Consider the following 144,179-nt stretch of genomic DNA (forward strand, 5'->3'; position numbering starts at 1 on the left):
ACCTAGAACTATATGCTCATGTTTGCAGAGTGAATGGGATGCAGTTCTAAATCACATAAATGATGCTCATTAAGTTATAATAGACAAAGATGATGGGTGGGTTGGGGTAGGTAGGTGTGGTATACCAACAATACGCATTTTGTAAGAAGCTGACTTTCATTGTGCTCGTCTGAAGCTTAAATGAGTAGCCAAAGCAACAGTAAGATAACATAAAATCAAATTAGGTTAAATTAAAAACATTTAACTGCAGAGTTAAGTTCCTTGAAACCTAGGAAGGTGTGTTTCATCCTTAAAATCAAATCGTATGAGACCTCTATATGGATATTACATGCTAACAAGTATACCATATGAGCTGTAATGAGGACCTCATATGTCTGACATGTGGATGTAAATATTTTAGTGTCACCTCCAGTCAGCAAGAAAAGGATAGATAATATATAACAACTGTAAGGATTAGTACCCCATGAACCATATCCCAATGTGTACAAACCTACCAAGATATATAATATATAGAAAGAGATAAGTAGTGATAATAGGGTTAAATTTGCTTAATTCTTAGTTAGAGAGGGAGTATCTTAACAGGAAGGATAATATAATATATACGGTACAGACATAGTATGGTGTATCACCAATTAAAGAATATCAGCTCATGCATCCTAAAAGACAGTTTAGGATGTTATATGAATCTTTAAGCAGTATAGTATTATACATTCAGTCCAATATTCAGAGGTAAATATCATACAGAAACATCTATCAACTCTGTGATACTAGCTAGAATCAACTAATAAACATTATTAAATCAAGCGTGTAATAGTCAGGTGCAGCTTTGCAGTAAGGTTTACAAAGTCTCCATCAACTGCACATCCAATTGTAAACTTACATCCTGTCTTAGAACCAAATAAAGTCCCATTCGCCTAAAATGTGAGCAGACAGAAAGTTTCTCTAGTTTCCCGTTATGTACAGCATACAGTAGACAGTTCTTATATATATAATATGGGAAGAGAAAAACAGCATGGGGATACACAGCTTCTGCTAATCTAAACCAGACATATCTTCCTGCATTCAGCGATACTAAACTAAGCCCCTCCGGAGAGCATAACAGTGAGCCAGAGATATGGGACATTTAATCCCCCTTGAATACAGCAAAATGACCTAATATATGAGAAGCAGGTATTAGGAGTGGCCAGAACAGTTCATAACTTAACATACGGCTTGTGGGTGGTCAAACGATCATCTATCTGAGCCCTTAAATCAGTCCTGCAGCTAGAGATGTCTCAGCCGATGCCTTCTCTCATGCAGAAACTGTTGAAAGCAGGGCAGCCAGGCGAATCTAGATCCCTTCGTAGATAGGGACAATGGCTGTGGAGAGTCGGATAGATCAGGCCCTCTCTGTGAAAAGCTAATTTCCCTTTAGTGAACCCCCGCGCTGGGACTTTTGCTGGGCCATATTCCTGCTTGTGTAAAGAGCGCCCTTCTTGCTGCTGATTAGGTAAGGTTGGAGGATAGCTGGTATCTAACAGTCTGGGGGGCGAGAAACCTGAGGCAGCTCCGGAGTTCATGTGTGATGGTGCTCTCATAGAATCCATCAGGTAGGTGCGCAGCTCCACAATTTTGACTGAGCTAGTGATCAGGACAGTTGATCCGGGGACTGCTGTTCTCAGTCTGTTTGTCGGGTTCTCGCTGCCTTGGTGGCAGCGCTGCCTGGGGCCTCCAGTTGAAACAGGGGCTGCTTTCTGGGGCACAGAGAGTTCGGTAGCGTATAAGGCTTGCACGCTAACAGAGCTCGAGGTTCCTGGGTTGTCTCCGCCATCTTGCGTGTCATGTGGCGCAGGGAACTGCTCGCTAAGCTTTAGAAATAAAAAGCTCATCTCTGTAAAGTGAGCATCCAATGCACCGCCAAAACGATCCTCAAATTTGTGCAAGGCGACCTCCAGGTCCATTCTGGTGGGATCAAGGAAGGGACTCCTCAGAAGTGTTAGCCAGAGTTATACCCGGACTGCTCCGTCAAATCCAGTAGTCTCTAAATAGTATCGCTGTTAGGGTAGGCTTTTACCCCGCAAAATGACCAATATTATTTGATCTACTCTCCAGAGTGTAAATAAGAAGAAATGCTTAAGTTTAGGATTCCCTAATTAGCTTAAAATACTGATTTATTTGTTCATATGGCAGGAGCTCTAAAGAGATACGTCCTGCTGCTTAGATTGCTAGCTCCGCCCCAGAATGTTTAGGTTTTAATAATATTATGAGTTGATGGCACCCTGAGTCGCTGATAATCAGTGGATTTATCTGCTTATCCTTGCAGCCTCATAGTAAAGCAGCCATCTTGGCTGAAGCGTCCCCTCATATGCTTTTAAGAGAATGTTTGTCTTGCAGCAAAAGCATAATGAGTCTTGTATTCACTATATTGTTTGTTTTTGTGGAGGATTGACAGAGCAGTTCCCTGCTTCTGTTTTACTTGTACAAATACTTGGTGAGCCTTAAAGGGACAGTCAAGTCCAAAAAAAAAACCTTTCATGATTTAAATAGGAAATGTAATTTTAAACAACTTTCCAATTTACCTTTAATCACCAATTTTGCTTTGTTCTCTTGGTATTCTTACAGTCGTATGCAAAAGTTTAGGCACCCCTGACAATTTCCATGATTTTCATTTATAAATAATTAGGTGTTTGGATCAGCAATTTCATTTTGATCTATCAAATAACTGAAGGACACAGTAATATTTCAGTAGTGAAATTAGGTTTATTAGATTAACAGAAAATGTGCAATATGCATCAAAACAAAATTAGAGAAGTGCATAAATTTGGGCACCCTTGTCATTTTGTTGATTTAAATACCTGTAACTACCTAGCACTGATTAATTGGAACACACAATTGGTTTGGTGAGCCCTTTAAGCCTTGAACTTCATAGACCGGTGCATCCAATCATGAAAAGAGGTATTTAAGGTGGCCAATTGCAAGTTGTTGCTCTCTTTGACTCTCCTCTGAAGAGTGGCAACATGGGGGCCTCAAAACAACACTCAAATTACCTAAAATCAAAAATTGTTCATCATTATAGTTTAGGGGAAGGCTACAAAAAGCTATCGTAGAAATTTAAGAGGTCAGTGTCCACTGTGAGGAACATAGTGAGGAAATGGAAGACCACAGGCAAAGTTCTTGTTAAGGCCAGAAGTGACAGGCCAAGTAAAATATCGGAGAGACAAAGGATGGTGAAAACTGTCAAAAACAGCCCACAGACCACCTCCAAAGACCTACAACATCATCTTGCTGCAGATGGTGTCACTGTGCATTGTTCAACAATTCAGCGCACTTTGCACAAGGAGAAGCTGTATGGGAGAGTGATGCGGAAGAAGCCTTTTCTGCACACACGCCACAAACAGAGTTGCTTGAGGTATGCAAACATTTTGGAAGAAGGTGCTGTGGACTGATGAAACAAAGATTGAGTTATTTGGTCATACCAAGGGGCTTTAAGCATGGCGGCAACAAAACACAGCGTTCCAAGACCAACACTTGCTACCCACAGTAAAATTTGGTAGATGTTCCATCATGCTGTGGGGCTGTGTGGCCAGTGCCAGTACTGGGAATCTTGTTAAAGTTGAGGGTTGCATGGATTCCACGCAATATCAGCAGATACTTGAGAATAATGTTGAGGAATCAGTCACAAAGTTGAAGTTACGCCGGGGCTGGATATTTCAACAAGACAACGACCCAAAACACTGCTAAAAAGTTACTCTGGCATTTATGCAGAGGAACAAGTACAATGTTCTGGAATGGCCATCCCAGTCCCCAGACCTGAATATCATTGAAAATCTGTGGGGTGATTTGAAGCGGGCTGTCCATGCTCGGCAACCATCAAACCTAACTGAACTGGAGAGGTTTTGCAAGGAGGAATGGTCCAAAATACCTTTATCCAGAATCCAGACACTCATTACAGGCTATAGGGAGTGTCTAGAGGCTGTTATTTCTGCTAAAGGAGGCTCTACTATTGATGCAATATTTCTATTGGGGTGCCCAAATTTATGCACCTGTCTAATTTCGTTTTGATGCATATTGCACATTTTCTGTTAATCCAATAAACCTCATTTCACTACTAAAATATTACTGTGTCCTTCAGTTATTTGATAGATCAAAATGAAATTGCTGATCCAAAACACCCAATTATTTATAAATTAAAATCATGGAAATTGTCAGGGGTGCCTAAACTTTTGCATACGACTGTAGTTGAAAGCTAAAATTAGGAGGTTCATATGCTAATTTCTTAGACCTTGAAGACTGCCTCTAAACTGAATGCATTAGTTCATGTGTTTCATATAGATAACATTGAGCTCATGCACGTGAAGTTACCCTAGAGTGAGCACTGATTGGCTAAAATGCAAGTCTGTCAAAAGAGCTGAAATAAGGGCAGTTTGCAGAGGCTTAGATACAAGGTAATCACAGAGGTAAAAAAGTGTATTTCTATAACAGTGTTGGTTATGCAAAACTGGGGAATGGGTAATAAATGCACTCTTTCTTTTTAAACAACAAAAATTCTGGTGTGGACTGTCCCATTAAAGATTTCCCTTTTTGGTTTAAAGATGAGGAGGCTTCTGGGACAACTGCCTTAACTCTCATGTTAGGATTGTGCATCATATAATCACTGTCAAACTATGACCTATTCAGCTAACTAGTCAGAAAACAACAGTTTGCTTACATGAGTCTTTATTAGGTAAAGAACATTTTGTGCATTAATCAAAAACTATAGTTTACACTGGCAAGAAGTATTTGCTGCAGAATTAAAGTATCAGGTTATAATCACACGTATAAGCTTGCTACATCAAAAGACCATAAAACACTTAATATATATATCTTATGTACAAGTAACCACTATTTTAAGCATTTCAAAAATATTTTTTGCATAAACAACATTCACAGATTGTGAAGTTAACAGGAAGTGTATATCTGTGTACAACTGGGTATCACATGCAACATGAAATCCAAATTTGTCACGTTTACGCTAGAGCAGGCAATTTTAAACAACTTTTTTCTATTAAATTATCTTTGCACTCTATGTATCCTTTGTTGAAAAGCAGAGATGTCTGCAGCAGTTTTGCAAAAGCACTAGATGGCAGCACATTTTCCTGCCATGTAGTGGTCTAGACATGTGCATGCTAACTACCTAGGTATCTCTTTAACAAACAATACCATGAGAAAAAAAAGAAAATTTGGAAGGAAGTTGTGGGGATTCATGTCCTTTGAAAAGCAAGAATGTAAGTTTAGATGCCGGCCAATTTTTGGTTAACAACCTAGGTTGTTCTTGCTGAATGATGGATAAATTCACCCACCAATAAACAAGTGCTGTCCACGGTCTGAACCAAAAATTGTCTGGCTCCTTAGCTTAGATGCCTTCTTTTGCAAATAAAGATAGCAAGATCAAAAATTGATAATAGGAGTAAATTATAAAGTTGCTTAAAATTACATGCTCTATCTGAATCACGAAAAAAAAATTGGCTTCAGTGTCCTTTTAAGGTTTGTACGTTAATTGAGAAGTAGAACTCCAATTGCTTCACTGATGAATAGTACACATTTCAAACACAAAAACACTTTTTCCCCATACAGAGACATATTTTAACAAAAAGAGGAGACAAAGTGATTGCTGCTTGGAATCCAATTAAAATAAGCTCTTTCTCAGACTCATTTGTGTTGGGCCCCAAGCAGAACATGCTGTGATCTGAGATGTCATCGCAGAAAATGCATCATGTCCGCAGTAAGAACGGGACATGCAGGAACTCTTAGCACTTTCACTTTGCAGCACTGTTCCACATCCGGCTGTTCAAACAGTGTTGTGCTCTGGCTGCACTGTGCAAGTTTTCCTCAACACAGTGCAGTCAGAGAGAAGCACTGTTTGCAGAGAACAGTCAAATATGGAGCAGCACTATAAAGTAGCAGTGCATTGATTGATTGATGACTGGCTCTCAGGGATTCTATAGTCTTTCTTGGTCTGTAAAAGCTGTGACTCCTGAATGCAAGACATTCTTGTAAGCAATTTTTACTACAGAAAATCCTTCAATAAAATAAAAATATTGCAGAAAGTGAAGAAAAGTTCTGCCTCTGGCCTACTGGGGTAATGGGTAGTTCGACCTATAAAGGCCAGTATTCATGCCCCGGGTTTCCCCCCATTTTAACAGAGCATTTTCTAGAGAATGTTTTACTAGATCTACTAGTTGCAAAAGAGGATTGCTAAAGGACATTTTAGGTAACATAAAAACATATCACAAATGAAAGCAATGCTGAACACAAAACACTGTTAAAATGCGTTTTCCTTTAAGTGCCTGTTCAAAAGATCGCTGGTGGAAGCCCACTACCAAAAAGTAATCTCCAGGAACTTGGCACCTTCCATTTCTTAGAATTTTCATCCTGTGAAGCAATTGAAATAACATTAACTGGATGTTCAATATCAACTGTATATTTAAAAAGGTGTGTAATAATTCACTCACTGATTCATTAAAATCAATCATACAAATGCAGAATAGGTTTGCATTTAATGGTCAGATATAATTCATTATAAATACAGAAGCTTTAGCTACCTATAAGGTTGTGTGTGTCTTATTTAAGCTAATGTATGGATGGCAATTGTGCTGACATAACCAGACTATTTGCCAGTCAAAAATTAAAACAGGTAAGCGATATGGATAATTGTCATACACTAATCATCCAGTAGACTTAGAACAAATTGCACCAGACTGACTCATGCACACCACAGTGAGTAAACAATATTTGTTAACCACCACCCCCAACTGCAGAGCCTCATTATAGGCATTAGGACGCTGCATTTCTCTGATAAATGCTACAAGCATGAAACTAGCATACAACGGTACATAATACACAAAGTGTACACGATTATGTATAAAATGTACGTTTCCAGTCATCCTATAAAAGGCCAAGTGTGTTGGTCAGAAGCTGTAATGTGCAGTAGAGACTGCGCGAGGACAAACACACCTGGCCTTCAACAGACTAACCTCCTGGCATCTGGGGCCGACCGGGCGTGACGTGGGCGGGGCCGTGAAAAAGGGCTCAAAAGAGATGGAGGAGTAAAAGAGGGGGGTTAGAGACAGCAAAAGAGAGGGAGGAATAGAGAGCAAAAGAGAGGGGAGCGAGAGCAGAATAGGAGGGGGGATAGAGAGAGCAGGGGTGGAACCGCTGTACTGCAAAAAATGGCCCGTGTACACGGACTTTAGGACTAGTCATCAATAAATCAGTAGGTGCTGTCAGTAATGTGCTTGCTGGGAGCCAAAGTGAGCGACGGTGAACCAGGGTTATAGCAAAATCTGTGATAACTTAATGTAAACATTTTTGCAAACCCACATACACTTGAAATGTGCAGTTACATGTCTATTTTAAATAGATTTTTAAAAGCCAATTAAATACATATATTTATTTACATTTGAAATATTCTGGTCTTCCTTTCAACATAAGACATTTGTAGAGCTTTGTTTGCCAGGGACGTTAGGCAAGTGTTGTACAAAAAGTAACAACAATTATTCAGGTTCCTGCACATTTCATATCCTTTATTTACCTCCTTTCCTTAAAGTCAGAGCTCCACCTTTTTTACTTGTAAAATTTGCATTGTTTGCAGCCTAGAGACATAGCCCTTTGCTGTGGCTGATTAGGAACAGATAAATGAGCTACTATATTGATCAAATCATCAACAGGTAGCAGGTCAAGCTTGTAAAATCTAGAGTCACAATTTTTAAGTTAAATTAAGTGAGAAAAGGGGCTGCAAAATAAAGTATAATGCAACACTTTTTGCTACATGGAACAACAAAAAAAAACAAAAACAAATTTATACTTACCTGATAAATTTATTTATTGACACAGTGAGTCCACGGATCATCAATTACTGTTGTCCAGCAGGAGGAGACAAAGAGCACCACAGCGAAGCTGTTAAGTATCACTTCCCTTCCCACATCCCCCAGTAATTCGACCGAAGGAAAAAGGAGAGAAAGGAAGCAACACAAGGTGCAGAGGTGATTGAGGTTTATACGACAAAAACCTGTCTGAAAAATACAGGACGGGCCGTGGACTCATCGTGTCAATAAGTAAATTTATCAGGTATGTATAAATTTAGTTTTCTTTCTAATGACACGGTGAGTCCACGGATCATCATCAATTACTATTGGGAATCAATACCCAAGCTAGAGGACACAGATGATAAGGGAGGGACAAGACAGGGAACCTAAACAGAAGGCACCACCGCTTGAAGAACCTTTCTCCCAAAAGAGACCTCAGCCCCGAGGCAAAAGTATAAAATTTATAAAATTTTGAAAAAGTATGTAGAGAGGACCAAGTTGCAGCCTTGCAAAACTGTTCCACAGAAGCTTCATTTTTGAAGGCCCAGGAAGAAGAAACAACCCTCCTGGAATGAGCCGTGATTCTTTCAGGAAGCTGCTGTCCAGAAGTTTCATAGGCTAAGTGAATTCTACTCTTCAGCCAGAAGAAAGAAGTAGCCATAGCTTTCTGACCCTTGCGTTTCCCCAGAGAAAACGACAAAGCAGAAGACTGTCGAAAATCCTTAGTCGCCTGCAAATAGAATTTCAACGTATGCACCACATCTAGGTTGTGCAGCAAACGCTCCTTATGAGAAGAAGGGTTAGGACACAAAGAAGGAATAACGATTTCCTGATTAATATTCCTATCCAAAAACACTTTAGGAAGGAAAACTAACTCAGTACATAGAACCACCTTATCAGGAAGAAGGATAAGGTAACTACTGCTCCACCCAGTATGCTGGTATCCATGGTCACATTCACCCAGGTAATTCTGCAGAAGCAGGTTCCCTGGAATAAGTGTTCCTGAGACAACCACCACGGAAGAGATTCTCTTGTCGCCTAATCAAGATATATTCGTGGAGACAGATCCACATAGACCCCGTTCCATTACCTGAGCATGCATAACTGCAGAGGTCTGAGATGGAACTGAGCAAATGGAATGATGTCCATGACAGCTACCATCAGACCAAATACCTCCATACATTAAACCACTGACGGCGGAGGAGAGGACTGAAGAGCAAGGCAAGAGTCTAAGATCCTTGTTTTTCTGACCTCTGTCAGAAACATCTTCACTAAAGGACCAGTCAACACAGTAGATTTGCATAATCAACAAATGCAAGATAACGAGACAATGCAATAGCACTTAGTCTGAATTTTAAATGAGTAGTAGATTTTGTTTCTGACAATTTTAAAAGTTGTCTTTTTGCACTCCCCCTGTACCTTGTGACAGCCATCAGCCAATAACAAATGCATACACGTACCATGTGACAGCCATCAGCCATTCACAAATGCATACACACTTATTCTTGCACATGCTCAGTAGGAGCTGGTGACTCAAAAAGTTTAAATATAAAAAGACTGTGCACATTTAGTTAATGGAAGTAAATTGAAAAGTTGTTTAAAATGGCATGCTCTATCTGAATAATGAAAGTTTAATTTTGATTGAGTGTCCCTTTAATACGGAATCTAATATGATCCCTAAGAACACTACTCTTGTAGCTGGAACCAAGGAACTTTTCCCCAGATTCACCTTCCATCCGTGGGTCTGAAGGAAAGACCACAAGATCTCTGTATGAGAGTTTGCTTGGTGAAAAGACTGCGACTGAACTAGAATGTCGTCCAGATTTGGAGCCACTGCAATGCCCCGAGACCGGATTACCGCCACCAGAGCCCTCAGGACCTTTGAGAAAATTCTGGGAGCTGTGACAAGGCTGAATGGAAGAGCCACAAACTGAAAGTGCTTGTCTAGAAAAGAGATTCTCAGAAACTTGTGATGATCCCTGTGGATGGGAACATGAAGGTACGCATCCTTTAGGTCTATGGTTGACATGAACTGACACTCTTGAACTAAGGGAAGAATGGAACGTACAGTTTCCATCTTGAGAAACTTGTTTAGACATCTTAGGTCTAAAATTGGTCTGAAAGTTCCCTCTTTCTTGGGAACCACGAACATATTGGAGTAGAATCCCAGAACCTGTTCCAATATGGGAACTGGAACAATCACTCCCAGGGCGGAAAAATCCCAGACACAGTGGAAGAATGCCTCTCTATTTATCTGGTCTACAGATAATCTTGAGAGGAGGAACCTGTCCCTGGGAGGAAAAGTCATGAACTCTAGTTTGTACCCCTGGGATACAATGTACACCACCCAGGGATCCGGAACATCCCAAACCCAGGCCTGAGCAAATAAAGATAGTCTGCCCCCTACTGGATCCACTCCCAGATCGGGGGCAGGCCCTTCAAGCTGACTTTGAATCATTTGCGGGCTTCTTAGATTGCTTCCCCTTGTTCAAAGACTGATTGGACTTCCAGGAAGGCTTGGTTCCTGCTTGGAAGAGGGGAAGGCTTACCTTTAAAGTTACGAAAAGAACGAAAATTACTTTGACGTCCTGTCTATTCCTCTTATCCTGAGAGAGGAAATTACCTTTTCCTCCTGAAATATCGGAAATAAGTTCGGCCAAGTCTGGCCCAAACAAGGTCTTACCCTTGTAGGGAATCGCCAAAAGTTTGGACTTAGATGAAACATCTGCAGACCAGGATTTCACCATAAGGCTCTGTGAGCCAGTACAGCAAAGCCAGAAATCTTTGCTCCCACCTTAATGGACTAGTAAGGAAGCATCCATGATAAAGGAATTGGCCAATTTAAGAGCCTTAATTATATCCTGGATTTCCTCAAAAGGAGTATCTGTCTGAATAGAATTAGGCAAAGAACCAAACCAGTAAGCTGCCGTGCTGTTGACAGTAACAATACACACAGCAGACTGCCATTGCAGATCCTGGTGAATTGGGGGGGGGGGGGGTGGAGAAAAATGAATACCAGGTCTCTCCCACTCCTGTGCAATAATCTCTGTAGCACGGTCTGGTACAGGGAATACCTCCACAGCGGAGGGAACATCAAAGTTCTTGTTCAGTCTACTAGACTTCTTAGGATTGACTACAACAGTCGTAGCGGAGTCATCCAATGTAGCCAAAACCTCCTTAAGTAACAGACGGAGGTGCTCCAGCTAAAAACTGAAGGGTAGAACTTCAGCATCAGAAGAAGGAATTACACTGTCTGAATCTGAGATTTTACCCTCAGGCTACCGAAGTGTCTTCCACCCCAGACTTCTGAGAGGAAGCACCTTGAGTAGCAACAATAGGATCAGAAACCTTGCTCACTGAATCCATAAATTTCCTCTTGCGCTTTCCCTGCAGCATGGGAAAAACCAACAGCGCCTCAGATACCGCAGAGGATACCTGGACAGCAATGTCTTGCAAGGTAACTCCAGACGGAGCATGAGAGGAAACGCAGGGCACTGCATGTGTGGATGAAAAAGGTTGGGACGCTAGAGGAGAAGCTGCTGCATATCTGGTACAGGAGACCCATGAACAGCATCAGCCTTAGATAATGATGGCTCAGGCTCAAAAAGCTTATCCCTATAACACAATGATCTTTCAATACATGAAGAACAAAAATGGATTGGTGGTTCCACCTGGGAGTCGAAACACAAGCTACATGTAAATATTGTAAGGCATCTTGATCTTTGACCAAAAAGGAAGGGAAAAAGAGAAAACACAAATAAATAAAAATAAAACTGCTTATATTTCCCCTGGAAATTAACACTGCACAAAAACGATACTGTCAATTTAAATTTTTATATTTGTGAAAAAAAAATTAATTATGGATAAACCCCCAGACAGTCTCTACACCTCAGCTATTATGCTGAGGTATAGGAAAAAGAGAAGATACAGGCACTACTGTGGATAGCTTAAAAACAATGAGTCTTTATTTGAAAAGCCATTAAAAAATTAAACAGCTACAACCGCTGTAAAGACATGAGTAAAGGTACAAAAATCGACAGAGGCAAGGCAGGGTAGGAAAATAGACATAGAAAATTGTCTGACTAGTTTCGAGTACGGACTGTACTCTTATTCATAGACATGCAGAGAGGAGGCTAGACTCGCCTTTTAAAGGGAAAACTAGTGTCTGAAAATTCAGCTGATGTCCATTACTATTGATTGGGACATAAACTACAGTTAACCCCTCAAAGACAAGTCACGCCTAGTCTCTGTTGGAAAGGTTAAAAACAAAGAACGAAATTCTCAGATTATTGTTGTTATTTTAAACAGTGTTACACTCAATATCAGTTAGTGTTTTAATGGGTGAGACATGAAACAGAGACAGTTGGCGATCTATGTACAATGTCATAAGTGGCATTAGAAAATTATTGTTCTATTCATGTGTAATACAAAGTTTATAGGAGCTGAACCATAATTACATATGCCTTGTATCCTTATCTGTTACAATTAGGCAAAATTACTGTTATACAAGATAGAGAACAGTATTAAGTAATTGTCCTATTATAGTTTTTCAAATTATCTCTGCATGTCTATGAATAAGAGTACAGTCCGTACTCGAAACTAGTCAGACAATTTTCTATGTCTATTTTCCTACCCTGCCTTGCCTCTGTCGATTTTTGTACCTTTACTCATGTCTTTACAGCGGTTGTAGCTGTTCAATTTTTTAATGGCTTTTCAAATAAAGACTCATTGTTTTTAAGCTATCCACAGTAGTGCCTGCATCTTCTCTTTTTCCTATACCTAAATAGTGGCTGGGTTTCGCCACTGCTACGGCACTCCGTTGGCTCTCTATGGAAGGACTACACTGAAACCGGCGTCACTTCCGGTTGTCTCGCTGAGCCCGCAGACGCTGCCAGGAACGCCGCACCTAAGTGTCTCTCATCTCATAGCATATTATGCTGAGGTGCCTACCTTTCCTGCTGGACGCCGTCAAACTGTAATATAAACGATCCGGTTCTCAATCCGGAACTGCCCAACAAACGGTTGTGCGATCGTAGATAACTTGCGCTTTCCCTTAGCAGAGCCACAACTAACAAGTGACTCTATTCCGGGAACTCACAGGAAGTAAGTCCGGAAGGCGCGCCAAACCAGCCTTGCCGCCTCTAAAGGAACACGCCCCTTAGTCATTGGCATTCCCGGCGGCCATTAAATTCATAGAAGTGCTGAAACAGTGGGGAGAAAAACTACGTGTGCAACAAAAGTAACACAGCACTAACATACCCAGTCCTTGTCCGTGTGTTAACCGGATAAAAGGACAACTGCTGAGCCCACCAAAAAATAAATAATAAGAGCTCCTCACGTCCCCAGTGCCTGCATAATCTGCCCTTATTTTTTAAAATTAACCCTAATAGGATTAACTGATAAAAATAACAACCCCTGCAGATTTAACTGCTGAAGTGTCATATTTTCCCTGTAAAAAGAAAAATAGACTTACCTGAATATGCCTCTGTCCGGCAGAAGGACAGCTCACCTGGTTTGAAAGGGGACCCTCCCTCACATGGACCTGTGAAAAAGGGAAAGACTGAATAAGCTTACTCAGGCATTCAAGATAGGGCAGCAAAAACTGTTTGAGAGACGCAGTGGGGATTGACCCCACAAGTTCCCAACTGCTTAAAAGCCACCACTGCTCTACTGAAGAGAATGACGTGGGCTACGGCAAGACCCCAGGAAACCTACTCTACTTCAAAATAATAAAATCTTGATTGAAGAAAAATTCTTATCAGACACCTAAACTTTACCACCTCCTTGCAACGCAGGCAAAGAAAATGACTGGGGGTTGTGGGAAGGGAAGTGATACTTAACAGCTTTGCTGTGGTGCTCTTTGCCTCCTCCTGCTGGCCCAACAGGAGTGATATTCCCAACAGTAATTGACGATGATCCGTGGACTCACCATGTCATTAGAAAGAAATGAGTTATTTAAAAAAAAAAAAAAAAAAAAAAAAAAAAAAGAACATAATTACAACTAAAATGGATTAAAAACCCATCATTTATGTGCTGTACTCAAAGTAATATTGTGAATTATAATTTTTTAAAGCTACTTCATTATGACTTGCAGGAAGCCAAATGTTGAAAATAAACTAGACCATGTAAATTACTGCTAATTCCCTGGCTATCAAACATATAGCTGCTTGGACATAGTGCCTACCTGCTGCTCACTAACACAGGTCTACCATTCATCAGGTTAGTCAGAAAAACACAGACCTCTAACAGACCACAGTTATAGGATGGAAATAAACATAATTATTTTCTAATCTCATAATTAAAGATAAACCTAAAATTAAAGTTGACACTATATTAATACATTTTAAGTGGTTTCTTTAAAAAATCACCATCCTTCTACGCAAGGTAACTATTTCATTATTAAGATGCTTTATAATGTTATGGTCCACATCCTTCAAAATCATTTAGTTTCACAACAACAATGTGAGTTTCCCAAACAGAGGAGAAATCTATTGAATTATACAAAGGGCATCTAGCACATCTACAGGGAAACATTTCTGGAGTACTATACTTACAGCTTGCTATAATATTTTATGTAAAATTCATTTCTTTTTTTAAAATTTCTAAAGTGATAATCAAGGTTGAAATTACTTACAGATGGTACCACTAGCTGAAGCCATTGATTGAGGTGGTTGAGAAGGGCAAATGCATCAGGAATGTTATCACCTTCTGAGCAGAACTTTAGCACAACAGCCATCTGTATTTCTTCTGAACAGCTGTGCCGAAAGATAAATATTGTATCAACAGCTTACTGATGCACCATGTGTTGGTGACTTAATATATTGTGCTAACTGCAGATTGGCTCAACTAAACTTTTTGAGTCACAAGATCATTTGATTCCACGTGTGTCAATGGTTCTTTGCAGTTTCATTATATTTTATATAGTTTGGCTACCACTAAACAATCATTCTATTCAAAAGTGCAGTTGTTTCTCACATTCTTCAGTATAAGACACCTTTTAATTAAAAAATGACAATTTAAGCAGCAAACCACTGTGCCTTTAATCATGTTGCTGTCAGTCCAGGATTTCTGTCTTGAATATGTCACTGGTTTCTACATGCCCAGACCTAAATATGATAATCTATAAAATCCTATTGTGTATGCAATCTAGTTTATAGTCTGAGATATTCCAATGCTTAAAGTGTTTTTTCTTAAATATTCATCCTTAGATTTAACAACATTTAAAATAAAAAAAAGCTCACCTACCACTCACTGTACAGCTGCTTAGTAAAACCACCGCCAGGAATGGAAATCTTTTGCTCTTCACTGTTTACTCCAGGGTAAGAAGACACTTTCTCCAATTCCTTCCACTCTAATTCTTTCAACACAATGTCCACATATTTCTGAAGTGCTGGTGTGACCAAGTGGCGCAATGGAGTTCTTTAGCAAATAGATTAGAATTTAATAAAAATTAAAATGTCCCAGTCAGCTTCACAAAGAGTTACAGGATTCAATATTCAGCTTTTACGGGTATAAAAATTTATGAGAGCACTTACAGGACTTAAAAGCCATTTCTTTATTTAACATCCATTAACCCCTTAATGACAGCAACGTACCCACATGTCGCTGGTTGTTAAGGGATTGTCTGGGTATAAAAGTGCAGGTCTTGCCTGTCCTGTGAGTGCCCTTATAATTTTTTAGATAATTTATATATAAAATCACTTATTTTATGATGGTGAGAGTCCACAAGCAATCACATGTGGGATTAAATACTAGGCTGCTTCCTAGTGGACTAATCCCATGCGATTTATGAAAGAAAATGTTTATGGGCAGAGAACAAAGTAACTTTACGTTAATTGCAATGGTTATTTTCAAAATCAAATAATGACAGCCATCTGTTTTATCTGTATGGCATACAAGTTAACTTTTTTTAAAGCATTTAATAAAATGTAAAAAATGAATAAATAAAGAACAGAGGAATTTTTTTTGAAGAATTACATGCTATAATATAAAAGGCCAAGTGTGTTTGTCCGAAGCAGTCATGCGCAGTAGAGACAGCGCGAGGACAAACACACCTGGCCTTAGAGTCTACCTGATCTGCTGTCTGCGGCATGACAACGGTGGGCAGGAGTGGTCGCGCGTGCGAGAGACAGATCAAAAGAGAGAGGGGGGGGGGGGGGGGGGGAAAGAGAGCAAGGGGTGGGACCGCTGTACTACAAAAAATGGCCCGTGTGAACCGGCTTTAGGACTAGTAAAGTTTATATTTCAGTGTTCATAAATAAAGTTCTATCAGAATACAGCCATTGTAGTTTATGTATTGTCTATGGCTGCTTTCATGCGATTATTCCAGAGTTGAGTAGTTGTAACAATATTCAGTGCTCTCCCCAAGGCCTATTTAGTAGGTGCACCACTCGGCCAAAATTGGCAAATATTAATAGGAAAGTCGAAATTAAAATCTTGCAAGATTCCGATAAAGCATGCAATTTTAAAGACACTTTTAAATCCACTTCTATTTTCAAATGTGCTTCGTTCTCTTGGTATCCCATTTTGAAAAAGAATACGCACATATCCTACACTAGTGGGAGCTAGTTGCTGCCTGCATACATTTGTCTCGTGTGATTGGATAACTAGATGTGTTCAGCTGGCTGCCAGTAGTGCAATATCAAGAGAATTAACTCAATTTGTTAATAGAAGTAAATTGGAAAGTTGTTTAAAAATGAATGTGCTATCCAATTCATGAAAGATAATGTTGGGTTTTCTGTCCGTTTAAATTTTTTAATGTTTGTTGCACAAATTATCATTAAACCAATCTATGTTAAATTATGCAATAATTTGTGATTTAAATAGCATAAGTAACATTTATAAACAGAAAATGTTTTTGGAAAACTTTTCTGTGGAGAACACTGATATTCCAAACTCAAAAGGAAAATAATGGTAAAAAAAAAAATAGAAAATGTAAAACGGAATCTCACCACAGCAAAATTTCTTCAATAAAATAAATAATTAAAATGAGGCTGCAATCAAATAACTTTTCTGAGTGGCACTTTTGGGAAATAAGAACCTGGCCACCAGTAGGAGGCAAAGACTTAAATACTCCTCCCACTGCCCTCATCCCCCAGTCATTCTTTGCCTTTCGTCCCAGGAGGTTGGCAGAGAAGTGTCAGAAGTTTTTGTCTCTTATAGAAGGTAGTACTCTTCGACATGGGATGGGATTTTTAAGTAGTCCTGTCAGTCTCTCAGTGAAGGCTTGGAAGAAAGTTAGAGTCCGGAGATGCAGGAAGAGTCTTTCTGCGAAACCATCCCAACTCATTAACAGCTCCACAAGCAATCAGCATTGTCGAACTTCGTTTCGCTGCCTGCTTTCTTCTCTCAAATACATGGCGGAGGCGAGGCTACTACCCGTCACACTTGAAGGGCCGTGTTCCTGTTCCACGGCGTAGATTCCGGTAAGATAGTTTCATTTTACTTCTTCATGAATGTAATGTAACTCATTTGTTCCTGCGAACTCACATGAAAAATACAGGGTCTCAGTGGGACTCCTTTAGTATCTTGGAATCAAGGGTTAATATCTCCTGAGGGGGATTATTGAACAGGGTTTTTTTTAATCATGTTTGTTATGTGATTCAATCTGCTTATGTGTAGTGTTATCTGGGCTCGTGGCTTTTGGAACATAACGGCCTTTGGCAGTGACGCAACCTTACAGTCGGGCGCGCATTTTTTGGACTGTAAGGTTCATCTTGTGACCAGACGTGTTTACGTTTTGGTCTCCCATTTCTGCATTCTTGACTGTGTGGCGACGGAGAATTCTAGTCCGCTGGTGTTTGGTTCATAGGATGTGGTGAGTGCCTCAGCCATTGTGGGTGTCAGGTGCCGTTTGAATTGTTTTATATTTAGTCCATTTTTTGGTATCCTTTATCCAGTTATGGAGGATGCTGATGTTGAGATTGTTCAACTTTCTGATTCAGATTCTTTGTCCTGTGACGAATGCGAATTGGCCCCATTGACTCAGGTCAGTCAGTTATGTTCTTTAGGCCGTTCTAGAGCACCTTGTTCCTCGAGCTCTGGGATTCAAGGGACTGCTGAGCCATCCACCTTGGGCTCCCAGAGGCGAGTTCCCTACTACTACTACTACTACTACTACTACTACACATGCGGGTAACCCAGGTTATGTTTTTTCCTCCTCGGAGGGTGGATTGTTCCCCCCCAGAGGTTGTGGCACATTTTCGCTTTTACATGCTTTTGGTGATTGCGCGTCTACAGATGTTTATTTGCGATTGTGTTCGTGCCCGATTGCCCCAGGTCTCTCGGCCACAGGAGGGTATGTGCAGTTCCCTGCGGGTGTAACTGTTTCCCAGTGTTGTGCCTTTCGTTACAGACTGGCTTGCCTTCGTGTTCTACTCAGACACGTTTTTGAGCTGTTTGGGGACCCTATCCTTCTCGGTTATCGGACTCAGTCTCCTCCTTCGAATGGCTCGCCTCGACATGGGGGGAAGAAGTAATCTCCTTTAAGTCTTGTTATCGAGATCCTTCCCAGTTTTGTTGGAAAAACAGGATTTACGTTAGGCTGGTCCTGCGGATCTTTCTGTTCTTCTTGGGTGTTAACCCTCGGGTTGCCTGTCATTTTATTTTTCATACTAGGTTTCCTGCGGGAACTTTCTCTAGGATCGATACTCGATGTTTGCTTCTACGGAAGTTGTTCAGGACACGTTAGTCCCATGTTTGTCTATTTTTTCTTCCTCCCTCTCTGAGGGCGGATTTAGCCAGCTTGACAGTTATGACCATGGTTGCAGGCTGGTCCTGCTTGGGTTCAGATCTTCTGTCTCGCGGCTTATTCAGACATGTGGCACCTATTATACCTTTCTGGTCAGGTTGGGGTGCCGAGTGCTCTTAACATTAAACATTGTTTCTTGTTTTACAAGTTTCAGCTAAGCATTCTCAAGAGGACTTGCGGGTCCGTGCGGCTCTCAAGATTGTTTCAGTCCTAAATAGTCGTCTCTCTGGTGACTGGGTCAGTGAATTTTGCTGTGTCACTCTCTGTTGCTTCAATACCCTCGCAACCTAGAGTATTCCAATTAGAGGGTTTAGCGCCTCTTTTCGGCCGGTCGGGGCGGTGTTGCTTTAGGAAATTGTCCTTTTTGGACTTGTTCCTTTAGTGGTTCTTCTTCATTGACACCTCTTGGATTTTGTCCGTTTCTCCTTGTGGATAAGTCTCCTTCGGGGGACTTGGATTCTCTTCGGGAATTGGTTTTTCCTTTTTCGGGACATTAGACAGTGAGGTCTTTTTGTGCTCTGGTTAGGGGTCCTTTCCCCAGTGTTCGGAATGCTCTGCATCTCCTTCTTGGGATAGAAGAGGTCCTAGTGGTTTTCCATTCATATGGTTCAGGTATTGCCATCCAGGTGGCATCCAAACCCATGTTTTACTGTCCTCTGACTTCGAATCTGAGGTGATGTGGAGGCTTGATGTTGCTCTGTTCAGGTGACTTGTCCTCACTGTTCCCCTTGTGTCTGGAGCTTGTGGCTAGCTGGAAAGCTAGCTCAGCATACTAATGCTCTGTGGCTACTCTGTACTGTTGCAAACCGAGGGTTGCTAGTTCGAACCGAGGTCTACTCAGCCTTTCTGCCTTCCGAGGTTGATAAAATAAGCAGTGCCTTGTGTCCCTTAAAGGGGATTATCCCCACTTTTAAAGCACAATCATGTTAATGTTGCTTGGACACCCGTTAGCTCTAGTATCCTTTTATGGCCCTGGCTCTTTGGAGTGTTGGCCCTGGCTCTTTGGAGGGTTGGGTTCCTGCAACGGGTGGTCTCTTCCCTTTGGGTCGGGACTTGCAAGGGTTATTCTGGATTTTTCCCTGGGAGGTCTGTTTTTTTTTTTATATCAGACGAGGGATTTATGTTCCTAGAAGATTATTTAATCTAAACCTTTGTGGGGCCCGGGCTTCTTGTCCTGATCTTCCGGTGGTCGAGGGTTTTACTCAGCGTTTTCTCTTTGTGGATCCCGCTGTTGGATGTTACCGGATGTTATGATCCTAGGACTGGCCTGGGGGTTCCAGTTTCTGGGGTACTTGGGCTTAGCCCTTGTTCTGGCTGTTCTGTTTTACAACTTGGCCAGATTTACTGAGAGCTGGGGCTCGTCTTGTGCCGGACGATATGGTTCCCTTGGGAGAGCCAACTAACGTGACCCGATGGTGGGCTTTCCTGCCTAGCAAACAGAAGGTTTGCGGTTGCTCAGCTGTCACTTTTGCGCCTGGTATGTATGCTAGCACAATAGTGTTTTAAGGGGTTCTTCCGTGTTCGTCAGTGACGTGGCCTTGTGTCCTCTCTGTTCTTCCTATGACTTCCTGTCTTATGGGCAGGTGTTTATCAATGCTTTACTCTTCAGGGGGCTCAGTGTCCTCCTTACGGAGGTGTGGTTCCTTTTTAGGGGCCTCTCCTGTGTTCTGGAGGTTGGAGCAGATGTTTTATCTGGTTTGGGGATTGGTCTGCTCATTGAGTTGTTCCTTTCCATCTAGGGAGCTGCTGGCTCCGCATTGAGACTTAGTCGGGTGGCTTTGCTAGATCCCTTGGGTCTATCGCCTGCTCGATTGTCTTTAGATTGAAGTGTCTGTGTCCATTCTTCCGCCCTTTAGGGGGCCGGTCTTAGGGTTCCTTTCGGTTCCCTTGCTTTCAGATCTGCCGCTGCTTGGGCTGGTCCGGCTAGGTGTAGGATCTGAGATCTGTTGTTCATCCTCAGGTCTTGGGGGTGACTGTGGACCTTTTTTAGAGGTTCTGTGCCCCTCCCCCTCAGATGTTTATTCTGAGTTTGCTACTTGTAATTTTCTGTTTGCTCAGTTTCTTAGTTCTGACGTTTTGAGGGCTTTGTCTTCAGCTGTCTTTTTCGGTGCTGTTGCATGATGTTTGGGATATGTTTCTTCTCCTTGATGATGCCCTCTTGCTCCTTGTGGGTTGGGCGTCGTCTCCCCTTGTTCTCGGGATCCATTCGGGTCTCTGTGGACTTGGTCTTTATTTGAAGGGGGTTTTTCCTTTATGGATTTTGCTGTACCTTTGGGTATCCCTTTGGCTTACCCTTGTCCTCTCCCTTTTGGGTATTTTGGTACTGTACTAGGAAGGGTTGTGAGGGGACCGACTGCTGGGCGAGGGTTCTCCTGAGTGTTGGCTCAGTGAGTCTGCTAGCAGTCTCTAGTTAGGCTTTCGGACTATCTGCGGGTCCTTCAAGTTTTTTTTAGGTTTTTTTGCTCGGCTCCGACAAAGCGGGGTTTGGTTGGGTTGTGTTTTTTTCAGGCCTGGTGCCCTCAGAATGGGCTGCCTACTGTACCTTCCCGTTTTTGCATTCTGTGTCCTCTATAGCTTGGGTATTGTTTTCCCAAAAGTAATGAATGCAGCTGTGGACTCTTTCCATTTATGAAGAAAAAATTAAATTATGCTTACCTGATAATTTTTAGTCCACAGCTCCCCACCCGTATTTTTTCTGGGGGCGTCTCTTAGTTTTTATTCTTCTGGCACCTTTTCACCCTGATATTTCTTCTACTGTTCCTTGTTCCTCAGCAGAATGACTGGGAGATGAGGGAAGTGGAGGAGGTATTTTAAGCCTTTGGCAGGGTGTCTTTGCCTCCTCCTGGTGGCCAGGTTCTTATTTCCTAAAAGTAATGAATGCAGCTGTGGACTCTTTCCATCTGAAGAAAAGAAAATTATCAGGTAAGCATAATTTAAGTTTTTGCCTCTTGGCCCGCAAGTCCAAAACATTTATTACATTGTCCCTTTACAGAAACAGTTTGCTGACCCCTAATCTAAATTCAAGCAACAAAGGGTATTCCAGCCTCCAAGATTTAAAAAGAACCTTTATTTTCATACATGGGGTCCTCAGAAATAGAAATACGTTTCAAGCCTGCTATAGGCTCTTAATCATGTACCTTTAGCAGCCTATAGCAGGCTTGAAACGTATTTCTATTTCTGAGGACCACATGTAAGAAAAAAAAGGTTCTTTTTAAATCTTGGAGGCTAGAATACCCTTTCTTGCTTGAATTGTATCTTTGGACGTGGCAGGTCCTTTATTCTGTGCCCCACAATCCTAAGAATAAGTGTGCTTTTTTCCAAACCTCTTGAGTGATCCCTAATCTAAATGATCAGTTGTATGGAAAGGTTTGGGCACCCCCTGACCAAATAACATATATTGTTGATTTTCTAAATGAACAAATTTAAACTCAACATGTTTCTGCAAATTATAACAATTTATTTGCTAAATTTAACAATTAAAAAAGGTACATGAAACCCAATTTTTTTCTTTCATGATTCAGAATTTTTTTTTTTTTTTAGTTTACAATTTACATCTATTATCAAATTTGCTTTGTTCTCTTGTTAGTCTTTATTGAAGAGATATCTAGATAGGTAGCGTGCACATATCTGGAGTACTACATGACAGGAAATATCACTGCCATCAAGTGCTCTTGCTAACGAATATCATTGTTGCAAAACTGCTGCCTTATAGTATTGCAGACACGTGCACATTCCTAAACTTAACTTCCTGCTTTCCAACAAAAGGATAACAAGAAAACAAAGAAAATTTGACAATAGAAGGAAATTGGAAAGATGTTTAATAAAATTGCATGCTCTGTCTGAATCATGAAAGAGTGTCCCTGTAACCACCAATTAGCAAGCGCTACCCAGGGTGCTGAACAAAAAAATGGGCCAGCTCCTTAGATTAGATTGCTGCTTTTTCAAATAAATATTTCAAGAGAACGAAGAAAAATTGATAATAGGAGTAAATCAGAAAGTTACTTAATATTACATCCTCTATCTGAATCATGAAAGAAAAAAAAATTAGGTTTAGTATCCCTTTAAGTTCATCTACAACTTATGCTATAGAACTTGACAAAGCCAAATAAATGATTTGGTTATGAAGACTGCAATTAGAAAAAGAGCAGTGAACTTGCCCAAAAAGCTGCTGGTCATCTCGATAGTACGCATGGCAGCTTGAGAGTAGAATCACTCTGGCAAAGGCAAATTGTTTAATCCAGGAAATCAGCTGTTGACAAAAGGTTCTGGATTTTTTCTTTAAACAAAAACAAACAATGAAACAGTATTTTCAGACTTTGGGTGGACTTTGCAGATGGCTGTGTTTTTACTTCGGACTATAGAACATGTATGATTAGTGTGCACTTTTACTATTTACCCAGGCTCTTGAGTAGAAATGTATTTCATGATAAAAATAAAAAGCGACTACCAAGAAAGCACTGTAGTTAAACCAAAATTAAACTATCATACGTCTCTGATGACTTGACATGATTTAATATAACTAGTTTATTTGTGAACTTACATCTGTATTAAAACATAAACACGTGTATTGCAGAGTTAAAAATATTTAGCTATCACTTGTTTCAAGAAATAGTTCCAATGTGTTACTTACAATGTTATTTATTTACAGGAGATTTCTAAACAATATATTTACCCTAATGATAGGTGACCTGATCTGGAGAACTGCAAGCTTTCTTGAGGGTAATGCATACACTAGGACAGAAATACATTTTAATTATTTCCTATGAAAGACAAAAAATAATACAAAATTATCTGTTTTCTTTAAAATGTGTCATATTAAATTGTTATGTTAATAAAAAAATATTAACAAGTACAATATGGGCTAAGACAGAATTGTTTTAAACTACATGTTACAACTCAGAACTATAGCTCTCTGCTCTGACAAGATTATATAAAAACGCCTTGTCAATACTGTGAGGTCCCTCAAAGAATTTTAACCCCTTAATGGCAGTCTTTCTATGGGGGTGCTATTTTCAATAGCTCATCGCACCACTGCAAGCCTTCAGGAGGGAGGGTCTAATAGCACAGTTTTGCAGCTCGTTATATTATAGCTATTATAGCGACGTACAGGGTACATTGCGGTCGTTAAATCAACTTTTAGCTTTATAGAGCTTTTTATATTGCTATTCAGTGTTTTGTATGTGAAGGCGAGATACCAACATAACAGTATAAGGTCTACTCTAAACCAATGTGTCTCAACCGTGATCCTTAAATACACCCAGCAGGCCAAATTTTCATTATAGCGGAACGAGTGCACAGGTGAAATAATTAGCTAATGGGTGAGAGCAGGTTATTAACCGTGATGTAACTGATCAGCTAATTACTTCACCTGTGCACTTGTTCAGCTATAATAAAAAGCTGGCCAGTTGGGGGTACTCGAGGACCCCGGTTGAGAAACAGTGGTCTAAACCCCCCTCCCTCCACAAGACAATGGCACAATTTATCTCCTTGCTAGTGATAATCAGACCCTAGGGTCAGCGTTTTCCACTTCAACCCTTTAAAGCACACCAACAGACCAGATTTTCATGCTATCTGAACTAAAGCACAGGTGGAATAATCAATTAGTAACCATGGTTATTAACCTGCTCTCACCCATCATCTGATTATTTCACCTGTTCTAGTTCAGATATAATGCAAATCTGGCCTGTTGGTGTTCCCTGAGTTAAAAAACCCTGCCCTAGCTCATGATAGCAATTACTTGGCATGTGCATTAATACTTATTTGTCACTTGTCTGACAAATAACAGCTGAATATGACGTCAGCAGGCAGCGGCAGTGCCGGATTTATTAATTTAAAAATACAACACAAATATCTGGATTTGCACAGATTTGTGTGTTACACTAATAAATCGAAGCATCTGAATGCACATGACTAACAATTCTCTGTATCTTAACTTTGTTCTAGTAACGGAAAAAAGAATCAATTATACTTTCCGAAATATTCTAAATAATTTTATGTTAAAATCAAGAAGTTATATACTTTTCTGTAAATTATTTATTGCTTAAACACATTTCATTTTATGAAAAATATACACTCATAATATATTAAAATAACAGCAATATTATAAATATACAACTATTCAATACAATTATAAAAATACAAAATTGCATGCTCTATCTGAATCAATTTTGACTTGACTTGCTGTCTCTTTCCTGGAAAATGCTTTTAGATTTGAGTTCTGGTGTTAAGGTATTTAGTGCATTATAAGTCTTGTTGGGGTTATTCCTCTGGTGTGAGGCCTTATGTTTTAAGGATTTATCTTTTTAAATGGGTTGCACGGAAAATGCTTTTAATCAGATGACTTGTGTTTTGGGTATATGTCATGTATTATTTGTTGGCAAGACATGGTTCTGATCTGAAGTATACAGCTTCTTAAAGAGTACAAGCGGCAGGTTTCAGATTTGATGTCTCATATTGTGGGATGGCAACTGAAACATGCATCTAATGTTCTAGATATTAAAAAAGATGCATCAGCCTTTTTTAAGATTACATTATAGCAGCTGCTGGCTGGTAGTATGCAGAGGCCTCATCATCCTATTGTTATTTTATGACCATTTAAACTGGCTTTATATAAAAAAAAATTCAGGACCTCTACTTTGAGATCCAGGCTAGTGTATAACAAAGATAATAGCCATGTGCAACTTGCTCTTGGAAATTCCATTTCTTCTGGTATGACATACTTCACAGCCTAAGCATAGTAATGCGGCTAGTTTATTTATTTGATAAAACACAAATCCGAAGTAGCCATTTTAAAGAGACATAAAACACAAAAATGTTGTTTCATGTGGTCAGTCTACTGGACTTAACTGATCTATTAGCCAATCTCTAAAAAGGATATATAGATATATATATATATATATATACTGTAAATTATGTAACAAAAGATTCCAAACAGAATGTAAATCTTAGTAGAAGTAAAATGACATTCTTTAAAAGTAGGCATAAAACATATTCAATTGAAGAAATAACTCCACAGATTATGAGATACCGCTTCCCTCCCTGCAGTGGAATCTGCCAGTCTGTATTTTGACCATTACAATTACCTAAATATACAGTTTAAAGTATATTTTCTTTCAGTACTCACCTTCAGCATTTGTACTAAGTTCTTTTCCATTTTCTTTGTTAGTAGCATAAGGATTATTTCCCACCATGGGCACAAGACAGTCTGTGTAAAAGTACCCAATTTTTGGCATGTCCAATGTGGAAACAATCAAATCGATTGCTAGCTGGCCAACATTTCCGACAGATATGGCTGGCTAAAAAATAAATAATTAGAAAATGTGTACAACATCAAGGTTACATGTATTTTAAAAAGTGAAGAGATGTATTAGGAGGGCGCTAGGCAAAGCTTAAGACACTGGAATACAGAATATTCTGTATCCCAGTGTCTTAAGCTTTGCCTAGCACCCTCCTAATACATCTCTTCACTTTTTAGCCATACATTTTTTTTAACACAGCATAGAGGAAGCTGTGTTTATTAGGAGTGGCTTGATACTAATAAAGCCCAGCGCAATTATTAACATATTTGTTTATTTACATGTATTTTAGCTGCGCTTTTTGTTTATTTTGTGGATACATTTTAAAAATGTATTTTTCTCAACCAACTTTACATTTCTCTTACATTTTAAATATAAATGTCTATCACAAACCCACACTGCCACAGGAAGCTTAGCTTACAAATATCACACGTGTCACATCTCAACCTAAAGATTACACAGACCCCCACCCCATTATCACAAAGAGTGAACCACTTACACATCTGCAGGAGGATCAGCCTGAAGATCTCACACAAACCCCTGCACTGCGTCCAGTAAGCTCAGTATATCATTTTCATTTTGCATCACCCGGTAATTTCAGTATACCATTATCAGGATACATCCCCCAGTAATTTCAGTATACCATTATTGGGGTACATTCCCCCATAAGTGCAGTATTCCATTATTGGGGTACATTTATACCATTATCAGGGTGCATTCCCCCGGTAAGTTCAGTATACCTTTAACAGAATACATTTCAGGTGTAAGCTCAGTATAACAGTAGCAGGTACAGACTGAATATCTCACACAAACCACTGCACTGCACCCCACGTACATTCAGTATATCATTAACAAGGTGCATTCCCCTGGTAAGCTCAGTACACCATTATCAGAGTACATTTCTGCTTTGAGCTCAGTATACCATCAACAGGGTGCATTTCCCCCATACGTTCGGTATACCGTCATCAGGGTACATTCCCCCATAAGTTCAGTATACTATTATCAGGGTGCATTCCACCATAAGTTCAGTATACTATTATCAGGGTGCATTCCCCCATAAGTTCAGTATACTATTATCGGGTACATTCCTCCATAAGTTCAGTATACTATTATCGGGTACATTCCTCCATAAGTTCAGTATACTATTATCGGGTACATTCCCCCATAAGTTCAGTATACTATTATCGGGTACATTCCCCCATAAGTTCAGTATACTATTATCGGGTACATTCCCCCATAAGTTCAGTATACTATTATCAGGGTGCATTCCTCCATAAGTTCAGTATACTATTATCAGGGTGCATTCCCCCATAAGTTCAGTATACTATTATCAGGGTGCATTCCACCATAAGTTCAGTATACTATTATCAGGGTGCATTCCCCCATAAGTTTAGTATACTATTATCAGGGTGCATTTCCCCCATAAGTTCAGTATACTATTATCAGGGTGCATTCCCCCATAAGTTCAGTATACTATTATCAGGGTGCATTCCCCCATGAGTTCAGTATACTATTATCAGGGTGCATTCCCCTATACATTAAATATACTATTATCAAGGTGCATTCCCCTATACATTAAATATACTATTATCAGGGTGCATTCCCCTATACATTAAATATACTATTATCAGGGTGCATTCCCCTATACATGAAATATACTATTATCAGGGTTCATTCCCCTATACATTAAATATACTATTATCAGGGTGCATTATCTCAGTAAACTCAGTATACCATCAATGTGCATCTCAAGGTAATTTCAGCATACCATTATCAGGCTCCATTCCCCTGTATGCTCAGTTTAACAAACAGTTACATTCCCATGCTAAACTCAATTTACCATTATCAGGATACATTTCCCAGCATGTTCAGTATACCATTATCAAGGTACATTCCCCCGGTAAGCTAAATATACCATTATCAACGTGCATTCCCCTGGGAAATCTCCCTCAAGACCTGCCGGTACAAACATGACTGGTTACTTCAAATGCAACACTACACAATCGCGCACACAAAATACGTCACGATAAGGGCTTTACGGGTTTTACTTTAGTTGCCTCTGTACGTGCCTGAAAATAATCCGGTCAGGCGGTGACAGGGGCATCTTCCCGCTGGACATCCCGCCTCTCTGCTGGTTTAGTGGGGTGTGAGGGAGAATAGGTGAGCGAGGCTAGCGAGCGGTTCGGTATCTAGGCTGGTATGTGCGGCACTACAACCAACAGGTACGTGCAGGAGGCATTTACTTATGTATATCAATTCTTATGCACTTTTTAACTTACGAGGACAAACATAAATACAAATATTAAAATGGTATTTTGTGTTTTGAGCGGACTGCTACTCACTAGGAACTGAAATGGAAAGTAAATTAAGTGTTTGTCTATTTCCTGCTGGGGACCAGCAGCTCTTTGTGGCTCCTGAGCAGGACTTTACCTGTGTGTATAACTCCTTTGTGAGGATAAAATACAGAGTTCAATTGTGAGTAATGCAAAAATCAGATGATATCATTTTTCCACTACAATGTTCTTTTAAACATCCATTTATTTAATGTTTGGTCTCCTGTGAGATGGACACAAACTTTTTTGGCATACCAATTACTTTTAGAAAATAAGTTTAATTTCCAGAAATACACAAATGTGAGAATAAACCCCACCATTTTAAATGAAAATTACATTTTTATGTAATTTTCTGTTGCGTTCATTGTTGACAACAACTTGGCAGTCATTATTTACTTAGAGCTAGATTACAGGTGTAGCGCTAATTTATTGTGCACCTGCAATTGCTAGTGCACAATAAATAACCAGCCATTACAAGTGGCTGGTTATTGCTACTACAAGCTTGCGGTATCAATTAGCGCTCGGAAAAATTACTAGAAATTAGATCTCTGGTTAATTTTCTAAAAGTGCCCCAAATGCCCCCAAAATAGAGGGCATTATAGTTTATTTAAAAAAAAGTGGCTTTTTTTTAATTAAAAAACAACGGCACTAAGCAGCTTTGAGAATTTAAAGGGACAGTCTACACCAGAATTGTTATTGTTTTAAAAGATAGATAATCCCTTTTTTACCCATTCCCTAGTTTTGCATAACCAACGCAGTTATATAAATACACTTTTTACCTCTGTGATTACCTTGTATCTAAGCCTCTGCAAACTGCCCCCTTATTTCAGTTCTTTTGACAGAAATGCATTTTAGCCAATCAGTGCTGGCTCATAGGAACTCCACGTGCGTGAGCACAGTGTTATCTATATGACACACATGAACTAACACCCTCTGGTGGGGAAAAACTGTCAAAATGCTCTGAGAGAAGAGGCAGCCTTCAAGGGCTTAGAAATTAGCATATGAGCTTCCTAGGTTTAGCTTTCAACTAAGAATACCAAGAGAACAAAGCAAAATTGGTGATAAAAGTAAATTGGGAAATTGTTTAAAATTACATGCCCTATCTGACTCATGAAAATTTATTTTGGACTAGACTGTCCCTTTTAAAGTTGGTGGGTGTGGGGTGTTAGAAAAAAAAAATGGCACTGAAAAGTGCCTTTACATTGCAGTCTATGGGAACTGTGTGTTCCCAGTAAATATATATGTATTATATATGTATACGTATATAAGCATATACATATTTATTTAAATATGCTGCAATCGCTGTGCTAATTACCCCCTTCGCTGTGCTTAGGTATTACTCTGTGGGCTTGGTTAGGAATCTGAAAATCGGAGAGGTCACGTCCAATGGGCGGAGCTGAGCAGCACACGAGTTTTCGGCGTGTTTTGCGGGGACAGCTCGATAGCATTCTCGCCCAGGTATACTGTCTGTTATTGGCATAGGTAAGCCCTTTCTGTGCCCTAGGGCAGCGGTCTTAAGACCGACCAAGAAGCCACCTCAGGCCGTAAGGCCAGCACGCCAAGGCCGCGAACAAAGGCAAGGCATCACAGAGGCTGAAGCACAGCTGATTCCGGAGGAGATACAGACGTTGATTTCTATAAAGAGTAAGCAGGAAGAAAAAGCCGATCATTGATCCTGGTGCGGAGCTTTAACCGGAGAGAGATCCCTTGTTGGGCTTCTGGCAGCAGGAGACTAAATCGGCAACTGTTGTAAACGGACCTCGATGCCGACACAGTATCGGAGAGGAATCCCCTGTCGTGTTACCCACTAGGAGGGACGTTTTAAAAAGGCTTTCTCAGACAAACTCAGTACCTCCAGTAACTGCAAGTAGTGCTCGATAATATCAAGTGGGGTATTTTATTAAGGCTATTTTTCTGGCCATTGTTTGAATAACTTTTACTAAAAAACATATGGACTAGGACTTGGGGACTTATAAGAAGGTTCCTTTTTCTTTCCAGTTCTAGCATAATATATTGACACTTCTTATAAATATCAAGACTGATAAAGGCTGTTAAACCAAATGTAAAAGAAGGGATATTTTTTTTTTTTTCTTCATCACTCTGAAAGACTGTACTTTAAGTTATGGAGCTGTTTTCAAATGTAGTCTAATAATGTGGAGTTCCTCAGGCGCCTAACTGAAAGGCAGAGGGGAATAAAATAGGATGATCTAGCCCACGGAGAAAATGCAACGATAAGCAATAATAACGATATGCAATAATAAAATAAGCAATGGATAATCAAATTGGAATATTAAATTCGGGATATAAAAAATAGTTACAATTTATTATAAACAATCTATCTGCACATATTAAATTCATGGATCCATGATACAAAATACACAATAGCATAAAACAATAGAAAATTAAAACAATGTATAAAATCAATGGGCTATCAAATTACAATAATATCTTGCATAAAAATAAATAAAAACCAAATACAAATATCTGAAATCGTGTAGTAGTGTGAGTGACGACTTGTGATAAAATATCTGTCAAATTCTTTTGATAAATAATTCCTCTAGTTGTGAATAAGCTTCAAAAATAAGTGTCAAAATAAAGTCCCCAAAATTTAGTCCAAAAGTTAAGGTTGAAGATAAAAAGTGGGGTAGTTTTGAAAAACAATAGAAAATGCGATATTGCACAAAAATGGCAGTGAAAAAATAATGGGAGTGTAAAAAATCAAAAATGTGTCCAATCAAAAAATGTATCAAAATATATCCAACACTTTAAAAGAGTCAAACCAAAAGATGAAAAAAGTGTATCCAACCAAAACAGTGTGTTTCAAATATATCCAGCAGTCAAATGTGTGGTTTGAGGAGTGTGTCCTGCGGTGTAAAACAATGAGACCGCAATAACAGTGAATGTATATAACTGAAAGTGCTGTCACAATTCCTCTAGTAGTTTAAAATGTCCCAAAAGTGATAAAAACGTCCAAAAACGATACCTATAAAAAGACAAATAAAGAAAACATAGCGCAATAGGTCTTAACAATGATAGTAATGTTGAAATATAGCCAATTTACCAATCAGCCAACGCGTTTCGGCCCGTAGTAGGCCTTTATCAAGACTGATTTCTAATATAGATTGGTAGCTTTATATAGTCTGAGGACCGGAAGTGTTACATCAATCCACTTCCGGTTTTCGTAAGGTAAAATTTCTCTTTATAACCCATATAATTAGATGTATGTTTCTATACAAATGGTGTACATTCATATCGCAAGTGGAATAATAATAAAAAAGGGGGATAAGTGCCTTTAGATCATCCTAATGTTATTTCTCCGTGTACCAATGACGTCACTTCCGGTTGGGTTTCTCGGATTTTCAACCCTTTTTTTTTTTAAAGAATTTACTTTTTTAATTAGACAATCCTAATTGTCATGATGTTTGGTTAATTTGACTGTTTTGAATTAGTTCAGCGTTGTTAAACCTGTAAAACACTCGGGTAACGTTATGTCCGTAATCCGGACCACCCGATTGGTCATGACGTCAGTGGGGGCGTCTGAGGGGGGCATGGTGTTTGTTCGTAATCTTTCTATATAGAGGAGCCCGGTTGTTTGTAATAAAAGTTGATCTTATATTGTAATAGTTTAGGTAATTTCAGTCCCTTATTATATGATACAGATAATTTATCAGAACGCTTGAAATTGTGAAATCTTCGTATATTTCTTTGTATGTAAAACTTAACCTCAAAACAAACTTTTTAGATTTGAGGGTTGTTCTTATGGCAATCAATATATAGGAAAACACCTATGTTATCTTCATTATGTAACTGGAGTGGATAGGAGGCTGATTTCTATGTATTATAAAATTTAGTGTGGAGGAGAGATTTTTTGAATTATATGAGAAACTAAATATATCCTCCACACTAAATGTTATAACACATAGAAATCAGCCTCCTATCCACTCCAGTTACATAATGAAGATAACATAGGTGTTTTCATATATATTGATTGCCATAAGAACAACCCTCAAATCTAAAAAGTTTGTTTTGAGGTTAAGTTTAACCAGATGGCTTACATACAAAGAAATATACGAAGATTTCACAATTTCAAGCATTCTGATAAATTATCTGTATCATATAATAAGGGACTGAAATTACCTAAACTATTACAATATAAGATCAACTTTTATTACAAACAACCGGGCTCCTCTATATAGAAAGATTACGAACAAACACCACGCCCCCCTCAGACGCCCCCACTGACGTCATGACCAATCGGGTGGTCCGGATTACGGACATAACGTTACCCGAGTGTTTTACAGGTTTAACAACGCTGAACTAATTCAAAACAGTCAAATTAACCAAACATCATGACAATTAGGATTGTCTAATTAAAAAAAAGGGTTGAAAATCCGAGAAACCCAACCGGAAGTGACGTCATTGGTACACGGAGAAATAACATTAGGATGATCTAAAGGCACTTATCCCCCTTTTTTATTATTATTCCACTTGCGATATGAATGTACACCATTTGTATAGAAACATACATCTAATTATATGGGTTATAAAGAGAAATTTTACCTTACGAAAACCGGAAGTGGATTGATGTAACACTTCCGGTCCTCAGGCTATATAAAGCTACCAATCTATATTAGAAATCAGTCTTGATAAAGGCCTACTACGGGCCGAAACGCGTTGGCTTATTGGTAAGCTATATTTCAACATTACTATCATTGTTAAGACGTATTGTGCTATGTTTTCTTTATTTGTCTTTTTATAGGTATCGTTTTTGGACGTTTTTATCACTTTTGGGACATTTTAAACTACTAGAGGAATTGTGACAGCACTTTCAGTTATATACATTCACTGTTATTGCGGTCTCATTGTTTTACACCGCAGGACACACTCCTCAAACCACACATTTGACTGCTGGATATATTTGAAACACACTGTTTTGGTTGGATACACTTTTTTTTCATCTTTTGGTTTGACTCTTTTAAAGTGTTGGATATATTTTGATACATTTTTTGATTGGACACATTTTTGATTTTTTACACTCCCATTATTTTTTCACTGCCATTTTTGTGCAATATCGCATTTTCTATTGTTTTTCAACACTACCCCACTTTTTATCTTCAACCTTAACTTTTGGACTAAATTTTGGGGACTTTATTTTGACACTTATTTTTGAAGCTTATTCACAACTAGAGGAATTATTTATCAAAAGAATTTGACCGATATTTTATCACAAGTCGTCACTCACACTACTACACGATTTCAGATATTTGTATTTGGTTTTTATTTTTATACAATATATTATTGTAATTTGATAGCCCATTGATTTTATACATTGTTTTAATTTTCTATTGTTTTATGCTATTGTGTATTTTGTATCATGGATCCATGAATTTAATATGTGCAGATAGATTGTTTATAATAAATTGTAACTATTTTTTATATCCCAAATTTAATATTCCAATTTGATTATCCATTGCTTATTTTATTATTGCATATCGTTATTATTGCTTATCGTTGCATTTTCTCCGTGGGCTAGATCATCCTATTTTATTCCCCTCTGCCTTTCAGTTAGGCGCCTGAGGGACTCCACATTATTAGATTACACTAACCCGGTGGTAACTAGGTACCACCACCCTCAGGCCAGTAGGGGCTTGGTTGGCGCAGGGCCAGTACTCTCTCCTTCTGTTTTCAAATGTAGCCCTCGCTGTGATAGCAGACTAGTCTTCTTATATATTAAGCTCTGCTTTTCAATGGAGTTAATCACGGGTTAAACAAATGATTTCTGTCGTACATTAGTTAAACTACTGGTTATCGGAAAGATTAGACTGGGAAAAATTATAAGAGGTCACTCTTTGTTGTTTTTCTGTTCTTATAAACCCATTTTGTTTTCTCTCTGTCCCCCGTATAACCCTCACGCAATTATGAGGACTAAATTAATTGCATATAAAGACAATGTTGTTGTACTAATTATTTCAAGATTATAGGTGGCTGTAAATCTTTTAGATTCTCTCTACTAAATTTGTTTTGATAAATGTCTCTGAATTAGCAGCTAAGATAAAAGGGTGATTAAGAATATTTCACTTTAATACAACAACAACAAAAAAAATCACTAAGAGTTCACTAAAGACGTGATTAAGAGATATAAGAGATAAGCTTTTGTATTCACTCTAATTATAGAAGTATATTTTTCACTTTTTGTTATTCTGGGTGTGTCCCAATACACTATACCCCCCTAAAAGGGGAAAGTAGCATTTTTTCACAGATTCTGCACATGGAAAAATTTGTTACATACACTAAACCACAATCACCCACCATGCCCCTTAAATCCAGAGACAAAATGAACCGCCCCTCTGATACAGGGATGGAGATCGTTACCGAAACTGTACTTACAAAAAAAGATTTATAACCATTAATCACACAGCTCTCCGATCTATTCTTACCTCAATTTGATTTGGTAAAGACACAAATTGCTACGCTATCCTCAGAAATCAGACAATTTGCAATTAGACTTAATGAAGTAAAGGACAGAGTTTCAGAGACTGAAGAGCTTGCAAGGGAAAGACATCCAAATACTTCAAAATAGAATAGACGATTTAGAAAATCGCTCCAAGCTTAATAATTTAAAGATCATAGGCCTTCCAGAGAAAACAGAATTCTCAGACTCATTATACTTTGCTTCTACAGTTCTACCACAATCGCTAGGGATACAACAACATAATTTACCCTTGGCAATAGAAAGGGCACACAGATTAGGTACATTTAAAAGTACAAACTATAAAACAGGCAGACCTATTATGATCCGATTTTTAAATTACCAGGATAAAATAAACTTACTGAGAGCCTATAGAAAACATTCGAATTTCATGATAGGGGAACATAAGATATCGCTCTTTCTGGATTTTTCTGCAGAAATCACTGCAAAAAGAAAAATAATGGTGCCATTTTGTACAAAGTTGAAAAACCTAGGACTTAAAGCCAGACTGAATTACCCAGCAAAGATTATAATTGAAGGTGGTGACACTACCATATTAACTAAAATGGAGGAGGCCAAAGATTACTTCAAACAGAAAAATATTTCACTTGCATAAACATAAAAAAATATTAAGTATTGTAACCCCCACTATAGACTTAGATACAAGATGTTTTGGTTATATCAGATAGAGTGCCTGCTGTTCGCAAGGTTTTTAGATAAGTATGTATGGTTTTTTTGTTTGTTTTCCCCCCCCCCCTCCATTTCTGCGTGGCTATTCCCCGGTACGAGCTGGCCCATGGCTGCTTGGTTATTAAAGGTTATAAGGGATATTATATATTGGTATTATTTTAAATGAAGAATTTTACTGAATATCTTTCTTGGAACGTGGGTGAAATCACCTCGCCTAATTAAAAGAAAGTTTATTTTAAAACAATTGGGTAAGCTTAATCCGGATATTGCATTTATCCAAGAAACACATCTTAAAGTTGAGGAAGTAACCAAATTGAAATCCAAATATGGGTTGGCAAGGTGTTTGCTTCCACATGTTCACATAGAAAAAGAGGTGTAGCAATATTATTGAATAAGAATTTAACATATAAGGTTATAAAGTCTGAAATAGATCCAGAGGACAGGTGGATAATACTGGAGATAGTATTACAAGGTATAAAATTTATACTCTGTAATTGGTATGGACCTAATAAAATTGAGCCAGTTTTCTGAAATAAACTAACTGTACGACTCTCTAAATATATCGGACAAAATATAATAATGGCAAGAGATTTTAACTTGATCCCTACTCCGACCATAGATAGAGTGGGTCTAAAAACTGTAAAATATCCAGCACAAAAATCTAAGATTCATAAACAATTTATTAAGGACATAAAAGTACATGATATTTTGATAATCCAACATCCCGATAGTAAAATATATACATGTGAGTCCTAAATCATTTAGATCTCTATCTAGGATTGACTAATTTCTAGTTTCAGATGCTATATTACCATTTGAAATAAGATCAGAAATTAATGACATTATTATTTCTGGCCATGCCATTATTGCTATGGAAATACAAAATATATAATTTGATCCAGAACAATCATCTAATTTCTTCTTCCCAATTCTTAATTAACACACAATTTCAAAATTGGATAGTCCATAAGTGGAGAGAGTATAAAAATTATAACCAGGCATATTTAGAAAAAATAGAAATATATTCTGGGAAACGGGTAAAGCATATCTCAGAGGAGAAATTAAAGCATATTTGATAAAACAAAAGAAGAAAGCTAGAGCTCGGGAACTTCAATTGGCGAACCAGGTTAGAAATGCATATATAACCTTACCAAATAGAACAAACTGGGATAATTGTGTAGCAACAAGACAAGAAAGATCTTTTTTTTGGTACAAAAAAATAATATGGAAGAGCTTAAAATAAGTATAAAGTACAAAGGACAGGTGGGCAAATCTGCTAAATATCTGTCTAACTTAGAGAAAACTAGAAAAAAATCTAATACCATTGAGAAGATTATAGAAGGAAACAACAACTATACAGACCTCACTACTATTAAGAAAGCTTTTCTTGAGTATTTTAAGAAAATATACACACCAAAAAAAATAGATAACATAGCTAAAATACAATTCTGGAATAAAATAAAGATACCAAAAGTTTCGACAGACCTTCTAGAAGAGCTAAATAAGCCCATATCCATAAAAGAAATGGATGAATCTATTGACGGAGCTAAACTTAAAGTGCCGGGCCCGGATCAAATGCCTTCGGAGTTCTTTAAATTGCTAAAACCAGAAATACTAGATATCTTAAATTTATTATACAATAATTATTTCTTAGAAGATTATATGATCTCAAAGATATTTACCGCATCACAGATTACACTAATACTAAAAAAGGATAAAGATCCAACAGATATGGCCTCATATAGACCTGCCTCGCTACTAAATGCAGACTACAAGATACTCTATTGTGGCGAATAGACTCAAAAAAATGTCTCAGCGAGGTTATACAAGAAGATCAAACTGGGTTTATGCTAGGTAGATCACCCACTAAAAATACTAGAAAAGTAGCTCTGCTCTTAGATTATTTTTGGAATGACTTTCATAAAAAAAAAAAAAAAAAAAGATAACGACAGATTTTGTAACTGTAGATGCAGAAAAGGCATTTGACTTGGTAACGTGGGATCATTTATAGTCTTCACTTTATAACTGGTTTTGCAGGTCATTTCTTCTCTTTTGTTAAAGCAATCTATAATCACCCGGTCTCATCCATTATAGTAAACGGCAGCCGGACCACTAACATAATTTTATCTACGAGACAAGGGTGTCCCCTCTCTCTCCTCTTCTTTTTAATGTCGCATTAGAACCTCTGGCAATTTGGTTTAGACAAGAATTAAGGGGAATTAAATTGGGTAGCAAAGAATTAATACTTTCTCTGTATGCAGATGACCTCTTGCTATTTCTCAAAAACACTAGAAGTAATATTCCTCTATGTTTACAATTATTAGATTTATTTGGAGCAATCTCTGGTTTAGGGCTACAACTAACGATTATTTTCATAATCGATTAATCGGCCGATTATTTTTTCGATTAATCGACTAATCGGATAAAAAGAGAATCAATAATAGTTTTCTACGTTTTAAATAAAATCCACATACTGAGTGTTACAAATATAAACTTCAGACTAAAACTTTACATTAACACAACTGTTTCTTCAATTTTTAAGCAGCAGAGCACAGTTTTATAATTAAACAAAACAAAACCACAAACTGTTTGAAAAGAGGTAGAACTAGAAAGAGTTAGACTATCACTGTTAATAACATTCTGTTATTCACTCTTTCAGAAACTTTGCATTGAAATGCAAACATCTCAACATGTCCACATGCTTCTGGCTAAGGCTGGTTCTCTGTTTGCAGCAATATGTCCTGCAGCAGAGAAAAGGCTGTTGAGGTGTATAAGTAGGGTTTTGCCAATTTCACCAAAGTGGGATATTTATCTTTGTTAGCTCTTCACCAATGCTAAGTGTTTTCTACCTTGGCAAGGGGCCTGCCTCTCAATAAAGTAACCCTTGACTTCATTCTAACATAAAAATATCTTGAATATCTATATGCAGTGGTAAATAACCAGCTATAAGGTTAGGGGAAATATCTAGTCCGCTCTAAAAATAACGAATATATACTTATAAAGGATGAATCTGGTACATATTATCACAATTTATTAAAAATATAAAAAAACAAAATCAAAAGCGCTAAGGACTGTATATCAATAACAGGACAAAGCCTTACACATTTATTTATACAGTACATATAATCAGCAATAGCAAGCAATACGCTAAAAATTGTGCAAACAGATAATAGTGCACATCAATTTAAATAACTCCCATCAATCTAGGGGCAAGGTGTAAATAACAAGCTTGGCACTATATCATGAAAAGCATAGTTCCAAATCACCAGATTAAATATAAACAATCCAAATGACTCCTATTATATCTGGGTTGCACATAAGCCAGGGGTAGTTGTAAACTTATACTGTCCTGAAAAAGTGAAAAGTAGACGTCTGTAGACGTCCTTTAGGCTAAGGACATAACCATAAAACACAATACCATATGCAGGAGTTCATTGGAGTGAAGCAGCTGGTGTTGTGCACAGACCAACTAATTGCAAACCAACTAATTGATTATGAGATTCGTTGACAACTATTTTCATAATCGATTATGACGATTAGTTGTTGCAGCTCTACTCTGGTTATAGAACTCATTTTTCGAAAACAGAGATCCTATGGGTACACAGACAGAAAGATAGCTATTATGATTGCCCTTTTAAAGAAGTAGAAGCAATAAGATATCTTGGTATAATATTTCATTAAAACCCGAATAACTGGTATAGGCTTAATTTTACAAACTTTTTTTTTTCCCAGAAGCTATAATTAAATTAGAGGTGGCAGGCTTTTCCCATATCTTTCTCATCAAAGATCATGCTTATTAAAATAATATTGTTACCTCCATTATTACATAAAATACAAACCCTGCCACTCTTTATTCATAAGGATATTAAAATGTTTTATAAAGCATGCAATACTTTTTATATGGAGTGGGAAAAGGCATCTTCTATCTATCTTTAAGTTATCGCAACTTACGGTATTTGGTGGATTTGCTTTTCCTGATATCAAGTGTTACAATACCATTACACTGGCACCACACGCAATTAATGGGTGTACTAAAGAATTTTTTTTAACATTTAGCGAACTTGAAGAAGCTTTAATTTCACCTTTTTCATTGAGTGCAGTATTGCATTGCCCGAGTAAACAATTACCAACAAATGTTCAGAATAGGATTACTATACGGAATACGGTTAAGTGCATGGCAATCTCTGTGTAAAATATTAGATTTAAACTTTCAAATAACGTCCTTTCTTACAATCAATGGTAACCCAAAATTTCTCCCAGGGGTATCCTCACAGGCTTTCAGAACCTGGGCACAGAATGGCCTGATTTTTGTAACACAATTATTAGATAGTAATAAACAAATTAAATCTTTTGAGGCTCTATCTTGAGAATATAAGATTCCGAACAGCTCCTTTTTTGCATATTTGCAGCTTAGGCATTTCTTACACGATAATGAAGAAGCTATTCAAAGTCGAACTGGGAAATTATATCAAAATATATCAACAGGGTAAGCATGCCTCATCTCCCTTATATAAAATATGCTTAAACAAACAGGGCAAAGAGTCTCTAGGGACAATTCTTCTTAAATGGATAAAAGTTTACCCAAACTAAAAACATCAGAAATAAAGCATAGTATTAGGTGGACAAAAGAAGCGTTTATTTCCAATAGCTGAAAGGAATCACATATTAAGCTACTGAATGATACCTATACTACACCTGAAAAAATATCCAGATGAAAACAAAATGATAGTAGATGCAACACAGAAAGCAGATACTATGCATTGTATGTGGCATTGTCCAAAGATTAACCAATTCTGTACAAGATTTTTTATGGCTGAATAAAAAACTGGAAGTAAGATTTACAATCCATTCACAAGACATATTTTTTTCTATATATGTCTTCCAAAAGACAAGAAACTAACCTAATTAATACTAATATTGTGATAGGACGTATCTTAATCCTAAAGAATTGGAAGATTAGAAAAGCGCCTACTTTCACTATGTTTATACATTTATTACATACACAGATTATATTAGAACAATTCAGCCTTACAACACTTAAAGACATACAGATTGCAGATTTCTTTTCAAAATGGCTTAAAGTTATCCTTACATTCTCATTAACAACCCAACATATGCTTACACTCCAACTACATAATTCGGATCATTTCCAATACCTATCCGTTAGAGAAGTCTTTCCAACAACCTGGGCTTTTGGTTAACTCCCATAACTTTAGAGAAATAGAGTGGTGGCAGCCTCGCCGGAAGAAGGGGGGAAATAGATTAAAATATAATTTTTTTCTCCTTCCTTCCTTCCATTTTTTTGTTTGTTTTTTCCTCTTTCTCTGTTTGTGGTTTTGTTTAGTGTGTGTTGATGTGATTGTTTTTTGTTTCCTTTTATATAGGTTAAAACTTAAATCCTTAACCGTTCATAATTTGTTTGGTATTTATAGTAGATTTAGAAAGAAATAATGTTAATATAATCAGGGGGAAAAAGATCAATAAAAAGTTGTGCTCTCACTTAAAGAGTTATAAGTATGTGTAGTCGCTATAAATCATTGGCTTGATACTTTCAGTAGATTTAGAAAGAGATTACGTGAGAATAATTGTGTGAAAATAAATTGATAAATGCCGTACCTACATTATAGGAGGCATAACTATCTGTAATTATTGTAAATTATTTTTTTCTGTTTTAAAACGCACTCTGCCGATCCACATTTAGCATCGATACACCTTCCCAAAGCACCAGAAAAGAAGATTATAAACCAATGTTATTCAATAAAACTCAGTCATTGAAAATTATAGTCACATGTTAGATCTCCACTAGGGATGAAAGAATGAGGTAGGGCCATTCATCCATATAAAAGGGACAGTCAACACCAGCATTTTTGTTGTTTAAAAAGGTAGCTAATCCCTTTTATTAACCATTCCCCAGTTTTGCATAACCAGCACAGTTATAATAATACACGTTTTACCTCTGTAATTACCTTGTATCTAAGCCTCTGCAAACTGCCCCCTTATTTCAGTTCTTTTGACAAACTTGCATTTTAGTCAATCAGTGCTGACTCCTAGGAGCTTCACATGCATAAGCTCAATGTTATCTATATGAAACACATGAACTAACACCCGCTAGTAGTGAAAACTGTCAAAATGCTTTCAGATTAGAGGCGGCCTTCAAGGTCTAAGAAATTAGCATATAAACTCCTAGGTTTAGCTTTCAACTAAGAATTCCAAGAGAACAAAGCAAAATTGGTGATAAAAGAAAAATTGGAAAGTTGTTTAAAATTACATGCCCTATTTTAAATCATGAAAGTTTTTTTTTTTTTTTTGACTGTCCCTTTAACAAGGATTTTTTTTTGGGAGGTGATATCATGGATGGCACATTGTCCTGTGCACTACAACATGACATCCTTAGTAGTGAAGGTTATTCACATTTTTTGGACTAAATTCCTATGATAGTAGCATATTTAAATATAACTGTGTGGCAGATTCTAATACCGAAAGGGGAAGTTTGTAATGAAGGGTGATTGAACAATAATACAAACACATTGTATTTACAAATGTGGCATTATGTGTGCACTGAGAAATGTATGTAATTATGATATATTCATAGGAATTTATCTTTAAAAAGATAACTGTCTAACATTGTGTCCTTTTCTTTATTTCTGTCCTCATCAGCCAGGATGTCTTTGCCTCCAGGAAAAGCCACTGAACTGAGACAAATCATCCATGATCAGTTGAATAGAGTGAGTTTATAACTCTGGGTCCTTTAAGGGACATTTAGACTACTGGGTACAATTATAGTTGTATGGCTACAATTCACCATACTATTGTTTGTCTCCCTGTGCCTGCAGATCTCTTCATAGCTATTCTCTTATTTTAACCCTTCACAAGTGCTGTTTAGTGAGGTTCTGCATCTTCACACTGGGCGCTGCCTTCTTTGAATTTAAGTGTTCTTGCACATAGTGACAGAAGAGGAGCACATTCACAAATCGGTTATATTGTTGTCTTCTTCGCAAGCCGTAGGCACTTCACTTTAGTGTCCACAATAAAAAGCAGATGTGCATTTATGCAGAGGCTGCATTGTCTATATTCATTTTTATATTTAAGACATGTAACCTTTAATCTTGTGTTTATAAAAAAAAAAAAAAAACCTACATAAATGTAACTCTTTGGCTTTCTATTGTGCAGCTAATACAGTGCAAGATACAGCTGTCAAAAAAGTGGTAACATTACTGATCTGTGAAAGTGCACTGCTTCTGTCACAGAATTCAAAAACCTGTGCATACCAAGATGGTGCTGAGTTTACAGGTGCGGCGCTTTAACAACTTCTGGGATAAAATAACAAAATGGCTTTAAAGAGAGCTGCAGGTACAGAAGTAAAACAGTAGCACGGTGAGTAGTACTGAGCTGTTTAATATCCCTTTTAAAGTTTTTTTGTGTGTTATCTATTAACATTATAATTAATGTATACATTCCATTTGCTAAAGTTGTTAGTTGTAATAGGTGCAACTAAAGGTTGCTGGACATGTTTTGAGATAAATACATTTAATTTTTCTTGTAGATGGATGTGCATGGGAAAATCCGTGAGGTTTTGGCTGAATCATTACAGGAGGAATTCAGAGCAGAACGGGAACACATTTCTGAAGCTGATCTAATGAAAGCCTTAAGACGGAGGGGAATAATTGATGATGTCATGAAAGAACTCCATTTGATGGAGGTACATGAGCAAAATGCTTATCATTTTGAGGGGAAGGGGGGCAATACTTACAACTCCTAGGATTATTTTTTTTCCCCTAAAACAATATGACCTTCCAAGTTTGTATTTTATTAGTGCTGTACACTTACATGTTTTGTCATATCTGTATATATTAATTTTCCTTTCTAGGACAAGTATCCGAGAGAATTCACCTCAACCCCAAAACCTTCAACACATTTTGTTGATAAAGAATTACGGACAATGAAAAAAAGTGAGTTAAACATATCCATAACAGTTAGTAGTTGTGCAATATTACCACATAATGGATCAGTGATATTCTTTTAATCTTGTGGACCATTTGTTTTTATGATTCAGTTTATGTGCACAAAAGGTAGTCCTAATACAGATAAGGATCCTTTTGTCACCACCCAAATGTTCCCTGGCTCATATAATGTTTCTAGATATTGCATGGCAGGAGTGGAGTGACCAGTTATTTTTACTTTATTGCTGCCTAATGTCTGCCTTGTATTTTCATAAGACATATATTTGTAAAATGTGCAATATATATACTTAATGTAACTTTCAAAGTTTCCTATTTAGACAATAAAATATATTTGGATGTACTGGACTTAGCATGATGTAAACCAGTCATGCTTAGCAGTGATTGGCTGTGTGAGTCATAAGTTTGGTAGTGTTGCACCAGGGAGAGCATCAAATATACCTATTAGCACTAAAAAAAAAGGGAGTAGACTGAATTTCTGTTAAATATTACTTTTTATTTTAAACTTATACTAAAGCAAAGCAATGATTATACTTTCGGCAATAGTTGGCTTCAAATAGACTAAAAGCATACACTGGTAGTCAGGTATGTCACAGAAAATATGGCAATTACACACTGAAGGAACTTCATCATCAGGTGGCATACACTCAGTAGAAAATGTCTCAGCTAACCTAGAATTTGACAGTAGATAAGAACCAAAAAGACCCATCAAGTCTACCCATGTTACTACTTTCTTAGGATAGCCTTATGCGTGTCCCAGGCATTTTTTAAATTCTTTTACAGTCTTCGTATTTACCACCTCTATTTATTCTTGAACACCACCCTTTGTGTAAAAAGCTGCTTCCTCACATTTGTCCTATGCTGCACGTTTTGTGACGCCTTGTTTTGGTATTGCTTTTTTTGTTTGTTTTTTATGAAAATGCTTTCATCTCTTCTCATTGGCTTACTGATGTGTTCAGCTAGCTCTCAGTAGTGCATTACTCCTCCTTCAGCAAAGGATATGAAGCAAATTTGATAATACAGGTACAAATCCACAAATCTGCCTGTATCTGTGGTTTGATTTTTGTGTCTAAAATGCAAATAGTCTATATTTATTTGAACAAATTATCTCTCTAAGCTGTCCCATTTTGCAGTATCATCAGTTCTCTTTCGAACACATTGTTTTCTTTTTTTCTTATAGTTATTAAAGTTAGATCAATTTGAATGCAGACTTTTTACTCATGTTTATTTGTACAATACTTTAATATCACATTTGTACTGGCATTGTTATATATGGTAAATAAAAAAATCTTAATTATGTAAATACCTTCTCAAATCTTAATAAAGTCAGAACCTCCATGAAAAATATTTTTCCTCCTCCAAATCATTTCTCTTGTTAGGTGTATCCAGTCCACGGATCATCCATTACTTGTGGGATATTCTCCTTCCCAACAGGAAGTTGCAAGAGGATCACCCACAGCAGAGCTGCTATATAGCTCCTCCCCTAACTGCCATATCCAGTCATTCTCTTGCAAGCTCTCAACATAGCTGGAGGTAGTAAGAGGAAAGTGGTAAAATATAGTTAGTTTTTTCTTCAATCAAAAGTTTGTTTTTAAATGGTACCGGAGTGTACTATTTTTATCTCAGGCAGCATTTAGAAGAAGAATCTGCCTGCGTTTTTCTATGATCTTAGCAGAAGTAACTAAGATCCACTGCTATTCTCACATATGTCTGAGGAGTGAGATAACTTCAGAGGGAGAATGGCGTGCAGGGTATCCTGCAATAAGGTATGTGCAGTTTAAGTTTTTCTAGGGATGGAATTTGCTAGAAAATGCTGCTGATACTGGATTAATGTAAGTTAAAGCCTAAATACAGTGATTTAATAGCGACTAGTATCAGGCTTGCTATCAGAGGTATATACTCTGATTAATGTGCAATATAAAACGTTTGCTGGCATGTTTAATCGTTTTTATATATGCTTTGGTGATAAAACTTATTGGGGCCTAGTTTTTTCCACATGGCTGGCTTTATTTTTGCCTAGAAACAATTTCCTGAGGCTTTCCACTGTTATAGTATAAAAGTTACAGTTGGTGCAGTTAAAATTACAAACTGTGACATTCAGCTTCCCTCAGCAGTCCCCTGCATGCTATAGGACATCTCTGAAGGGCTCAAAAGGCTTCAAAAGTAGGAGCTCAGTTGTTATGACTGTTTAAAAAACATATTTTTCGTTTTGTTAATCTGTTTTTTGTATTAAAGGGTTAATCATCCATTTGCAAGTGGGTGCAATGCTCTGCTAACTTGTTACATACACTGTAAAAATTTCGTTAGTTTAACTGCCTTTTTTCACTGTTATTTCAAATTTTGGCAAAATTTGTTTCTCTTAAAGGCACAGTAACGTTTTTTTATATTGCTTGTTAACTTGATTTAAAGTGTTTTCCAAGCTTGCTAGTCTCATTGCTAGTCTGTATAAACATGTCTGACATAGAGGAAACTCCTTGTTCATTATGTTTAACCCTTTCGTGACAGGGTTAAAGTGTCTACATCGGAACACCTGTTCCGATGTAGACAAATTGAAACTACGCGATCGTGCATACGATCGCGAGATTTCAATTATTGGATCGCATCTGGGGGGCGTCCCTACAACCCTAGGAACGCCCTCCAGACCGCGATCAAGTCCTTGAAGCGCAGAAGGCTTCAGGACAGCCGTTTGATATGACGTTCTATTCCGTCATAACGGCTTTAAAGCCCAGTGTAAATATGACGGAATAGAACGGCATAACGGCGTTAAAAGGTTAAAAGCCATGGTGGAACCCCATAGGAGAATGTGTACTAAATGTATTGATTTCACTTTAAACAATAAAGATCAGCTGTTATCTTTAAAAGAATTATCACCAGAGGATTCTGATGAGGGGGAAGTTATGCCGACTAACTCTCCCCAGGTGTCGGACCCTTTGACTCCCGCTCAAGGGACTCACACTTAAATGGCGCCAAGTACATCAAAGACGCCCATAGCGATTACTTTGCAGGACATGGCGGCAATCATGGATAATACCATGTCAGCGGTATTAGCCAGACTGCCTGAATTCAGAGGAAAGCACGATAGCTCTGGGGTTAGACGTAATACAGAGCGTGCAGATGTTTTAAGGCCCATGTCTGATACTGCGTCACAATATGCAGAAGCTGAGGAAGAGCTTCAGTCTGTGGGTGACGTCTCTGACTCTGGGAAACCTGATTCAGATATGTCTACTTTTAAATTTAAGCTTGAGAACCTCCGGGTGTTGCTTGGAGAGGTTTTAGCTGCTCTGAATGACTGTGACACAATTGCAGTGCCAGAGAAATTGTGTAGATTGGATAAATACTACGCGGTGCCGGTGTGTACTGACGTTTTTCCAATACCTAAAAGGTTTACAGAAATTATTACTAAGGAGTGGGACAGACCCGGTGTGCCGTTTTTCCCTCCCTCCTATTTTTAGAATTGTTTTTCCAATAGACGCCACCACACGGGACTTATGGCAGACGGTCCCTAAGGTGGAGGGAGCAGTTTCTACTTTAGCAAAGCGTACCACTATCCCTGTCGAGGACAGTTGTGCTTTTTCAGATCCAATGGATAAAAAATTAGAAGGTTACCTTAAGAAAATGTTTATTCAACAAGGTTTTATCCTGCAGCCCCTTGCATGCATTGCTCCTGTCACTGCTGCTGCGGCGTTCTGGTTTGAGTCTCTGGAAGAGGCCTTTCAGACAGCTACTCCATTGACTGAAATACTTGACAAGCTTAGAACACTTAAGCTAGCTAATTCTTTTGTTTCTGATGCCATTGTTCATTTGACTAAACTAACGGCTAAGAATTCTGGATTCGCCATCCAGGCGCATAGGGCGCTATGGCTTAAATCTTGGTCAGCTGACGTGACTTCAAAGTCTAAATTACTTAACATTCCCTTCAAGGGGCAGACCCTATTCGGGCCTGGTTTGAAGGAAATTATTGCTGACATTACTGGAGGTAAGGGTCATACCCTTCCTCAGGACAGGGCCAAATCAAGGGCCAAACAGTCTAATTTTCGTGCCTTTCGAAACTTCAAGGCAGGTGCAGCATCAACTTCCTCTGCTACAAAACAAGAGGGAACTTTTGCGCAATCCAAGCCTGCCTGGAAATCTAACCAGGCCTGGAGCAAAGGCAAGCAGGCCAGAAAGCCTGCTGCTGCCTCTAAGACAGCATGAAGGAACGGCCCCCTATCCGGCAACGGATCTAGTAGGGGGCAGACTTTCTCTCTTCGCCCAGCCGTGGGCAAGAGATGTTCAGGATCCCTGGGCGTTGGAGATCATATCTCAGGGATATCTTCCCCCCCACAAGGGAGATTTCACCTTTCGAGATTATCTGTAAACCAGATAAAGAAAGAGGCATTCTTACGCTGTGTGCAAGACCTCCTAATAATGGGAGTGATCCATCCAGTTCCACAGATGGAACAAGGACAGGGATTTTATTCAAATCTGTTTGTGGTTCCCAAAAAAGAGGGAACCTTCAGACCAATTTTGGATCTAAAGATCTTAAACAAATTCCTCAGAGTTCCATCGTTCAAAATGGAAACTATTCGGACAATCCTACCTATGATCCAGGAGGGTCAGTACATGACCACAGTGGATTTGAAGGATGCTTACCTTCACATACCGATTCACAAAGATCATCATCGGTTCCTAAGGTTTGCCTTTCTAGACAGGCATTACCAGTTTGTGGCTCTTCCCTTCGGGTTAGCTACAGCCCCAAGAATTTTTACAAAGGTTCTGGGGTCTCTTCTGGCGGTCCTAAGACCACGGGGCATAGCAGTGGCCCCTTATCTAGACGACATCCTGATACAGGCGTCAAACTTCCAAATTGCCAAATCTCATACGGACATAGTGTTGGCATTTCTGAGGTCGCATGGGTGGAAAGTGAACGAGGGTAAGAGTTTTCTATCACCCCTCACAAGGGTTTCCTTCCTAGGAACTCTGATAGATTCTGTAGAAATGAAAATTTACCTGACGGAGTCCAGGTTATCAAAGCTTCTAAATTCCTGCCGTGTTCTTCACTACATTCCGCGCCCTTCGGTGGCTCAGTGCATGGAAGTAATCGGCTTAATGGTAGCGGCGATGGACATAGTGCCATTTGCGCGCCTACATCTCAGACCGCTGCAATTATGCATGCTCAGTCAGTGGAATGGGGATTACACAGATTTGTCCCCTTTGCTAAATCTGGATCAAGAGACCAGAGATTCTCTTCTCTGGTGGCTATCTCGGGTCCATCTGTCCAAAGGTATGACCTTTCGCAGGCCAGATTGGACAATTGTAACAACAGATGCCAGCCTTCTAGGTTGGGGTGCAGTCTGGAATTCCCTGAAGGCTCAGGGATCGTGGACTCAGGAGGAGAAACTCCTCCCAATAAATATTCTGGAGTTAAGAGCAATTTTCAATGCTCTTCTAGCTTGGCCTCAGTTAGCAACCCTGAGGTTCATCAGATTTCAGTCGGACAACATCACGACTGTGGCTTACATCAACCATCAAGGGGGGACCAGGAGCTCCCTAGCGATGTTAGAAGTCTCCAAGATAATTCGCTGGGCAGAGACTCTCTCTTGCCATCTATCGGCGATCCATATCCCAGGTATAGAGAACTGGGAGGCGGATTTTCTAAGTCGTCAGACTTTTCATCCGGGGGAGTGGGAACTCCATCCGGAGGTGTTTGCTCAATTGGTTCATCGTTGGGGCACACCAGAATTGGATCTCATGGCGTCTCGCCAGAACGCCAAGCTTCCTTGTTACGGATCCAGGTCCAGGGACCCAGAAGCGACGCTGATAGATGCTCTAGCAGCACCGTGGTTCTTCAACCTGGCTTATGTGTTTCCACCGTTTCCTCTGCTCCCTCGACTGATTGCCAAAATCAAACAGGAGAGAGCATCTGTGATCTTGATCGCGCCTGCGTGGCCACGCAGGACCTGGTATGCAGACCTGGTGGACATGTCATCCTTTCCACCTTGGCCTCTGCCTCTGAGACAAGACCTTCTACTACAAGGTCCTTTCAATCATCCAAATCTAATTTCTCTGAGACTGACTGCCTGGAGATTGAACGCTTGATTTTATCAAGGCGTGGCTTCTTCGAGTCAGTCATTGATACCTTAATACAGGCACGAAAGCCTGTAACCAGGAAAATCTACCATAAGATATGGCGCAAATATCTTCATTGGTGTGAATCCAAGAATTACTCATGGAGTAAGGTTAGGATTCCTAGGATATTGTCCTTTCTCCAAGAGGGTTTGGATAAAGGATTATCAGCTAGTTCTTTAAAGGGACAGATTTCTGCTCTGTCTATCCTTTTGCACAAGCGTCTGGCAGAGGTTCCAGACGTCCAGGCATTTTGTCAGGCTTTGGTTAGAATTAAGCCTGTGTTTAAACCTGTTGCTCCTCCATGGAGCTTAAACTTGGTTCTTAAGGTTCTTCAAGGAGTTCCGTTTGAACCCCTTCATTCCATTGATATCAAACTTTTATCTTGGAAAGTTCTGTTTTTGATGGCTATTTCCTCAGCTCGTAGAGTTTCTGAGTTATCAGCTTTACAATGTGATTCTCCTTATCTGATTTTCCATACAGATAAAGTAGTTCTGCGTACAAAACCTGGGTTTTTACCTAAGGTAGTTTCCAACAAGAATATCAATCAAGAGATTGTTGTTCCATCATTGTGTCCTAATCCTTCTTCAAAGAAGGAACGTCTTTTACATAATTTGGACGTAGTCCGTGCTTTAAAGTTTTACTTACAAGCGACTAAAGATTTTCGTCAAACATCTTCCCTGTTTGTTGTTTACTCTGGACAGAGGATAGGTCAAAAGGCTTCTGCAACCTCTTTCTTTTTGGCTTCGGAGCGTAATACGCTTAGCCTATGAGACTGCTGGGCAGCAGCCCCCTGAAAGGATTACAGCTCATTCTACTAGAGCTGTGGCTTCCACCTGGGCCTTTAAAAATGAGGCTTCTGTTGAACAGATTTGCAAAGCGGCGACTTGGTCTTCGCTTCATACCTTTTCAAAATTTTACAAATTTGATACTTTTGCTTCTTCGGAGGCTATTTTTGGGAGAAAGGTTTTGCAAGCCGTGGTGCCTTCCGTTTAGGTAACCTGATTTGCTCCCTCCCTTCATCCGTGTCCTAAAGCTTTGGTATTGGTTCCCACAAGTAAGGATGACGCCGTGGACCGGACACACCAATGTTGGAGAAAACAGAATTTATGCTTACCTGATAAATTACTTTCTCCAACGGTGTGTCCGGTCCACGGCCCGCCCTGGTTTTTTAATCGGGTCTGATGAATTATTTTCTCTAACTACAGTCACCACGGTACCATATGGTTTCTCCTATATATTTTCCTCCTGTCCGTCGGTCGAATGACTGGGGTGGGCGGAGCCTAAGAGGGACTATATGGCCAGCTTTGCTGGGACTCTTTGCCATTTCCTGTTGGGGAAGAGATATTCCCACAAGTAAGGATGACGCCGTGGACCGGACACACCATTGGAGAAAGTAATTTATCAGGTAAGCATAAATTCTGTTTTTCTTTAAACAGGCCGGGAAAGGAAGACGCAGCTTTTCCGGCTGTGACTCTTATTCTATCAATTTGAAAATCAATCAATCAATATATCTATCATTTTATACAACACCAGAGACAGTTCCAAGATCCTCCTTCCTCCAATTTTTTTTTCTTACCGAGGTAGACCCTGGAATCCAAGAACTTCAAGACAAAGATCTTGTCCTCCAGTAGTTACCTTCCAATAATCATGATCTCCAGAAAGTGGCTTCCTGCCATCTCAGGCAAGTCACTGTATTCCGCTACAATCGAAAATTTCAAGCTTGTCCCGTCTCTTCAAATGGTTTCATCAAGGAAGTTCCTGGCATTCCAAATTCAACAGACTTTTGGTTGTCTTCATTTGGATTCTGTTTTCCTGTTTTTGTTTTGCAAATAGTTTTGTTTCACTAGTTTATTTTTTGATGAACTGTATCTCCTTTAACATCAAGCAAGAAATAGGAAGTTGGGTGCTCATTGGTCAGTTTATGGACTTAATAATTAAGCTGATTGGTCAGTTTTTGCTGTCTTAACCAGAGTAGCCCTTTCATTGGCTTCTGGTTTTTACTCTTGTATCTCCTGTTTTTTTTAATGTGACTGTTATTCATGAAAAAACTGCATATAATAGTAAAAGAAAGATAATGCAAACCAAAAAAAGGTGTCCATACCTGTATAAGTAAGTTTGAAAGTTGTTTAAAATGGTATGCTCTATCTGAATCATGAAAGAAAGAAGAAGAAAACTGAATTTCATGACCATTTAAAGTCCTTTAACTTCATTGTATCTAAAAGAGGCATTTTAGATTTATTTTTCATGTTTTTATAAACATGCATTTCATGTTTGTTTTAAACTAAAAGCTTGAACTTACCCTTTTTGTTTAATCTTTTCTATATTTAGATATATCAAGGGTGTACATAATATCAAAGAAACAAATACAAAGGTCTTTCCACAGAAAAAGAGAAAAAAAGAGAAAGGAATACATTCCTGTTCAAGTCCATCAGAGTTATTGCTTCGGATTTCAGTCTTTCTCGTAGTTCCCTATAACATTTGAAAACTGTATCAAAGAACCGTGTTTAAAACAGTTAGGGGGTATTATACCTAGATTTTCAAGACGGCGAGTTGCTTTCAAAGCTAGTCATCTATGAGGTTAACAACTTAACAACAATTTAACATGCAAACAATTATTCCTGAAACATTAGTTTTGAATTGCAACGATATGAGTTTGAGCTTTTCTCACTTCGGAAAGGTAGATAAAGGGAAATACTATCTCCGCTCATGTGGGTCTCTATCTCTGCTGTGCTCTAGGATGCTAATGATTCCCAAAAAAACATCATTTCTGCTAAATAGTCTAGTCTTCCCACTGTGTAATAATAAAACCTCTCTAGTGCTAAATTAATTTCCATCTGTGCCAGCCACATCGATAACATTGGTTCGGATTCTGATTTCCAAAGTCTAGGGATAACTTGTTTTGCTCTGCATATAGCTAATTGGAAAAGTGATGTGTGTTGTTTGAAGGGGAATTTAGGGATAATATGAAATAAATACACCATAGGGTCTAGTGTAATATCAAAATTTAGTAACTTACATAACTCGTCATTGATACTCCTCCAGAAGTTTTCTATTTTAGGGCATTCCCACCATATATGGAAGGGAGTCCCCTTCCCTGTACATTTTCTCCAGCATCTGTCAGATGCCTCAGGAAAGATAAATTTTAACCTATGTGGAGTAAGATACCAGCGGAGTAAAAATTTATAGTTTGTTTCCAATAAGGTTGCTGAGTGTGCAGATCTAGCTGTATTCTGGAATATCAGCCATTCATGTTCTGTGAGAGTGTATGGAAGTTCTTTGTGCCAAGAGCTAATTGTTGGTGTTTGTAAAGTCTCTAGAGGTGTGAGTAAAAGTTGGTATAAGGAGGAAATCATATGTGCCTGTGGAAAGTCTTGAGTGCAAAATTTCTCCAGTGGGGTACGGTCTCTTATGATCAAGTGCTTGTGAGAATCAATGAAGTGCTTAAGCTGTAGGTGTCCCAACCAGTGTGTAAAATGTGTGGCAGTCAGTTCTTCTAGGTGTTGCTTTGAGACGAGCTTTCCCTCTTCAATCAGAGTGTATAATGGAAGTAGACAGTCTAAACCACTCGGCACCTTTGGCGTTAAGGGTATCCCTATTGGGAAGTCGGCATTGGACAATGCAGTTGTCAAGGGAGAGAGGATCGTAGATATGTGTTTATGCCTGTGGAGCACATTTAACCATACATCGAATGTTTGTTTTTATTATTGGGTAATCTTTGGTTAGTAATGGTTGGTTTCCCTTAGGTTGCCAACAGTGCGACCCTAGTTGTGTGGACTTAGTGAGATCATGTTCCAGTGTCACCCAGAGTCTATTATGATTTAAGGGGAGTGTGCACCAATCTACTATTCTTCTCTTGAACTTACCCTTTTTAATGCAAAACAGAGTTAACATTTTTAAATAGCTCTCTCTTATATGCAAAAGTGGATAATTTAACTTGTATGTATGTTTAAAGTATTTGAATCTGTATATATACAGAGTCCTAACTTAATTTCATATAAAAAATACTATCTCTGTAAAATGTGCATGAATTAGTTTCTTATAAGCCTAAAATTCCTAACCATGTTTTTTTTTTGTTTTTTCCCCCCCCAGCAAATATTGACCCCACAAGGAGATATCTCCATCTGCAAGTATTGGGCGGTAAAGCTTTTTTAGAACATTTACAAGAACCAGAGCCTCTGCCAGGCCAGGTCTGCTCTACTTTTATCCTCAGTTTACATTTCCGAAACCAACGTTTTCGCTCCAAACCAATACCATGTGCATGTGAGCCAGACTTTCAGGATGGATTCTTGCTGGAAGTGCATAAAGATAGCTTGGGTAAGACTCATTTTCAGATATATCTGTTGTTAGGCCCACTGTGCTAATCTTTTCCTCAGAGTTTCCACATTGATCACAATAAAGTTCAAAATCCTTATTGTACAAAGCTCTTACTAACACAGGTATCCTCATATCTTTCTCTTAGTACTAAATATTTCATCATCACTTAACTTGCTCTTTTCTTTTACCACATTTGGCTCCTCACACCAGCTTATAATCCTTCTTTTTTTTTGTTTGTTAAGGAGATGGAAGCAGAATGGCTGACCCAACTACTATGTTATCAATTTGTGATCCTGTGCACTTAGTGTTAATCAAAACAGACCCATCAGGTGAAACCACCTTAGTCGCATCTCACTTTCTGGAGTGGCGCTATGTTCTTGCCACAGAGAGAGGTGTGATGAGCACGGCTGTAGAACTCTATGGAGTAGGTAAGACTACCCAAGGTAACCTATGCAATGCTGCTTTTGTTTTAGGATGATGCAAATTATATCTGAACTTGCCTTTTTTGAGACAAGAAATATTAAGCTCTTGTGGATGGATCCGGGGCACCATAGATTTATATGGACAGTATATACCGATTTTCATATAACAGCATGTAATAGACACTACTATAAAGAAAAATATGCACAGATACTGATATAAAAATCCAGTATAAAACATTTTTAAAAATGTACTTAGAAGCTCCTTATTTAGCACTGTTGATGAGGTTAGGCTGGGACACCCACTGAAATTGACTGAGAAAGCAGGAAAAGCAGACACTCCTCCCCTGCATATAAAAAGACCCAAACACAAGCAGGTGTCTGTAAACATCAGTATACATCGAAAACTTTGGGGCTTGTATTACTTAAAAATAAGCAAAACTATACATTGTTACCAAAACAATGTCCCTTTAAATACATCTTTCTCATTGCCTTTGTGACTCCAATATTTTCTGTTTTAGAAAAATTAAAACAATAATAGTTAAGATATATGGACACAAAGACAATATTGGTATATGAAACAGAGTGATCAGGAAAACACACAAATGCTGCATTTTAGCAAAATAATTGTTTGTTTGATTCTAAAATATAATTTTGAAATGCATATTTTTAAATCAGCCAGTACTTTTGTTAAAAATTAAACACTTTGACCGTAATTTCATTTTAAAATCACTACTGTATCCTTTCAGTTGCTTTATTAGACTCATTGCTTTGCTTTATAAAATCTAACTTAACATTAAAGGGACAGTATACACTCATTTTCATATAACTGCATGTAATAGACACTACTATAAAGAATATGATGCACAGATACTGATATAAAAATCCAGTATAAAATGGTTTAAAAACGTACTTAGAAGCTTTCAGTTTAGCTCTGTTGAAAAGGCAGTTGGAAAGCCCACTGCAAGTGGGAAATAAGACACTCCCCCCTCCATTCTTTTGCATATGAAAAGACCCTTTACACAAACGGGAGCAAGCAGGAGAAGGTAGCTGACGGTATTCAAATAAAACTATGGGGCTTGGTTAGGAGTCTGAAAATCAGAGCAATGTTATTTAAAAATAAGCAAAATTATACATTTTTTAAAAAAAACTAACTTTATGGGCTTTATTAATAGATCATCTACAAAACATTTATGCAAAGAAAAAATGAGTGTATAATGGCCCTTTAATATCTGTACCTTTTTTTTTTTTGTTTTAAGGATCTGAATGCAAAGTGTCTGCTGGCATCTTGAATATAAAACTGGAGTTATATCCTCAGCTTAATCAGGTTCTTTCTCAAGAGATCGTTAACACTCAGGTGAAGACCCCTTTTCACATTTTGTTCCTGCCAATGATCCCCACCTTTATTAACATCGCTGCACTAGCCTCAATATTCTTAAGTGCATGCCTAGGCTAGCTAACAATCTAGTGAATTTTGTCCTTTTTTTTATTTATTTCTCAGGGAAGAGAGTAAGCATGATTTAATGAGTGTTTTGTGCTGTTGCTAAAGCAATAAATTACACTGACACTGTGATACAAGTTAAATTATTGAACAAATTAGGTGAACATAAAAATGAATGAACACCCAATCCAGTGCAATATCCCTTAATATACTAAACAAACTAAAAAGAAAGAAGGGATTTATGCTACTAAAATGTAACTTTTAATACCAACATAATTTAAAAAAAGTAAAAATAAATAATATGGATCTGAAATGTGTCTGTGAGCTTCTCTCTTTTTTTCACCTCTTGGTACCCTTTGACTTCACCTGCGAGTTGGAAGAGGTCTTTGTGATCCATTTTTTTTAGTTTTCTTTCTTTCTTTTTTTTTTTTTTTTATAAATACTTTGGTATTAAAAGTTAGTGCATAAATCCCTTCCTTTTTTTCTTTCTTTCATTTTTAGTCATGCTCTTGCTTGTCATTCAAAGATATAATGCTTGACTATGTCTTGTTCACTCTTAGTATGCTTTTAAAAATGGGTGGTTGGGGGCGGAGTCTAGCCAAGCTCTAAGATGGCAGCTTAACTTGGTAGCTCCGTGCAGTAATTAAAGACTATCACTATAATAGCATGTTTATTCAGCTCTACATTCCTGCATAAGCTTATGTCGAGAGGCATCTAAGGTGAAGCTATCCCACCGGAGAACATTTGCTACGGTAAAGCTAATAGCAACAGCGGTTTTGCTTCTGAGGCCTAACACAGTTTACAGCCTGCCACGCACCGGAGCTAACACTGTCAGAGACTGCTCTTGTGACCGGCCTGCTATCACATCAGCTGCAGACTCACCCGAGTAGTGCAGAAGCAAGAGGATAATAGACAAGAGGGAGGTATCCCCAAAAAGAGACCAGAAAGTACGGGGTGAGTGACGCTGCATAACCCGGCAACGGGAATACAGCAACGCAATTACTGCGCTTGCCGCGGCTTCCACATAACGGCCAGCTCAATCGGAGGAGGTATACAGAGGTCATACGCTCTCATTAAATTCTTAGACCTACCCGGTTGAATAGGCTCCACCATCAGGAGTAGTAGTGTCCCACGAGGACTTGCCTAACAGACAAAGGCAGTACAGGCTGCGCAGCATACACACTGCATAGTGACAGAGGGAGATACTGGGCGAAGTCAGGAGAGATTTTAACTGGCATATTTGCTTTATTTTTTGGCACAATAAAGGAACAGTGATGCCCTAATAGGTCTATAACATTGGTGTGATACCCACTGACATCTCAGAGGTGGGAAAGGAATAGAACAAGCAAGACAATAGGGTCACTGAGCACCTATACATCCAGTGCGCAGAACTTTTAAAGCCTCACATTTCCTCTGGGACACTTTGGAATCATTTGCTGACAAGACCTCATTTTGGGTTTCTTTGTGAAAGTTCTTGCAAATCTGCTGAGTCTTAGACTGGTGCTTATCTAACATGGCCGCCAGGAAACCCAATAAACCAGATAGAAATCAGAAATCAACGGCATTAGACCAATACCTCAAGCCAGCAAAGGGACTAACAGTAACAGAACCAGCTGAGGAGGAGGAGGAAGGGAGCCAGGCTACCGCTTTAAATACATCAGACTCCTTTGGAAGGACTACAAGTTTAACAAAAGCTGAATTTCACACATTGGTCTCTAAAGAAGATATGGCCTCAGGCCTAGAAAAACTAATGAATAAAATTGACAATCTGCACTCCTCTGTTACAGGCAGTCTAGCTGAGATAAAACAAGATCTGTCTGAGCTAGGGGATAGAGTGGAGGCGGTAGAGAATGATCAAGAGTCTATAGCCGAAGGCATGGCAACTAACTCTGAGTCAATTGCTTCTCACCAGCAACAAATTCTAGACCTCCAGGATAAGATGGAGGACCTAGAAAACAGAAATAGGAGGAACAACATTAGACTCAAGGGGATACCGGAGAGTGTGGAAACCTCAGATTTACACTCATATCTGACACGCCTGTTTAAAGCTATTACAGGTGAAGAAGGAGATTCAGACTTTACCATGGAAAGAGCCCACAGGGCCCTGAAACCAAAACCAAAAGAGGGCCTTCCACCCCGCGATGTCATCGTTAAAATGCTCCGTTTCCCGGACAGAGAAACTATCATGTCAGCGTCTAGAAGACATCAACCTTTTAAATACCAGGGACAGGTTATTCAGTTTTTTCAGGACTTATGTATCCGCACTCTTCAGAGAAGATTTGCTTTACGCCCTCTTACATCCATGCTGAGGAAGCAAAATATCCCATATAGATGGGGATATCCTTTTGCCCTACATATTTCCCACAACCACAAGCTGTTCACTATTAGATCTGCGCAAGACATCCCGGAGCTATGCCAATATCTCAACATTGACTTGCCAGTTTTACCGGAGGACTCTGTCATTCCACAGCACTCTACGAGTAAAGAGCAGCAGAATCCGGTGAGAAAAGCCAGATGGACCAAAGTGGCAAAAAAGAAAAAAGTTAAAACATGAACTGATCCACTAGGTAATACTGGTAATGTTTTGAGTTGCTGTATGTTCTCCTAGCGGGGGATGGGATTTGATAATATGACCATTTCAGAAATGCTTATACTATTTTAGCTCATTTACTAATTGTTCTAAACATGCTAATTTTAGAAACACTGCACATTCCTCCTTTTTTATGTTAGACATATGAATGTGCCAAGACACTCAGGTAATCAAACTGTTCTTATTGTTCAATACAGGTTTTTATTATGTTTGCTGCCAAACTGTTTTTTTGTAAATAATAGATGCTGTGGAAATGATATCTCTACTGTGACATTTCTATACCAAAGTACATCCAGATCCTGGGCTGCCTACGGGCTCCTCTCCATGTCTCACCAACAATCCTCCCTAGCTATATATAGTTTATGGGGTTTCTTAGGGATCATTGCACGAAAATCCCACACACATATTTATGGCTCTCCCGACAATTAATTTAGTCTCGCACAATGTGAGAGGGCTAAACACGGATATTAAAAGGCGCACAGCTTTTAACCACTATAGGAACCTCCAAGCAAATGTCATTTTTTTACAGGAAACCCACCTCACCAAACCACAAATCCCCAAATACTGGTCTAGAGGTTTCCAACAAAGCTTTCACTCCACTGCTGGGGAGAAAAAAAGAGGAGTATCAATACTGCTGCACTCCTCACTACACTTTACACATACTAACACAATAGCAGACAAAGATGGTAGATATTTATTAGTACTGGGCCAATTACAGGGAGTAGAGATCCTGTTCTGCAATATTTATGCCCCAAACGAAAAGCAAGACGTGTTCTTTAAGGAGATCACGCATTTACTAACAGGCTGGTCACAAATTAGGATAATTTTAGCGGGGGACTTTAACGTTGACCTTCAGGCACTCATTTACACGCACCAACCACGTCCCTCCAAAAAACTGGCCCGCATGCGAGCAGTGGCTAAAGCTGTCTCAAACTCATTGTCCCCACATACTCTGGTTGACACGTGGAAATCTTTATACGGGGTTACAGCAGATACGACATATTTCTCAGCTGCACACACTAGCTACTCTAAACTAGATTATATTATGATAAGTCAAATTCTATATCCACTTTTACTATCAGCCAAAATACACCCGTGTACATGGTCAGATCACTCTATCACACAGATGACGCTCCAAGGTATACACAACTCTAGCAGAATCCAGACCTGGACATTTGACCCATCTTGCCTTCAAAATACACAGACAAAGAATAAACTGACGCGGGCTATGGAAGAGTATTGGACTTTCAATCAGGGCACCACAGATAGTCCGGTCTCGGTATGGGCGGCTCACAAAACAGTAGTTAGGGGCTTATTAATAAAAGAGAAAGCGATGCTCAAAAAGAGAACACAGAAGGTAGCGGAGGGATTGACTAGAGATATTGAGATGTTGGAGAAGAAACATAAACAAACCCTGAGCACCCCCATCTTAAGACAATTAGACCAAAAAAGACAGCAGCTTAATGAGATTCTCAATAGTCAATCGATAAAATATGCCCATAGAATGAAAACTCAATATTTCTTATATGCCAACAAGCCAGATAAATATTTAGCCAAAAAGATTAGAGACAATTATTCGGCCATGTCAATCCCCTCGATATGTAAAAGAGATGGTGATGAGACAAGTCATCCTCAAGAAATTGTAGATGCCTTTGCTTCCTTTTATCAAGAACTATATGATGGGAACAAAGTGTCTCACAACGCCTCCACCAAAGGTTTGCTTGGGGATTTTCTCTCTAAGGCAAATCTGAGGAAAATTACAGACTCGGATAGAGACTCACTAAACTCCAAAATTACCACGATGGAGGTGGCACAGGCCATTAAGGACCTTAAGTCAGGAAAGGCTCCCGGACCTGACGGTCTTCCGGGCGAATATTACAAGATGTTTGCAGGCATGCTAACCCCACATCTTACACAATTTGCAAATCATGTTCTAGAAGGCGAGGTACTATCTAAAGACCTACTTCAAGCCAAAATAGTGGTCATCCCAAAGCCAGGAAAAGAGCCAAAGCAATGCGCCAGCTATAGACCAATTTCCCTCATAAACCAGGATATCAAAATAGTTACCAAAATCATGGCTAACAGACTAAAACACATTCTCCCCAGTATAATCCACCCAGATCAGGTCGGCTTTATTAAAGACAGGGAAGCCCCGGACAACATAAGAAGGATGGTGTCGGTGATAGACTACCTTAAAAGTCATGGGGTGCCTTCTCTGCTTCTTTCCCTAGACGCAGAGAAGGCATTCGACAGGGTGGACTGGAGGTATATGTTAGAGGTTATGGAGGAGATGGGTTTTAGGGGACCTTTTCTTTCGGCAATCACCACATTATATTCCACCCCCACTGCATTTGTTAGAGCAATTGGTCATCAATCTCGCACTTTTAATATCCTTAACGGCACTCGACAGGGGTGTCCATTATCCCCCCTGCTCTTTGCAATTTGCATAGAACCCCTAGCGGAGTATATTCGAGGAGAGGAAGAGATTAAAGGTCTAGAGATAGGGGGTAAGTCCTATAAAATAACATTATTCGCGGATGATGTCCTTCTGACACTGACTAGGCCACTGACTTCCCTGCCCATTGTCTACAACATCCTGGACAAATTTTCAACCATCTCAGGTTATAAAATTAACATTGAAAAATGCGAAGCCCTTCCCATTGAAATACCTAAGCCCACTATCAAACTAATTGAGATCAACTTCGACTTTGCGTGGGTATATGACCACGTGAAGTATTTAGGAGTTAAATTGACACCAGACTTTAGTAAGCTTTACCAGGCTAACTATCTTCAGTTATACAAAATCATAAAACATGACATTGCGAAATGGCAACAATATGGCTTCTCATGGTATGGGAGACTTTCCTCGGTTAAAATGAATATTCTACCTAGACTCCTATATCTTTTTAGAACATTGCCGATCGAGGTCCCTAGAGCTGACTTAGATACTATTCAGTCTAAACTAATTACTTATCTGAGGGGAGGAAAACATGCGAGAATATCTGGTCTTCTACTCACAAGACATAGGCAACTGGGGGGAATAGGCCTACCAAACCTATGGGATTACTATCAAGCGGCTAGGTTAACTCAGACCTCTACATTAGGGAGACGAGGTTGCGATATTGTTTGGCCAACTTTGGAAACATCCATGGGGGGACTGAGCTCCCCAGATGATACACTTTGGAAGAGGGAGATATGGAAGGCCCCAGGGGGCTTTAAACCACAAGCACTTTTGATCTCTCGTAAACAGTGGAACAAATCAATGTATACACATAAGTTAATTCCAGAACATACTCTCATAAGACCACTAGAATATTTACTTTCAGGAGATTGCCACATTCACATAGACAAATGGGAGAACAAAGGCCTATACAGGGTAGCAGATTTTTTGCAGAGAGGCTCTATACTCACATTCATACAATTACAGGAAAAGATTAATCCCTACCCCCTACACTGGTTCATATACTTGCAGATCTCCGCTGCTATCCGTTCGTATACCCTTAAGGGAAGGGAGAACCAGCCAACTACACTTGGGAGGCAATGTAGCGCAACTACTAGGCCCAAACAAGCCATCTCACATATGTATCAAGCTATTCAATCAGCTAACATTAAGAGTATGCCACCCATAGTTAGCAGATGGGAAAGAGACTTGGGTATTGAGCTTACAGGAGAAGATTGGTATAGTATAACATATGAAGTAAGTAAAGGTTTGTTGAGTGCAGACCTTAGGGAGAATAGCCTTAAGTCTGTGTTCCGATGGTACCTGACACCTGAGAGACTAGCGCACTCTACCAAGGGGGGCCCCAACTTCTGTTTTAGAGGGTGTAAAATTAAGGGAACCTACATACATATGTGGTGGGAGTGCCACAAAGTTCAAGTTATCTGGAGGCAGACTTCAAATCTCTTATCCAACTTGCTAGGTGACCACATTGAAGTCACTGCCCCGCAAGCACTACTGAATATTAGAAACAAGAACTACAACTCTCACATCAATACCTTTTTTAGAATTATCCTCACAATAGTCAGGACCTCAATCGCCAAACACTGGAAGGTGGGGGTCCCAGATTGGTCAGAGATCATTAATAAAATCTCAAATATGTATGCCATGCACGAGACAGCAGCCCACCTACAAAACAAGATAGAAACTTTCAGTAAGCTTTGGTTCTACTGGATTATGAGGGGATCTAGTGGTGATCCTCATTGAATTTCAGGAAGGGGATGGATTTGGAGATAATTACATATTTAAGCTTACGACTAGCTTATGACATGGTTTGGGAGCCACAGGAGAGGAGGGGGGAGTTGAGTACACAGTGATCTGATTTGTTATTGTTGTTATCCACTACTGTTTCCTTTTTTTTTTGTTTTATATATTTCTTTTTGGGTTTTATTTTTCTTCAAAAATAAAGAAAGGGTGCATTAGGTCTGGCCACTGTTGGTCTGCCTGAAAGTGGGGATTTTTGTATATACCAACAAGATTTACTGATTTGTAACACCCACTGACGGGTGAACCGGTAGTGGCTTGTACAATTGTAATATCTGTTTTTCTTTATCTTATGTTGTAATGCTCTCAATAAAAATTATTTCAACTAAAAATGGGTGGTTAACAAATGAAGATCTAGAGATCTGATATCCATATATCCACATTATTTAGTTGTAGAATAAGCTCAGTGTCGGCGGTTGTCGTATCTTTTTAAAGATTTTTATTTTATATGTTAGTAACTTATAGTTCAACTAATCCTAAAGCCCGTTCACACGGGCCATTTTATGCAGTACAGCGGTCCCACCCCTTGCGCTCTCTTAATATTTTACACTTCATTATTTACTAAAGTAAAAGATTTATTTTCAATTTTTTATTTTAGTTCCAGTTCTGTTTATTGCTAGTGGGACCTGTCGTATTTTTTATTTTAGTTCCAGTTCTGTTTATTGCTAGTGGGACCTGTTGAACTATAAGTTACTAACATATAAAATAAAAATCTTTAGATACGACAACCGCCGACACTGAGCTTTTTGTATATACCAACAAGATTTACTGATTTGTAACACCCACTGACGGGTGAGCCGGTAGTGGCTTGTACAATTGTAATATCTGTTTTTCTTTATCTTATGTTGTAATGCTCTCAATAAAAATTATTTCAACTAAAAATGGGTGGTTAACAAATGAAGATCTAGAGATCTGATATCCATATATCCACATTATTTAGTTGTAGAATAAGCTCAGTGTCGGCGGTTGTCGTATCTTTTTAAAGATTTTTATTTTATATGTTAGTAACTTATAGTTCAACTAATCCTAAAGCCCGTTCACACGGGCCATTTTATGCAGTACAGCGGTCCCACCCCTTGCGCTCTCTTAATATTTTACACTTCATTATTTACTAAAGTAAAAGATTTATTTTCTATTTTTTATTTTAGTTCCAGTTCTGTTTATTGCTAGTGGGACCTGTCCTTATATTATAGCCTCTGACAGGATCAGCCTATCTCTCTGGATAAATGTTTGCTATGCTTAGAGAATCAGATTGCTCTACCTATGCAGTTTTGTTCCTCATGTGTAGCTAAAACGTTAAAATTTAAGGAAAAGATTCTCCCTTCTGAGCCAAGTGTCTCTCAGGATTCTGCTGTGCGTGACATGCCGCAGCTTTCTCCTCAAACGTCCCAAGCCTTAATTGTGTCTCATACTGTGCCTTCTGTGTCCTCTCAAACTCATGGGGGTGTTTATTTATTTAGGAAATCTAAACATTTGCCTGCTACTAAGTTTTTTGACCCCTCTAAGTCGGAATTAGCCAATATTTCTCAATTGTCTCAGGAAAATTCTTCAGAAGATTTTGAAGGTGAAATCTCAGGCTCTGACACTTTAGAAGAAAAATCTTCAGAATCTGAAGAAGTGAATTTTAGATTTAAGCTTGAACACCTCCGGTTACTACTGAAGGAGGTCCTAGCTATGTTGGACGACTCTGAACCTTTGGTTTCTGTTAACCCTACTAAATCATATAAACTGGATAGAGTTTATGATTCTCCATCTTATGAGGAAGTTTTTCCTATTCCAATGAAGATGTCTGAAATTATAGCTCAGGAATGGTATAAACCAGGGGTTTCTTTTACTCCTCCCTGTTTTTAAAAAGATGTTTCCTGTTGCTGACTCTATTTGTGACTCATGGCACACTGTACCTAAGGTAGAAGGAGCTATTTCTACTCTTGCTATGAGAACTACCATTCCTATTGAGGATAGTTGCTATTTTAATAATCCAATGGATAAGAAGCTAGAGGCTTACTTGAAAAAGATGTACATCCATCAGGGATTGCAGTGGCAACCTGCAGCAAGTATTGCCACGGTTGCAGATGCAGCATCTTATTGGTGCGATCCCTTGGCTGATCTTATTTCTGAGGAAACTACAGTAGAGGAGATCCAGGATAGGATTGACGCTCTTAAATTGGCGAATACCTTTATCTGTGATGCCAACATGCAAATGATTAGACTGGGAGCTAAGATGTCTAGTTTCACTGTGCTACCCCGCAGAGCTCTGTGGTTAAAATCTTGGTCAGCTGATGCTTCTTCTAAGGCCAAGCTTTTAGCTTTACCTTATAAGGGGAAAACTCTGTTTGGACCTTGTCTGGCGGAAATCATTTCAGAAATTACAGGTGGTAAGGGATCTTTCCTACCTCAGGACACGAAGAAAAGACCTAGGGGTCGACAATCTTCTAATTTTCGTTCCTTTTGCAACTTTAAGGGACAAAAGTCTTCCTCTTCTAAACCTGAGCAATCCAGGTCCTTTTGGAAATCCAGCTAGCCCTGGAACAAAGGAAAACAAAACAAGAAGCCCTCCATTGACTCTAAATCAGCATGAAGGGTATGCCCCCGATCCGATTGTGGATCAGGTGGGGAAGCAGACTTTTCATTTTTCAGACGGGCCTGGATTCGCAATGTCCCAGATCCATGGGCTGTGGACATAGTATCTCAGGAATACAAGATAGGATTCAAGTGTTGCCCTCCAAGGGGCAGATTTCTCCTGTCAAGATTATCCTCAAACCAGGTAAAGAGGGAGGCCTTCTTAAATTGCGTAAAGGACCTAACCTCCCTGGGAGTTATTGTACCTGTCCTTTTAAAGGAACAAGGTCTAGAATTCTATTCAAATCTATTTGTGGTTCCCAAAAAGGAGGGAAATTTTCATCCCATCCTAGATTTAAAGTGTCTCAACAAGTTCCTCAGGGTTCCGTCCTTCAAGATGGAAACTATTTGTTCAATTCTTCCATTGGTCCAGGAAGGTCAGTTCATGACGACTATAGACCTGAAGGATGCGTACTTACATGTTCTCATTCACTGGGATCATCACCAATTTCTAAGATTTGCCATTCTGGACAAGCATTTCCAGTTTATTGCCCTTCCATTTGGTCTTGCCACGGCTCCCAGAATATTCACAAAGGTACTGGGAGCACTATTGGCAGTGATCAGATCCCAGGGAATTGCAGTGGTGCCTTATGTAGACGACATCTTGGTTGAGGCGTCATCTTTTCAACTTGCAAAATATCATACATAGATGTTGTCTTTTCTACGTTTCCATGGGTGGAAGGTAAATTTGGAAAAGTTCTTTAATTCCATCTACCATAGTGTGTTTCCTAGGGACAATAATAGATTTCTCCCCCCCCCCCCCCCCCACTGAAAATTTTCCTGAAAATCCAAAATTCTTGCTTCCTGCCTTTCTCTCCTGTCTGCCTTTTGTCTATCTGTGGCTCAATGCATGGAGGTGATTGGTCTGATGGTGGCATACATGGACATCATCATTTCTTTTGCTCGGTTCCATCTGGGACCGCTGCAGCTTTGTATGCTCCGTCAATGGAACAGGGATCATTCGGTTTTATCTCAAAGGATATATCTGGACCCTCTAACAAGAGACTCTCTCTCGTGGTGGATGGGGAGCTGTTTGGGGTCCTCTGAAGGTTTAGGGCCTGTGGCCTCGGGAAGAGTCCTCTCTTCCCATAAACATCTTGGAGTTGAGAGCCATCTTCAATGCCCTAGTGGCGTGGCCTCAACTGTCTTTAGTCCGGTTTATCAGATTCCAGTCGGACAATATCACCTCAGTGGCTTACATCAACCACCAGGGAGGGACTCTGAGTTCCTTAGCCATGAAGGAGGTTACTCGCATTCTGCAGTGGGCGGAAGCCCACAATTGTCTATCTGGCATCCACATTCCAGGAGTGGACAACTGGGAGGCAGATTTTCTAAGCAGACAGAACTTTCATCCGGGGAGTTGGCTCTCCATCTGGAAGTGTTCTCTCAGGTAACCCTCAAGTGGGAGGTTCCAGAGTTGGATCTGATGGCGTCCCGCCAAAATGCCAAGGTTCCAAAGTACGGTTCAAGGTCAAGAGATCCTCAGGCCGTTCTGATAGATGCCTTAGTGGTTCCTTGGAGGGTTTCTCTGGCATATCTCTTTCCTCCTTTTGCTCTCCTTCCAGGAGTCATTGCTCGTATCAAACAGGAGAGAACATTGGTGATCCTAATAGCTCCTGCATGGCCTCGCAGGATCTGGTTCGCGGATCTGGTAAGGATGTCATCTCTACCTCCTTGGAGGTTACCTCAGAGGAAGCACCTTCAGGGTCCTTTCTTCCATTCAAACCTAGATTCTCTAAAGCCAACTGCTTGGAAAATGAACGCCTAGTTCTGTCTAGACGGGGTTTTTCTGAAGCAGTCATTGAAACTATGATTCAGGCTCGAAAACCTGTTGCTCGCAAGATTTACCGTAAGATATGACATAAATATCTTTATTGGTGCGTATCTAAGGGGATCTCCTGGAGCCGGGTGAGGATTCCCCGGATTTTGTCTTTTCTTCAGGATGGCCTGGAGAAGGGTTTATGGATCGGTACTCTAAAGGGTCAGATTTCTGCATTGTCTATCCTTTTTACACAAACGTCTGGCAGACTTACCAGATGTTCAAGCCTTTGTTCAGGCCCTGGTTAGAATCAGGCCTGTGTTTAAACCTGTGGAGCCTTAATCTAGTTCTTAAAAGTTTTGCAGCAGGCTCCGTTTGAGCCGATGCATGTTGTTGATATAAAATTGTTATCTTGGAAGGTTTTGTTTCTTCTTGCTATTTCTTCCGCTTGCAGAGTTTCTGAGCTTTCAGCTCTGCAGTGTGATTCTCTGTACCTTATTTTTCATGCAGATAAGGCGGTCCTTCGTACTAAATTGGGTTTTCTCCCTAAGGTGGTGTCGGATCGAAACATTAATCGGGAAATTGCTGTTCCTTTTTTTTTTTTTTCTCTCTCTAATCCTTCTCATAAGGAACGTCTTTTGCATAACTTGGATGTTGTGCGGGCTCTAAAATTTTACTTACAAGCTACTAAAGATTTTCGGCAATCTTCTGCCATGTTTGTTGTTTTCTTTGGAAAGCGTAAGGGTCAGAAGGCTACTTCTACTACTGTCTCTCTAGTTGAGAAGTTTGATTCGTTTGGCTTATGAGACTGCTGGTCAGCAGCCTTCTGAGAGAATTACGGCTCATTCCACTAGGGCTATCTCCTCTTGGGCTTTCAAAAATGAAGCTTCTGTGGAACAGATTTGCAAGGCGGCAACAGGGTCCTCTCTGCATACTTTTTACAAATTCTACAAATGTAATACTTTTGCCTCGGCTGAGGCTTCTTTTTGGAGAAAGGCTCTTCAAGCGGTGGTGCCTTCTGTTTAGGTCCTCCTGCCTTTTTTCTCCCTCCCTGTTTATTCATTGTCCTCTAGCTTGGTTATTGGTTCCCACTAGTAATTGGAATGACGTTGTGGACTCTCCATGTCTTAGGAAAGAGAACAAAATTTATGCTTACCTGATAAATTTCTTTCTTTCCAGACATGGAGAGTCCACAACCCGCCCTCTTCTTTATTGTAATTCGGCAGTTGTTTTTTTTTTTTTTTTTTGAGTAAACCTCAGGCACCTTTTCACGCCTGTGTTTCTTTTTCCATTTTTTCCTTCAGCTGAATGACTGGGGATTATGAGTAAGGGAAGTTACACTTAACAGATTTGCTGAGGTGCTCTTTGCCTCCTCCTGCTGGCCAAGAGCTGAATATCCCACTAGTAATTGTAATGACGTTGTGGACTCTCCATGTCCAGAAAGAAAGAAATTTATCATGTAAGTATACATTTTTGTTTTTCATTGATGTACTTGCTTTACTGTAAAATTCACAGCTTTCTACTGCGTGTATGCCTTGTAATAAACCTCAATAAAATAAATAATGCTTGACTATTGTATTCAGTGTTGCATGAATGAAATTATAAAGTATTGTTTTGCAGCTTACATTAGAGAGACAGAAGACTGCAGAGAAGGAGCGATTGTTTTTGGTATATGCAAAGCAGTGGTGGAGAGAGTACCTACAGATCCGACCATCACATAACTCAAGGCTTGTAAAGATTTTTGCACAGGTTTGAAGTAAAGCTGTATCTTATGACTTCTTTTAATTAATTTAATACTGTTTTCTCACCCCCCCAGAATTGCATTGTAGTTTATGCCGTTTACTGTGTAAGACAATGTGTTTTTGGTTTCTTGCAGTGTAAAAGTTTATTCCCTGTTAAAATTATGCAACCAACAAAGAGATGGTTATTTGGACAGTGAAATCTTTTACACATATTAAGTAAATGTAAACTATTTAAGTGGATGAAATGGCTTGTTTTCACCCACACTTGCCAATTTTGAGTGCCTCCTACACAGGGCACGTTATTTAGTTCATAAAGTATACAACATTTTATAAAATTTCTGGTGCAAAAATAGAATGTGTTTATTTTTTATTGTTTTTTTTCAACTGTAAGTGTACAATTTTTTTTCCACAGGATGAAAATTCGATAAACAGACCAGTTTGCTCCTACATTCGTCCTTTTAGAGCAGGACGACTGCTTGATACCCCTAGGCAAGCAGCACGTTTTGTTAATGTCTTGGGGTATGAAAAAGCTCCAGTGGTTGGAGGTGGTGGTGGTAAACAGGAACAGTGGTGCACACTACTGGCTTTTCTATGCCGAAATAAGGTACAGCATCTCTAATTTATGGTGCTTTATAAATTATTTGTTACAATAGGGCTTGTTAACCCCTTAGCGACCAGACCATTTTTCAATTTTCTTACCGTTTGAGACCAGGGCTATTTTTACATTTCTGCGGTGTTTGTGTTTAGCTGTAAATTGACTCTTACTCATTTACTGTACCCACACATATTATATACCGTTTTTCTCGCCATTAAATGGACTTTCTAAAAATACCATTATTTTCATCAAATCTTATAATGCACTATAAGAAATATTTTAAAATATAATGTAAAAAAACACACTTTTTCTAACTTTGAACACCCCAAAATCTGTTACACATCTACAACCACCAAAAAACACCCATGCTAAATATTTTCTAAATTTTGTCCTGAGTTTAGAAATAACCAATGTTTACATGTTCTTTGCTTTTTTAGCAAGTTATAGGGCAATAAATACAAGTAGCACACTGCTATTTCCAAACCATTTTTTCTTCAAAATTAGCGATAGTTACATTGTAACACTGATATCAGGAATCCCTGAAAAAAAACATGCCACCATTTCACCGCCAAATGCGATCAAATAAAAAAAAAAAAATCGTTCACTTTTTCACAAACTTTCTCATTGAAATTATTTACAAAAAGCTTGTGCAATTATGGCACAAATAGTTGTAAATGCTTCTCTGGGATCCCCTTTGTTCAGAAATAGCAGACATATATATGGCTTTGGTATTGCTTTTTGGTAATTAGAAGGTCGCTAAATGCCGCTGCGAACAACACTTGTATTAAGCCCAGCAGTGAAGGGGTAAATTAGGTAGATTGTAGGGTTAATTTTATATAATTTTTTTTTTTTTTATTGAGGTTACAATTTGGCATACAGACACAAGATTGCAGCAGTATATAGTAGGAATCTAAATTTGCGTATAACATGTTACATTGTATATGCTACATATTAACAGACAGTGCATGCGATCTCAGTTGTTCTAAGCAAAGCATAAAGCATAACCACCTGCTGTAAAAATGAGAGAGAGAACAACAATTCAAGAAAATGCCAGTAAAAGTTTTAAACCTTATCAATCTAAGAGGCCACTCTTGGGTCCCGTAACAAAAAGCAGTAAACAATTATAGCTGAAGGTTACCCCAATGGTGAGAGGCCTCTTATGGACCTCAACATTAAAACCTCAGATTTTTATTTTATTGTATTATATGTTTGCTATATAGGGGGAAAATGAAATTTCTTTTCAATTGGGTGAATTTACCATGGGAGTCAAGGGTGTAGGAACCTGGTTAGAAACGTACCATAGGTATCATTTTATCATCCTAGGAGCTTCCTAAAGTTGTAGGGGACAACATATACTTCAGGGTGTACAGGATTATGAACATAAAGTGTTAGATAGAAAATCATGAAGGACATGCATCTATATGTTGTGAGCTATACAATTTCAGAGTGAATGCTTTAGCCAATACAGTGATGCCCAATTTTTTTTAATTTTTTTTTTTTTTGATAGAGGTATCTGGTGAAGACAGAAAAAAGAGATGCTTCACACTATATGTTTACCCTATTATGGATCTAAGTTGAAGTTTCTTGTTAGATATTATTATTATTATTAGGCTCATTATTACATAAAGAAAGATCCAGACACCAGACATCTACTAGCTTCTTGGTAGATATAGGATCTCTCCATCTCGGCCGCAAACGGCGAGACCCAGTACATGCTAATGGGGAATAGAAAGCAGATGCTCCATATATATCTCAGGAAACCAGAATATAAAATGGCGTTGGTCAAATTGTTACTTCAAAGTGAAGGAGATTAAGTATATTTGTCCAGCAAATATATATTAGAAAAGGGTTAAATATCTATAATTAGTTGTGGTTACAAGGTATCTTAGGTTCACCGCTCCCTCTCTTTTAACAAATTCCAATCTAGTAAGTACGATATGAATACCTAAATAGAGTTTATTCAGGTTTGAATATAGTACTATATTTGACCTGTAGCGAATATATTAGAGAAACATTCAACCTCTTGCTAAAGCCAGCAGGTCATTGTGAGATAAATGTATTCAGTATGGTGCTCTAAATGCTTTATAGGGTCTCAAACTGGTAGGGACAGAATCACTATAAAAGTTATGAACATCAAAACATGAAAAATGTATCTGGGAGCTAGACATCAAAAACATTATAGATCTATTTGTTTGTCCTGCAGTTATACATTAGTCAAGCAACTCATAATGCAAAGACAAACATCTACCTAAATGGAAAATAGCTGCAGCAATCTGGTCTAACGGTCTCAACAGATCTTTAGCTAGTAGATACAATAACAACATAAAGGTAATGAACATAAAAATGCAACTAGAAAAAAGACAGTAAAAAAAATAAAACCATACGGTTCAGAATGCTTATGAAGTGAACCGTGTTTCTCAATAATGTCCCATACATGGTTGTAAGAGTCTGTTTATCAGTTCGTGGAGATGTAAAACCACTGTTCAACACCCTTGTCCAATTATATATTAATGTTTAAATTCCCAGGTATATGGTGGAAAGTCTATATGACTTTGAGTGTTCAAGAAAGGTAGAAACTGTGCGAGGGGTACATTGCTCGCCTCCTTAGTCCATATCCACACGGTGTCCTAACCCACACCAGACCTCAGTATCGCAATAGAGAACTTGAAGTGTATGGGACCATAATAGAAGCATAAGTAAACTTGCCTGTAAATCTGGGTATCGCACCGAGCCATCTCGTACTGAAGTCTTTTAGTAAGTTAGGTTCTATGCTGTATATCACTGCAGCTAGATTGTGAACCGCGATAGGCACTAGCCATTCTCCTAATGCCTGCTTTGTGATCCGGAGAACTGTCAATGGATTATTTTGCAGGACCTCTTGTTTGCTCTGGGCATATCACCTCGTGCGTGCTGAACATAAGTTAGGAGCGTGGTGAGTTGATGCAGCAAGGCTTATTGCGACTAGTTTTTCAGGGTTCTCGATATCAACCAGGACCAACTCTCTCTCCCGTGGGTGACCTTCAGTTGGAGGCATGTCAGTCTGTTTTATCTCCGGAGGGTTACTTTCCGTGGTAGGCTCCTGACTAGACGTCACCCCACTCACAAAGGCCATGCTGTTCTGCTGCACCATGTCACCGTCATTTCTCCAGGCTGCGTCTACCACTCTCCCAAGCTGTGCAAAGTGAATATTTAAGATTTGCATGATCTGCTCAAGCAGAATAGCTCCCCCAGGCTCCATCAGGTACAATTGGAAAATGAATCCCCGCCAAAAGTGGGTAAAATTAGTAGTCTTGTTGCAGTGACTAGTGAGGTGACACTGTTCCGTAACGACAGGCCTGCAAAGGGTACCCGCCGGGGGGGGTCTAAATGGTGGCAACAGTCCTCAGCGTAACTTGGAAGCCCAGGTAGATTTGTGAAAATCTGCAGCTACGAGGGTGGAAAGATGGCCGCCGCTAATGCAGAGTCAGAATAGGGCCCCGGTCCTAGTTCAAAGGAGTAGCACCTGAGATTAAATTTGGCTTTCACCAACTGTTAGATAAGAGTCCAAGGTGTGTTCAAAGGGTTTCTTAGGATTTAGCTCTATGATAAACGATATATAAAGTTGTATATAGCTTAGTTAGGATCAGAGCAACAAGATTATGCGGCCACTCTCGCCCCCTGGTTAATTTTATCTTAAGTGTAGTGTAGTAGACAACCCAAAGTATTGATCTAGGCTCATTTCGGTATATTTAATGCCACCATTTAACCGCCAAATGCGATCAAATTAAAAAAAAAACCGTAAATTTCTTCACAATTTTAGGTTTTTCACTGAAATTATTTACAAACAGTTGGTGCAATCATGACACAAAAGGTTGTAAATGCTTCTCTCTGATCCCCTTTGTTCATAAATAGCAGACATATATGGCTTTGGCATTGCTTTTTGGTAATTGGTAAGTGCGCGCACCACACTTGTATTATGCCCAGCAGCAGGGGTTAATTAGGTAGCTTGTAGGGTTAATTTTAGCTTTAATGTAGAGATCAGCCTCCCACCTGACACATCCCACCCTCTGATCCCTCCCTGACCCCCCTCAAACAGCTCTTCTCCCCCCCCCCACCTCACAATTGTCACCGCCATCTTAAGTACTGGCAGAAAGTCTGGCAGAACTAAAATATGTTTTATATATATATATATATATATATATATATATATATATATATATATATATATATATATATATATATATATATATATATATATATATATATATATATATATATATATATAATATTTTTTTATTTTTTTTTGCAGTGATGGATCCCCCCTTCCCCCATACAGCTCTCTAACCCTCCCCCCTCTACCTATTTTCCACCATCTTGGGTACTGGCAGTTTTCCTCAAAAACAATGGCTTCTTTTTAAAAAAAAAAAAAAAAAATCCCAATTTTCTGTAGTGTAGCTGCCCCCCCTCCCCGATCCCTTTACAAACATTAATTTCCCTCCCTGAGCTTAATATATCGTGCACGCGCGCACCGCCCCCGCACTCCCGATGACTTGCGCACACTGCAGAGAGAGGATCAGTTAGTCCCTCCAATGATGGGCCGCCCACCCGCCTCCCTGCTACAGCTCCCACCCACAAACGATCGGCACCATCACTTGCCGATGCAGAGAGGGCCACAGAGTTGCTCTCTGCATCAGTGGCTAAAAAAAGGTATTGCAGTGATGCCTCAATATCGAGGAATCACTACAATACTTTGAAAGCGGCTGGAATCGATCACAATGACTTCCACCGCTTGAAACCCCAGAGGACGTGTCCTTGGTCGTTAAGGGGTTAATTTTCTTCAAAAGAAACACTAGGAAAACATTAGGAGGGTGCTAAATGCTAGAAGTAATGTGTGTGTATATGAGTCGTCACAGGTGTAATTACACAGTGGTAAGAAACAAAAAACATACATCCACAACTACAAATTGCTATTAAATCACATTTATTAAAGGGACATTATAGACCAATTTTCATTTAACTGCATGTAGTAGACATTACTATAAAGAATAATATGAACGGATACTGTTCTAAAAATCCAGTGTAAAACAGTTTAAAAACTTACTTATAAACTCCCAGTTTAGCACAGTTAAAAAGATTAGCTGGAACACCCACTGCAAATGGTTCTATAGCAAAAAAAAAAGCAGAGACTTCCCCCCCCCCCCTTCCTCTGCATATGAAAAGGCTCTTTACACAAACAGGAGCAAGCTGGAGTAGGTATACATCAGTATTCTCCTAAAACCTTGGGGCTTGGTTAGGAGTCTGAAAATCAGCGCAATATTATTTAAAAATAAGCAAAACTATAGATTTTTATTTTTTTAAAGAAAAAGCTGTATAGGCTGTATAAATGGATCATCTACAAAACATTTATGCAAAGAAAAATCTAGTGTATAATGTCCCTTTAAACACTGGACAATGGTCTTAAATGTTTGCAAAAGTGGACACTATAATAACTAAAAGTCTCTAAATTGGGATGTCTCCCAAGAGAAATACCACCTTAGTTAAAAGTAAATTGTTTTAAGATCCTGATGTTTAATAAAACATTTATACTTGATATCGTACTAAATATATCTAATATTTGTAATCCATGTATCAAAGTCAAATGCAATGGTTTGCCAAAAACTCTGGTCTAACAGTCTGTAGAGCACAGATTACAATATGTTCCCAGTATCCGGCTTCTTACTAAGGATTCTAAGAGCATTGCGAACCAAAGAAACTATTTGAATCCGGAGGAGAAGTCCTGTGCGAGGAGGCTAACCAGTGATCAGGTGCAGAGACCAGGATCCACTAGTCTCTATGACATCTTTGCATCACTAGACTACAGACTGGACTTTTTTGTAAGATACTGTGATTTATTTATTTTTTATTATTTTTTTAAACTTCAGGATCAATTTATATTTAACTAATGTGGTATTTCTCTTGGGAGATGCCCCAATTAAGAGTTTTAGTTATTATAGTGTCCACTTTTAAATTTCCAAACATTTAGAAATATTGTTCAGTATTTATTTGTGTTTTAACAGCAATTTTTAGCTGTAGATGATGGATGGGATGTCTTTTTGTTGTTTGTTTCTTACCACTGTGTAATTACACCTGTGATTCCTCATTATATACACATTACTTCTAGCTTTTAGCACCAACCTCATGGCATGGTGAGTCCATGACTTCATTCCAATTACTAGTGGGATATTCCACTCCTAGCCAGCAGGAGGAGGCAAAGAACACCCCAGCAAAGCTGTTATTTTCCTTTAGGTCCCTGATAGAGAGTGGAGTGTCTATCACACCTGTGGAGCTGTTCCTGCAGCTGGATCCACAGGTAAGTGCCTTTTGTCTTTTAGGTACTGAAGGACAGCACTTTGCAGGTTAGTTTCTCTAGTGGATCATCATTTGGGACATGTTATGACCTTCATGGGTTAACAGTTGGGCATTTTGGCAGGCACTGATGTAAGTGAAACTTTAAAGAGTTAATTTTTCCCCTTTTCATATGAGAGATTGGCTGAATGGTTAATTAGGACTATAAGCATTATGCATTTTTTATTTCTCCTAGGATTGGGCTAAATAGAGCGGAGTGTACAATGTGTGATACTTTAGAGTTTAATTCTGGTCGGACAGAAACGTTTGCTTTTTCTAGTGGCACGGTTTCTTTTCTGAGTCCGATCACGTGACCTCCGTTTTTCCGCTTTTATTCATTGTAGAGCAGAGTGAATTAGGCAGTGCGTGTGTTTTTGTTTTAGCGATCAAATATTCTGGCTCTGCTAATAGTTATTGATCCGAATCTGTTTGAGCTAACAGCTTTCTAGGTCGGACAGCAGATCTGCAGCATGCAAGAGTCTCCTTGCAATTACTAGTGTCAAGTCCGGTCCTGGTGCAGTAAGACTCCTCAACTAGCCTGAGGTATAGAGGTGTGAGGGACTTTGCAATTAAAAGTACATTTTAGTATACTTAGCATTATACGCTTTGAGGAATTACTCTCCTTTCTTAAAGTGACATAACTTTTTTTTGTGGTTATGCTCCTTATTTTTGGGGACCATTTTAGCTATGGACACAGACAAAGATTCTGTTTCTTTTGGATAAATGTTTATTATGTTTAGAAGCCCAAATTGTTTTGCCTTTGCAATTTTGTTCTTCATGCTTAGCTAAGATAAATTACTCCCTTCTGAGCCAATTGTCACTCTGGATAATGCTGTTCAGGATATGCCGCAGCTTTCTCCTCAAACGTCCCAAGCCCTAATGCTTTCACATAAAGTGCCCTGCGGTTCCTCTCAACCTCCTGGGGTGTTTTTTGCCAAGAGATTTTGCTGCACAGATAACTTCTGCTGTGTCTGCAGCTTTTACTGCTTTCCCTGCATCGGGTAAGCGTAAGAGAAAATCTAAACATATTTCTGCTAGTAAGGTCTCTGACCCCTCTAAATCTGCACTGGTCAACCTTTCCCAAATGTCTGATGAGAATACGTCAGTAACTTCTGAAGGTGAGATCTCAGACTCTGACACAATGGGAAGAAAATATTCAGAATCTAAAGAAGTTAATTTCAGATTTAAGCTTGAACATCTACAGTTGCTACTGAAGGAGGTTCTAGCTACTTTGGGCGACTGTACCTTCGGTTGCTGTCAACCCTAAAAAGTCTACTAAACTTAATAGAGTTAATGATTCTCCCTCTTCTGTGGATGTTTTTTCTGTTTTTCTTCTGAAATTATAGCTCAGGAATGGGATAAGCCAGGGGTTTCTTTTTCTCCTTCCCCTGTTTTAAAAAAAAATGTTTCCTGTTGCTGACTCCATTCGTGACTCATGGCGCACTGTGCCTAAAGTAGAAGAAGCTATCTCTACTCTAGCTAAAAGAACTACCAGTATAGAGGAGTTGTTTCTTTAAGGATCCCATGGATAAAAAGCTAGAGGCTTACTTAAAAAAAAACATGTACATCCATCAAGCATTACAGTGGCAACCTGCGCCAAGTATTGCTACAGTAGCGGGAGCAGCATTTTATTGGTGCGATGTCTGATCTGATATCAGAAGAGACTACAGTAGAGGAGATCCAAGATAGGATCAAAGCTCTTAAACTGGCCAATACCTTTATCTGCGATGCTAACATGTAGGTAATTAGACTGGGAGCTAAGATATCTAGCTTCACTGTTCTAGCTCGCAGAGCTCTGTGGTTAAAATCCTGGTCGGCTGATGTAACTTCAACGTATAAATGAGTTTGTTGCAAACTAGTTTTATGCAGCATTATCGCTTATCAAGCACCAAGCTCTAAACCTTACACTATAAACAGACTCGGTTTGAATGCTACTGCCATCGGTACACTGTGCACAGATTCAGTCAGCAAACCGCTACTTAATCTCAATATCGATGACAGTATTTTGTTCTCTGACCGATCACTATGTTATTTCACATAAGATATGAGATATCAATTTAGAGGTATGCTAATGAGACTTAACATCTAAGTATTTAAACCCAAATAATTAAGTGTGATACTGCAGCTATTTACTCAAATACCTATATTGATGTTATATTGCAACCTTTTGATCAAACTGACTGCAACGATATATTTCTCCTGTTAAGTGTAGTCAGTCCACGGGTCATCCATTACTTATGGGATTATATCTCCTCCCTAAAAGGAAGTGCAAGAGGATCACCCAAGCAGAGCTGCTATATAGCTCCTCCCCTCTACGTCATACCCAGTCATTCTCTTGCACCTAACTAATAGATAGGACGTGTGAGAGGACTGTGGTTGTTAAACTTAGTTTTTATTTCTTCAATCAAAAGTTTGTTATTTTAAACACCGGAGTGTGTTGTTTTTCTCAGGCAGCATTAGAAGAAGAATCTACCTGAGTTTGTGTATGATCTTAGCGGTCGTAACTAAGATCCATTTGCTGTTCTCGGCCATTCTGAGGAGCGAGGTAACTTCAGAACAGGGGACAGCGGGCAGGGTTCACCTGCAAGGAGGTATGTTGCAGTATATTATTTTCTAAGGAATGGAATTGACTGAGAAAATACTGCTGATACCGATGTAATGTAAGTACAGCCTTAAATGCAGTAGTAGTGACTGGTATCAGGCTGATATGTATGTATGTTTACACTGAGGTATTTCTAGGGAATGGCACTTCACTAAGAAGATACTGTATACATATAACTTATAGCCTATACTGCAGTGAAAGCGACTAGCAGCAGGCTTTTTAATAACATTTCATAATTTTATGTTTAAAACGTTTACTGGCATGTTAATCGTTTTTCTCTGAGGTACTTGGTGATAAAACTTTATGGGCATTATTTTTCCACATGGCTGTCGTTTGTTTATGAATAAAATCAGTTTACTGAGCTTCCCCACTGTTGTATTATGAGTGGGAGGGGCCTATTTTGGCGCTTTATTGCGCAGTAAAAATTCAGTCACAGTCTTCCTATTTCTTCCTCCATGATCCAGGACGTCTCTACAGAGCCCAGGGGTCTCCAAATCTAGTTTTGAGGGAGGTAATCACTCACAGCAGACCTGTGAGACTGTGCTTTGACTGTGATAAAAACGCTTATATTTTAAATTGTTATCCGTTTTTGGGTACTAAGGGGTTAATCATCCATTTGCTTGTGGGTGCAATCCTTTGCTAACTTAATGCATTTACTGTGAAAATTTGGTTGCTATAACTAATTTGGTTCATTGTTATTTCAACTGTGACAGTTTTGTGTGCTTCTTAAAGGCACAGTAACGTTTTTTATATTGCTTGTAAATTTATTTGAAAAGTATTTTCCAAGCTTGCTAGTCTAATTGCTAGTTTGTTTAAACATGTCTGACACAGAGGAATCTCTTTGTGCAATATGTTTAAAGGCCAATGTGGAGCCCAATAGAAATTTGTGTACTAATTGCATTGATGCTACTTTAAATAAAAGCCAATCTGTACATGTAAAGAAAATTTCACCAGACAACGAGGGGGAAGTTATGCCGACTAACTCTCCTCACGTGTCAGTACCTGCATCTCCCGCTCAGGAGGTGCGTGATATTGTGGCGCCAAGTACATCAGGGCGGCCCTTACAAATCACTTTGCAAGACATGGCTAATGTTATGACTGAAGTTTTATCTAAATTGCCAGAACTTAAGGGTAAACGCGACCACTCTGGGGTGAGAACAGAGTGCGCTGATAATAATAGAGCCATGTCTGATACTGCGTCACAATTTGCAGAACATGAGGACGGAGAGCTTCATTCTGTGGGTGACGGATCTGATCCAAATAAACTGGATTCAGACATTTCAAATTTTAAATTTAAGCTTGAGAACCTCCGTGTGTTACTAGGGAAGGTATTAGCGGCTCTGAATGATTGTAACACGGTTGCAATTCCAGAGAAAATATGTAGGCTGGATAAATATTTTGCGGTACCGACGTGTACTGATGTTTTTCCTATACCTAAAAGGCTTACAGAAATTGTTAACAAGGAGTGGGATAGACCCGGTGTGCCTTTTTCACCCCCTCCTATATTTAGGAAAATGTTTCCAATAGACGCCACCACACGGGACTTATGGCAGACGGTCCCTAAGGTGGAGGGAGCAGTTTCTACCCTGGCTAAGCGCACCACTATCCCGGTGGAGGATAGCTGTGCTTTTTCAGATCCAATGGATAAAAAGTTAGAGGGTTACCTTAAGAAAATGTTTGTTCAACAAGGTTTTATATTGCAACCCCTTGCATGCATTGCGCCTGTCACGGCTGCCGCGGCATTCTGGTTTGAGTCTCTGGAAGAGACCATTAGCTCAGCTCCGCTGGATGAGATTATAGACAAGCTTAGAGTCCTTAAGCTAGCTAATTCATTTATTTCTGATGCCGTAGTACACTTAACTAAACTTACGGCTAAGAACTCCGGATTCGCCATTCAAGCGCGCAGAGCGCTGTGGCTTAAATCCTGGTCAGCCGATGTGACTTCTAAATCTAAATTACTTAACATACCTTTCAAAGGGCAGACATTATTCGGGCCCGGTTTGAAAGAAATTATCGCTGACATTACTGGAGGTAAGGGCCATGCCCTGCCTCAAGACAGAGCCAAACCAAGGGCTAGACAGTCTAATTTTCGTGCCTTTCGTAACTTCAAGGCAGGAGCAGCATCAACATCCTCCGCTCCAAAACAGGAAGGAACTGTTGCTCGTTACAGACAGGGCTGGAAACCTAACCAGACCTGGAACAAGGGCAAGCAGGCCAGAAAACCTGCTGCTGCCCCTAAGACAGCATGAAGTGAGGGCCCCCGATCCGGAAACGGATCTAGTGGGGGGCAGACTTTCTCTCTTCGCCCATGCTTGGGCAAGAGATGTCCAGGATCCCTGGGCATTAGAAATCATATCTCAGGGATATCTTCTGGACTTCAAAGCTTCTCCTCCAAAAGGGAGATTTCATCTTTCAAGGTTGTCAGCAAACCAGATAAAGAAAGAGGCGTTTCTACGCTGTGTACAAGACCTTTTACTAATGGGAGTGATCCACCCGGTTCCGCGGTCGGAACACGGACAAGGGTTTTACTCAAATCTGTTTGTGGTTACCAAAAAAGAGGGAACCTTCAGACCAATCTTGGACTTAAAGATCCTAAACAAATTCCTAAGAGTTCCATCGTTCAAAATGGAAACTATTCGGACAATCTTACCTATGATCCAAAGGGGTCAGTACATGACCACAGTGGATTTAAAGGATGCCTACCTTCACATACCGATTCACAAGGATCATTACCGGTACCTAAGGTTTGCCTTCCTAAACAGGCATTACCAGTTTGTAGCTCTTCCCTTCGGGTTAGCTACTGCTCCAAGAATCTTTACAAAGGTTCTGGGTTCTCTTCTGGCGGTACTAAGACCGCGAGGAATATCGGTAGCTCCGTACCTAGACGACATTCTGATACAAGCGTCAAGTTTCCAAGCTGCCAAGTCTCATACAGAGTTAGTTCTGGCATTTCTAAGGTCACATGGGTGGAAGGTGAACGAAGAAAAGAGTTCTCTATTACCACTCACAAGAGTTCCCTTCTTAGGGACTCTTATAGATTCTGTAGAAATGAAAATTTACCTGACAGAGGACAGGTTAACAAAACTCCTAAATGCTTGCCGTGTCCTTCATTCCATTCCACACCCGTCAGTGGCTCAATGCATGGAGGTAATCGGCTTAATGGTGGCGGCAATGGACATAGTTCCCTTTGCACGCCTGCATCTCAGACCACTGCAATTGTGCATGCTAAGTCAGTGGAATGGGGATTACTCAGATTTGTCCCCTATGCTGAATCTGGATCAAGAGACTAGAAATTCTCTTCTATGGTGGCTCTCTCGGCCACATCTGTCCAGGGGGATGCCCTTCAGCAGACCAGATTGGACGATTGTAACAACAGACGCCAGCCTACTAGGTTGGGGCGCTGTCTGGAATTCCCTGAAGACTCAGGGATCATGGACTCAGGAGGAGAGACTCCTTCCAATAAACATTCTGGAATTAAGAGCAGTTTTCAATGCCCTTCTGGCTTGGCCTCAGTTAGCAACTCTGAGGTTCATCAGGTTTCAGTCGGACAACATCACGACTGTGGCTTACATCAACCATCAGGGAGGGACAAGGAGTTCCCTAGCGATGATGGAAGTCTCAAAGATAATTCACTGGGCAGAGTCTCACTCTTGCCACCTATCAGCGATCCACATCCCAGGCGTGGAGAACTGGGAGGCGGATTTCCTAAGTCGCCAGACTTTTCATCCGGGGGAGTGGGAACTTCATCCGGAGGTCTTTGCCCAAATACTTCGGCGTTGGGGCAAACCAGATCTGGATCTCATGGCGTCTCGCCAGAACGCCAAGCTTCCTTGTTACGGATCCAGGTCCAGGGACCCGGGAGCGGTACTGATAGATGCTCTGACAGCACCTTGGGTCTTCAACATGGCTTATGTGTTTCCACCCTTCCCGTTGCTTCCTCGATTGATTGCCAGGATCAAACAGGAGAGAGCATCGGTGATTCTAATAGCGCCTGCGTGGCCACGCAGGACCTGGTATGCAGATCTAGTGGACATGTCATCCTGTCCACCTTGGTCTCTGACTCTGAGACAGGACCTTCTGATTCAGGGTCCTTTCAAACATCAAAATCTAATTTCTCTGAGGCTGACTGCTTGGAGATTGAACGCTTGATTTTATCAAAGCGTGGATTTTCTGAGTCAGTAATTGATACCTTAATACAGGCTAGAAAACCTGTTACCAGGAAAATTTACCATAAAATATGGCGTAAATACTTACATTGGTGCGAATCCAAGAGTTACTCATGGAGTAAGGTTAGGATTCCTAGGATATTGTCTTTTCTACAAGAAGGTTTAGAAAAGGGTTTATCTGCTAGTTCTTTAAAGGGACAGATCTCAGCTCTGTCCATCCTTTTACACAAACGTCTGTCAGAAGTCCCAGACGTTCAGGCTTTTTGTCAGGCTTTGGCCAGGATTAAGCCTGTGTTTAAGACTGTTGCTCCTCCGTGGAGCTTAAACTTAGTTCTTAACGTTTTACAGGGTGTTCCGTTTGAACCCCTTCATTCCATTGATATCAAGCTGTTATCTTGGAAAGTTCTGTTTTTAATGGCTATTTCCTCGGCTCGAAGAGTCTCTGAGTTATCGGCCTTACATTGTGATTCTCCTTATCTGATTTTTCATTCAGACAAGGTAGTTCTGCGTACTAAACCTGGGTTCTTACCTAAGGTAGTCACTAACAGGAATATCAATCAAGAGATTGTTGTTCCATCATTGTGCCCTAACCCTTCTTCAAAGAAGGAACGACTTCTGCACAATCTGGACGTCGTCCGTGCCCTGAAATTTTATTTACAGGCAACTAAAGATTTTCGCCAAACTTCTTCCCTGTTTGTCGTTTATTCTGGACAGAGGAGAGGTCAAAAAGCTTCTGCTACCTCTCTCTCTTTCTGGCTTCGTAGCATAATACGTTTAGCCTATGAGACTGCTGGACAGCAGCCTCCTGAAAGAATTACAGCTCATTCTACTAGAGCTGTGGCTTCCACTTGGGCCTTTAAGAATGAGGCCTCTGTTGAACAGATTTGCAAGGCTGCAACTTGGTCTTCGCTTCACACTTTTTCCAAATTTTCCAAATTTGACACTTTTGCTTCTTCGGAGGCTGTTTTTGGGAGAAAGGTTCTTCAGGCAGTGGTTCCTTCCGTGTAAAGATCCTGCCTGTCCCTCCCGTCATCCGTGTACTTTTAGCTTTGGTATTGGTATCCCATAAGTAATGGATGACCCGTGGACTGACTACACTTAACAGGAGAAAACAAAATTTATGCTTAGCTGATAAATTCCTTTCTCCTGTAGTGTAGTCAGTCCACGGCCCGCCCTGTTTTACGGCAGGTCTAAATTTTAAATTAAACTCCAGTCACCACTGCACCCTATAGTTTCTCCTTTCTCGTTTGGTTTCGGTCGAATGACTTGGTATGACGTAGAGGGGAGGAGCTATATAGCAGCTCTGCTGGGTGATCCTCTTGCACTTCCTGTTAGGGAGGAGATATAATCCCATAAGTAATGGATGACCCGTGGACTGACTACACTACAGGAGAAAGGAATTTATCAGGTAAGCATAAATTTTGTTTTTTTTATCATCAGGTTTGCAACAAACTCATTTATACGTAGGACTCTCGGCAACAATAGAGCTGATATTTATGCTGGGCGGCTGTCACTATGTGTTAAATAACACAAGTTCCATGAGATCAACCTACATATATAAAGTGCGTGATAATTATTATCGCATATATTTGACCTCTTATGTGTTCTAATAAGGGTTTAACTATTTGTGTATTCAATACTCTCCTTAGGGGCATATAATGGTGATCTACTAGCAAACTTTATTTAGGTGCTCAAAATCAAGCATTTATCCACCTGTTATCCAAATTTAATGGAATCGCCTCCCACTAAGATCTGTGATCAGAACTTTTTTCAACTAATGTATAACAAAGAATTATGCCACAGTACAAACATAAGTGACACCAAGCATACTAATGAATACCAACCTAATTTAAGTCTAAGCTATCAGCGCTGTTAACAAATCACCTAGTGGGAATATTGTATTTACAACTTAAATTGGTACACACAGCATGCATCTCTTATTGCGGCAGTACTAATACACTTCAATAAACTTAAATCCCACTAGCAAGACGAACACTGTTCAATTGTTTATGCGCTTTATATGGCCAACCATAAACATAACAACATTTGATAACCATTATATACTATAATCGTCATGCTAATGGTGAACTATTGATACAGACATTAGCTTAGTGCTATAATCAGCTTAGTATCTAATCTTGTTTGATTTAGACTCAGACAATATTTGTCTTTCTGACTTTCTACTATACCCAAACAAACTAAAATACTAGTTAGTTCATTTTCTTTGTAGTTACTGGATATGCTGCTCTCTATGTAAGATCTCTTACAGAGCAGTTAATATTTTGTTACTGTTGGTCTCTGACATCTTATAGTGCCTTACCTGCCTAACTGTTTGGCAACTCTATTTATTTATCCACTACCAACTAATGCCACTTTACCAACTAAGGAGATAATATCACTGAGTAGTCTATATACACTTTTGGAGATATAAATAATATATGCTGGCCACTACTTACTGGCCAGCTATTAATTTCCATATATTATATGACTACGAGAGTTATTATGCTACATTGTTGGCGTCCATTATTAATACGGCACGCTGAGTCTATCCCCCCTATTCGTAGTTTTAATTGTGTGTTGTGTTTGTGTGAGAATTTTTTAACCTTTGTACCAATAAAAGTTGCATTTTAATTTAGTCTCTCCCATCTATCTGACCCATTTTCTGCCATAGTATTGACACATAATTTTTGTGATTTTCATTATTACCAGTGGGTTACCCACCCTTCAGGACTCGTGAGTGCTAATTGTGTATACTTGTTGTGTAGAATCCCCTATTCTCCACAATTTCTAAATCATACAGAGATGTTGTCTTTTCTATGTTCCCACTGATGTAAAGTGAATTTGGAAAAGAGTTCCCTTGTTCCAGCTATAAGGGTGTGTTTCTTAGGGACAATCATAGATTCCCTGTCCATTAAGATTTTCCTGACGGATGTCAGAAAGTCTTAACTTCTTGCTTCGTGCCTTTCTCTCTAATCTGCTATTTGTCCATCAGTGACTAAATTGCATGGAGGGGATTAGTTTGATGGTTGCTTCCATGGACATCATTCCTTTTTTCTCGGTTCCATCTGAGACCTCTGCAACTATACATGCTGTGTCAATGGACTGGAAACCATTCAGATTTATCACAGATGATAGATCTCGAGACCCTAACAAGAGACTCTCTCTGTCTCTCTCTATCTCTATCTATCTGTCTCGGGGTACTTGCTTCCTGAGACTTTCCTGGGTGATTGTGACTACGGACGCCAGCCTGTTAGGCTGGGGAGCAGTTTGGTGCTCACTAAAAGCACAGGGCCTGTGGACTCAGGAGTCTTCTCATCCCATAAACATCTTAGAGTTGAGAGCAATCTTCTACACAACAAAAGGGTGAGCGCTAATAATAACCTCAATGATATATGAGCATATAAATACAATTAGAATTGCCAGCAATTTGGCATATTAAAGGAAAGTTCAATTTTAGATTAAGAAGTGTATCTTTCTTCCCAACTATGGCAGCCTCCTCCTCACCAACAATGGTCCAGAGATGCTATATAAAAGACAAAACAAAGGGGCGCCCCTTTGTTTTGTATTTTGAGAGCAATCTTCAATGCCTTGAGAGCTTGGCCTCAATTATCGTTTTAGTCCGGTTTATCAGGTTCCAGTCGGACAACATCACCTCAGTGGCTTACATCAACCACTAGGGAGGAACTCTGCGTTCTTTAGCCATGAAGGAGGGGAATCGCATTCTGCAGTGTGCGGAAGCTCACGATTGTCTCCTATCTGCCATCCACATTCCAGGAGTGGACAACTGGGAGGCGGATTTTCTGAGCAGACTTTTCATCCCGGGGAGTGGACTCTCCATCCGGAAGTGTTCTCAAGGATAACCCTCAACTGGGGATTCCAGAGTTAGATCTGATGGTGTCTCGTCAAAAAGCCAAGCTTCCAAAATACAGATCAAGGTCAAGAGATCCTCAGGCCACTCTGATAGACTCTCTAGCGATTCCTTTGATCTTCTCTCTGGCATACCTGTTTACTCTGTTTGCTCACCTTCCACAAATGATTGCTTGTATCAAGCAGGAGAGAGCATCTGTAATTAGCTCCTGCATGGCCCCGATGTCATCTCTTCCACCTTGGAGGTTACGGTCCATTCCTCCATCCAAATCTGGATTCTCTGAAGCTGACTGCTTGGAGATTGACTGCCTAGTTTTGTCTAGACGTGTTTATTCTGAGCCGGTCATTGATACCATGCTTCAGGCTTGTAAACCTGTTAGTCGCAGGATTTACCATAAGGTATGTCGTAAATACCTTTCTTGGTGTGAATCTAAGGGTTTCTCCTATAGCCAGGTGAGGATTCCCCGCATTTTATCCTTTCTTCAGGATGGCCTGGAGAAAGGGTTGTCAGTCAGTACTCTGAATGGTCGGATATCTGCACTGTCTATTCTTTTGCACAAACGCCTGGCTGATTTGCCAGATGTTCAAGCTTTTGTTCAGGCCCTGATCAGAATCAGGCCTGTGTTTAAACCTGTTGCTCCTCCTTGGAGTCTTAACCTTGTTCTTAAAGTTTTGCAGCAGGCTCCGTTTGATATTAAATTGTTATCTTGGAAGGTTTTGTTTCTTATTGCTATTTTTTCTGCTCGCAGAGTGTCTGAGCTTTCTGCTCTGCAGTGTGATTCCCTGTACCTTATTTTTCATGAAGATAAGACGGTCCTTCGTACTAAGTTGGGTTTTCTCCCTAAGGTTGTGTTGGATAAAAACATTAATCATGAAATCGTTGTTCCTTTTTTTTTGTCCTAATCCTTCTTCCCATAAGGAACATCTTTTGCATAACCTGGATGTTGTGCGTGTGCTAAAATTTTACCTTCAAGCAACTAAAGACTTTCGGCAATCTTTTGCCCTGTTTGTGGTTTTCTCTGGCAAGCGTTAAGGTCAGAAGGCCACTTCTACTATTTCCCTCTGGTTAAGAAGTGTTATCCATTTAGCTTATGAGACAGCTGGTCAACGGCCTCCTGAGAGAATTACGGCTCTTTCCACTAGGGCTGTCTCCTCTTCCTGGGCTTTCAAAAATGAAGCTTTTGTGGAGGAGATTTGCAAGGCGGCAACATCGACCTCTTTGCATTCTTTTTTCCAAATTCTACAAATTTGATACTTTAGCCTCGGCTGAGGCTTCTTTTGGGAGAAAGGTTCTTCAAGTAGTGGTGCTTTTTGTTTAGGTCCTCCTGCCTTGTTCTCCTTCCCTTTTTCATTCTGTGTTCTCTAGCTTGGCTACTGGCTCCCACTAGTAATTTGAATGAAGTTGTGGACTCTCCATGCCATAGGAAAGAAAACAAAATGTATGCTTACCTGATAAATGTCTTTCTTTCCGGGCATGGAGAGTCCACGACCCCGCCCTCTTTATAATTTTAATTTGGCAGTTGTTTTTTTTAGTAAACCTCAGGCACCTCTATACCCTTGTGTTTTCTTCCTTTTCCATTTTCCTTCTGCTGAATGACTGGGGATTTTGGGTAAGGGAAGTTACACTTAACAGATTTGCTAGGGTGTTCTTTGCCTCCTCCTGCTGGCCAGGAGTTGAATATCACACTAGTAATTGGAATGAAGTCGTGGACTCTCCATGCCCGGAAAGAAAGTAATTTTTCAGGTAAGCATAGATTTTCTTTTTCTTGTGTGTATTGCATTCTATCTGGGGAGGAGATAGTATTTTGGAGTGGCTTAGAAGTAGTTAGTCTAGCGCAACGTCCTTTTTTTTTTTTTTTTTTTTTTTTTTTTTCCTTTTACAATTTTGTAGAAAACATTGTAGCCACTGCCAGTTACATCATTTTAGAAACCTCTAACAGTATTTGTATATATATAATCAACATATGTTTCCAAAAAAAAGTATTTTTTATATTCTTTAACAGAAGTTGATTATAGAATTGTTACATTTAGTTATACAGTGTACTAAATAGTACTTCATATTCTTAATGACTAGCTCATATATTATAACCTAAATAATATACTAGTCATCTAGTTGGAACAAAGATAAACTGATGGAAACATTGAATATTTGTAAACCAAATAACCATATACATTGGACAGAAATCTTTATCTGATACATCCTCGGCTAAAAAAATTGTGCTAAAACCAAGAGAGAAAATAGATTGAAGTTCTTGAATATTATGATAGATACAACCTTGGGCCAAAGCTTTCATAAAATTGATTTGTTAAAGGCACATTAAACACTAAACCTAGGTTACATTGCAGGTGAATTGCTGCACCAATTCAAACATGTCGGCACTGGAACGCCGTGAAAGCTAGATTTCAACATTGCACCACCCTTGACTAGAGGAAGGCAGGGATAACCTCAATTCTATGCTTATACAATGTATTGTTTCATTTTCCTTTTTAAAATGTTCCATCAGACTTACAAAAGTTGTCAATTAAACATCTTGCATGCAAAAAAAAGAGTGCTGTAGTTCTAAATTAGAATCTAGAATTTGAGTACAGCTATAAAATTGGTCAATGTGATGTGCAGATTATTCTTATAAAAAAAAACAAAAAAACATTCCTGAATTTCTGTACTTCATCTCTACTGCTGTAAGAAAACTCCACTAGACTTCCAAGATGGTTTTCACAACTGACAGTTAAGAATAATTGTCTCATTGCAGAACCTGAGTTTCTAATCTATAAGATGTTGTATTCCTTTCCTTATTAGACTGTATGTATATATGTAAACTTCAGGTGCACACTCTTCAAGAATTTCAAATTAAGTGATTATCTAAATTTCCTCTAATCAAGTCGCTGTGTAATGTTTCTTCCCCCCAGGGGGACTGTGAAGATCATGCCAACCTTCTATGCAGCCTTCTTCTGGGCTTTGGTTTGGATGCTTATGTATGTGTTGGGACCAAGGGCAAAGGTGTGGCTCACGCATGGGTGATGACCTGTGGAACTGATGGCGCAATCACATTTTGGGAGAGTTTAACTGGTTATAGGTATGTACTAAACTGATTCCAAGCTAATTTTAAGGAGACACATAATAATTTTCTGCTGGGCTTTGTCAGCTGTCTCAAAGGCTGGTTTTCCTGATATAAATTCCAGAATACAAAAATAGTTTATTCCCACCCCTCTCAACCAATGTTAGATGTATAATGTATTGTTTCTGATATATGTATCTATAGACACAATACTGTTTAAATACATGGCAATAAATATATACAAAATAATTCCAAAATGTCTATATTACAATCACCAGCGTTGTATTTAAATGATTCTTTGTTACCTTAGGTATGTTGCCACTAAGCAAAGAGCTCAGTGTTGGCTCCCATGCTAGTTTGCTCTGTCTGTGGATAAAGAAGCCAATCCAGATCCACTCAATATTTGGATAACAGGAAAGGTGGTCACTCTGGCTGCTACTGTGTGACATAGTAGTTCCCACATAATCAATGTCTTTCCAGCCAGTGTCTTAAAGAGCCAAAGTGTAAAATGTAATAGTTCAGATAGAACATGCAATTTTGCAAAACTTGGCATTTCACTTCTATTATCTAATTTGCTTCATTCTCTTGGTATTCATTTTTCTTTTAAAGCATACCTGGGTAGGCTCAGAAACGGCAATGCATTACTGAGAGTACAATTTTGATTGGTGGCTGTCCACATATAACATTTGCCATTGGCTCGCTAAATGTGTTCAGCTAGGCCCTAGAATTATATTGCTGCTTCTTCATTAAAGGATATCAAGAGAATGAAACAAATTTAATAATAGAAGTAAACTGGAAGGTTGTATGTCTTGATTCATGTAAGTTTTAATTTTGACTTTTCTGTCCCTTTAAGACACAGTAGCAGACAGTGGCAGAGTGGCCATCTATCTTGTCATCCAAAATTCTAGTGGATCTGGATTGACTGCTTCATCCATAGACAAAGCAAACTAGGAAGGTAGCTAACACTAAACTGTTCATTGATTATCTTAAGTAAGCAGAGTGGCAACATAACCAAGGCAGAAAAGAAAGAAGAGAGAGACACTCAACTGAAACACATCTGTGCTTGTTCGTGAGGCCAGTGCCACTCGGTGCAGTCTTTCTTAGTTCCCTATCCCTTTCCCTCATTTAGAGGAGAATTGCCTGGTATATATGGGCTAGACTGTCTTTTGGCAGGATCAAATTGATATGCTACAGGCTATTTATACTCTGTGAAAAACCATAGTGAGCTAAAAGAGATTTCACCCTGAGTTTTGTCTCAGTTGTTCCATTGTTCTGTCTCAGCTGGCTGAGTGCATCCCTCTATTTTCTTTTTTGTGTATGCAAATTGCTCTGAGGTCACTCTGAGAGTAAGAAGACAAAACCAGTTGTGGACTCCTTGTTCACATACCCTAGGAGGATGCAACTGCATTTCCTTAAGGAGGCCCAGAGAGGCCAAAACGTACATCTGTGGTATGTTGCTTTCCCTTGTTCAGAGGAGAAGTGCCTGGTATTTCTTCTCTGTGAAATGCATAGTGAGCTAACAGAGACTGTACACTGAGGGGCACTGGCCCTGTTGACAAGCATGGACGTTTTTTCCAGCTATAGTTCTGTCTCACTTGAGTGTCTCTTTTCTTTCTTGAACATAACCAACACAACAGGTTGTGAGTAGCAGGGGCTCATTTAAGTTCAGAGCCGTGGATGGTGGTTAAATACTTTAGAAAATGCACTGAAATGTCAGGCTCCTTTTTGTTTTAGTATGAAATTAAACAACCAGTTAGCAGGTTATGCACGACCAACCCACCAAAGATGCAGGTGAAGTGTTTACAGAATGTGGTATGAATGTTGTGAGCTCTGGGCATTAAAAGGATGCTATTGGTGTCACAAATCTGTTTTATGCAGAGAATATTTTAGTAAACTAATGCTGGGTTGTTTTATAAGTGCTGCAGGAGTCACAAAGCCAAAAATTAAAAAAAGATTAAGCATGATAATTTAATTGCTTAGTAGAAAATGTTTCACTTACTGTTATGTTAAACCCCTTTCTTTCTCTACATTGGTTCAGGGAAAAATCTTGACTATGATGTTTCACAATATCTGATATTTCAATAGATGTAATTGTGTTCTACAACAGTTATTAAGATTTTAACCAATTCGCTATTGTAATTATCAGGTATGTGCACAAGCCTATAAACCCAGATGATCCTCCTATGGTTGAACAGCCGAGGCCACTCTATCCATATCGTACTATTGGCTGCATCTTTAATGACAAGCGCTTCTTGGCCAATTGTCAACCGTCAGATTCTGTGGAGCTTTGTGTGTTTGACCTAAATGATGAGTCCAGGTGGAAGCCAATGAGCGAGGAAGCTATAAAGTCAGTCTGTGCACCAGGGTCAACTACCTCTCTTCCTCCTTTCCCACCGCTCTGTTCCTCTCTGGTGGATGCAGCAGCAGAAAGCAACGACATTGAGCTACAGCTCCGAGTTTTTGTGTCTGAGCACAGAAAGGTGCGAGGTTTCACTTGATAATGAAACTACATTGCAAACTCCATGATGTTTTTAAGACAGATCACTGTAAATATTTATTCTTTGTGCATTTCAAAATATATATTGTTACGAGATTGCTATCACCACAAAAAAAGCCATGTAGTCTAATCAATCTCTCTCTCTCTCAATCTCTCTCTCTCTCTCTCAATCTCTCTCTCTCTCTCTCTCTCAATCTCTCTCTCTCTCTCTCAATCTCTCTCTCTCTCTCTCTCTCCTTCTCTCTCTCTCTCTCCTTCTCTCTCTCTCTCTCTCTCTCTCTCTCCTTCTCTCTCTCTCTCTCTCCTTCTCTCTCTCCTTCTCTCTCTCTCTCTCCTTTTTTTTCTTTCTCTTTCTTGTTCTGATGATCAAAAACTCTCCAACTTGGAGAGAAATCACACAATGTTTGGGATTTATTTAACCCCTTAGTGACCAGACCACTTTTCAATTTGTTGACCATCTGGGACCAAGGCTATTTTTGCATTTCTGCGATGTTTGTATTTAACTGTAATTTTCCTCTTACTCATTTACTGTACCCACACATATTATATACTGTTTTTCTCGCCATTAAATGGACTTTCTAAAGATACCATTTTTTTCATCATATCTTATAATTTACTATAAAAAAAAATATAAAATATGAGGAAAAAATGAAAAAAAATGCACTTTTTCTAACTTTGAGCCCCAAAATCTCTTACACATCTACAACCACCATAAAATACCAATGCTAAACAGTTTCTAAATTTTGTCCTGAGTTTATAAATACCCAATGTTTACATGTTCTTTGCTTTTTTTGCAAGTTATAGGGCAATAAGTACAAGTAGCACTTTGCTATTTCAAAACCATGTTTTTTCAAAATTGGCGATAGTTACATTGTAACACCAATATCTGTCATGAATCCCTGAATAACCCTTCAAATGTATATATTTTTTAAAAGAAGTAAACTGGAAGGTTGTATGTCTTGATTCATGTAAGTTTTAATTTTGACTTTTCTGTCCCTTTAAGACACAGTAGCAGCCAGTGGCAGAGTGGCCATCTATCTTGTCATCCAAAATTCTAGTGGATCTGGATTGACTGCTTCATCCATAGACAAAGCAAACTAGGAAGGTAGCTAACACTAAACTGTTCATTGATTATCTTAAGTAAGCAGAGTGGCAACATAACCAAGGCAGAAAAGAAAGAAGAGAGAGACACAACTGAAACACATCTGTGCTTGTTCGTGAGGCCAGTGCCACTCGGTGCAGTCTTAATTAGTTCCCTATCCCTTTCCCTCATTTAGAGGAGAATTGCCTGGTATATAGGGGCTAGACTGTCTTTTGGCAGGATCAAATTGATATGCTACAGGCTATTTATACTCTGTGAAAAACCATAGTGAGCTAAAAGAGATTTCACCCTGAGTTTTGTCTCAGTTGTTCCATTGTTCTGTCTCAGCTGGCTGAGTGCATCCCTCTATTTTCGTTTTTGTGTATTCAAATTGCTCTGAGGTCACTCTGAGAGTAAGAAGACAAAACCAGTTGTGGACTCCTTGTTCACATACCCTAGGAGGATGCAACTGCATTTCCTTAAGGAGGCCCAGAGAGGCCAAAACGTACATCTGTGGTATGTTGCTTTCACTTGTTCAGAGGAGAAGTGCCTGGTATTTCTTCTCTGTGAAATGCATAGTGAGCTAACAGAGACTGTACACTGAGGGGCACTGGCCCTGTTGACAAGCACGGACGTTTTTTCCAGCTATAGTTCTGTCTCACTTGAGTGTCTCTTTTCTTTCTTGAACATAACCAACACAACAGGTTGTGAGTAGCAGGGGCTCATTTAAGTTCAGAGCCGTGGATGGTGGTTAAATACTTTAGAAAATGCACTGAAATGTCAGGCTCCTTTTTGTTTTAGTATGAAATTAAACAACCAGTTAGCAGGTTATGCACGACCAACCCACCAAAGATGCAGGTGCAGTGTTTACAGTATGTGGTATGAAGGTTGTGAGCTCTGGGCATTAAAAGGATGCTATTGGTGTCACAAATCTGTTTTATGCAGAGAATATTTTAGTAAACTAATGCTGGGTTGTTTTATAAGTGCTGCAGGAGTCACAAAGCCAAAAATTACAAAAATATTAAGCATGATTATTTAATTGCTTAGTAGAAAATGTTTCACTTACTGTTATGTTAAACCCCTTTCTTTCTCTACATTGGTTCAGGGAAAAATCTTGACTATGATGTTTCACAATATCTGATATTTCAATATATGTAATTGTGTTCTACAACAGTTATTAAGATTTTAACCAATTCGCTATTGTAATTATCAGGTATGTGCACAAGCCTATAAACCCAGATGATCCTCCTATGGTTGAACAGCCGAGGCCACTCTATCCATATCGTACTATTGGCTGCATCTTTAATGACAAGCGCTTCTTGGCCAATTGTCAACCGTCAGATTCTGTGGAGCTTTGTGTGTTTGACCTAAATGATGAGTCCAGGTGGAAGCCAATGAGCGAGGAAGCTATAAAGTCAGTCTGTGCACCAGGGTCAACTACCTCTCTTCCTCCTTTCCCACCGCTCTGTTCCTCTCTGGTGGATGCAGCAGCAGAAAGCAACGACATTGAGCTACAGCTCCGAGTTTTTGTGTCTGAGCACAGAAAGGTGCGAGGTTTCACTTGATAATGAAACTCCATACTACATTGCAAACTCCATGATGTTTTTAAGACAGATCACTGTAAATATTTATTCTTTGTGCATTTCAAAATATATATTGTTATGAGATTGCTATCACCACAAAAAAAGCCATATAGTCTAATCAATTTCTCTTTTTCTCTCTCTCTCTCTCTCTCTCTCTCTCTCTCTCTCTCTCTCTCTTTCTCTTTCTCTCCCTCTTTCTCTTTCTCTCTCTCTCTCTCTCTCTCTCTCTCTCTCTCTCTCTCTCTCTCTCTCTCTCTCTCTCTCTCTCTCTCTCTCTCTCTCTCTCTCTCTCTCTCTCTCTCTCTCTCTCTCTCTCTCTCTCTCTCTCTCTCTCTCTCTCTCTCTCTCTCTCTCTCTCTCTCTCTCTCTTGTCCTGATGATCACAAACTCCAACTTGGAGAGAAATCACACAATGTTTGGGATTTATTTAAATCAAATATTATAATGTAGGAGTCTCTCCTTCACATAAAAAAACACACATAGCAACATAATGGCAAATAAACTTGTCTCAAGATAAAAAATTTGTATTTCTAAATATTTTTAAGGGGTCTTGTCATACTGACATGACCTTTTTTTTTTTTTTTTTTTTAGATCATGTTGCCTTAGCGGAGAGCTTTAAATCATCAGACTCTCTGTCTTGAATCTGTATCATTCGCTCTCATTGAATATCTCTCTCACTAATTAATTCTCTATTTCTCTTTCTTTCTCTTCTATTCTCTCTCTCTTCTATTCTCTCTCTCTTCTATTCTCTCTCTCTCTTCTATTCTCTCTCTCTCTCTCTTCTATTCTCTCTCTCTCTCTCTTCTATTCTCTCTCTCTCTCTCTTCTATTCTCTCTCTCTCTCTCTCTCTTCTATTCTCTCTCTCTCTCTCTTCTATTCTCTCTCTCTCTCTTCTATTCTCTCTCTCTCTCTCTTCTATTCTCTCTCTTCTATTCTCTCTCTCTCTCTCTTCTATTCTCTCTCTCTCTTCTATTCTCTCTCTCTCTCTCTCTCTCTCTCTCTCTCTCTCTCTCTCTCTTCTATTCTCTCTCTCTCTCTCTCTCTCTCTCTCTCTCTCTTCTATTCTCTCTCTCTCTCTCTCTTCTATTCTCTCTCTCTCTCACTCTCTCTCTCTTCTATTCTCTCTCTCTCTCTCTCTCTCTCTCTTCTATTCTCTCTCTCTCTCTCTCTCTCTCTCTCTCTCTCTCTTCTATTCTCTCTCTCTCTCTCTCTCTCTCTTCTATTCTCTCTCTCTCTTCTATTCTCTCTCTCTCTCTCTCTCTTCTATTCTCTCTCTCTCTCTCTTCTATTCTCTCTCTATTCTCTCTTCTATTCTCTCTCTATTCTCTCTCTATTCTCTCTCTCTATTCTTTCTCTCTCTCTCTCCCCCCTATACTGAAAATTTCAAAAGGCAAATGCAGGAAAAGCTCCTACCCATTTAAGTGGTCAACGGAAGGTCTGAAGCATCTGGGAGTAGTACTCTCCCATGATCCTAAGAGAATAGTGGCAGCAAATTATGGGTCTCTGCTTAAAGAGCTCCAGCAGACAATCTCTGGTTGGAAGGTCCCGGAGGTCTCATGGACGGGTAGGGTTGCGGCTGTAAAGATGCTTCTACTACCAAAACTAATTTACCTATTCCGTTGCCTCCCGGTCCCGGCATACCTTCTTAACCATTTCCAATCTATCTTCACAAAATACGTATGGAAGGGACAAAACGTTCGGCTTCCCCTAACCCAATTACAAAAACCGAAAAGATGCGGAGGCATGTCGATGCAGAATATTTCACTATATTATAAAGCTGCCATGCTCTCGCATATTACGGCCTGGGGAGTGAAGGACTGTTCCGCGAGGTGGCTCCAAATCGAACAGGGCTCACTGCCCGCTGGAGTGGACATAGCCAACCTCATATGGATCCCTGATCATGCAGAGGTACTGAGCGGAATACACTGCCGCATAGTCAAGACCTGTCTGAAACTATGGAGAGGGCTCCGGCCCCTGGACCCGGTTGCCCCGCATCCCTCCCCCATACACTCTATCAATGCTCTGCTACATTGCCTCCCGGACTCACACCCCAGGAGGTGGGAGGCCTTGGGGCTCAGATTACTCTCGGACTTGTACAGAGGGGACGCCCTAGCTATCCCACCCCAAAATTACCCGACGGACAGCTTTCCAAAAGAGCTGCAGTTTGAGTACCTCCGCCTAGCTTCACTTCTCTTGTCCTGGGGATTTCAGAAGAATAACATGAGAGCTCTTACTAAGTGGGAGAGGAGATGGTTGGCAGGTAGGCCTTTACGAGGCTCTCTGTCGTTTCACTACAGGACTCTCTTGGACTCCCCTCACTTCATAAAAACCCGCTCCACAGAGGACTGGGGGAGAGACCTGGGAATAGAGGCTTCGGAGAGTAGGTGGCAGAGCGCTCTTCAGGATGTCGGGGCAGCAGTGCGCTGCTCCAACATGTTTGAACTGTACCTCAAAATTCTGCTTCGGTGGCACTGGGTGCCCACCAGGCTACATAGAGTTTACCCCTCCAGGTCGGCAGACTGTTGGAGAGGCTGTGCCCACCGAGGCACTCGCCTCCACATTTGGTGGGAATGCCACAAGCTAAGACACTTCTGGAACAAGGTGGCTGGATTGCTCCGGGGACTGGGCCTCATTGACGACCTCTCAGGGAGTACGGCATTATTCCATTTTGGTCTGCAAGATCTCCCAAAACCATCTCGTCTCCTGGGTGTTACTGTCCTTTTGTCTGCAAAACTGGTTATAGCCAGACAGTGGATGAAACAAGCCCCTGCTTCGCTTACCCCAGTTCTTGATTCACTGGATTATATCCAAAACATGGAAGAATACACACTAAGGTTTGAAGGCCGATATGATTACTACTGTTCTATATGGTCGGCATGGGATGAGTACAGGAGTTCTGGCGAATCTTCAGCCTCACTGGATGGCCAGATAGTTGTGTAGACCCTAGTCTAGATCGAGGAGCTGGCGACCTGAGCACCCCTACCCTATGGCTCCTAGTGCCCAACATGTATATGTATATATATATGTATATGTGTATATATATATATATATATATATATATATATATATATATATATATATATATATATATATATATATATATATATATGTATATATGTATATGTATTTTTTTTTTTTATTTTTTTTTTCTCTTTCTCCCTCCCCCCATCCCTGTCTACCTTGTCTACCTTTCCTGGCCCAACCCTGGCAACAGTTCTCCGGGATACCCCCCCTCCCCACCCCTCACACCATGTAACCTTTTCCAGCTGATTCCCGTATCCAATCTAATATTCCACAAATCCCGTATTGCCACGATCAGCATTACCTAACACTTGATTTTAGCTGTATACGTTCCATTCTGAAAATCTTTTTCCCTACGAGTTATGTCTTCAGACAAGTATTAAGTTCCAGGTCCCATAAGTGGACCTATTTCATTCTGTTGGCACATGTTTCCCCTGTTACTAAAATATGTAAAATGGGGCTCTATTAGGGTCAATACAATGCTCCTTTTACTGTCTATTGTATTTATGTTCGAATGATGGAATACTGTCATGTAATTTTGATTGAGATATTGAACTACCTACTATGTTTGTACTTTGTCTTTTTATTGCCTCAATAAAAATATTTTTCAAAAAAAAAAAAAGGCAAATGCAGCTATTCCAAACATTAAAATAAAAGTAAAATCTATTTGCAGACTGTTTAATACACGCCAGCAAATACATTGGAAATACTTTTAAAGGTGAAACATGTTACTATACAATCTCCCTTTAATTGAATATGCACACAAGTAATACTGCTTAAATGAGCTGCCCCGAATAGCTCCAGCTGGGTGTTGTATACATTTTTAAATACCATATTTTATTTTCCGGAAAATCTAGGATCTAGGCCTCACCACAGTTTGGGACGACCAACTCTCCTATCTCTTGTCACCTGCACTAGCCTCATATGAGATTGAGCGTACTACAGGAATTTCTGCTGGAAATGAGGAATTTCAGGATGCTATAAGGCGTGCAATTCCAGACGGTCACACATTTAAAGGATTTCCCATCCACTTTGTGCATAGAAATGCGAGAAGAGTATTTGCTACATGCTTAAGGTAATACAAAATATTTAAATGTACTGTACTTGTGTATACACACACAGTTTTTGTTAAATGAAAGGGCCTAATAAAATCTGAATTTTGTTTAGGTTTCACATAAAATTGCAGAAAAATCTTTAATTTCAGTATTCCTTAAAAAAGCTCTTTCATTCATTGACTAGCATTGGCTTTTGCACATTTGCTGGCTGTCTCTTGTACAGTGCAGGAGATAATAATCGGTATACTAGACATACATACATGGGTGTGCAACTGTGAGACCCCAAGGGCAATGGGGAAAAAAGGGAACCGGTTTTATAAAGGATTATGCAAAACATTTACACTATTACATCTTCTGTTCTTCTTGACTTAAAGGGATATGAAACCCACTTTTTTTTTTCTTTCGTAATTCAGATAGAGCATGTGATTTTAAACAGCTTTCTACTTTACTTCTAATATCAATTTTCTTTCATGTAATTAGCAAGAGTCCATGAGCTAGTGACGTATGGGATATACATTCCTACCAGGAGGGGCAAAGTTTCCCAAACCTCAAAATGCCTATAAATACACCCCTCACCACACCCACAATTCAGTTTTACAAACTTTGCCTCCGATGGAGGTGGTGAAGTAAGTTTATGCTAGATTCTACGTTGATATGCGCTCCGCAGCAAGTTGGAGCCCGGTTTTCCTCTCAGCGTGCAGTGAATGTCAGAGGGATGTGAGGAGAGTATTGCCTATTTGAATGCAGTGATCTCCTTCTACGGGGTCTATTTCATAGGTTCTCTGTTATCGGTCGTAGAGATTCATCTCTTACCTCCCTTTTCAGATCGACGATATACTCTTATATATACCATTACCTCTGCTGATTCTCGTTTCAGTACTGGTTTGGCTTTCTACAAACATGTAGATGAGTGTCCTGGGGTAAGTAAATCTTATTTTCTGTGACACTCTAAGCTATGGTTGGGCACTTTGTTTATAAAGTTCTAAATATATGTATTCAAACATTTATTTGCCTTGACTCAGGATGTTCAACATTCCTTATTTTCAGACAGTCAGTTTCATATTTGGGATAATGCATTTGATTTAATCATTTTTTCTTACCTTCAAAAATTTGACTATTTTCCCTGTGGGCTGTTAGGCTCGCGGGGGCTGAAAATGCTTCATTTTATTGCGTCATTCTTGGCGCGGACTTTTTTGGCGCAAAAATTCTTTTCCGTTTGCGTCATTTTTTGACGTTATTTTGCGCCAAAAATGTCGGCGTTCCGGATGTGGCGTCATTTTTGGCGCCAAAAAGCATTTAGGCGCCAAATAATGTGGGCGTCTTATTTGGCGCTAAAAAATATGGGCGTCGCTTTTGTCTCCACATTATTTAAGTCTCATTTTTCATTGCTTCTGGTTGCTAGAAGCTTGTTCTTTGGCATTTTTTCCCATTCCTGAAACTGTCATTTAAGGAATTTGATCAATTTTGCTTTATATGTTGTTGTTTTTTCTCTTACATATTGCAAGATGTCTCACGTTGCATCTGAGTCAGAAGATACTACAGGAAAATCGCTGTCTAGTGCTGGATCTACCAAAGCTAAGTGTATCTGCTGTAAACTTTTGGTAGCTATTCCTCCAGCTGTTGTTTGTATTGATTGTCATGACAAACTTGTTAATGCAGATAATATTTCCTTTAGTAAAGTACCATTGCCTGTTGCAGTTCCTTCAACATCTAAGGTGCAGAATGTTCCTGATGACATAAGAGATTTTGTTTCTGAATCCATAAAGAAGGCTATGTCTGTTATTTCTCCTTCTAGTAAACGTAAAAAATCTTTTAAAACTTCTCTCCCTACAGATGAATTTTTAAATGAACATCATCATTCTGATTCTGATGACTCTTCTGGTTCAGAGGATTCTGTCTCAGAGGTTGATGCTGATAAATCTTCATATTTATTTAAAATGGAATTTATTCGTTCTTTACTTAAAGAAGTTCTAATTGCTTTAGAAATAGAGGATTCTGGTCCTCTTGATACTAATTCTAAACGTTTGGATAAGGTATTTAAATCTCCTGTGGTTATTCCAGAAGTTTTTCCTGTTCCTAATGCTATTTCTGCAGTAATTTCCAAAGAATGGGATAAATTGGGTAATTCATTTACTCCTTCTAAACGTTTTAAGCAATTATATCCTGTGCCGTCTGACAGATTAGAATTTTGGGACAAAATCCCTAAAGTTGATGGGGCTATTTCTACCCTTGCTAAACGTACTACTATTCCTACGTCAGATGGTACTTCGTTTAAGGATCCTTTAGATAGGAAAATTGAATCCTTTCTAAGAAAAGCTTATCTGTGTTCAGGTAATCTTCTTAGACCTGCTATATCTTTGGCTGATGTTGCTGCAGCTTCAACTTTTTGGTTGGAAACCTTAGCGCAACAAGTAACACATCATGATTCTCATGATATTATTATTCTTCTTCAGCATGCTAATAATTTTATCTGTGATGCCATCTTTGATATTATCAGGATTGATGTCAGGTTTATGTCTCTAGCTATTTTAGCTAGAAGAGCTTTATGGCTTAAGACTTGGAATGCTGATATGGCTTCTAAATCAACTCTACTTTCCATTTCTTTCCAGGGTAACAAATTATTTGGCTCTCAGTTGGATTCTATTATTTCAACTGTTACTGGTGGGAAAGGAACTTTTTTACCACAGGATAAAAAATCTAAGGGTAAAAACAGAGCTAATAATCGTTTTCGTTCCTTTCGTTTCAACAAAGAACAAAAACCTGATCCTTCATCCTCAGGAGCAGTTTCAGTTTGGAAACCATCTCCAATCTGGAATAAATCCAAGCCAGCCAGAAAGGCAAAGCCTGCTTCTAAGTCCACATGAAGGTGCGGCCCTCATTCCAGCTCAGTTGGTAGGGGGCAGGTTACGTTTTTTCAAAGAAATTTGGATCAATTCTGTTCACAATCTTTGGATTCAGAACATTGTTTCAGAAGGGTACAGAATTGGTTTCAAGATGAGACCTCCTGCAAAGAGATTTTTTCTTTCCCAGTAAATCCAGTAAAAGCTCAAGCATTTCTGAATTGTGTTTCAGATCTAGAGTTGACTGGAGTAATTATGCCAGTTCCAGTTCAGGAACAGGGGATGGGGTTTTATTCAAATCTCTTCATTGTACCAAAGAAGGAGAATTCCTTCAGACCAGTTCTGGATCTAAAAATATTGAATCGTTATGTAAGGATACCAACGTTCAAGATGGTAACTGTAAGGACTATCTTGCCTTTTGTTCAGCAAGGGAATTATATGTCCACAATAGATTTACAGGATGCATATCTGCATATTCCGATTCATCCGGATCATTATCGGTTCCTGAGATTCTCTTTTCTGGACAAGCATTACCAGTTTGTGGCTCTGCCGTTTGGCCTTGCTACAGCTCCAAGAATTTTTACAAAGGTTCTCGGTGCCCTTCTGTCTGTAATCAGAGAACAGGGTATTGTGGTATTTCCTTATTTGGACGATATCTTGGTACTTGCTCAGTCTTTACATTTAGCAGAATTTCATACGAATCGACTTGTGTTGTTTCTTCAAGATCATGGTTGGAGGATCAATTTACCAAAAAGTTAATTGATTCCTCAGACAAGGGTAACCTTTCTGGGTTTCCAAATAGATTCAGTGTCCATGACTCTGTCTTTAACAGACAAGAGGCGTCTAAAACTGATGGCAGCTTGTCGACACCTTCAGTCACAATCATTCCCTTCGGTAGCCTTATGCATGGAAATTCTAGGTCTTATGACTGCTGCATCGGACGCGATCCCCTTTGCTCGTTTTCACATGCGACCTCTTCAGCTTTGTATGCTGAATCAATGGTGCAAGGATTACACAAAGATATCTCAATTAATATCTTTAAAACCGATTGTTCGACACTCTCTAACGTGGTGGACAGATTACCATCGTTTAATTCAGGGGGCTTCTTTTGTGCTTCCGACCTGGACTGTAATTTCAACAGATGCAAGTCTCACAGGTTGGAGAGCTGTGTGGGGATCTCTGACGGCACAAGGAGTTTGAGAATCTCAGGAGGTGAGATTACCGATCAATATTTTGGAACTCCGTGCAATTTTCAGAGCTCTTCAGTTTTGGCCTCTTCTGAAGAGAGAATCGTTCATTTGTTTTCAGACAGACAATGTCACAACTGTGGCATACATCAATCATCAAGGAGGAACTCACAGTCCTCTGGCTATGAAAGAAGTATCTCGAATTTTGGTTTGGGCGGAATCCAGCTCCTGTCTAATCTCTGCGGTTCATATCCCAGGTGTAGACAATTGGGAAGCGGATTATCTCAGTCGCCAAACGTTGCATCCGGGCGAATGGTCTCTTCACCCAGAGGTATTTCTTCAGATCGTTCAAATGTGGGAACTTCCAGAAATAGATTTGATGGCGTCACATCTAAACAAGAAACTTCCCAGGTATCTGTCCAGATCCCGGGATCCTCAGGCGGAGGCAGTGGATCCATTATCACTTCCTTGGAAGTATCATCCTGCCTATATCTTTCCGCCTCTAGTTCTTCTTCCAAGAGTAATCTCCAAGATTCTGAAGGAATGCTCGTTTGTTCTGCTGGTAGCTCCGGCATGGCCTCACAGGTTTTGGTATGCGGATCTTGTCCGGATGGCCTCTTGCCAACCGTGGACTCTTCCGTTAAGACCAGACCTTCTGTCACAAGGTCCTTTTTTCCATCAGGATCTGAAATCCTTAAATTTAAAGGTATGGAGATTGAACGCTTGATTCTTCGTCAAAGAGGTTTCTCTGACACTGTGATTAATACTATGTTACAGGCTCGTAAATCTGTATCTAGAGAGATATATTATAGAGTCTGGAAGACTTATATTTCTTGGTGTATTTCTCATCATTTTTCTTGGCATTCTTTTAGAATTCCGAGAATTTTACAGTTTCTTCAGGATGGTTTAGATAAAGGTTTGTCCGCAAGTTCCTTGAAAGGACAAATCTCTGCTCTTTCTGTTCTTTTTCACAGAAAGATTGCTATTCTTCCTGATATTCATTGTTTTGTACAAGCTTTGGTTCGTATAAAACCTGTCATTAAGTCAATTTCTCCTCCTTGGAGTTTGAATTTGGTTCTGGGGGCTCTTCAAGCTCCTCCGTTTGAACCTATGCATTCATTGGACATTAAATTACTTTCTTGGAAAGTTTTGTTCCTTTTGGCCATCTCTTCTGCCAGAAGAGTTTCTGAATTATCTGCTCTTTCTTGTGAGTCTCCTTTTCTGATTTTTCATCAGGATAAGGCGGTGTTGCGAACTTCTTTTGAATTTTTACCTAAAGTTGTGAATTCCAACAACATTAGTAGAGAAATTGTGGTTCCTTCATTATGTCCTAATCCTAAGAATTCTAAGGAGAAATCGTTGCATTCTTTGGATGTTAGAGCTTTGAAATATTATGTTGAAGCTACTAAATCTTTCAGAAAGACTTCTAGTCTATTTGTTATCTTTTCCGGTTCTAAAAAAGGCCAGAAAGCTTCTGCCATTTCTTTGGCATCTTGGTTGAAATCTTTAATTCATCTTGCCTATGTTGAGTCGGGTAAAACTCCGCCTCAGAGAATTACAGCTCATTCTACTAGGTCAGTTTCTACTTCCTGGGCGTTTAGGAATGAAGCTTCGGTTGATCAGATTTGCAAAGCAGCAACTTGGTCCTCTTTGCATACTTTTACTAAATTCTACCATTTTGATGTATTTTCTTCTTCTGAAGCAGTCTTTGGTAGAAAAGTACTTCAGGCAGCGGTTTCAGTTTGAATCTTCTGCTTATGTTTTTCGTTAAACTTTATTTTGGGTGTGGATTATTTTCAGCAGGAATTGGCTGTCTTTATTTTATCCCTCCCTCTCTAGTGACTCTTGTGTGGAAAGATCCACATCTTGGGTAATCATTATCCCATACGTCACTAGCTCATGGACTCTTGCTAATTACATGAAAGAAAACATAATTTATGTAAGAACTTACCTGATAAATTCATTTCTTTCATATTAGCAAGAGTCCATGAGGCCCGCCCTTTTTTTGTGGTGGTTATGATTTTGTTTAAAGCACAATTATTCCAATTCCTTATTTTATATGCTTTCGCACTTTTTTATCACCCCACTTCTTGGCTATTCGTTAAACTGAATTGTGGGTGTGGTGAGGGGTGTATTTATAGGCATTTTGAGGTTTGGGAAACTGTGCCCCTCCTGGTAGGAATGTATATCCCATACGTCACTAGCTCATGGACTCTTGCTAATATGAAAGAAATGAATTTATCAGGTAAGTTCTTACATAAATTATGTTTTTCTTAATTCTCTTTATCTCTTGTTGAAAATCAGAGATGTATTCTTAGGAGCCAGACCATTCCGGAGCACTTTATGGCAGCAGTTTTTCAAGAATGTTATCCATTTGCAAGAGCATTATATGGCAGCACTATTTCCTGCCATGTAGGGCTCCAGATGCCTACCTAGATATCTCTTTAACACAGAATATCATGGGAAAGAAGCAAATTTGATTATAGAAGTAAATTGGAAACTTTTTTTTTTTTAAACTTGGTATGCCCCGGCTGAATCATAAAAAAATCATATTTCTCCAACATAGGTGTGTCCGGTCCACGGCGTCATCCTTACTTGTGGGATATTCTCTTCCCCAACAGGAAATGGCAAAGAGTCCAGCAAAGCTGGTCACATGATCCCTCCTAGGCTCCGCCTACCCCAGTCATTCTCTTTGCCGTTGTACAGGCAACATCTCCACGGAGATGGCTTAGAGTTTTTTAGTGTTTAACTGTAGTTTTTATTATTCAATCAAGAGTTTGTTATTTTGAAATAGTGCTGGCATGTACTATTTACTCAGAAACAGAAAAGAGATGAAGATTTCTGTTTGTATGAGGAAAATGATTTTAGCAACCGTCACTAAAATCCAGGGCTGTTCCACACAGGACTGTTGAGAGCAATTAACTTCAGTTGGGGGAACAGTGAGCAGTCTCTTGCTGCTTGAGGTATGACACATTCTAACAAGACGATGTAATGCTGGAAGCTGTCATTTTCCCTATGGGATCCGGTAAGCCATGTTTATTACGATCGTAAATAAGGGCTTCACAAGGGCTTATTAAGACTGTAGACTTTTTCTGGGCTAAATCGATTCATTATTAACACATATTTAGCCTTGAGGAATCATTTTATCTGGGTATTTTGATATAATAATATCGGCAGGCACTGTTTTAGACACCTTATTCTTTAGGGGCTTTCCCAAAGCATAGGCAGAGCCTCATTTTCGCGCCGGTGTGGCGCACTTGTTTTTGAGAGGCATGGCATGCAGTCGCATGTGAGAGGAGCTCTGATACTTAGAAAAGACTTTCTGAAGGCGTCATTTGGTATCGTATTCCCCTTTGGGCTTGGTTGGGTCTCAGCAAAGCAGATACCAGGGACTGTAAAGGGGTTAAAGTTAAAAACGGCTCCGGTTCCGTTATTTTAAGGGTTAAAGCTTCCAAATTTGGTGTGCAATACTTTTAAGGCTTTAAGACACTGTGGTGAAAATTTGGTGAATTTTGAACAATTCCTTCATGTTTTTTCGCAATTGCAGTAATAAAGTGTGTTCAGTTTAAAATTTAAAGTGACAGTAACGGTTTTATTTTAAAACGTTTTTTGTACTTTGTTATCAAGTTTATGCCTGTTTAACATGTCTGAACTACCAGATAGACTGTGTTCTGAATGTGGGGAAGCCAGAATTCCTATTCATTTAAATAAATGTGATTTATGTGACAATGACAATGATGCCCAAGATGATTCCTCAAGTGAGGGGAGTAAGCATGGTACTGCATCATTCCCTCCTTCGTCTACACGAGTCTTGCCCACTCAGGAGGCCCCTAGTACATCTAGCGCGCCAATACTCCTTACTATGCAACAATTAACGGCTGTAATGGATAATTCTGTCAAAAACATTTTAGCCAAAATGAACACTTATCAGCGTAAGCGCGACTGCTCTGTTTTAGATACTGAAGAGCATGACGACGCTGATAATATTTCTGAAGGGCCCCTAACCCAGTCTGATGGGGCCAGGGAGGTTTTGTCTGAGGGAGAAATTACTGATTCAGGGAACATTTCTCAACAAGCTGAACCTGATGTGATTGCATTTAAATTTAAGTTGGAACATCTCCGCATTCTGCTTAAGGAGGTATTATCCACTCTGGATGATTGTGACAAGTTGGTCATCCCAGAGAAACTATGTAAAATGGACAAGTTCCTAGAGGTGCCGGGGCTCCCAGAAGCTTTTCCTATACCCAAGCGGGTGGCGGACATTGTTAATAAAGAATGGGAAAGGCCCGGTATTCCTTTCGTCCCTCCCCCCATATTTAAAAAATTGTTTCCTATGGTCGACCCCAGAAAGGACTTATGGCAGACAGTCCCCAAGGTCGAGGGAGCGGTTTCCACTTTAAACAAACGCACCACTATACCCATAGAGGATAGTTGTGCTTTCAAAGATCCTATGGATAAAAAATTAGAAGGTTTGCTTAAAAAGATGTTTGTTCAGCAGGGTTACCTTCTACAACCAATTTCATGCATTGTCCCTGTCGCTACAGCCGCATGTTTCTGGTTCGATGAGCTGATAAAGGCGGTCGATAGTGATTCTCCTCCTTATGAGGAGATTATGGACAGAATCAATGCTCTCAAATTGGCTAATTCTTTCACCCTAGACGCCACTTTGCAATTGGCTAGGTTAGCGGCTAAGAATTCTGGTTAGAATTAAGCCTGTTTACAAACCTTTGACTCCTCCTTGGAGTCTCAATTTGGTTCTTTCAGTTCTTCAGGGGGTTCCGTTTGAACCCTTACATTCCGTTGATATTAAGTTATTATCTTGGAAAGTTTTGTTTTTAGTTGCAATTTCTTCTGCTAGAAGAGTTTCAGAATTATCTGCTCTGCAGTGTTCTCCTCCTTATCTGGTGTTCCATGCAGATAAGGTGGTTTTACGTACTAAACCTGGTTTTCTTCCAAAAGTTGTTTCTAACAAAAACATTAACCAGGAGATTATCGTACCTTCTCTGTGTCCGAAACCAGTTTCAAAGAAGGAACGTTTGTTGCACAATTTGGATGTTGTTCGCGCTCTAAAATTCTATTTAGATGCTACAAAGGATTTTAGACAAACATCTTCCTTGTTTGTTGTTTATTCCGGTAAAAGGAGAGGTCAAAAAGCAACTTCTACCTCTCTCTCTTTTTGGATTAAAAGCATCATCAGATTGGCTTACGAGACTGCCGGACGGCAGCCTCCCGAAAGAATCACAGCTCATTCCACTAGGGCTGTGGCTTCCACATGGGCCTTCAAGAACGAGGCTTCTGTTGATCAGATATGTAGGGCAGCGACTTGGTCTTCACTGCACACTTTTACCAAATTTTACAAGTTTGATACTTTTGCTTCTTCTGAGGCTATTTTTGGGAGAAAGGTTTTGCAAGCCGTGGTGCCTTCCATTTAGGTGACCTGATTTGCTCCCTCCCTTCATCCGTGTCCTAAAGCTTTGGTATTGGTTCCCACAAGTAAGGATGACGCCGTGGACCGGACACACCGATGTTGGAGAAAACAGAATTTATGTTTACCTGATAAATTACTTTCTCCAACGGTGTGTCCGGTCCACGGCCCGCCCTGGTTTTTTTTTTTTTAATCAGGTCTGATAATTTATTTTCTTTAACTACAGTCACCACGGTACCATATGGTTTCTCCTATGCAAATATTCCTCCTTAACGTCGGTCGAATGACTGGGGTAGGCGGAGCCTAGGAGGGATCATGTGACCAGCTTTGCTGGACTCTTTGCCATTTCCTGTTGGGGAAGAGAATATCCCACAAGTAAGGATGACGCCGTGGACCGGACACACCGTTGGAGAAAGTAATTTATCAGGTAAACATAAATTCTGTTTTTAAGCTTCTCATAGATTTGTCAATTTCAAAGCCTCCAGGGTTACATTTTGCTAGGTGAAGCTTAATAGCTGCTTGTTGTTAAAGCGTTTGAAAGAAAAGATTTATAAATCCAGACACACGTTTTGTTCATCTGGCCATTTATTGCATTTACTTGAATAAAGACAAATATATTTCAGGTTCTATACCTTGTAACAGCTGTGCAGCTTTTTAGAGATCACGATTCTTTAGTATAGCACCGTTTTATCCTGTCACATGCTGTTCCTTTTGCTGATAACGTATTACAAACAAGATTACAGGCATGTTTAAAACAATTCTATTTTAAAACTTAGTGACTCATTTATGTCTTGTTCATCTAGTTAGGAGCCTCAACTGGGGGATAATTTAACTCTCTTCTGCAATTAGTTCATTTTCACATGTTTTGAGTGTTGGGATCCAAAAGATACATCTTTGAATTTTTCATTTTTTCTTCAGTATTTATTTTTATGCTGTTAGGAAAAGTTTTTTTATTTTAATTTTGGTCTTAAGGTGGTAACTGTGCAAAACTGCCAATGAAAGAAAGATTAGGCTTGAAAAAAAATTCGGAGACTGAAATGACAAAGAGACAATTTTTGAAAATGTAAAAATATCTTTAAAAAAAATATGTAGGGTGATCTTGTATCATTGTATATCTGGGTCTGAAAAATAACTGATAATTCATGACATGAGTTAGAACAAGTATTGCAAATAACCCAGCAAAGCATTTCAAACTTTAAAATGGATGTTTGGTTCATGTAATAGTATTGCTAATATTTTTTTTTATTGTTGGTAATGTGAAGAAAATTACCATTCGAGTGGAAGAGATGGTTACAGAATCACTATTTGTATAGTAAGAATAATTGTAGTGGTGTTCCAGCAGTAGGGGCAGATGTGGGGAACTGATTCAAGAATAATTAAGCTTGTTCTTTAGATATGAACATTAGTAGGCTAAGGCCTAGTTTCCATTGAGGTGGTAAAGTTTGGAAACTGGTGGTAACATAAAAATTCTCTAATGGAGATAAATGTTTCTCCAACATAGGTGTGTCCGGTCCACGGCGTCATCCTTACTTGTGGGATATTCTCCTCCCCAACAGGAAATGGCAAAGAGCCCAGCAAAGCTGGTCACATGATCCCTCCTAGGCTCCGCCTACCCCAGTCATTCTCTTTGCCGTTGTACAGGCAACATCTCCACGGAGATGGCTTAGAGTTTTTTGGTGTTTAAATGTAGTTTTTATTATTCAATCAAGAGTTTGTTATTTTAAAATAGTGCTGGTATGTACTATTTACTCTGAAACAGAAAAGAGATGAAGATTTCTGTTTGTAAGAGGAAAATGATTTTAGCAACCGTTACTAAAATCGATGGCTGTTTCCACACAGGACTGTTGAGAGGAATTAACTTCAGTTGGGGGAACAGTGAGCAGACTTTTGCTGCTTGAGGTATGACACATTCTAACAAGACGATGTAATGCTGGAAGCTGTCATTTTCCCTATGGGATCCGGTAAGCCATTTTTATTACAGACAGTAAATAAGGGCTTCACAAGGGCTTTTTAAGACTGTAGACATTTTCTGGGCTAAATCGATTTATATATAAACATATTTTATACTCCATAGCCTTGAGGAATTATTTTAATCTTGGGAATTTTGTAAAATAACCGGCAGGCACTGTATTGGACACCTTATTCTCTAGGGGCTTTCCCTAATCATAGGCAGAGTCTCATTTTCGCGCCTGTATTGCGCACTTGTTTTTGAGAAGCATGACATGCAGATGCATGTGTGAGGAGCTCTGATACATAGAAAAGACTTTCTGAAGGCGTCATTTGGTATCGTACTCCCCTTTGGGCTTGGTTGGGTCTCAGCAAAGCAGATACCAGGGACTGTAAAGGGGTTAAATATAAAAACGGCTCCGTTATTTTAAGGGTTAAAGCTTCCAAATTTGGTGTGCAATACTTTTAAGGCTTTAAGACACTGTGGTGAAATTTTGGTGAATTTTGAACAATTCCTTCATACTTTTTCGCAATTGCAGTAATAAAGTGTGTTCAGTTTAAAATTTAAAGTGACAGTAACGGTTTTATTTTAAAACGTTTTTTGTACTTTGTTATCAAGTTTATGCCTGTTTAACATGTCTGAACTACCAGATAGACTGTGTTCTGAATGTGGGGAAGCCAGGGTTCCTTCTCATTTAAATAAATGTGATTTATGTGACACTGAAAATGATGCCCAAGATGATTCCTCAAGTGAGGGGAGTAAGCATGGTACTGCATCATCCCCTCCTTCGTCTACACCAGTCTTGCCCACACAGGAGGCCCCTAGTACATCTAGCGCGCCAATACTCCTTACTATGCAACAATTAACGGCTGTAATGGATAATTCTATCAAAAACATTTTAGCCAAAATGCCCACTTATCAGCGAAAGCGCGACTGCTCTGTTTTAGAAAATACTGAAGAGCATGAGGACGCTGATGATATTGTTTCTGAAGGGCCCCTACACCAGTCTGAGGGGGCCAGGGAGGTTTTGTCTGAGGGAGAAATTTCAGATTCAGGGAAAATTTCTCAACAAGCTGAACCTGATGTGATTACATTTAAATTTAAGTTGGAACATCTCCGCGCTCTGCTTAAGGAGGTGTTATCCACTCTGGATGATTGTGAGAATTTGGTCATCCCAGAGAAACTATGTAAAATGGACAAGTTCCTAGAGGTCCCGGGGCCCCCCGAAGCTTTTCCTATACCCAAGCGGGTGGCGGACATTGTAAATAAAGAATGGGAAAGGCCCGGTATACCTTTCGTCCCTCCCCCCATATTTAAAAAATTGTTTCCTATGGTCGACCCCAGAAAGGACTTATGGCAGACAGTCCCCAAGGTCGAGGGGGCGGTTTCTACTCTAAACAAACGCACCACTATACCCATAGAAGATAGTTGTGCTTTCAAAGATCCTATGGATAAAAAATTAGAAGGTTTGCTTAAAAAGATGTTTGTTCAGCAAGGTTACCTTCTACAACCAATTTCATGCATTGTCCCTGTCACTACAGCCGCGTGTTTCTGGTTCGATGAGCTAGAAAAGGCGATCACTAGTAATTCTCCTTCTTATGAGGAGATTATGGACAGAATCCGTGCTCTCAAATTGGCTAATTCTTTCACCCTAGACGCCACTTTGCAATTGGCTAGGTTAGCGGCGAAAAATTCTGGGTTTGCTATTGTGGCGCGCAGAGCGCTTTGGTTAAAATCTTGGTCAGCGGATGCGTCTTCCAAGAACAAATTGCTTAACATTCCTTTCAAGGGGAAAACGCTGTTTGGCCCTGACTTGAAAGAGATTATCTCTGATATCACTGGGGGCAAGGGCCACGCCCTTCCTCAGGATAGGTCTTTCAAGGCCAAAAATAAACCTAATTTTCGTCCCTTTCGTAGAAACGGACCAGCCCCAAGTGCTACGTCCTCTAAGCAAGAGGGTAATACTTCTCAAGCCAAGCCAGCCTGGAGACCAATGCAAGGCTGGAACAAGGGAAAGCAGGCCAAGAAACCTGCCACTGCTACCAAGACAGCATGAGATGTTGGCCCCCGATCCGGGACCGGATCTGGTGGGGGGCAGACTCTCTCTCTCTTCGCTCAGGCTTTGGCAAGAGATGTTCTGGATCCTTGGGCGCTAGAAATAGTCTCCCAAGGTTATCTTCTGGAATTCAAGGGGCTTCCCCCAAGGGGGAGGTTCCACAGGTCTCAATTGTCTTCAGACCACATAAAAAAACAGGCATTCTTACATTGTGTAGAAGACCTGTTAAAAATGGGAGTGATTCATCCTGTTCCATTAGGAGAACAAGGGATGGGGTTCTACTCCAATCTGTTCGTAGTTCCCAAAAAAGAGGGAACGTTCAGACCAATCTTAGATCTCAAGATCCTAAACAAGTTTCTCAAGGTTCCATCGTTCAAAATGGAAACCATTCGAACAATTCTTCCTTCCATCCAGGAAGGTCAATTCATGACCACGGTGGATTTAAAGGATGCGTATCTACATATTCCTATCCACAAGGAACATCATCGGTTCCTAAGGTTCGCATTCCTGGACAAGCATTACCAGTTCGTGGCACTTCCGTTCGGATTAGCCACTGCTCCAAGGATTTTCACAAAGGTACTAGGGTCCCTTCTAGCGGTGCTAAGACCAAGGGGCATTGCAGTAGTACCTTACTTGGACGACATTCTGATTCAAGCGTCGTCCCTTCCTCTAGCAAAGGCTCACACGGACATTGTCCTGGCCTTTCTCAGATCTCACGGATGGAAAGTGAACGTAGAAAAGAGTTCTCTATCTCCGTCAACGAGGGTTCCCTTCTTGGGAACAATAATAGACTCCTTAGAAATGAGGATTTTTCTGACAGAGGCCAGAAAAACAAAACTTCTAAACTCTTGTCAAATACTTCATTCCGTTCCTCTTCCTTCCATAGCGCAGTGCATGGAAGTAATAGGTTTGATGGTAGCGGCAATGGACATAGTTCCTTTTGCGCGCATTCATCTAAGACCATTACAACTGTGCATGCTCAGTCAGTGGAATGGGGACTATACAGACTTGTCTCCGACGATACAAGTAAATCAGAGGACCAGAGATTCACTCCGTTGGTGGCTGTCCCTGGACAACCTGTCACAGGGGATGAGCTTCCGCAGACCAGAGTGGGTCATTGTCACGACCGACGCCAGTCTGATGGGCTGGGGCGCGGTCTGGGGACCCCTGAAAGCTCAGGGTCTTTGGTCTCGGGAAGAATCTCTTCTACCGATAAATATTCTGGAACTGAGAGCGATACTCAATGCTCTCAAGGCTTGGCCTCAGCTAGCAAAGGCCAAGTTCATACGGTTTCAATCAGACAACATGACGACTGTTGCGTACATCAACCATCAGGGGGGAACAAGGAGTTCCCTGGCGATGGAAGAAGTGACCAAAATCATTCAATGGGCGGAGACTCACTCCTGCCACTTGTCTGCAATCCACATCCCAGGAGTGGAAAATTGGGAAGCGGATTTTCTGAGTCGTCAGACATTACATCCGGGGGAGTGGGAACTCCATCCTGAAATCTTTGCCCAAATTACTCAACTGTGGGGCATTCCAGACATGGATCTGATGGCCTCTCGTCAGAACTTCAAGGTTCCTTGCTACGGGTCCAGATCCAGGGATCCCAAGGCGACTCTAGTAGATGCACTAGTAGCACCTTGGACCTTCAAACTAGCTTATGTATTCCCGCCGTTTCCTCTCATCCCCAGGCTGGTAGCCAGGATCAATCAGGAGAGGGCATCGGTGATCTTGATAGCTCCTGCGTGGCCACGCAGGACTTGGTATGCAGACCTGGTGAATATGTAATCGGCTCCACCATGGAAGCTACCTTTGAGACGAGACCTTCTTGTTCAAGGTCCGTTCGAACATCCGAATCTGGTCTCACTCCAACTGACTGCTTGGAGATTGAACGCTTGATCTTATCAAAGCGAGGGTTCTCAGATTCTGTTATTGATACTCTTGTTCAGGCCAGAAAGCCTGTAACTAGAAAAATTTACCACAAAATATGGAAAAAATATATCTGTTGGTGTGAATCTAAAGGATTACCTTGGGACAAGGTAAAAATTCCTAAGATTCTATCCTTTCTTCAAGAAGGATTGGAGAAAGGATTATCTGCAAGTTCCTTGAAGGGACAGATTTCTGCCTTGTCTGTGTTACTTCACAAAAAGCTGGCAGCTGTGCCAGATGTTCAAGCCTTTGTTCAGGCTCTGGTTAGAATCAAGCCTGTTTACAAACCTTTGACTCCTCCTTGGAGTCTCAATTTAGTTCTTTCAGTTCTTCAGGGGTTTCCATTTGAACCCTTACATTCCGTTGATATTAAGTTATTATCTTGGAAAGTTTTGTTTTTGGTTGCAATTTCTTCTGCTAGAAGAGTTTCAGAATTATCTGCTCTGCAGTGTTCTCCTCCTTATCTGGTGTTCCATGCAGATAAGGTGGTTTTACGTACTAAACCTGGTTTTCTTCCGAAAGTTGTTTCTAACAAAAACATTAACCAGGAGATAGTCGTGCCTTCTTTGTGTCCGAATCCAGTTTCAAAGAAGGAACGTTTGTTGCACAATTTGGATGTTGTTCGCGCTCTAAAATTCTATTTAGATGCTACAAAGGATTTTAGACAAACATCTTCCTTGTTTGTTGTTTATTCTGGTAAAAGGAGAGGTCAAAAAGCAACTTCTACCTCTCTCTCTTTTTGGATTAAAAGCATCATCAGATTGGCTTATGAGACTGCCGGACGGCAGCCTCCTGAAAGAATCACAGCTCATTCCACTAGGGCTGTGGCTTCCACATGGGCCTTCAAGAACGAGGCTTCTGTTGATCAGATATGTAAGGCAGCGACTTGGTCTTCACTGCACACTTTTACCAAATTTTACAAGTTTGATACTTTTGCTTCTTCTGAGGCTATTTTTGGGAGAAAGGTTTTGCAAGCCGTGGTGCCTTCCATTTAGGTGACCTGATTTGCTCCCTCCCTTCATCCGTGTCCTAAAGCTTTGGTATTGGTTCCCACAAGTAAGGATGACGCCGTGGACCGGACACACCTATGTTGGAGAAAACAGAATTTATGTTTACCTGATAAATTACTTTCTCCAACGGTGTGTCCGGTCCACGGCCCGCCCTGGTTTTTTAATCAGGTCTGATAATTTATTTTCTTTAACTACAGTCACCACGGTATCATATGGTTTCTCCTATGCAAATATTCCTCCTTTACGTCGGTCGAATGACTGGGGTAGGCGGAGCCTAGGAGGGATCATGTGACCAGCTTTGCTGGGCTCTTTGCCATTTCCTGTTGGGGAGGAGAATATCCCACAAGTAAGGATGACGCCGTGGACCGGACACACCGTTGGAGAAAGTAATTTATCAGGTAAACATAAATTCTGTTTTTTACCACCAGTTTCCAAACTTTACCACCTCAATGGAAACTAGACCTTAATTGGTTTTCTTTTCTGAAAGCAATAGCTTTGTTTCTCTTTACTATTTCACACTGGTTCTAGATGGAGGACATGCTTAATCAATATATATATTTTCTTTAAACATGCAAAAGGTTTCACGCTGTATTAGGCACACAGAAACTTCCACTAACCCCTCCACCACCACTACGTTGTATTATTTTTGCCTACTTTATATGTCTCGCAGGGTTTTTTTTTAAGTAAATATTTCCTACATATAATATACATTGTATAAAGTATTTAAATATCTTTTGGTGATATAACTGAATTATTGTCAGTAATAGACAGATATTTAGCCCTATATTGCAAATAACAACCACAGAGATGTATCCCTCTTATAGCCAGTAATGCAAACAGAGCATGGATTTAATCATCCTGTAATATCTTTATTGCCAACAACCAACTCAGTGCAAGGTTTTAGCGCCCTATTGCCTGTAACCAACAACGAGCACTGTAGTACCACCCATACCTCACACACTATACTGAAGAAACAACATGTATTTAGGACTCATATATTGCTAGTGACAACACAGAGCAAGGATTTACCCAATATTACCAGTGTTAAGTTTTTTTTTATTTCTTGACATTATTAGAATTTCTGTATCTATCACTTTGTTTTTAAATAATAAGTTATAGTGTTAATTTTTTATTTGATCATAGGTCTCCTTTTTGTGATGAGATTGTCAGCTGTCGTGGAGATCAGATGCGAATTGCTGTTCGCGTGCGCGTTTTCTCATACCCAGAATCAGCATGTGCCGTTTGGATTATGTTTGCATGCAAATATCGTTCAGTTTTATGATTCACTTTCTTTTTCAAGCAGTGAAGTATACAGAGGCTTGGAGAATGTTACCAGTAAGGGTTATTTTAAAAGCCCATTATTTATTTTTATTATTTGTATATTTATAATATAATTTTTATCTTTTGTATATTTATAATAATGCTGCTATTTCAATATATTATGGGTGTATATTTTTCATAAAATGAAACGTGTTTTAAGTAATAAAAAAAAAATTATAGAAAATTTATGTCCTTTTTTAAATTTCACATAAAATATTTTGGAAATAATCATTGATTCTTTTTTTTTTTTTCCCCATCAACTAAAAGAAAGTTAAGATACAGATTTTGTACCCAGAAACTCCTGCTTACTTATGCTGTATTCTGCAGAAGCTATCTTGGCCCCTTAAAGACGGCTACCTAGCTGCTGATTGGTGGCTGTACATTTGTCTCTTGTCATTTGCTCACCTAATGTGTTCAGCTAGCTCCTAGTAGTGCATTGCGACTCCTTCTACAAAGGATGAAGCAAATTTGATAACCGAAGTGATTTGGAATTAAAATGTTATACTCTATCTGAATCATGAAAGAAAATGTTTGGGTTTATGTCCCTTTAAACTAGTACATACTAGTGAAGTTGTGGTCCCTCTTAAAGGGACTGTCGAGAAGCACAACACTTCCATCTTTAACAAATGCTCCAATTTTCTTATTTATTATTCCAAGTTTGAGCTTTTAAATATCTTTGTCCCCAAACAGATGGAGGAAAAGTATAAACAAATGTGTCCCTTTCAGTGGTGCAGTGACTCTCTAAAATACCTAGGTTGTCATTTAGCTAAAGCTATAGTAGAGATATACTGACTTAAAGGGCCATTATACACTCATTTTTTCTTTGCATAAATGTTTTGTAGATGATCTATTTATAAAACCCATAAAGTTTTTTTTTTTTTAAATGTATAGTTTTGCTTATTTTTAAATAACATTGCTCTGATTTTCAGACTCCTAACCAAGCCCCAAAGTTTTATGTGAATACTGTCAGCTACCTTCTCCAGCTTGCTCCTGTTTGTGTAAAGGGTCTTTCTTTCATGTAATTAGCAAGAGTCCATGAGCTAGTGACGTATGGGATATACATTCCTACCAGGAGGGGCAAAGTTTCCCAAACCTCAAAATGCCTATAAATACACCCCTCACCACACCCACAATTCAGTTTTACAAACTTTGCCTCCCGTGGAGGTGGTGAAGTAAGTTTGTGCTAGATTCTACGTTGATATGCGCTCTGCAGCAGGTTGGAGCCCGGTTTTCCTCTCAGCGTGCAGTGAATGTCAGAGGGATGTGAAGAGAGTATTGCCTATTTGAATTCAATGATCTCCTTCTACGGGGTCTATTTCATAGGTTCTCTGTTATCGGTCATAGAGATTCATCTCTTACCTCCCTTTTCAGATCGACGATATACTCTTATGTATACCATTACCTCTACTTATTCTCGTTTCAGTACTGGTTTGGCTTTCTACTACATGTAGATGAGTGTCCTGGGGTAAGTAAGTCTTATTTTTGTGACACTCTAAGCTATGGTTGGGCACTTTTTTGGCGCAAAAAAAATTTCTTTGTTATTTCCGGCGTCATACTTGTCACCGGAAGTTGCGTCATTTTTTGACATTTTTGCGCCAAAAGTGTCGGCGTTACCGGATGTGGCGTCATTTTTGGCGCCAAATAATGTGGGCGTCTTTTTTGGCGCTAAAAAATATGGGCGTCATTATTGTCTCCACATTATTTAAGTCTCATTGTTTATTTGCTTCTGGTTGCTAGAAGCTTGTTCACTGGCATTTTTCCATTCCTGAAACTGTCATTTAAGGAATTTAATCAATTTTGCTTTATATGTTGTTTTTTCTATTACATATTGCAAGATGTCTCAGATTGACCCTGAATCAGAAGATACTTCTGGAAAATCGCTGCCTGATGCTGGATCTACCAAAGTTAAGTGTATTTGCTGTAAACTTGTGGTATCTGTTCCTCCAGCTGTTGTTTGTAATGAATGTCATGACAAACTTGTTAATGCAGATAAAATTTCCTAGTAATATTACATTACCTGTTGCTGTTCCATCAACATCTAATACTCAGAGTGTTCCTGTTAACATAAGAGATTTTTTTTCTAAATCCATTAAGAAGGCTATGTCTGTTATTCCTCCTTCTAGTAAACGTAAAAGGTCTTTTAAAACTTCTCATTTTTCAGATGAATTTTTAAATGAACATCATCATTCTGATTCTGATAATGATTCCTCTGGTTCAGAGGATTCTGTTTCAGAGGTTGATGCTGATAAATCTTCATATTTATTCAAAATGGAATTTATTCGTTCTTTACTTAAAGAAGTCTTAATTGCATTAGAAATAGAGGAATCTGGTCCTCTTGATACTAAATCTAAACGTTTAAATAAGGTTTTTAAATCTCCTGTAGTTATTCCAGAAGTTTTTCCTGTCCCTGATGCTATTTCTGAAGTAATTTCCAGGGAATGGAATAATTTGGGTAATTCATTTACTCCTTCTAAACGTTTTAAGCAATTATATCCTGTGCCATCTAACAGATTAGAGTTTTGGGACAAAATACCTAAAGTTGATGGGGCTAGCTCTACTCTTTCTAAACGTACTACTATTCCTACGGCAGATAGTACTTCCTTTAAGGATCCTTTAGATAGGAAAATTGAATCCTTTCTAAGAAAAGCTTACTTATGTTCAGGTAATCTTCTTAGACCTGCTATATATTTAGCGGATGTTGCTGCAGCTTCAACTTTTTTGTTAGAAGCTTTAGCGCAACAAGTAACAGATCATAATTCTCATAGCATTGTTAATCTTCTTCAACATGCTAATAATTTCATTTGTGATGCCATCTTTGATATCATTAGGGTTGATGTCAGGTATATGTCTCTAGCTATTTTAGCTAGAAGAGCTTTATGGCTTAAAACTTGGAATGCTGATATGTCTTCTAAGTCAACTTTGCTTTCCCTTTCTTTCCAGGGTAATAAATTATTTGGTTCACAGTTGGATTCTATTATTTCAACTGTTACTGGGGGGAAAGGAACTTTTTTACCACAGGATAAAAAATCTAAAGGTAAACTTAGGTCTACTAATCGTTTTCGTTCCTTTCGTCACAATAAGGAACAAAAGCCTGATCCTTCCCCTACAGGAGCGTTATCAGTTTGGAAACCATCTCCAGTCTGGAATAAATCCAAGCCTTTTAGAAAGCCAAAGCCAGCTCCCAAGTCAACATGAAGGTGCGGCCCTCATTCCAGCCCAGCTGGTAGGGGGCAGATTACGATTTTTCAAAGAAATTTGGATCAATTCGATTTACAATCTTTGGATTCAGAACATTGTTTCACACGGGTACAGAATAGGCTTCAAGATAAGGCCTCCTGCAAGAAGATTTTTTATTTCTCGTGTCCCAGTAAATCCAGTGAAGGCTCAAGCATTTCTGAAATGTGTTTCAGATCTAGAGTTGGCTGGAGTAATTATGCCAGTTCCAGTTCTGGAACAGGGGATGGGGTTTTACTCAAATCTCTTCATTGTACCAAAGAAGGAGAATTCCTTCAGACCAGTTCTGGATTTAAAAATATTGAATCACTATCAGTTTCTGAGATTCTCTTTCCTAGACAAGCATTACCAGTTTGTGGCTCTGCCGTTTGGCCTAGCAACAGCTCCAAGGATTTTTACAAAGGTTCTCGGTGCCCTTCTGTCTGTAATCAGAGAACAGGGTATTGTGGTATTTCCTTATTTGGACGATATCTTGGTACTTGCTCAGTCTTCACATTTAGCAGAATCTCATACGAATCGACTTGTATTGTTTCTTCGAGAACATGGTTGGAGGATCAATTTACCAAAAAGTTCATTGATTCCTCAGACAAGGGTAACCTTTTTAGGTTTCCAGATAGATTCAGTGTCCATGACTCTGTCTCTGACAGACAAGAGACGTCTAAAATTGGTTTCAGCTTGTCGAAACCTTCAGTCTCAATCATTCCCTTCGGTAGCCTTATGCATGGAAATTCTAGGTCTTATGACTGCTGCATCGGACGCGATCCCCTTTGCTCGTTTTCACATGCGACCTCTTAAGCTCTGTATGCTGAACCAGTGGTGCAGGGATTATACAAAGATATCTCAATCAATATCTTTAAAACCGATTGTACGACACTCTCTGATGTGGTGGACAGACCACCATTGTTTAGTTCAGGGGGCTTCTTTTGTTCTTCCGACCTGGACTGTGATTTCAACAGATGCAAGTATGACAGGTTGGGGAGCTGTTTGGGGGTCTCTGACAGCACAAGGGGTTTGGGAATCTCAGGAGGTGAGATTACCAATCAACATTTCTTTCATGTAATTAGCAAGAGTCCATGAGCTAGTGACGTATGGGATATACATTCCTACCAGGAGGGGCAAAGTTTCCCAAACCTCAAAATGCCTATAAATACACCCCTCACCACACCCACAATTCAGTTTTACAAACTTTGCCTCCGATGGAGGTGGTGAAGTAAGTTTGTGCTAGATTCTACGTTGATATGCGCTCCGCAGCAAGTTGGAGCCCGGTTTTCCTCTCAGCGTGCAGTGAATGTCAGAGGGATGTGAGGAGAGTATTGCCTATTTGAATGCAGTGATCTCCTTCTACGGGGTCTATTTCATAGGTTCTCTGTTATCGGTCGTAGAGATTCATCTCTTACCTCCCTTTTCAGATCGACGATATACTCTTATATATACCATTACCTCTGCTGATTCTCGTTTCAGTACTGGTTTGGCTATCTGCTATATGTAGATGAGTGTCCTGGGGTAAGTAAGTCTTATTTTCTGTGACACTCCAAGCTATGGTTGGGCACTTTGTTTATAAAGTTCTAAATATATGTATTCAAACATTTATTTGCCTTGACTCAGAATGTTCAACTTTCCTTATTTTCAGACAGTCAGTTTCATATTTGGGATAATGCATTTTAATTTAACATTTTTCTTACCTTAAAATTTGACTTTTTCCCTGTGGGCTGTTAGGCTCGCGGGGGCTGAAAATGCTTCATTTTATTGCGTCATTCTTGGCGCGGACTTTTTTGGCGTAAAAATTCTATTTCCGTTTCCGGCGTCATACGTGTCGCCGGAAGTTGCGTCATTTTTTGACGTTATTTTGCGACAAAAATGTCGGCGTTCCGGATGTGGCGTCATTTTTGGCGCCAAAAAGCATTTAGGCGCCAAATAATGTGGGCGTCTTATTTGGCGCGAAAAAATATGGGCGTCGCTTTTGTCTCCACATTATTTAAGTCTCATTTTTTATTGCTTCTGGTTGCTAGAAGCTTGTTCTTTGGCATTTTTTCCCATTCCTGAAACTGTCATTTAAGGAATTTGATCAATTTTGCTTTATATATATGTTGTTTTTTCTCTTACATATTGCAAGATGTCTCACGTTGCATCTGAGTCAGAAGATACTACAGGAAAATCGCTGTCAAGTGCTGAATCTACCAAAGCTAAGTGTATCTGCTGTAAACTTTTGGTAGCTATTCCTCCAGCTGTTGTTTGTATTGATTGTCATGACAAACTTGTTAAAGCAGATAATATTTCCTTTAGTAAAGTACCATTGCCTGTTGCAGTTCCTTCAACATCTAAGGTGCAGAATGTTCCTGATAATATGAGATTTTGTTTCTGAATCCATAAAGAAGGCTATGTTTGTTATTTCTCCTTCTAGTAAACGTAAAAAATCTTTTAAAACTTCTCTCCCTACAGATGAATTTTTAAATGAACATCATCATTCTGATTCTGATGATTCCTCTGGTTCAGAGGATTCTGTCTCAGAGGTTGATGCTGATAAATCTTCATATTTATTTAAAATGGAATTTATTCGTTCTTTACTTAAAGAAGTACTAATTGCTTTAGAAATAGAGGATTCTGGTCCTCTTGATACTAATTCTAAATGTTTAGATAAGGTATTTAAAGCTCCTGTGGTTATTCCAGAAGTTTTTCCTGTTCCTAATGCTATTTCTGCAGTAATTTCCAAAGAATGGGATAATTTGGGTAATTCATTTACTCCTTCTAAACGTTTTAAGCAATTATATCCTGTGCCGTCTGACAGATTAGAATTTTGGGACAAGATCCCTAAAGTTGATGGGGCTATTTCTACCCTTGCTAAACGTACTACTATTCCTACGTCAGATGGTACTTCGTTTAAGGATCCTCTAGATAGGAAAATTGAATCCTTTCTAAGAAAAGCTTATCTGTGTTCAGGTAATCTTCTTAGACCTGCTATATCTTTGGCTGATGTTGCTGCAGCTTCAACTTTTTGGTTGGAAACTTTAGCACAACAAGTAACACATCGTGATTCTCATGATATTATTATTCTTCTTCAGCATGCTAATAATTTTATCTGTGATGCCATTTTTGATATTATCAGAGTTGATGTCAGGTTTATGTCTCTAGCTATTTTAGCTAGAAGAGCTTTATGGCTTAAAACTTGGAATGCTGATATGGCTTCTAAATCAACTTTACTTTCCATTTCTTTCCAGGGTAACAAATTATTTGGTTCTCAGTTGGATTCCATTATTTCAACTGTTACTGGTGGGAAAGGAACTTTTTTACCACAGGATAAAAAATCTAAAGGTAAAAACAGGGCTAATAATCGTTTTCGTTCCTTTCGTTTCAACAAAGAACAAAAGCCTGATCCTTCATCCTCAGGATCAGTTTCAGTTTGGAGACCATCTCCAGTCTGGAATAAATCCAAGCCAGCTAGAAAGGCAAAGCCTGCTTCTAAGTCCACATGAAGGTGCGGCCTTCATTCCAGCTCAGCTGGTAGGGGGCAGGTTACGTTTTTTCAAGGAAATTTGGATCAATTCTGTTCACAATCTTTGGATTCAGAGCATTGTTTCAGAAGGGTACAGAATTGGTTTCAAGTTGAGACCTCCTGCAAAGAGATTTTTTCTTTCCCGTGTCCCAGTAAATCCAGTAAAAGCTCAAGCATTTCTGAAATGTGTTTCAGATCTAGAGTTGACTGGAGTAATTATGCCAGTTCCAGTTCCGGAACAGGGGATGGGGTTTTATTCAAATCTCTTCATTGTACCAAAGAAGGAGAATTCTTTCAGACCAGTTCTGGATCTAAAAATATTGAATCGTTATGTAAGGATACCAACGTTCAAGATGGTAACTGTAAGGACTATCTTACCTTTTGTTCAGCAAGGGAATTATATGTCCACAATAGATTTACAGGATGCATATCTGCATATTCCGATTCATCCAGATCATTATCAGTTTCTGAGATTCTCGTTTCTGGACAAGCATTACCAATTTGTGGCTCTGCCGTTTGGCCTAGCTACAGCTCCAAGAATTTTTACAAAGGTTCTCGGTGCCCTGCTGTCTGTAATCAGAGAACAGGGTATTGTGGTATTTCCTTATTTGGACGATATCTTGGTACTTGCTCAGTCTTTACATTTAGCAGAATCTCATACGAATCGACTTGTGTTGTTTCTTCAAGATCATGGTTGGAGGATCAATTTACCAAAAAGTTCTTTGATTCCTCAGACAAGGGTAACTTTTCTGGGTTTCCAGATGGATTCAGTGTCCATGACTCTGTCTTTAACAGACAAGAGACGTCTAAAGTTGATTGCAGCTTGTCGAAACCTTCAGTCTCAATCATTCCCTTCGGTAGCCTTATGCATGGAAATTCTAGGTCTTATGACTGCTGCATCGGACGCGATCCCCTTTGCTCGTTTTCACATGCGACCTCTTCAGCTCTGTATGCTGAAGCAATGGTGCAAGGATTACACGAAGATATCTCAATTAATATCTTTAAAACCGATTGTTCGACACTCTCTAACATGGTGGACAGATCACCATCGTTTAATTCAGGGGGCTTCTTTTGTGCTTCCGACTTGGACTGTAATTTCAACAGATGCAAGTCTCACAGGTTGGGGAGCTGTGTGGGGATCTCTGACGGCACAAGGAGTTTGGGAATCTCAGGAGGTGAGATTACCGATCAATATTTTGGAACTCCGTGCAATTTTCAGAGCTCTTCAGTTTTGGCCTCTTCTGAAGAGAGAATCGTTCATTTGTTTTCAGACAGACAATGTCACAACTGTGGCATACATCAATCATCAAGGAGGAACTCACAGTCCTCTGGCTATGAAAGAAGTATCTCGAATTTTGGTTTGGGCGGAATCCAGCTCCTGTCTAATCTCTGCGGTTCATATCCCAGGTGTAGACAATTGGGAAGCGGATTATCTCAGTCGCCAAACGTTGCATCCGGGCGAATGGTCTCTTCACCCAGAGGTATTTCTTCAGATTGTTCAAATGTGGGAACTTCCAGAAATAGATCTGATGGCGTCCCATCTAAACAAGAAACTTCCCAGGTATCTGTCCAGATCCCGGGATCCTCAGGCGGAGGCAGTGGATGCATTATCTCTTCCTTGGAAGTATCATCCTGCCTATATCTTTCCGCCTCTAGTTCTTCTTCCAAGAGTAATCTCCAAGATTCTGAAGGAATGCTCGTTTGTTCTGCTGGTAGCTCCGGCATGGCCTCACAGGTTTTGGTATGCGGATCTTGTCCGGATGGCCTCTTGCCAACCGTGGACTCTTCCGTTAAGACCAGACCTTCTGTCACAAGGTCCTTTTTTCCATCAGGATCTGAAATCCTTAAATTTAAAGGTATGGAGATTGAACGCTTGATTCTTGGTCAAAGAGGTTTCTCTGACTCTGTGATTAATACTATGTTACAGGCTCGTAAATCTGTATCTCGAGAGATATATTATAGAGTCTGGAAGACTTATATTTCTTGGTGTCTTTCTCATCATTTTTCCTGGCATTCTTTTAGAATACCGAGAATTTTACAGTTTCTTCAGGATGGTTTAGATAAGGGTTTGTCCGCAAGTTCTTTGAAAGGACAAATCTCTGCTCTTTCTGTTCTTTTTCACAGAAAGATTGCTATTCTTCCTGATATTCTTTGTTTTGTACAAGCTTTGGTTCGTATAAAACCTGTCATTAAGTCAATTTCTCCTCCTTGGAGTTTGAATTTGGTTCTGGGAGCTCTTCAAGCTCCTCCGTTTGAACCTATGCATTCATTGGACATTAAATTACTTTCTTGGAAAGTTTTGTTCCTTCTGGCCATCTCTTCTGCCAGAAGAGTTTCTGAATTATCTGCTCTTTCTTGTGAGTCTCCTTTTCTGATTTTTCATCAGGATAAGGCGGTGTTGCGAACTTCTTTTGAATTTTTACCTAAAGTTGTGAATTCCAACAACATTAGTAGAGAAATTGTGGTTCCTTCATTATGTCCTAATCCTAAGAATTCTAAGGAGAAATCGTTGCATTCTTTGGATGTTGTTAGAGCTTTGAAATATTATGTTGAAGCTACGAAATCTTTTCGTAAGACTTCTAGTCTATTTGTTATCTTTTCCGGTTCTAGAAAAGGCCAGAAAGCTTCTGCCATTTCTTTGGCATCTTGGTTGAAATCTTTAATTCATCTTGCCTATGTTGAGTCGGGTAAAACTCCGCCTCAGAGAATTACAGCTCATTCTACTAGGTCAGTTTCTACTTCCTGGGCGTTTAGGAATGAAGCTTCGGTTGACCAGATCTGCAAAGCAGCAACTTGGTCCTCTTTGCATACTTTTACTAAATTCTACCATTTTGATGTATTTTCTTCTTCTGAAGCAGTTTTTGGTAGAAAAGTACTTCAGGCAGCGGTTTCAGTTTGAATCTTCTGCTTATGTTTTTCGTTAAACTTTATTTTGGGTGTGGATTATTTTCAGCAGGAATTGGCTGTCTTTATTTTATCCCTCCCTCTCTAGTGACTCTTGTGTGGAAAGATCCACATCTTGGGTAGTCATTATCCCATACGTCACTAGCTCATGGACTCTTGCTAATTACATGAAAGAAAACATAATTTATGTAAGAACTTACCTGATAAATTCATTTCTTTCATATTAGCAAGAGTCCATGAGGCCCGCCCTTTTTTTGGGGTGGTTATGATTTTTGTATAAAGCACAATTATTCCAATTCCTTATTTTATATGCTTTCGCACTTTTTTATCACCCCACTTCTTGGCTATTCGTTAAACTGAATTGTGGGTGTGGTGAGGGGTGTATTTATAGGCATTTTGAGGTTTGGGAAACTTTGCCCCTCCTGGTAGGAATGTATATCCCATACGTCACTAGCTCATGGACTCTTGCTAATATGAAAGAAATGAATTTATCAGGTAAGTTCTTACATAAATTATGTTTTTGGAACTCCGTGCAATTTTCAGAGCTCTTCAGTCATGGCCTCTTCTAAAGAGAGAGTCGTTCATTTGTTTTCAGACGGACAATGTCACAACCGTGGCATATGTCAATCATCAAGGAGGGACTCACAGTCCTCTGGCTATGAAAGAAGTATCCCGAATACTGGTATGGGCGGAATCCAGCTCCTGTCTAATTTCTGCGGTTCATATCACAGGTATAGACAATTGGGAAGCGGATTATCTCAGTCGCCAAACGTTACATCCGGGCGAATGGTCTCTTCACCCAGAGGTATTTCTTCAGATTGTTCAAATGTGGGGACTTCCAGAAATAGATCTGATGGCTTCTCATCTAAACAAGAAGCTTCCCAGGTATCTGTCCAGATCCAGGGATCCTCAGGCGGAGGCAGTGGATGCATTGTCACTTCCTTGGAAGTATCATCCTGCCTATATCTTTCCGCCTCTAGTTCTTCTTCCAAGAGTAATTTCCAAGATTCTAAAGGAGTGCTCGTTTGTTCTGCTGGTGGCTCCAGCATGGCCTCACAGGTTTTGGTATGCGGATCTTGTCCGGATGGCCACTTGCCAACCGTAGACTCTTCCGTTAAGACCAGACCTTCTATCGCAAGGTCCTTTTTTCCATCAGGATCTCAAATCCTTAAATTTGAAGGTATGGAGATTGAACGCTTGATTCTCAGTCATAGAGGTTTCTCTGACTCTGTGATTAATACTATGTTACAGGCTCGTAAATCTGTATCTAGGAAGATATATTATCGAGTCTGGAAGATTTACATTTCTTGGTGTTTTTCTCATCATTTTTCTTGGCATTCTTTTAGAATTCCTAGAATTTTACAGTTTCTTCAGGATGGTTTGGATAAAGGTTTGTCTGCAAGTTACTTGAAAGGACAAATCTCTGCTCTTTCTGTGCTGTTTCATAGAAAGATTGCTAATCTTCCTGATATTCATTGTTTTGTACAAGCTTTGGTTCGTATAAAACCTGTTATTAAGTCAATTTCTCCTCCTTGGAGTTTGAATTTGGTTCTGGGGGCTCTTCAAGCTCCTCCGTTTGAACCTATGCATTCGCTGGACATTAAATTACTTTCTTGGAAAGTTTTGTTTCTTTTGGCCATCTCTTCTGCTAGAAGAGTTTCTGATTTATCTGCTCTTTCTTGTGAGTCTCCTTTTCTGATTTTTCATCAGGATAAGGCGGTGTTGCGAACTTCTTTTAAATTTTTACCTAAGGTTGTGAATCCTAACAACATTAGTAGAGAAATTGTGGTTCCTTCATTGTGTCCTAATCCTAAGAATTCTAAGGAAAGATCGTTGCATTCTTTGGATGTAGTTAGAGCTTTGAAATATTATGTTGAAGCTACTAAAAATTTCCGAAAGACTTCTAGTCTTTTTGTTATCTTTTCCGGTTCTAGGAAAGGTCAGAAGGCCTCTGCCATTTCTTTGGCGTCTTGGTTAAAGTCTTTAATTAATCATGCTTATGTCGAGTCGGGTAAAACTCTGCCTCAAAGGATTACAGCTCATTCTACTAGGTCAGTTTCTACTTCCTGGGCGTTTAGGAATGAAGCTTCGGTTGATCAGATTTGCAAAGCAGCAACTTCTTTGCATACTTTTACTAAATTCTACCATTTTGATGTGTTTTCTTCTTCTGAAGCAGTTTTTGGTAGAAAAGTACTTCAGGCAGCTGTTTCAGTTTGATTCTTCTGCTTATAATTTCAGTTTTTTCATTATAAGTTTTAAACTTTGTTTTGGGTGTGGATTATTTTCAGCAGAATTGGCTGTCTTTATTTTATCCCTCCCTCTCTAGTGACTCTTGCGTGGAAGATCCACATCTTGGGTATTCATTATCCCATACGTCACTAGCTCATGGACTCTTGCTAATTACATGAAAGAAAACATAATTTATGTAAGAACTTACCTGATAAATTCATTTCTTTCATATTAGCAAGAGTCCATGAGGCCCACCCTTTTTTGTGGTGGTTATGATTTTTTTGTATAAAGCACAATTATTCCAATTCCTTATTTTTTATGCTTTCGCACTTTTTTCTTATCACCCCACTTCTTGGCTATGCGTTAAACTGATTTGTGGGTGTGGTGAGGGGTGTATTTATAGGCATTTTGAGGTTTGGGAAACTTTGCCCCTCCTGGTAGGAATGTATATCCCATACGTCACTAGCTCATGGACTCTTGCTAATATGAAAGAAATGAATTTATCAGGTAAGTTCTTACATAAATTATGTTTTTCATATGCAGGGGGAGGGGGGAGTATCTTATTTCCCACTTGCAGTGGGCTTTCCAACTACCTTTTCAACAGAGTTAAACTGAAAGCTTCCAAGTACGTTTTTTTAAACCATTTTATACTGGATTTCTATATAAGTATCTGTGCATCTTATTCTTTATTGTAGTGTCTACTACATGCAGTTATATGAAAATGAGTGTATACTGTCCCTTTAATCATATAACTATAAAATCAACAATTATTTGCACACTATTTGAATCATGAAATAAATTTGGGGGGTTTTATGTCTCTTTAATATGTTTCCAGTGATTTGTTATACCAGTAGCAGAGTATAAAATGTATTTGAAAATGCTCCTATAGGTTTATTTTGTATGCAAAATAGCTGTTTTTATTTTTTGACCCCACAACCCATTATAATGGTCTGAGCTTACAGGGAAATCGGATCTCCTTGTTTTATCACTTTCTATGCATACAAATGCTTCCTTATCATATATCTGTCTGTATACTAAAGCCCAATACTTAGGGCCTTATGATCTCTGGCATAAGCAGAAATCATATAAAACTGAGTGGTTGTTTGAGCACTATATTGTAAATGTAGGTGACTCTCCTTCACATACACCTAGATTACAAGTTTTGCGCTATAGAGGGTTGCGTTATTTCACCCTCCATAGCGCTGCCATTACAAGTTTTGAAAAACCCGCCTTGTGCGTGCGATATGGTTGTGTTGAGCTCCATACCGCACAAAATACAAGTGCTGCTTTGACCTGATCATGCACGCTTTCCCCACAGACCTCAATGGGGAGAGCGTGTTAGAAAAAAAACCTAACACCTGAAGCGCAGAATGAAAAAGCTCCGTAATGCAACCCTATTGATGTCTATGGGGAAAAACAAGTTATATTTAAACCTAACATAAACCCCACGTCTAAACACTTCTAATCTGCTGCCCCCGACATCACCGACACCTACATTAACTTTTTAATCCCTAATCTGCCACCAAAATAAATCTATTTACCCCTAATCTACCGCTCCTGATATCGCCGACACTATACTAAAGTTATTAACCCCTATTCCCCCGCACCCCAACATCACCCACACTATAATAAATCTATTAACCCCTATTCCGCCACTCCCCAACTTCTCCGCCACTAAATAAAGCTATTAACCCCTAAACCTCTGGCCTCCCACATCACTACCACTAAATAAACCTATTAACCCCTAAACAGCCAGCCCCTACATCTCAACAACCTAAATTAAACTATTAACCCCTAAAACTAACCTGAACCCTAACACCCCTAACTTAAACATAATTAAAATAGAGCTAAATTAAAGTTACAATTATTAACTAAATAATACTTATTTAAAACGAAATACATACTTACCTGTGAAATTAAACCTAAGCTAGCTACAATATAACTAATCGTTATATTGTAGCTAGCTTAGGTTTTATTTTTATTTCACAGGTAAGTTTGTATTTATTTTAACTAGGTAGACTAGTTAGTACATAGTTATTAACTATTTACTAACTACCTAGTTAAAATAAATACAAAGTTACCTGTGAAATAAAACCTAAGCTGCCTTACACTTAAACCTATCATTACAAAATTAAAAAAACCTACCATTATAAAAAATAAAAAAAACCTAATCTATAATAAACTACCAAGGGCCCTTCAAAGGGCCTTTTGTAGGGCATTGCCCTAAAGAAATCAGCTCTTTTTCTACAAAAGAATAACAAGCCGCCAGCCCCCAAACCCACGAAATAAAAATAAAGTAAAACCTAATCTACCCATTGCCCTGCCTGAAAAGGGCATTTGTATGAGCATTGCCCTTAAAAAGGCATTCAGCTCTTTTGCTGCCCATTAAAAATAAAAAATGGCTATTGTAAAAAAAAAAAAAAAATTACACAAAATAAATGAATTATCCAAAATAACAATTATTCCTATTCTAATACCCATTTAAAAAAAAAAAAAAAACACCCCAAAATTGAAGAAACAAAAATACAAAGATTCACTAACATTACAACCCCCCCCCCCCCCCACAAAATAAAAAAAATTATCTAAAAAAAAAACGAATCTACCCTTGCCCTGAAAAGGGCATTTGTACGGGCATTCAGCTCTTTTTCTGGACCATAAAAGGGCATTCAGTTCTTTTAAGAAATGCCCAAACCCTAATCTAAAAAAAAAAAAAAAAACACCCCAAAAAAAGCTTAAAAAAAACCTAACACTTACCCCTCTTTAGGTACTCACAGTTGCTGAAGTCCCGCTTGAACAATCTTCACCCCAGCGGCTCAATCTTCATCCAAGCGGCTCTGTCTTCATCCAGCACGGGACCGGTGTCCTCTTCATCCCTGCGGAGGCGGATGTCCAAGGTGGAGGTCCTCTTCATGCGATCGTCCGCTGTACACAGGATTCACATGCACTGTACCCCTTTTATACTGGGGGTACCATTGCATTCCTATTGGCTAAAAAATTTAAATCAGCCAATAGGAATCAGGGCTGCTAAAATCCTATTGGCTGTTCAAAACAGCCAATAGGATTTAAGCAGCTCTCATTCCTATTGGCTGATTCGATTAGGGTTTTTTATTTTGGGGTGTTTTTTGTTTTGTTTTTTTTAAACGGTTTTAAAATAGTAATCATTTTTATTGTTTTGGATAATTTCGTTTGTTATTTTTTGTAATGGTAGGTTTTTTTATTTTTTGTAATGTTAGGTTTTAGTGTAAGGCAGCTTAGGTTTTATTTCACAGGTAAGTTTATTTATTTTAACTAGGTAGTTATTAAATAGTTAATAACTATTTACTAACTAGTCTACCTAGTTAAGATAAATACAAACTTACCTGTGAAATAAAAATAAAACCTAAGCTAGCTACAATATAACTATTAGTTATATTGTAGCTAGCTTAGGTTTTATTTCAGAGGTAAGTATGTATTTCATTTTAAATAGGTATTATTTAGTTAATAATTGTTATTTTAATTTAGCTCTATTTTAATTATGTTAAGGTTAGGGGGTGTTAGGTTTAGTCTTATGTTTAGGGTTAGGTTTAGGTTACAGTTAGGTTTAGGGGTTAATATAGTTTAATTTAGGTTGTTGCGATGTGGGGGGCTGTCGGTTTAGGGGTTAATAGGTTTATTTAGTGGTAGTGATGTGGGAGGCCAGAGGTTTAGGGGTTAATAAATTGTATTAGTGGCGGCGATGTCGGGAGCGGCAGATTAGGGGTTAATAACTTTAATATAGTGTTTTGCGATGCGTAAGGGCCTCGGTTTAGGGTTTAATAGGTAGTTTATGGGTGTTAGTGTACTTTGTAACACTTTAGTTATGAGTTTCATGTAACAGTTTTTTTGTCTAAAACTCATAACTAATGCTCTCAGATGGTGGTACAGAACTTGTCCTTATAAGCTGTAACTCAAGCTTTTTAGCCTCACCGCACAACTCGTAATGGCAGCGCTATGGGAATCCCATGAAAAAACATAATTTTTTTCGAGTACGGAACTGACTTTGCGTTACAGGCTAAAAGGCTTGCGGTACAGCTATACCGACAAGACTTGTAATGGCTGCGTTGCTGTTTTAATGCTGAAATTACCATTTTTTCAGCGTTAAAGCACAAACGCACAACTCGTAATCTACCTGATAGTGAGATATACAGCTCTGAATCTAAAATTTACCTTTCTAAAATAATTTGAGAGACCTCCCAATGCCGACAAGACCGCTCACCAGAGCAGAGAGCTTTAGACCATAGCCCCATAGAACAATTGAAAAGTAACATTGTATTACTTAAAGGGACATGATACCCATATGTTGAAGCATTTGAAAGCGATGCAGCATATTTTTAAAAAGCTGACTAGAAAATTTCACCTAAACATCATCTCATTGTAAAGGGACTTTAAGCAGCCAATCAGGATGCTAGTCCCAGGACTTGCAAGGGAGTGTGCAACTGGCATGTGCAGGCACAGTTATGTTGGTTCATTTCTCAGTTTAATGAAGTTTGCTATGAAATCTCTTGAGAGTTAAGTGAAATCTCATGAGATCACAGTAAAGCAAAGTACTGATGAAGCTGATAGGCTGTGTTTTTGGGGGGGCGTACATGCAGCTGACAGTAGCTGAAGGATAACTGTTTACAAAGCACTTAATGATGTGAGATTAATATAAATGGAGAAAAGAAAAAGACAGACACTTACAGAGCTCTCACTTGAAGGTAACACTGGACAAAGAGGCTATGTCACTGGATGATAATAAAACATAACCTTTTATTAAAATGGATAAAAACAGGGAGTAATTAGCTCATAAAAACATTTAAAATTCCAAATAGGATATTAAATCCCACAACACGAATTATCAATAAGGCGATCAAATAAATGTCAGAGATGCAGTTATGGAGCAATAAGCATTGGTTGTCCCAATGTGTGAGTTCTACCTGAAAATGCCTATAAAGCTAATCCTGAAAATTCCTATAAAGCTAAGAGGATGCAGTCCCCAAAACAAATAACTGTTCTATTGCAGTGCTCATACAATTATTAAAACTGGTTGGGTCTGTGCATCCAAACTCTGCAAAAATAATCTCTGATCATACTCATTAAATCATATTGACATGCTATAAAGATTCATATATAATGCCTGTTGTGAATTTAAGAAATGTTAAGGTAAAATATCTTCCTTTTTTACAAAAAAAATGTTCTGGTGATATTTTGATTTTCAGCTATGCAGCATCACTTTTAGGTGATTTAGCATGTGTGTATTATGTCCCTTTAAGATAAAATCCTAGTAGTGCATTGCTGCTCTGAAGCTGACTGGCATCTGACTATTTTGAACATGTCACCTAAATATTTGTAAGCCTCAATTCAGAGTTCTTTACTGAACTGATAGATATAATTTTTGAGGACATTGAGGCCTTTGGCAGCCATACATAGAGCGGACTTTCACAAGCCCCCCATCCCCCATAAACAGGATGAGCAGTGAGATAAAAATGCTATCATTTTACACTAAACCTATTACTAAACTGAAACATTATGTGGTAAGAGGTTTGGAAAATCTGTTATTAAACTTTCATACATTGTCGGCATTTAACATTGCACAAGCATTTCTGATGAAATGCTTGTGCAATGCCACCCCCTGCAGCTTCGCTGCCAATCGGCCGCTAGCAAGAGGTGTCAATCATCCTCATACGTGGCGGATGAGTTAAGGAGCAGCGGTCTTACAACCGATGCTTCTTAAGTTTTAGACGGACCAGAAACTTAGGGGGTAGATTGCAGCATCCGCTACTTAATAAATCGACCCCATATACTGCTTGAGAATATTAAATACTGCAGAATTTATGTTGAACTCTTTCACAGAGCTCTTAAATCAACATTTCTCTTGTAAGGTGTATCAAGTCCACGGATCATCCATTACTTGTGGGATATTCTCCTTCCCAACAGGAAGTTGCAAGAGGATCACCCACAGCAGAGCTGCTATATAGCTCCCTAACTGCCATACCCAGTCATTCTCTTGCAAGCTCTCAACATAGCTGGAGGTAGTAAGAGGAAAGTGGTGTAATATAGTTAGTTTTTTCTTCAATCAAAAGTTTATTGTTTTTAAATGGTACCGGAGTTGTACTATTTTATCTCAGGCAGCATTTAGAAGAAGAATCTGCCTGCGTTTTTTTCTATGATCTTAGCAGAAGTAACTAAGATCCACTGCTGTTCTCACATATGTCTGAGGAGTGAGGTAACTTCAGAGGGAGAATGGCGTGCAGGTTATCCTGCAATGAGGTATGTGCAGTTTAAGTTTTTCTAGGGATGGAATTTGCTAGAAAAAAGCTGCTGATACCGGATTAATGTAAGTTAAGCCTAAATACAGGGATTTAATAGCGACTAGTATCAGGCTTGCTATCAGAGGTATATACTCTGATTAATGTGCAATATAAAACGTTTGCTGGCATGTTTAATCGTTTTTATATATGCTTTGGTGATAAAACTTATTGGGGCCTAGTTTTTTTTCCACATGGCTGGTTTGATTTTTGCCTAGAAACAGTTTCCTGAGGCTTTCCACTGTTGTAATATGAGTGGGAGGGGCCTATTTTAGCGCTTTTTTGCGCAGTTAAAATTACAGACAGAGACATTCAGCTTCCCTCAGCAGTCCCCTGCATGCTTTAGGACATCTCTGAAGGGCTCAAAAGGCTTCAAAAGTCCTATATTGAGGAAGGTAAAGCCACAGTGGAGCTGTGGCAGTTGTTGTGACTGTTTAAAAAATGTTTTTTTCAATTTGTTAATCCATTTTTTGTGTTAAGGGGTTAATCATTCATTTGCAAGTGGGTGCAATGCTCTGCTAACTTGTTACATACACTGTAAAAATTTCGTTAAACTGCCTTTTTTCACTGTTATTTCAAATTTTAGCAAAATTTGTTTCCCTTAAAGGCACAGTAACGTTTTTTTATATTGCTTGTTTAACTTGATGTAAAGTGTTTTCCAAGCTTGCTAGTCTGTATAAACATGTCTGACATAGAGAAAACTCCTTGTTCATTATGTTTAAAAGCCATGGTGGAACCCCATATGAGAATGTGTACTAAATGTATTGATTTCACTTTAAACAATAAAGATCAGCTTTTATCTTTAAAAAATTTATCACCAGAGGATTCTGGCGAGGGGGAAGTTATGCCGACTAACTCTCCCCACGTGTCAGACCCTTTGACTCCCGCTCAAGGGACTCACGCTAAAATGGCGCCAAGTACATCAAAGACGCCCATAGCGATTACTTTGCAAGACATGGCGGCAATCATGGATAATACCCTGTCAGCGGTATTAGCCAGACTGCCGGAATTCAGAGGAAAGCGCGATAGCTCTGGGGTTAGACGTAGTACAGAGCGCGCAGATGCCTTAAGGCCCATGTCTGATACTGCGTCACAATATGCAGAAGCTGAGGAAGGAGAGCTTCAGTCTGTGGGTGACATTTCTGATTCGGGGAAACCTGATTCAGATATTTCGACTTTTAAATTTAAGCTTGAGAACCTCCGTGTATTGCTTGGGGAGGTGTTAGCTGCTCTGAATGACTGTGACACAATTGCAGTACCAGAGAAATTGTGTAGACTGGATAAATACTATGCAGTGCCGGTGTGTACTGATGTTTTTCCAATACCTAAAAGGTTTACAGAAATCATTAATAAGGAGTGGGATAGACCCGGTGTGCCGTTTTCCCCCCCTCCTATTTTTAGAAAAATGTTTCCAATAGACGCCACCACACAGGACTTATGGCAGACGGTCCCTAAGGTGGAGGGAGCAGTTTCTACTTTAGCAAAGTGTACCACTATCCCTGTCGAGGACAGTTGTGCTTTTTCAGATCCAATGGATAAAAAATTAGGTTACCTTAAGAAAATGTTTATTCAACAAGGTTTTATCCTGCAGCCCCTTGCATGCATTGCGCCTGTCACTGCTGCTGCGGCATTCTGGTTTGAGTCTCTGGAAGAGGCCTTTTAGACAGCTACTCCATTGACTGAAATACTTGACAAGCTTAGAACACTTAAGCTAGCTAATTCTTTTGTTTCTGACGCCATTGTTCATTTGACTAAACTAACGGCTAAGAATTCTGGATTCGCCATCCATGCGCGTAGGGCGCTATGGCTTAAATCTTGGTCAGCTGACGTGACTTCAAAGTCTAAATTACTTAACATTCCCTTCAAGGGGCAGACCCTATTCGGGCCTGGTTTGAAGGAAATTATTGCTGACATTACTGGAGGTAAGGGTCATACCCTTCCTCAAGACAGGGCCAAATCAAAGGCCAAACAGTCTAATTTTCGTGCCTTTCGAAACTTCAAGGCAGGTGCAGCGTCAACTTCCTCTGCTACAAGACAAGAGGGAACTTTTGCTCAATCCAAGCCGGGCTGGAAACCTAACCAGTCCTGGAACAAAGGCAAGCAGGCCAGAAAGCCTGTTACTGCCTCTAAGACAGCATGAAGGAACGGCCCCCTATCCGGTAATGGATCTAGTACGGGGCAGACTTTCTCTCTTCGCCCAGACATGGGCAAGAGATGTTCAGGATCCCTGGGCGTTGGAGATCATATCTCAGGGATATCTTCTGGACTTCAAAGCTTCCCCTCCTCAAGGGAGATTTCACCTTTCGAGATTATCTGTAAACCAGATAAAGAAAGAGGCATTCTTACGCTGTGTGCAAGACCTCCTAGTTATGGGAGTGATCTGTCCAGTTCCACAGTCGGAACAGGGACAGGGTTTTTATTCAAATCTGTTTGTGGTTCCCAAAAAAGAGGGAACCTTCAGACCCATTTTGGATCTAAAGATCTTAAACAAATTCCTCAGAGTTCCATCGTTCAAAATGGAAACTATTCGGACCATCCAACCTATGATCCAGGAGGGTCAGTACATGACCACAGTGGATTTGAAGGATGCTTACCTTCACATACCGATTCACAAAGATCATCATCGGTTCCTAAGGTTTGCCTTTCTGGACAGGCATTACCAATTTGTGGCTCTTCCCTTCGGGTTAGCTACAGCTCCAAGAATCTTTACAAAGGTTCTGGGATCGCTTCTGGCAGTCCTAAGACCGCGAGGTATCAGTGGCCCCTTATCTGGACGACATCCTGATACAGGCGTCAAGCTTTCAGATTGCCAAGTCACATAGGGACATAGTTCTGGCATTTCTCAGGTCACATGGGTGGAAGGTGAACGAGGAAAAGAGTTCTCTATCCCCACTCACAAGAGTCTCCTTCCTAGGGACTCTGATAGATTCTGTAAAAATGAAGATTTACCTGACAGAATCCAGGTTATCAAAGCTTCTAAAATCTTGCCGTGTTCTTCATTCTATTCCACGCCCTTCGGTGGCTCAGTGTATGGAAGTAATCGGCTTGATGGTAGCGGCGATGGACATAGTGCCATTTGCGCGACTACATCTCAGACCGCTGCAACTATGCATGCTCAGTCAGTGGAATGGGGATTACACAGATTTGTCCCCTCTGCTAAATCTGGATCAAGAGACCAGAGATTCTCTTCTCTGGTGGCTATCTCGGGTCCATCTGTCCAAAGGTATGATCTTTCGCAGGCCAGATTGGACAATTGTAACAACAGATGCCAGCCTTCTAGGTTGGGGTGCAGTCTGGAATTCCCTGAAGGCTCAGGGATCGTGGACTCAGGAGGAGAAACTCCTCCCAATAAATATTCTGGAATTGAGGGCAATATTCAATGCTCTTCTAGCTTGGCCTCAGTTAGCAACCCTGAGGTTCATCAGATTTCAGTCGGACAACATCACGACTGTGGCTTACATCAACCATCAAGGGGGAACCAGGAGTTCCCTAGCGATGTTAGAAGTCTCCAAGATAATTCGCTGGGCAGAGACTCACTCTTGCCACCTATCAGCAATCCATATCCCAGGTGTAGAGAACTGGGAGGCGGATTTTCTAAGTCGTCTGACTTTTCATCCGGGGGAGTGGGAACTCCATCCGGAGGTGTTTGCTCAATTGGTTCATCGTTGGGGCAAACCAGAACTGGATCTCATGGCGTCTCGCCAGAACGCCAAGCTTCCTTGTTACGGATCCAGGTCCAGGGACCCAGAAGCGGCACTGATAGATACTCTAGCAGCGCCTTGGTTCTTCAACCTGGCTTGTGTTTCCACCGTTTCCTCTGCTCCCTAGATTGATTGCCAAAATCAAACAGGAGAGAGCATCGGTGATCTTGATAGCGCCTGCGTGGCCACGCAAGACCTGGTATGCAGACCTAGTGGACATGTCATCCTTTCCACCATGGACCCTGCCTCTGAGACAAGACCTTCTACTACAAGGTCCTTTCAATCATCCGAATCTAATTTCTCTGAGACTGACTGCATGGAAATTGAACGCTTGATTTTATCAAAGCGTGGCTTCTCCGAGTCAGTCATTGATACCCTTATACAGGCACGAAAGCCTGTCACCAGTAAAATCTACCATAAGATATGGCGTAAATACCTTTATTGGTGTGAATCCAAGAATTACTCATGGAGTAAGGTTAGGATTCCTAGGATATTGTCCTTTCTCCAAGAGGGTTTGGAAAAAGGATCATCAGCTAGTTCTTTAAAGGGACAGATTTCTGCTCTGTCTATTCTTTTGCACAAGCGTCTGGCAGAAGTTCCAGACGTTCAAGCTTTTTGTCAGGCTTTGGTTAGAATTAAGCCTGTGTTTAAACCTGTTGCTCCCCCATGGAGCTTAAACTTGGTTCTTAAGGTTCTTCAAGGAGTTCCGTTTGAACCCCTTCATTCCATTGATATCAAACTTTTATCTTGGAAAGTTCTGTTTTTGATGGCTATTTCCTCGGCTCGGAGAGTCTCTGAGTTATCTGCCTTACAATGTGATTCTCCTTATCTGATTTTCCATTCAGATAAAGTAGTTCTGTGTACAAAACCTGGGTTTTTACCTAAGGTAGTTTCTAACAAGAATATCAATCAAGAGATTGTTGTTCCATCATTGTGTCCTAATCCTTCTTCAAAGAAGGAACGCCTTTTACATAATCTGGACGTGGTCCGTGCTTTAATGTTTTACTTACAAGCTACTAAAGATTTTCGCCAAACATCTACACTGTTTGTTGTTTACTCTGGACAGAGGAGAGGTCAAAAAGCTTCGGCAACCTCTCTTTCTTTTTGGCTTCGGAGCGTAATACGCTTAGCCTATGAGACTGCTGGACAGCAGCCCCCTGAAAGGATTACAGCTCATTCTACTAGAGCTGTGGCTTCCACCTGGGCCTTTAAAAATGAGGCTTCTGTTGAACAGATTTGCAAGGCGGCGACTTGGTCTTTGCTTCATACCTTTTCAAAATTTTACAAATTTGATACTTTTGCTTCTTCGGAGGCTATTTTGGGGAGAAAGGTTCTACAGGCAGTGGTTCCTTCCATTTAAGCCTGCCTTGTCCCTCCCTTCATCCGTGTACTTTAGCTTTGGTATTGGTATCCCACAAGTAATGGATGATCCGTGGACTGGATACACCTTACAAGAGAAAACATAATTTATGCTTACCTGATAAATTTATTTCTCTCGTGGTGTATCCAGTCCACGGCCCGCCCTGTCTTTTTAAGGCAGGTCTAAATTTTAATTTAAACTACAGTCACCACTGCACCCTATGGTTTCTCCTTTCTCGGCTTGTTTCGGTCGAATGACTGGATATGGCAGTTAGGGGAGGAGCTATATAGCAGCTCTGCTGTGGGTGATCCTCTTGCAACTTCCTGTTGGGAAGGAGAATATCCCACAAGTAATGGATGATCCCGGGACTGGATACACCACAAGAGAAATAAATTTATCAGATAAGCATAAATTATGTTTTTAGAGCATTACTAGAGGAGTATAAGCCATGCAATAGCCTCTGAGGAAACTGCAGAGCTTTGAGACACTGAGTGTACTAAGATCAACTTAACTTCTGTTAAAGGGACTATTTACTTGATTTTTATTATTGTTTAAAAATATAGATAACTCCAAAGAGGTAAACTGATCCTAGGTGGGGACCTAAATCTGACCCTGAACCCTACATTGGATTTTTCTTCTAAACTGTCCTCGTATCAACATCAGTAATAACAAAAATTGTTACCTTAAACAATTAGCTATCCAAGACATCTGGTGGACTTTCTACCCTCTACAGAGGGATTACATTTTTTATTTTTACCCACACAAACCCTGTTCTAGGATAGATTTCATTTTCCATCTAAAGGGGAGGAGAGTCCACGGCTTGATTCATTACTGTTAGGAATTATGAACCTGGCCACCAGGAGGAGGCAAAGACACCCCAGCCAAAGGCTTAAATACCACCCTCACTTCCCTCATCCCCCAGTCATTCTTTGCCTTTCGTCACAGGAGGACGTCAGAGAACTGCCGAAGTTCGGAGTAGTCTCTTATGGAGGGTAGTACTCTTCGCATTGGGACTGGAGTTTTAAGTAGTCCTGTCAGCCTCTCAGTGAGAGCCTGGCCGAAAGTTAGAGTCCGGAGCTGCAGGGAGAGTCTTTCTGCGAAACCATCCCGACTCTTATTAATGGCTCCACAAGCAATCAGCATCGACGAGTTTCGCTGCCTGCTTTTTTCACTCAAGTCCATGTCAGGAGCGAGGCTACTAACCGTGTTCCCGTTCCACATGATAACACGGAAGACAGGGTCACAGTGTGACGCCTTTTATCTTTAAAGAATCAAGGGTTAATATTCCTGGAAAGGGGATTATTGAACAGGGGGGGGGTTATACATGATATTGTTTATTGTGTCATTGCTGCGTTATGTGCAAGATGAGGCTCTGTGTGGAACTTTCAGGTTACTTATGGGAGTATTGCGCGGGCCATTTTTTGGCGCATTTTCTCCTTAGGCATGGGCGGTCCTGCCAGGCATTCCGTGTGACTATCTCTCTTCCTCTGTTGATCAGCGGCGCAGGAGACGGAAGGGTTGCTGTAGTCCGGGTCATATTTATTAAGTTAATATAGTCCGTAATAAGAGTGCAAGCTATGGAGGACTCTGATGCGTTAGAGGGTTCTCCCTCTTTAACAAAGTCTCATTACTGTGTTTATTGTGAGGAGGTTCTGGTAGATCAGCCTGCTCAACTATGTTCCACATGCCTTATTATTATTATTTATTTATTTATAAAGCGCCAACAGATTCCGCAGCGCTGTTCATAGGTAACAAAGATAAAAGGACAGTACATTATGAGACACCAAACAAAATTTATCAAACAAATACAGGAGGAATTGGGAGCCCTGTTCCCGTGGGAACTTACAATCTAAATGGGTAGGAGGGTGAGAAACGGGAGGTGGGGACTGCAAAGGTGGGAATGATGTTAGTGTGAAGTTAAATGAGGGCAACTATTAGGTAAGTGGAATTCATTAGTTACTGATTTGGTTATAGGATTCCCTGAACAAGAAGGTCTTTAGGGAGCGTTTAAAGGAGGAGAGGTTGGGGGAAAGTCTGACAGCTCGAGGAAGTGCGTTCCAGAGGGTTGGTGCCGCACGAGAGAAGTCCTGTAGTCTAGCATGAGAGGAGGTGATGGTAGAATTGGCAAGGAGTAGATCGTTGTTGGATCTTAGGGGACGGGCTGGAGTATATTTGTTAATGAGTGAGGACAGGTATGGGGGGGCTGCATTGGTAAGGGCTTTGTAGGTCAGAGTGAGAATTTTGAATTTAATTCTGCTGTGAATGGGGAGCCAGTGAAGGGACTCACAGAGGGGTGCAGCAGATACAGAGCGTCGGGAGAGGTGGATTAGCCTAGCAGAGGCATTTAGGATGGATTGAAGGGGGGAGAGAGGAAGGCCAGTTAGTAGGTTGTTAAAGTAGTCAAGCCGGGAAATTACTAGGGAATGGATTAGCTGTTTAGTAGTTTCAGCACTCAGAAAAGGACGAATTTTGGAGATATTGCGTAGGTGGTTGCGACAGGATGAAGAGAGCGATTGGATGTGGGGTATGAAGGACAGATTGGAGTCAAGTGTAACTCCTAGGCAGCGGACTTGGAGTGATGGGGAGATAGTGGTGTCACCGACAGTGCTAGTAAAGTTAGAAACTGGAGTAGAATTAGTTGGGGGAATTAGAAGAAGCTCAGTCTTGGACATGTTGATTTTTAGGTGGTGAGAGGCCATCCAGGAAGAAATGCCAGATAAGCAGTAGATGATGTGGGAAAGGACAGAAGGAGAGAGTGCAGGGGTGGATAGGTAGATCTGAGTGTCATCAGCATAAAGGTGATAGTTGAAGCCTTGGCTACTAATAAGTTTACCCAGTGAGGAAGTATAAATAGAGAAGAGTAGAGGGCCTAGAACAGAGCCTTGAGGTACTCCAACAGACAGAGGCAATGGAGAGGATGAGTCACCAGCAAATGAGACAGAAAAGGACCTATTAGAAAGATAAGAGTGGATCCAGGAGAAGGCAATGTCACGGAGCCCAAGGGAGCTGAGAGTCCGTAGGAGGAGGGGATGGTCAACAGTGTCAAAGGCAGCAGACAGGTCAAGTAAGATAAGTATAGAATAGTGGCCATTGTTTTTAGCAGAAAGAAGATCGTTAGTAACCTTGGTGAGGGCAGTCTCAGTTGAGTGTTGGGGGACAGAAGCCAGATTGCAGGGGGTCAAGCAATGAGTTGGAGGATAGGAAGTGTGTTAAGTGATCGAAAACTAGTTTTTCCAGGACTTTAGAAGCTAGCGGAAGTAGTGATATGGGGCGGTAGTTTGCAGGAGAATTGGGGTGGAGGGAGGGTTGTTTGAGGATGGGGGTGACCTTTGCATGTTTGAAGGATGATGGAAATGAACCAGTAGTAAGGGATTGGTTGAATATGTGAGTAAGAGCTGGGGTGAGGGTAGAGGACAGAGAAGGTATTAGATGTGAAGGGATAGGGTCAAGGGGGCAGGTAGTGAGGTGTGAGGAAGATAATAGGGAACTCACTTCATTCTCAGTGTTCATTCTCAGCCTTAATAAAGTTACGACATCCAAAAGTAAACGGATGTCTAGTACTACTGATCCGTCCACCTCTGAGGGTTCCCCATCCTGTGAGGTGCGTTCCCTGCATCCATCTCCAAATGCACATGCAGTGCCCCAGGGTCCAACCATTACTCCTGCGGGAAAGATTTGTTGGCCGTCAGATTTTGCGGATCAACTGCAAACGACGGTATTGAAAGTGATCCATGCCTTACCACGTTCTGCTAAACGTAGGGCGTATCATGGCGGCCTGGCCCAGGGGTTGTCTATGCCTGTGGAAATATCAGAGGCGTTATACGATGACGAGGCCCACTCCGACTCTTCGGAAGAGGCCCCTTCTGGGTCGGAGTCCGTGTCATCTAAACCTCTGGCTGCCGAGGAGCCTGACTTTAGGTTTAGGATGGAGAATTTGCACTTTTTGCTGAAGCAAGTGCTTGCTACTCTGGAGGTTCCGGAAACAAAACTTCTGGAAGAACCTGCGATTCCTAAGCTTGATAAGGTATATGAGGACAGGGTGGTGCCTCAGGCCTTCCCGGTTCCTGTTAAGATGGCTAATATTATTAAGAATGAATGGGAGTGATTAGGTTCTTCCTTTTCCCCTTCTTCCTTTAAGAAACTGTTCCCTGTTCCGGACTCTCAGCTTTAGCTGTGAGGTACTGTCCCTGAGGTGGATGGTGCTATCTCCACGCTCGCGAAGCGGACTATTCCCCTTGAGCATAGTTTGTTGTTCAAAGAGCCCATGAATAAAAAGTTGGAAAACATGTTAAGGAAAATGTTTCAACACACAGGGTTTGTTTTTCAGCCGGCAGCAGCTGTAGCCGCAGTTGATGGAGCTGTGACATATTGGTGTGAATCCCTGTGTGAAATGGTCGAGGGGGAGACTTCCATCGACAAGATACAGGATAAGATTAAGGCACTGAAGGTCGCCAATTATTTTATCTGTAAAGCCAATATGCAAATTATTTGCCTGAACGCTAAGGTGTCAGGTTTTTCCGTTTTAGCTCGCAGGGCTCTGAGGCTAAAGTCTTGGTCTGCTGACATGCCCTCTAAGTCGAGGCTGTTGTCCCTGCCTTTTCAAGGGAAGATTCTGTTCGGTACAGAATTGGATTCGATAATATCCACGGTTATGGGAGGCAAGGGAGCTTTCCTACCGCAGGATAAGAAGGCTAAGCCTAAAGGATCTACTTTTCATCCCTTTTGTGCGGACAAGGCCCAGCGCCAGCAGCCCGCCGCGAAAGCGAACCAGTCCAAGGGA

The 144,179-nt window shown here is 39.7% G+C and overlaps 3 protein-coding genes across 4 annotated transcripts; 2 read left to right on the plus strand and 1 right to left on the minus strand.

The window, feature by feature from the left end:
- Positions 1–4,678: 4,678 nt before the first annotated feature.
- On the minus strand, positions 4,679–27,874 carry PSMG2 (proteasome assembly chaperone 2). The gene is made up of 7 exons (XM_053714894.1): positions 27,784–27,874; positions 25,697–25,868; positions 23,246–23,304; positions 22,731–22,849; positions 15,069–15,242; positions 14,458–14,578; positions 4,679–6,390 (listed from the first exon to the last, which is right to left on the minus strand). The coding sequence occupies exons 1-7, from the start codon at positions 27,838–27,840 to the stop codon at positions 6,310–6,312; spliced, it is 783 nt and encodes a 260-aa protein (XP_053570869.1). The 5' UTR covers positions 27,841–27,874; the 3' UTR covers positions 4,679–6,309.
- Positions 27,875–27,946: 72 nt separating this feature from the next.
- Positions 27,947–116,360, plus strand: CEP76 (centrosomal protein 76). The gene is made up of 13 exons (XM_053714897.1): positions 27,947–28,090; positions 42,018–42,085; positions 42,904–43,059; positions 43,228–43,309; positions 53,516–53,740; positions 53,983–54,168; positions 55,419–55,516; positions 68,450–68,578; positions 68,984–69,175; positions 89,072–89,238; positions 91,367–91,700; positions 98,261–98,478; positions 116,000–116,360. Exons 2-13 carry the CDS (start codon positions 42,023–42,025, stop codon positions 116,136–116,138), a joined length of 1,989 nt encoding a protein of 662 aa, XP_053570872.1. The 5' UTR covers positions 27,947–28,090; positions 42,018–42,022; the 3' UTR covers positions 116,139–116,360.
- Positions 93,978–95,210, plus strand: LOC128660841 (centrosomal protein of 76 kDa-like). 2 transcript variants are annotated; one of them, XM_053714896.1, is made up of 2 exons: positions 93,978–94,345; positions 94,973–95,210. In XM_053714896.1, the coding sequence occupies exons 1-2, from the start codon at positions 94,049–94,051 to the stop codon at positions 94,985–94,987; spliced, it is 312 nt and encodes a 103-aa protein (XP_053570871.1). In that variant the 5' UTR covers positions 93,978–94,048; the 3' UTR covers positions 94,988–95,210. The 2 variants fall into 2 exon arrangements, with proteins under 2 accessions (XP_053570871.1, XP_053570870.1); XM_053714895.1 differs by lacking the exon at positions 94,973–95,210 and adding an exon at positions 94,832–94,902.
- Positions 116,361–144,179: the final 27,819 nt, after the last annotated feature.

The sequence above is a fragment of the Bombina bombina genome, chromosome 5 (assembly GCF_027579735.1).
Source record: "Bombina bombina isolate aBomBom1 chromosome 5, aBomBom1.pri, whole genome shotgun sequence".
NCBI classification, from domain to species: Eukaryota; Metazoa; Chordata; class Amphibia; order Anura; family Bombinatoridae; genus Bombina; species Bombina bombina.

Coding starts and splice junctions, on each gene's coding strand:
- PSMG2 (XM_053714894.1), bottom strand. CDS start 27,840: ATGTTTGTACCGGCAGGTCTTGAGGGAGATTTCCCAGGGGAATGCACG. Junction 23,305..25,696: donor ACTTAGTACAAATGCTGAAG/GTGAGTACTGAA, acceptor TTTCTGTCCTAG/TGTATGCATTACCCTCAAGA. Junction 15,243..22,730: donor GATGACCAGCAGCTTTTTGG/GCAAGTTCACTG, acceptor TATTTGCTAAAG/AACTCCATTGCGCCACTTGG.
- CEP76 (XM_053714897.1), top strand. CDS start 42,023: ATGTCTTTGCCTCCAGGAAAAGCCACTGAACTGAGACAAATCATCCAT. Junction 43,310..53,515: donor ATTACGGACAATGAAAAAAA/GTGAGTTAAACA, acceptor TTCCCCCCCCAG/CAAATATTGACCCCACAAGG. Junction 53,741..53,982: donor AGTGCATAAAGATAGCTTGG/GTAAGACTCATT, acceptor TTGTTTGTTAAG/GAGATGGAAGCAGAATGGCT.
- LOC128660841 (XM_053714895.1), top strand. CDS start 94,049: ATGGTTGAACAGCCGAGGCCACTCTATCCATATCGTACTATTGGCTGC. Junction 94,346..94,831: donor TTGTGTCTGAGCACAGAAAG/GTGCGAGGTTTC, acceptor ATTATAATGTAG/GAGTCTCTCCTTCACATAAA.